This window comes from Caloenas nicobarica, chromosome 1 (genome assembly GCF_036013445.1).
Source record: "Caloenas nicobarica isolate bCalNic1 chromosome 1, bCalNic1.hap1, whole genome shotgun sequence".
Classification (NCBI taxonomy): domain Eukaryota; kingdom Metazoa; phylum Chordata; class Aves; order Columbiformes; family Columbidae; genus Caloenas; species Caloenas nicobarica.
The window spans coordinates 123,538,509-123,682,687 of NC_088245.1; the positions used below are offsets into that span (position 1 = coordinate 123,538,509).

The window sequence follows — 144,179 nt, forward strand, 5'->3', positions numbered from 1 at the left end:
CAATGTCCAGGCTTGATTTGGAGACATGTGCGGTTTCCCACAACCAGCGTGGCCACTCTGTTTCCAGGAGGCAGAAAAGAGCCATACAGATATGAACCACATGCTCTCAGGGCCAGAGAATAGCCCAGACTCTCTGTTATTTATTGATAATGAACAACCATAACTGCATATATGGTAGAGAAATCAGAGAGGGACAGGAGCAGGCTCATGCATTTGGATTGCTGCAAGAGCTGTCGAGCAGTGTGGATGGTCCCTGGCTGCTCTGGATCATCCCAAGTGGATCAACCCAAGACCATACAGTTACAAATGTGGCCAGCCCCGAACTAGTGTGGATGTGGGACCATTTGTGCTAGGTGGCTCAGTGATCATGGATTACACTCCAGCCCTTTGGTTTTTTTATTCATCAGTGATGGGCACAGCCAGTACATACTGTTCCCAAGATCTCACTGCAGGTCTGTGACATACATGGTTCCTCCAAAATCAGAGCTGGGTTAAATTTTGCCCCTTCTTTCTTGAAATCCAGGCCACCGTTGCAATGTATTTTACCAGGAAATTACCAATGAAATAAAGACAGAACACTCTTCAAATTACTTATGAATTTGTATATTTTCTATTTAAATTTGTAAGGCATATGAAAAGAGTATACAGATTTCATTTTTATACATTATATATATGTATATATTGAAAAAACAAAGTAACAGTTAGTAATATGTGATGAGTGACTGCTCAGCTACCAACCCCAATATGAGAGTTCACAATTGAGGGTGGGAGAGGAAAGGTATTGTGTCTGTTTTCTCTAAAGGCAAACTAAAACTGCACATTTAACACTGCTTACAAATAAGTGTGATGATAGCACATTTGCATCTGAACTGTGTAGTGTGTAAGACGAAGACATCACAGAGAAATATATCTGACACCAATTATTACTGTTAAGTAATGCGTTGTTAGAAAGCAAGCATATGTTTGACAAGGACAAGGATGAATGACTAGTCTATAATAGTCTTTTTGTGGATATAGGTGCTACAAAGGCTGGTTTTAGCCATTTTCGCATCTATTTTGTACATACAGGCAAAATCCATCAGAAGGAAACTTCCAGGTGACCCTGTGACTAAAGCATTGCCACCCTCTGCTCCTCTGTGCTTGCTGAGGGTCTGCTCAGCAGAGAGCAGCTGTGGACGTCACTTTCCATAGTCCATACATCTCCAATAACATGCTCCCTGATGCCAGGTGAGAGGGAGTCTCTCACCAGCACTGTCTACCTTGAACACAGATTCACACAAGGCTGGAGGGCTTCATCTAATCCATCCCCGCCTAAGGTAGGAGGTAGGTCTGTGTTGTTCCTGATAGATACCTGCCTGATCAGCTGTAAAGCTCTCAGCAACGAAGTCCTAACAGCTGCCCAGTAAAAGCCAATATGCTGGAGCTCAACCAGGGGAAGTAAGAATAGAAGGTTTCTTTCTTTCTTAGAGCCTCTCCTCCTCTTTACTTTCCAAAAGCAAATGAGAGTCACAGAAGGTTGTCAAAGAAAGATCCTACATCAGCAGCTGGGGACAGATGTTCACCCATTTCTTCTGTCTACAGTGACAATCAAGTGTCTCCCTCCTCCCTTGTCAAATATCTATTATCAGATAGTCCATAGGCCTGTGACAGTCTGTATTCCTCTCTTTGGAAGCACCAGGAGGGAAGTTTGATGGGTTACGCATCCCCGAGAGAAGAAAAGGCAGGATTATTTATTTACTTATTTATTTTTAATACCAAAGAAAACTCACACAATGTGAAAAGGAGTTGTTCTTCATTCACCTGCCCTGCAGATCTCTAGCACAGAGGAGATGGCTTCTGGGACATCAGGACTGGTCCCATCTACAGGCTGGCCTCTCTCCTGGGTTAACCAGGGTGCTGCATGGGCAGCAGCTATTGGCTTGTGGCCCTCTGAGGCTTGCAGAGAAGCAAACAGAAACCTTCCTGGTAACTGTGAAGTTTGGCAACAACTATGAAACAGACATCAGAGGCAGCAAAAATGACAGGTTAAACGTGTCTTAGAAACAGGGCTATTTCTTCTCAATATTCAGCAATTTAGCATAAGTCCCTGGTCTGTAATATTGCTGTATTTGTATGGCCTACACTGTTTCCTTAACTTCAACAAATGCTTTAATAGTGACTGATGCCTTAACTTGCAATGCACAACAGACATTCGCATGTGCATACACCTGTACAGACACAGAAACATACATATATATAACTTGAAAATGAGCAAATAATGTTATACAATCATTATAAAAGAAGGATTGGCCAATAGCAGAACTTAAAATTACACTGCAGAAGGTATGCTGGCTTTTTTTTCATCTTGGCTGGTGCCCATCTAAATCTCAGAAGCAGTATAGAATGGAGGCATCTTCTGTTTACTTCATTCTCTTTGCAACATCCAAATATGCATACTCAATTTCTTGATCAGCAGGACAAGTGTTTGTAAATTCATCTCTTGCATATGCATTGTTCAAGTATCTTGAAATCCCTGTCATTTCAGGTGGAAAATCAAAATTTCGATATTTTTTTGCAACAACCTTTTATTAAAAGAAAAAAGAAAAATATCTTTACACGCATGATCTGGAAAACAAACAAAACCTCAAATCTACTCTTTATGTGCATTTTTAGTTTTGAATGTGTAAGTGTGGTGTTATATGCAACGTAGGGGGAAATAAGGAAAGACAAAAACAAAGACAAGACATGGGATGAAGAAAGCTAGCTAACAAACTAACTCACTTAAAAGGATTTATTTGGTATAAACATTCTGCTAGAGCTATGCAGAGCTGTGTGGACCAGTAGACCACACCTGGAAAAGATGCAGCTTAAAACAGCAAAGGAGCTAGCATAAACCAAAACTAACAGAATAATCTTACAGTAATAAACTGCCCCACACTTGGATACTTTCACTGAAACAGAAAGGAAAAACTTGAATTAAAATACTCAATTTTAAATGGCATGGGAAAACAACTATTGGCCAATACTTAATCCCTCCTTGTTGGCCAGCAAGGATGGTATGATGTTCATCCTCCATCATCCTTCAGACATTCGTCTGATATAAGGTGATTCTCCCCGTATTGGCTCTGCTGACCCCTGCTACTTCTCGGGCTTTGCTGGGCCTGAGCTTTGTGTGGGTGTGGGAAAGGGCTCAGTCCCTTGCTGCTCTCTCTGGAAGAGGTTCAACTGGGACATCTCTGGGGAAAGTTTTCACTGGAGGAGGAGTCAGAAAGCAATTCAGCCCACTCTTCCTCTGACAAAATAGTAGTTAAAAAGGAAACTTTCTGAAGTGGCCTTGTTTGTATAAAAACGAGACGAATTTCCAATGTGGCTATTTCTCTTCCTGAGCCTAGCTGGCTCTGGAGTAGCCCAGGGACAGGCTGTGACAACACCCAGACACCTTGGTCACCAGGACTGTTAGATGTGTGTGGATGCCCCATAGCACTGCACGAAGAGACTGGGAGCCTTGGCTGGAAGGGAGTGGGTGGTGGCCACCCTGCCAGCATTATTGGCACTAGTGGTGATATTCAGCAAAGCAAGAGTTTTGTGTTAAAGAAACAAAAGACAGGTGCAAAACTTCAGCTTTTGCTGGCTTCTTGAATTAGCATGGACAAAATAATTTCGTCTTTGTCCAAGGCACTTTGCACACAAAATGTAAATCAAAAGACTTCTCAACAGCACTGAATATAGCATTCATTTAACATTTGTGAGAGGCTTAGCGAGCGCAGTCACAGTCTGGATACAAAATCAGATATTCTAACTCAGAGCCATCAATTCGAGGATCTGCCTAGGTGTGCTATAATGAAATGGTCTTGTGCGTTAGCATTCAGTGTCCCTACACAGCTACTGTGTGGCCTCGCAATAGACAAAAGATTCCTCTGCCTTCTAGAAAAGGACTTTAGCTTCTGTGTTCCCCTTCTCTTCAGGAAGCTAAAAAGCAAATGCAAACCTTGATTATATGGAGCTTTGGTAGGAGGTTGCAATCCGCTAAGGTGAGCTCATCTCCATCCAGGAATTTCCGGCTGGAAACAGTGATCTCCTCGGTGCTGTAAGCATCAATTTCGTCAGGCAAAGGGCTATTTAAGTAGTTGTCCAGCTTCCTCAGGGCTTTAAGCAAAGATTTTTCCAAATCTAGGTTAAGACAATAAAAAGCTCATTCGAGCCCGTACCAAGGTCCCCCTGACACCAAGCAGAAAGGCAACTCCTGCATCCTGTCTCCTGGCACCAACCCAACTCACAGACACCCAGCCATGCCAACTCCCGCAATTCCTTTATCCTAAGCTTAAAACTTAATGCTGGGATAAGAGCTGTAAGTAGCTAAAGGGGGTTCTGAGAAAAACCAGGCTGAGGCGGTGTTACCAGAAATGGCTCCTCAAACATCTCTGCGGGGTGGGCTTTTGCAAAGTGGCCTTTCAGCAGAGCGGCTGAGCGCACAAGAGGGGGGTCAGGGGAGGGAGGGGCTCGCAAGGCTTGGCTGGGGGTCTTGTGGGCTGGTGGTGACCACCTGCCACTGTGGAGAGGGGAGAAGGGAAGAGCAAGGGAAACAGGGCTGAGAGCTGGAGGACGGAGGTGAGTTACTGCATGGTAGTAGCGAGGGTCCTGCTCTAGAGAGAGGTGTCATGGGGCTAGAGTCCTCATTATTTGCACAAATGGAGTAGAAAGGTAAGATGTCAGTTCAAGCAGGCTGTGCTTTTAGCAGAGCTGCGGGGAAGGTGCAGTGTTAGGGTTTCGAAAGCTGAAGAAATCAGGAGGAGCTGGAGCACCCATGCTGACAACAGTATCTGTGTAAAATAACTTGGGAAATCCCTAAATAAAAGAGTGAGTAGGCACGGATTTCCACAGCCTTTATGCTCTGGAAAATGACCGTTTAACCTGAGCTGTAAGTTAGATACTTCCAACACGGTGTGCTAGAATTGTACAGCTATAATTTCTTCAAGCAACTACCAGGCTGACAAAAAGACTGAAGCACATACTTTCATTAGCATCTTTTCTTGGGTTCTTTATGAACGCAGAGAATTTTGCAAACACGTCATTTCCTGCAGAGTTAGACTCAGGGTGATTTGGTGCAAGTTTGGGATACCTGAGAAGTTAAAAGAAACAAAAAGAAGTAATACGACTAGCCTTTATTTTCAACTCTACTAATTATTTAATATACATTATTTACACTGTGGCATCACAACATACAGCCACACAGGACTTTCAGAAGGAACCATCCTAAACTAAAAGTCACTTAGCAAGTGTGAATTTAAACTGCCATTGAACCTTGTCGCTCACCTCCTTTTCCTGGGGGGGATGGGAAACTCCTGTTATCGCTGCAAATAATGCCCAGACAGCCCAGTGTCCCTCCCAGGCCTCCTCCACTGGAGGTGAGGCTGCTGGAGTGTGGCTCCTGCCATGAGGAGACATGGTGGGTAAGTCCCTACTCCCTATAGCTGCTGGTCCTCCCAGTCTCCTCGCCTGGCCTGCTCCTGTGTAAGCAAGCTCAGAGGGCAGGTAGGAAGGGAAAGGTGGAGAGGAGCAGCTGCTTGCCCAGTTTAAGTCAGGTTTGGCTGCTTGAGAAGGGGAGCAGTGTGGAGAGCAGCTGCTGTCCTGGGGGAGAGAAGGTGAGTGGGTGGCGGACACCATGCTGCTGATGGTGGGGCAGAGGAGTTTGGGGAGAAGTGGCAACAGCTGCTGGGGTGGGGAAGGACAAGTCTGAAACCCAGACCCTGCTGTGTGCTAAGACTGGGCTCACCTGGCCACTCAAAATAAGACCCAGCACACCTGCCACTGCCCTCCTCCTCTGGCTACCTGCTCCCAGCAAGTGTAGCTATTTGTATGGTGTCAAGAGGGCAATGTCCAGCAAAAACAAGTGGAGGAAGAGAGGTCAGGTTCCTGCAGCGGCACGCAGATTTCTGCACATGCTTGCTGCAGGGAGGTGGATTTTGTGCCCCCGGAATGGCTACAGAGGCACAGCCAAAAACTCGGGGCAGAGGCGGGGGCAGGGGGAGGAGGGCAGCCGGAGTCTCGGGACACCCCAGGGGCACTCTCTGCACAGTGCCAGGCTTCAGCATGTTTTACTCCAGTCAGTGTTACCCCCCCCAGTCCCCCACCAGAGCCAGACCAACCCCTCCCACCCCGAGCCTCCTGCACGCAATTACAACCCATGTAGCTCATCAAGGGCCTGAGCCGCTGAAACTGAAGGGGTTTGGTCACTGACCCCCATCATGGCTGTGAGGGGCCAAAAGTGGCCCGGAATACAGTACCGGGGCGGTGCTAGCTTTTCTTCCAAGAACTCCTCGATCTTATTGACATCGGTTTTCACTTCGCCATCAAATGTCATGAATGGGGGGTTTGTTCCTGGAGCGAGGTTCTGTAGGTCAGCAGGCTTTCTGATGGGAGGAAAGAGATGGGGTTAATCACAACAGGAACCACACTTCCAATTTCTACTCTTAATTGCAATGAATTGTTCACCTTTAAACTACCAGGCTTCTCTATGTCATTCTTACAAAATAAAACTTAGTCAGCTGCCTCACACTGGTGGTGTGAGAATTTGCTAGCCTGTATCTGAATGGGCTCTGAAATGCTTAAAAAAAAACCCCAAAACTTCTGTCTTATGTTCCAGAGACTTACTGTAAAACAGACTAAAATCTCAACTGCTTCAAAGGAGTTACTCCACTTTATACTAGTGAACCCTAAAGAGGAATGAGGCACCCAGACTATTAGCGTGATGCCAAGTCACAGTGTGCATTTCCAATCTATCAGAAGAGAGTCACCCTTTCAAATCACCATTTTGGAAAAGTTGTCCTGAAAATAAGAACTCTGGTTACAATCTCACCTTTTCAAATCCACAGTTGTGACATTAAATATGACACCTTTTAGCCACAGAATCATAAAGAGACGCTGAGAGAATGGGCAATTTCCAATACTTTCCCCATCACTGCCAGCCTACAATTAAAAAAAAAAAAAAAGGTATACATACTTCTGTGACAACAGCAAACTTAACAGTAGATGCAGTAGGAAAGCAGAAAACCCAGACCTGCTATGAGTACATGTCGCATGTTACTCATCTCTACTAATACATATTTTCATGCAAGGTTTCTTTATATCATTTTCCAAACATGCACATATCTATGATAAAGAACTCTGTCATCTTGGAGACATAGATTTTCATTAAAATGCATAATGAATACTGCCATAAGTTAGAAAATAAACTTGAAATTACAGCAGTCATTCCAAAGGAAATTGTCTGCACCTCATTTGTTTATGTGAACATAAATCTACCTAAGTTACTGCAAGATTAAAACAAGTTTAAATCAGTTTATGATCACGGGAAACAAGCAGAGAAAGATTTACTAGCATAAATTGAGATGTAACATCTAAAGCACTTAAGGGAATAAACAGACTTAATCAAATAATTAAGAGTTTAAATGTAGACAACTGTGGAGGACCCAGAGAAGGAAAGAAGTTCGGCGGTAGCCTTACTCCAGCTGAACCTGCCCGTCTCTGTGCTTTGCTGAACTGAGGACTATGGAAGCACAAGCATCATGTCTCCCTGGTTAATCCCTCGTTGTTATGGACCCAGGGCTCCCACTTGTAAGACTTAAGTCTGGCCATATCAAGTCACATAACCTCTCTTCCTCTGTACCTCTGTAATGATGATCTTTTGTTTTCGGCTAAACAAATCACCAGGTGTTACTGTAAAGCACAAAAAGTGCAACTCACATTATGTGTGGCCACAGAAGTGTTGCTCTCATGTACTTTGTATTGCATTTTGTTAAAAGGTTTTGTTAAAATGAGGCAAAGTCTTGCATAGTTGGTTAGGCTTTATATGACATGGTTGGAGGAGAGCAGAGGTCCCATTTTGAAGCCCTTCATATGATTCTCCTGAAGTGCAGTTTTAAAACTTATGATTGAATGTAAGGGCACAGAAGTAAAAAAACAGGTGTATCATTTACTTAGTTAATAGGTTAGTTCATTAAGGTTTGCAGAACTTGCAGACAACACACATTAATGAAACCAGTTCTGCTTGCTCTTCCACTTTCCTCAACACTATCAAATGAATCTCAAATATAGTAAAAAGTTCTCCATAACCAAACATTTTCATCGGATTCCTTTACAATGCTCACCTTCACGAAGAGCTCTATGTCTGGAAATGAGCACCTCGTCTGGAAGGTTTCTGCCATGGAGCTCGAGGGATGCATTAGGAGGGACACTCCCACAGTTTGATAAATTATCTTATTCTCCGTATCAATCCAAAGGATTCTCCTCTGATAACTTTCTGCTGCTTTCTGACTCTGCTACAGCAACAACCACTGGCTTTCTTGGTAATGAAAACCAGAATAGCCTATTGTCGTAAGCATTGCCAGGGGATGAAAACTTTTAGAAATTCTAAAACAGCTGGATCACTGTTAGAAAAGTCTTGTTTTGTAGGTGGCAAAAATGAAAGCTGGTCAAAAGCTACTATTGTATTTTTCCTCCTACTCAGAGCACTGCTTTCCAGCACTGTACAGTTTGCAGCAACAGGAAGACAGAACATTACTGTGTATTTCATAAGAACAAGACTACAAATGCTGCTAGCATATGCTTAAAATAGAGCTAAATAGATGATACCACCATTTTGTTTCAACCTGCCTCTTATGTCATGTTTTACCCACCCCTCAAAGAAAAAAGGGTGTTACTGTGACTCCTTAGTGCTAGCGGTGGGTACCCCAGGCTCTTCCAGTGCCAGGCTGCTCTGAGGGGAGTAGCAGCACTCAGGGGATGTTGTTTCAGAGGCGCCGAGTCTGGAGGAGGTGGGCAGGTACATCTGGCGATGGGCTGGCTCCCGATGGCTCCTTTCCAGCCACCCCTCACTCTCTGCCACAGCTGTGTCCCAGACCGCTGCCCTCACACCAGCTGTGCTGCCAGCAGCCAGCTGTTCATCCAGACAGGCTCTCAGGTAAACAAACCCCTTGAGCAGGACACTGAGGGGACAGCAGCCCAACCTGGTACAAACATGTGCTTTTGATGATTAATTGTTAGAAGGTGATGCTATTTACTCTAACAAGGAATATACTGAAGATAATGAGTAAGAGGATACCCATAATGAGGAGTAGAAAGTCAAAAGGATTTAAAATAATGGGCATATAACCTTGAATATATAGCAACCTTATCTAAACTAACTTGGAAAGTCAGTGAAGTTCCACTAATTGGTGTCCTGAAAGTGAACTAGCTAATTACAATATGAAAACCACACCTCTACTCTGGAAGTCACCCACCACCCAAAGAAGACTCCTACACGCTGAACATGCTCAATTAATTTTTAAGACACTGTATCTTTAAGTGAAGACAAGATGACTCTTAGCCAATTAACACATATGCGGGAATGCATATTTATTAGAAAAGAGGGGTTCAATACAAACAAATATATAAATAACCTAAGTCTCGTAAACTGTGGGGTGCTAGCTTTGTGGAGTTACCACCTAGCACCCACCTCTGCATAGACATGAAATAAATAAATATCTCAGCTGTGTGTGTAAGACTGGCTCATTGCACACCAAGTACCGGACCCTGCTTGTGGAACAACAATTTGGTGTCTTAAACAGTTTCTTACAGAGGGATTTAAACCATCAACCTACGTCAGTGAAGAAATAATTTTACGGTAACAGATTGCTGTGGTCTGGGGAAAGAAAGAACCAGTGTCCAGAAAAAACAGCTCCTTTAGCTGATTTGGTATTTTCATTCAGCCTTTGATAGGAAGAAATGAGTTCTCTCATGAGGGTTCATGCAGTATTCAGAGAACCTTGCAGTTAGCCCTGTGGTCAAGAAGATCTACGTGATCAAGAGTGACAGCAGGGTGAACTTTTCCTGATCAATTACTATCTTCTGATGGCCATTAAATACTGACATTTTGGCTCCCTCTAACATTTACTGCTGGAGCTAAGGAAACGTGGTTGTTGCTTTGTCGTGTCTCACATCACCTTGGTGACAGTAAATTTCAGGGAGCCAGAGGCAGCAGCCCCAGCCTGCTCTTCTGGGGAAATGTCCATAGGTAGAGTCACAGATCCAGGTCAGGACAATTGTGTTACTGTGACAAATGCAGGCATGAAGCAGGCGTCAGGTCCAGATTTGTCCTGGACTGGAATGACAAATAGGCAGCCAGGAAGGTGAGGGACTGGCAGCCCTGGAGATGTTACAAAAGCAACCTCCTGTCTTGTTTCTAAGTGCAAACTTTTTAATGTCCATACTTACTTGGGAGAAGCACTACCGCTAGCAAGCTATCAAAAAAAAAACCCAAAAAAACCAAACCAAACAAAAAACCCCATCACCGCCACCACCAAAAAAAACCAAACCCACATTTGAACACTGAGGAACTGAATAAAACAGGGGATTAAATATCACTGATTACAACAATGCTCTGCCAGCTCTAACCATTGATATGATTGTTTGCTTGACTCTTTTCGACTACTTCTGTGGGCTCGTCCTGACAGTGTTAAACACACCAATGAAGTTCAAAAGACTTCTGACCTTCACATACTGTGCTGTCTCCCTTCCCATGCTGCCTACAAGGGGCATTAGTAGTGTATTGCTGTGTTTTGTGCAATACAGGTACCACAGTATCTAGTGAAGTGCTGCAGTGTTTGCCCAGCTTTGCTGTTTCTGGTGGTTATGGAAAGCATTTGGCTTTTACAGAAGAAAATAAATTCCCATGAACTAGGATGCTTCCCTGTTTCTAATGTGGCCATGATCCTTCTCACACGCTACGGAAATCTTCTAAGCAGCTTCCTTGTGAAATCATTGGTGCACTTCACTAACATAAATCTATTCGAAAAGCCCATGCTCTCCAGGCTGTGTAGTACACCCAATGTCTAAGTAGGGGTGTCATGATTTAACCTGAGCTAGCGATATAACCACGATAGCCGCTCACTCACTCCCCTCCCCACCCACATAGGGAAGATAATCAAAAGGGAAGGGAGAAACTTGGATTGAGAGAAACACAGTTTAATAAAACAACAAAATACTAATACACTACTGCTAAATATATATATATACATAATAGAAATAGAATATAATATAAAAGATACTCAACGCAATTTCTCACGAACTCTGTCCGCACCGAGCAGCCAGGCCCGGGCAGCGGCACCTGGTCCCGAACAGCCAATCCCAGGGAGAGAAAAGAGAGAAAAAGGCAGAAAGGCCCAAAGGCCCCTGAAAATGGCAGGATGGAAAAAGGCCGCAATAAATAAAGTCCTGAACAGAACTCTCCCAAATAGGTCTCCATCCTGTCTGTAACTGAAAGTAGCTGGAACACCCTGACTCTCCTTAAATATGAAGCATGACATTAATGGGATGGAATACTCTTATTGATCGGTCTGTATGTCAGTCAAGCTTTGCCCCATCCATGCCCCCCTTACTAGCTGCCTCACACCAGTGGACAGAGCGCTCGGAACATCCTTGGCTCCCAGGCCAGAGCAATTAAAAACATTAACTCTGTCCTGGGGTGTTATCTTCTTGTTGTCAAACTAAATTCAAAGAACGACCGTAGTAGCTACGAGAAAGAAAGTTTTCTAACTGCATGAAGGAAAATGAACTCATTTTCAGTCAAACCAGCACACAGGGCCATGTTCTCTAGGGTTGCTGTGCCTGAACTGAGAACAACAGGCAGATCTTCGGGAGTTACTCACTCAAAAGCCTCGGCTGCTGAGGTCCCACAGTAAAGGAAGCAGCAGCCGTTCAGGAAGGGACAACTGGGAAGGTAGTGAGCCACATCGAGCTTTAGGAAGCTGAAAGCTAATTATTCCCAAGGGGCTTGAGCTCTGGGTGAGAGGTGAAGGGAGGACAAATCACTAGACTTGCTACACCAGGGCTGGTGGTGGATACCTCCAGGTTTCCTTCAGTTATGCCGGGCTGGAGGCAAATTACAGCAGCCCACACAATAGCACAAGCAGTGATTAAATCTTTCCCTACGATTACAGTGACCAGCAGTCTGAAGTGACTGCAAGACCTTGGACCCTAAATCTGATTCAGACCTTGACACAGTTTGACCTGACAACTCAAAGATGCTATAGCATCCTATAACCTTCACAGAAAGCCCAGAATGTGGATATTTTGGCCTGCTGCGGAGAACAGGGTGAATACAGCTAGCTAAAATGCCTTCAGATACGTCAAGTTGCATTTTGGCCTACAAGAGACAACTCTGTTCTCCTAACTCAGTTGTCTAATCTGGGGAGCTACAGTTCCTGCTGGACGTAAAAGCATCAATGACACATGCCAAAGGTATTTGTTCAAGTTTCCAAATAGAGTGCTTGTCATAATGACATAAACCACTCAAAAATCATGACCTGGGACACTGAAATAGCTTTATAGCTGTGTATTGAGCAACACGACAATAGCTGAACTATGCCATCATCATACGATAATGTACGTTCCAACAAAGCAAGGATGGCCTTTTTACAGAAGTGAGACTGTGCGTCAACATCTTACCTTGCAGGGACACATCACAGCAGTGAGAGACCAGAAAAGAGCTGCCTGTTGTCATATTAACACCCACAGAAGACAGCACAACTGGGGGCATTGCAGCCTGGGTGCAAAGCTCCCTGTGTTTTTCTCCACAGCACCACTCAGGAATGTGTAATGTTGAGCTGTGCTTTGTACGTGTGCAGAATTCAATTACACTTCTTCGCTGTTGTGCCTAGTGATGATGCAGGGTGAAATCTTAACTCTGGTGAAGTCAGTGGGAGTCTCTGGCTGTTGATTCAATGGAGGATTGTGTTTCCAGACTGGTCATCATCTTAATAACCAGGCAAATGCTGCTGTAATTGTAGGTAATGCTGCAAGCTGGCCTCTACTTGTAATTGTTGTGACATTCTCTTAACATTCAGATTTTGTGAGTGAAGTGGGGCAAATCCCCAAAACACAAAGCCGTTTTTTATGATCTTCTGCTGCCTAAATACATGGCTAACCACCATCTCGAATAAGTGGCGTTTACATTTTAATTGTGATTAGTCAGGAGGTCAATATGCTTTTTCTAGTAATATTGGGATTTAATGAGTTCATTAATCAAACAATTAAGACAGTTGTTACTGCACAGGAGAAAAATTTCAGGCCATGCATAGAAGCTTTCATTCAGAGCCTTCAGAACCCCAGGCCGTGATCACATATTGTATCAACTTATTACAGCTCTCTGCAATCATGTGCCATTACTTAATAGGATTATTAGCCTGCACTCCCTATTTTCATTCATTTTTCACTGTTCCATACTCTCTTTGGTCTTTTTTCTTCTGGTTATTCTGGGTCTTACTCAAGGATTCTGGGAAAGGGAAAAGCTCTCCACATTCTTCTTTCCACCACTGCTTAAACTCACAGGTAGAAGCAACTTTGTGCCTCAGGCTAATCTCAATAGGCAGCAAAAGCTTGTACACAAGATATTAGAGGGTCCCAAAAGACCTATGTTCAGTTTCTGGAGTTGCTGCTGCCACCTTGATTCAGCAGCTCTGCTTTTCTGAGTGGCCCTGAAGAGGTCGCTTGTGTTCACATCCTCATCCACAGCAAGGAGATAATTATAATGACTTTACCGAGGAGTCACACATTGTATGTTGTTTTTAAGCCAGTAGTTTGGGGCCTCCCTGAGCTGGAGTTGTTCTGCCCCTGGAGCTGTTTTAAGAACTTGTTTTGTAGCCATTTCTGTCCAAACATTTCAGGAACCAGTTTTTTGAAGGTTCTTCTATTGACCTCAAATGTTCTGTGCCTTCAAAATCGTGATGAGTGGAATTTGTTTTTCCTGGAATTTTTGTTTCCTTTTGAAGGTTAAGCACGGAAGAAACAGTTCAGAAGGAGCAGAGAAGACTTTTTATTTGTTTTCATATAATTATATGATCTCTTTGAAGCTACAATAAAAAGGAGAACAAGGAACATAACTTTCTTTTTTTTTTAATCCAAAAGCTGAAATCCAATTCCATTTTCTTTCTTTGACACAAGGGAGCTAAGTTACCTCCTTTCCCATATTTATGCTGGCTAAGAGGCAGGTTTATCTAGCAAATGGAGCAGAACCGCTGCCTACCTGGGCACAACAAACCACCCAGCTGGGACCAGCACCATGGATCTGCCCCTGCCTGTTCTGCTGAGCTAGCTGTCTCAGGCTCAACTGGGACTTTCCTTATTCAGTCCTCAGCTATCAGGCACTTTTTGTGTGCTCTTCCTCCTCATACCACACCAACAGCTCCCCTCTCCTTTTTCACAAGGCATTTGATCTCCTGTCAAAGAACAGGAACCACAGCAACCATCTCAAAACTACTGCCTGGAAAACTACAAGGAGTTCACACGTTTGGGCCGCCTGTGGGAAGGAACTTGAAGGTTGGGTGCAACTTTCAAGACCAACAGTTATTTTGCTTTAATTCCTTCTACAGACTCATTTGTTCTGCACTGGCATGGATTTAACTGAGCCCACTGCATTCCCAGCACCAGTGCTTAAGCAGCCCTTAACTAAGCCCTGCAGCACCAGCCTGATGGCAGTAGCTGATACGAGTAGCTACCACCGGCTCCACACGGGTACCATCAGGGCAAGGAAGGCCCCTGTTTGGCAGACAGCTCTGCCTCCTGCCTCGCTGCACTGCTGCCCACAGCCATTGAATGGGGCTGCAGGATGGCCAAGGAGACAGGGGAGGAGAGATGCCCATGCCTGCCCTCTCCTCCTGACCCCTCAGAGGAAATCCCACTGCCCTCTGGTTTACCGTGAAGTACCCAAGACATTTTTTTTGAAGTGTTTTTTAAGACGACAGAGAGAAAGACAGAGGGAAGTGGAATGGCTGCACTCCCACCAGAGCAAAGACATCCTTCAGCCCCAGCAATAGGTACTGAGAGGCACTGGGGTTTGAATGCAGCATAGCTTGCTACACTAGAAAGTATCTATTTTCTAGACATAAACATGTTCTGTGAGTGTGCTGTGACAGATATACTGGTTTAATTTTAAAATAATACCATCTACTCCTCAAGGATCCAAAGTGCATTTTACATTCTTGACACTCGCTACAGTGTTCAAGCGGATTCCTATAGTATCACAACACTGAAAAACAAAGCAAAATTGGCAATATTACTTTTATTATGAATGGAATAAAAATAGTTACAAGTCATTTTGGTTAGCTGAAAGCAACTATAATGCACTTAATATCTGATAATCTGTGCTAGGCTCAGAAGCACCACAGGCATGTCATTTGGGTCAGATCACGTTCAGACCAAAGCTTTTTGTGAGGAAGAGACAGATTACCTGAAATTTTCTCTATCTAAGCACTGTGTTCATTCTGTGGCCTAGGGCTACGGCACAAACATCCAAATGCTGAATTTTAGAGAACTCTTTTGATGCCACCTACTGGGCTTGAAATGGAAATCTTGACTTCGGCTCTGGGAGCCATGAGCGGTGGCAGCATCAGACATTAGCACAACTCATCATGAGAGGTTCTGCCTTGGGGACGTGTCTGCAGCAAGATGCCTTGCATTTTGCTAACAGCACTCTTGAGAGTTCCAGATGCTGAAATTGTACTTCCAGGCTAAGTTTTACAATAAAGTCTCTGTAATTTAAAATACACTTTAATGGACAAAGTCAAAATTTTGCAGCTAGTTATTCCAATACTTTTAAACAGTCATGTAGCTCTGCTTATCCACTAATATCCAGCACTTAAACCAGATGATTCTACCTGCTTTTTCATTTCTCTGCCAAAAAGTAGAAATATACATATTTGAAACGTGCCTAATAGTTGAGATTCCTGCACATAAACCGTTTTTTTGGTATTTGCCAGGGTAGACTCTTGCTGTATGTGACATTCTGAATAGTGAAGTTCAATGAGAAAGCTGTGTTAAACAGTAATTGGACACTTCTTCAGGTAAAATATTAATTTCACCTTCCCTTTCTTAAGAGCAAAATAAGCACCTTGATATTAAAAGTGTGCCATAAGGATTTTTGGTTTAAAAAGAAATGTATCTTATTTTATGCTTAGAAATATTAGTAACATCTATCTTTTATCTTGAATAGCATCACAGGGTTCAGAGAACAACAAACATACTTAAAGGATTACAACTTTGAACACGCAAGTTCAATAACAGACTTTTTGTCCTAAGCCCTAATTAAGCTTTCAGGTTAAGGAGGCAACAGTAAATGTAACTACAAGCATTCTGCTAAAAATAGCTTCTTTCTCTTTTAAGGTGCTAAGACAAAAAAAGCATGTAGAGGAAGGAGGGAGCAAGTACACTAATGTTTTCTCTAAAGAATGAAGGGGTGGTTTGACTTTCACTGTCCTCTCCTACGATGTCACTTGTAAAGCCCTGGAATTCTGCCTCTGCTGATTCAGATGCAACTGGGGACAAACCTTGAGTGCTTTCCTTCCAAAACAAACAGCTTCTAGTAGTTGAATCTTTGCTCAGAAGATTATCCATGGTGAACTCCACCCCTGTAGGAAGCATAGGTCTTTTCCATGTGAGCAGGAATCATAGAATCATAGAATAGTTTTGGCTAGAAGAGACCTTCAAAGGGCATCTAGTCCAACCCCCTGCCATGAGCAGGGACATCTTCAACTAGATCAGGTTGCTCAGAGCCCCATCCAGCCTGGCCCGGAATGTCTCCAGGGATGGGGCATCTACCACCTCTCTGGGCAACCTGTGCCAGTGTTTCACCACCCTCACTGTAAAAAATTTCTTCCTCATGATTGGCCTGAATCTCCTTTTCTTTAGTTTAACACCATCCCCCTTGTCCTATTGCAACAGGCCCTGCTAAAAAGTCTGTCCCCATCTTCCTTACAGTCCCCTTTTAAGTACTGAAATGCCACAATAAGGTCTCCCCGGAGCCTTCACTTCTCCGGGCTGAACAACCCTAATTCTCTCAGGCTGTTCTTCATAGGAGAGGTGTTCCATCCCTCTGATCATTTTTGTGGCCTCCTCTGCACCCTCTCCAACAGGTCCATGATTTTCCTGTATTGAGGGCTCCCCTTCTCCACCCACCACCCCCTATGTAAAGAGAAACAAGTTAGGGCTGCAAAGACTATTATAGCTGCAGCCTTCAGCTACATCATAGACAAGTTCTCACTCTATACAGTCCCCCAGATCATGTATTTGGGTGGTTCAGGATATGGTCTCAGTACCAAGATCATTTAATGCAAGACTTAAAGGATCCCCATGACCACCTGTCCAAACTAAACCATGCTGACATGTCGCAATAGATCTTACAGTGCACACAAAGTCAGTGATCTGGACGGTCAGCTGAGACGTAGACCCTGGGGCCCTGGGATGTCTTCCACTTTCTCTCCTTTCTCCTCTCTTTCAAGTCACAATCAGCCTGTAACTTTTAAACAAGCAAGTTGGCTCACCAGCTGCAAATAGAAAGATAGTTCCTTTAAGTTTTTTCTCTGCTAAATATCCTCTTGAATGACAACCTGAAATGCAACTAGTTATGTTGGATCAAGTGGATTTAATTTTGCTGTCAGAATAAAGCAGACTTTAATTGTAAGTCCTGTGCACTCAGTAGGGGAGGACAAATGACAAAACAAAGTGACAATTGACTCTACATCAGAATGATGCAAATCAAGGTGCTTTGAGAAGAGGAGGGGTTAAAAAGGGTAGGTGCCCAGATCAGCATGCTGTGCAAAACCTGAATACAGGTGCAGGCAGAACTGCAGGAAAGAAAGCTGGAGGAGGAACCTACAACTCAATTTGTGTGCACTTGGCTTGACCATGACCTACCCCAGAGGGAAGAGACTGATTTTGTTATGAAAACACGGAGCCCTCTCCAGCTGGGTCAATGGATGCCGTGTGCTACAGGGAGAGGCAGCAGTGCAGAGAGTCCCACTGCACAGAACAGAATGAGATTAACTAAAAAGCACATGACTTCTAGAGCACCAAGGTATCTGGAAGCGGTTCAAACCACCGGGCAGGTCAGCTTTCCTGTTCTTGTCCTCCCTCTCATAAAAATGAAAATGGTCCAGGAGGGAGCCTTGGAGGTCTTGTCTGGCATTTCAGCAAAAACATAACAGTGAGTTTCTAAGAGATGCTGGAGAAATCACCTGATGACAAAAAACAGACCTGCAGATGGAGCCCACAACCCAGGAGGCAGGAACAGCGGCAGCACCACCAGTGCTTTTTGGAACAGGCTGAGTACCCCACAAACTGATAACCCCACGTGCTGGGATAATGTAAAGGTGATAAAAATGGGTACAAACTGTTACGTTACAAACTGAAGCTGGATGTCACCTCACAAGGAGTCATCCAGGAAAAAGAGGTCTCTGGTCAGTAGAGACAGATATATAGAGAGCCACTCCATTATATTACCTGTCTCATCTACCCACCCACTGGGGATGACGTGCTTTCTGGTAGCGTTGCTCTCTCTGAGTACAGCCCTAAACAGCCCTATAAAGTTTAGGTATCTAATTTAACTTAAGTGGGCTGAATCCCACCATTGGAGACTACTTATCAGCTAGAGATAACTGCTGAAAAAAAAAAACAAAAACAAACCCAACAAACAACAGAGTGTGTTATTCACAGTGTGTCTGACCCAATGCTCTGATGGAGCTGTAGGGAAAAGGCAAAGTTGCCTTAGGTTACAACAAATCTGGCACTTCCATAAAGGCAGGGCAGCACTCAAGCTACAGTACAGGACACTGTAAGTGATCCTGAAGATGTCTCTGCAAAAATCTGGTCCTTCACCTCCATGAAAGATTAAATCAAAAACTCAGTCAAGTGCTGCTAAGATGACAATGAAAATGAGGAACCTATTTTGTGACAGAGGACAGGAAAATCTGTTCTGGTTTAGACTTGCAAAGCAAAGGGAATATATGATTACCCAGTGCAAGCATAATTTTTTCTCTGATAGTTGGGGGTGGTGCTCCAACAAAAACAAATGGGTACAAACTGGCCATGAATGTTTCTAGCTAACACTTAAAACGGCTCCTAACCACCACAGCAATGAGGTTTTGAACCTGGTTTCCAGTAGGATTAACAGATATATCAAAGTGTACATGCATATGTCACAGCACAAGAGGAAAAAAAGCCATTTTGTCTCAAGATGAGATTCAATCCCTTTCAGCAGGAACTTGAACCTATGCTCCACTGGGGGGTCTCTTGCCACTCATTGTTTGTTTGCCTAGAGCATGGACATCACTCCAAGGACAAGACGACAGCAAGTGCCACACTTTTGTATTCCATACCACTGAGAGTCTCCAAGGGACTATAACACATGTAGCAAACTGTGGGGCCATGATGGAGGGGAAATGCTCCTTAAACAGCAGCAGCTATCCCAAACAGAGTTTAGACTCTAAAATAATTGCATGATTCCTTGGAAAATGAAATGGATTATGGATATGGTATCTTTGATAGTGAGCTCCAGCCAGATGCCAGGCAGGATCACAGAATCACAGAATGTTAGGGATTGGAAGGGACCTCAAAATATCACCTAGCCCAATCCCTCCGCCGGAGCAGGAACACCTAGATGAGGTTACACAGGAAGGTGTCCAGGTGGGTTTTGAATGTCTCCAGAGAAGGAGACTCCACAACCTCCCTGGGCAGCCTGTTCCAGTGTTCCGTCACCCTGACTGAGAAGAAGTTTCTTCTCAAATTTAAGTGGAACCTCTTGTGTTCCAGCTTGAACCCATTACCCCTTGTCTTACTGTTGGTTGTCACCGAGAAGAGCCTGGCTCCATCCTCGTGACACCCACCCTTTATATATTTATAAACATTGATGAGGTCACCCCTCAGTTTCCTCTTCTCCAAGCTAAGGATAGGATGCTATTAGCAATGAATGTTTTAAGATCAGCCAGACAGCAAAATGCAAGTGGTGCCAGAAGTTGTCCTCTTCTGAGGAAGAACAGGAGAGCAGTTAGCACAAAATGGCATTTTATCTAAAGTAGTGTGAGCAAATCACTAAAAATCTAAGTGCTGACACTGTATATTTGATGCATGCTTACAGCTAGGAATTGACACAAGCTAATATTCATGCACTGGCCAAGTGCAACTGCTCAACTTACAGAAGATAAGGAGCAAGGCAATGATCCCAGGGATGGCAACTGAAAAAAAAACCCACTCTTCTCAGCCTAGCAGCCTCACACAGCAATGGCAAATGACAACAGAGTCTCGGCTGCAATGGGATGCAAGCCTTGAGACAGCTACAGGATCCAAAAGCAACCCTGGATGTCTGCAGCTGCAGCACCCTCACAGTGAGCACACTCAAGTAGCTCAGGCCTAATGGAGACCTCAGGAGGTATCTCAGCCCCCAGCTGGCCTGATCATGGATAATCATCAAAACCAGGTATAGGTGTAGATGGTACCAGAATGCCATCTAGCAGAACAACAGCAGCAATGGACAGGGAGCAAGTCTCCTACCTGTAAAACCAATACCATCAAAGGGTTGATTCAAATGTTGATTCAAAAATGAGCACACCTGGAAGATTATGAGTCACCAAAAGGTTGGTGATAAGGAGTGGTGACTTTCAGACAGGTCTAAGTTGCTGAGTGAGTCTGGACCAGACACCAGGAGGCTGCTCTGGGAGCTTGGGGCTGGCCGCTGCTGGGCACAGTGTGTAGGTAGTCAGTCCTCTTGACAAAGAACCAGTTCAACTGCTGAAACCCATCAGCAGTTGTTTGTACCCATCAGTTGTCAATGCCCATCCACAAAACAGGAAAGATGATTTCTTAGGAGTCCTGCTGTAAAGTGCTGTCAGGACGTGGAGCTCCAGGGCACACAGCAGCTGCCAAACTGATGCAAGGACAGACTTATGGAAAAGGTGTGGCTGGGATCCACAGACAGGAGGATTTCTTAGTCCAGCTTTCCTTTTTGCCTCGTGGAGATGGGGAAATGTAGGCCCTTATAGTAGCACCTAGGTCCTATAAATTAAGTACTGAACAAATACAGAATGAACAAATTGCTTCTAACTTAAAAAGCAAAAGAAAACTTGCATCTGGATCATTAGTGGGGATGCCAAATGATTTTTGGAAGTCTTTTTATAAAATGCTGTGTAGATTAAGGCCTTTAGCCAAGGCTAGGCCAAAAAGAGATGCCAAGGGAAAGAGAATGAAAGGAAGCAAGTGTAGGTGCAAAGTGATAAAAGGAATTAACTTTTCATTTGCACAGCTTCGACTGACCACAGAACACCGTTAAAGTGGTTTTTGTGTGACCACAGATTATAAGGAGTAGGTTAAAGGCTGAGTCTACCTACGAACAGCACAACAATTTAGAAATACCCCTCTACTCCCTAACATGTGTTTTTAATGATGCATCTGTACATTAGTGGTTATCTAATTATCAGTTATCTAGGTATTATTACTGGTAATAAAAGATGTGCTGTGTCCTGGGGCAGGGCTCTTCTGGCACCAAATGTGGGTCCAGGCTGAGCTCCAACCTGCAGAAACAACAAAACCCTTCCTACCTCACACTTTAACATCTGAAGCTTGGGCAAGATTTATGTCTCCTGGACTGCGCACCTATTAGCATTTCATAACATCTTCTAACAATTTCATTATTAAGACTTTTCTCATTCTGTTAGGTTTCTGAAGTTATATTATACTTTCTTTCATGAAGTATTTGCATTAACTTGCTATGAATATTTTGTTTTATTAGATTTCATAAATCAGATATTCAGCAAGGCTCTTTGCTAGAAATGGTTCTTTGAATGCTCTTGGTCCTCAGTTCATGTTGAGGGATTAACAGTGTGTTGGGAGTTTCTTTATGGGATATTTCCCTCAACCCTGTTTTTATGTAGTGAGCAGTGGTCACATCTTAAAAGGGTTAGGTACATCTGGAAATTCTAATCATCTCAGACGACAGAAAGGAAAAGTCTAAAGCTGTAATTTCCTCTGGTTTCAGTTCTCTACCTGCCCTACATGCCAGCAGCCATTTCAGAGCAGAGAAAGCCTCCTTTATTCTAACTTTCGCTGCATTATTTACTTACTCATGACCTGCTAGGTAACTAATTATTGCTGAAATTAACTTAATTACTTAATAAGTAATTAAATGCTTTTGATGCATAGGAAGACATTTTCCTTCATTAAGAAGCAACTTTGTAGCAATGAACTTTCTACCTTTGTCCAGTTACTCTATAAATAATGAGAAACAAAAGACCCAAACTCTCTCGTTACTTAGGTGAAATACAAGTTTAATTTTGATTTTGATATCACAGTCTGCCCAGTACGTCTACTGAGCGGTGGGTCTGCCTGCACCCTGCCCTTCCTGTTCTGACACAAGAGATTGCAGGTGAAAACTGAAAGGTGCAGTATCTTGTAATACATTTACAGAGGCTGCAGTTTTACTAATATTCAATCTCACTTACATTAAAGAGATTAAAGATTAAACTTATGTGTGTATGCATTCTTCAAAAAAAAAAGTAAACCAATTCTGCCATTTTACATATGCTGCTGTTGCTAGCCTTGGACCAGGCCCTTAACACTGTCACAGGTATTTTCAGCTATAGCTGTGGCTCTCTACAGAGCAGTTAAAGGCAGCCAACAGCTGCTCTTAAAAAAAAGGCTAAAATAAAATGAAATTACAAAGGAAAAATGCAAATTACGGGTTTATTTCCTCAGATATCTTACAGCTACCTAGAGCAGGTCTGCAAGTAAAGCCACTGTGGCAGCTGTAGTATTTAGCATAATCTGGGATGGTGCTGAGCCTGGTTTCAGAGTGAAACCATTGATGCCTCTCACGATGGGAAGGCAAATAATTTAACACAGAGGATACTTGCATCTAGCTACCTGCCATCCACAGCACAATAAGTATGTGGTTATAAAGCAAAAGCAATCAGCAACCAGTAATCCACTCCTTTGCAAATTCAATATTAAGTTGCTTAAATAATTCATAAATATTTTGAGTAATAAGGCTTGGCCATCCCAAGCAAAGCTGTCTGAAGGAGGCTCCTTGCACAAGTAGATCTCTCTCACCCCGTGCTATGTGGAGGGTGAAAGGGAAATCAGATGCTCCTGTGGCAGCACCAGCATTTGAGGGGTAGCAGAAAGAGGTTGAGCAAACTCGGGCTGCTTCAGCTTGGACAGGAGATCTCCACCTCACACTCTTGCTGCTCAGGGCTGCTTAACTGGGAACTGGCCTGCGGTGCTTCCTGCACCCCAAATCGTGCAGCCGGGCACTAAGGGACAGGGGCCAGCAAGCCCTGAGCGAGAGCTGGGCAAAATTCAGCATTTTCCCAGGTTTCCATCTCCAGGTCTTGGTGCAGCAATCATGCACAGCCTTCTTTTGGCCAGATAGTAAATGCTTTAAGGCAAAGTAAACATCCTTTCTGCTGTTTGTCAGATGTCGAGCCCCCAGCAATAACACATGAATACAGTAACCCTTTGGGACAGTTTACTCTTTTCCTAAAACAGCCTGGAAAACCATTTCAACAAATAGTACTTTATCCTATCATAATTATCAATGCATTATTACTTATTTATGTCTTATTTTACAAGGCTTACTTGGAAGACAGTGACAAGCAAGCTTCCAGTAACTGTGCACAGCAAGGAACACAGAGGCAAGGAAAATTAAATGTAAAAATGAACAGGAAAATTATCATGTGGCTAGTGAAGACTGAAAAACATCATCTACAGTTCAGCAGGGTTTAAATTAATCTTGCCCAATTTAGGGATGTTGTTCTACACAAATAACTGTTGTATCAATTATACTTGTTTTACATCTCACTCAAAATAGCATTACTTTCAGTCATCACCATTTGTTTGCTTTTTTAGTACATGATGATAATGATGATGATAATGAATTATATGTGTATTACTCACACATAGTGACTGCGACTTTTCAATGCAACGTAAGCAATCATTGCCACCCCTCCAAAACAGAAGCTGTTTTATTTTAGTGAGAGATGTGAGAAAATCTCCATTGCTTGTAAAAAAAACCCCAAAAAACAAAAAACCAAGCAGTTTATTCAGAAGAGGTTTTAAACAGAGGCAGAGGGGAATGGCTGCAGAGGTGCCCTAGTTCTGCTCCTCCCTGAAGTGAGGAGAGGGAAATGCCATCATCTACTTTAACTACACTAGAAACATGCCAACTAATTAATAAAAATACACAGCCCTCAAAAAGATCACCCCCCATAATCCTTATTCACTCTTCAATTTTAAGATTCAAGACTATTTTCAAAAACCGACCAGTAGTCTAAGAAAACTGAGAGCCTTTTAACTAAACACCAGAGCTGGGAAATGCCGCCCAGTTACAGATCACCAGCTTAATCTTATACCAACTAATTCAAAAACCGAATTTCCTTCTGTTGTAAATTCTGCCTACAGAGTTCATGCCGTCTGTGTTTGTGTTAATGGCAACATTACCAGGTCACAAGCACACAAGCAGCAAACCAAATGCTATTAGCTATTTATCCTGTTACAAGAATTATGTTTAAATACCTCAATGCTATTTCTAATCCGTATTTAATAACATGGCAAGATGCCAGCTGAACATTCTACATGGAGACAAAAATCTTATATCCTTTTTAAATTCCTACAGGGAATTACTTCAACAAAAGAGCATTATATTCTCGAACACGTTATAGGTCTGGGAAAAACAGATTAACTGGTATTTCAATGACACATCCTGTTTTACACTTCACCATATTATACTTAACCTGTGACACACAGCCATGCTGTTTCAATCTAAATGTAAAAACTATACGCACATATAAAATGTCTGTGATTGGTGTTGTAAATGAATAAGTAAATAAATAAATACCTAAATAAATAAGCTATTTTATCCAGCTTCGGGGAGTAGGTCATTGAAGGCTTCGTGAAGTGACTGAGAAAATAATTTGCAAATTTGGGTATTTAAATCAAGAGGTGACTGTGAAAGATGAAGATATTTGCTTTGTGGTGTTTTTTCCCCTGTAACAAATGTAATATTTTGGTCTAAGCAGAAAACAATTCAAATGACCACGTAGAATATTACACAAAAAACCTGTCAGCTCCAGTGGGAACTGGCCATAACGTGTCCTGAAAGAGCAGTTAAAAACTGGGCACAAATACCAGCAAAAACTCATTAGCTTGACAGAGTAGGGGCTGGACTCTATTCCTTTCCTGGTGTAAATTCAAATTCTAGGCAATTCATCCTGCTCTCCCCACCACCTCGCTTCCATTCACAGGCTTCAGGAAATGCTGAGAAACACAGTATTGCTAACTAAAATACAGTTTTTAAATAAAGATATAATGCATTAATCATACTGCGAACCAATCAGCCCCAGTATTTACAGCTATAAACCAGATATTCCTCAAAACAAGAACCATCCCCAAGGACCCAGCCCCCAGGGAGCTCTGGACCCCTGTGGTGCTCCTGGCAAAAAGAAGCTGATGTTTTTGCCAAGGGGGTCGATAGCATGTTCATTTCTGTAGGCAGCACACACCCCAAACTTTTTAAGTCTTTAGGGTGTATTTGGATCCTGTTTTGAGTTTCATCAAGGAAAGAAATTAGATTTTTTAAAAAACGCTCAGGTTTTGTAACAGCTTTTAAAAGCAATTTCGAAAATGGCTACCAGGCAAATGTCAATGATTCTCCAAGACACGAAGGAGAATTTTTCTGAAATCTGAGTAAATGTTTAACTTCTTTGTAACTATGCCATCTGAATAACCTGGGAAAGAGCGTGCACTTGTGACTCTAGCCCTGCTTTAATTTACTTTGTAACAATTATATTCCTAGTCTATTTTGAATATTCAAATATATGCGGAGAGGGAAAAAAAAAAAAAAAGAGATGGGAAATATTCCCTTTGCACCTCTGCCTGTCTGTGAGGCTTCACAATAAACATCCATCTCCCTGTGTATGGCACATCCCACAGCCGGCCGGGGTGGGAGCCCCGGGCTCCTGGCAGGGGGGACGGGCACCCCCCTCCCAGGGAAGGGGACCCCTCTGCTGGGTAAAGCTTCTGACTGACAGCGGCGTCGGTGGCAGGCTGTACAAGCTGCTGCTGTTTGCTTTTGAGAAGCTAAATATTTTTTATGAAGGAATTAAACCACTTTCCTTTAGCGCTGACAAGGCGGGTGTTACTGAAAGCAGCTGGAATGGAGTCACTCAACTAGTTCAGGCTTTTATCAGTAAATAATCAGACATTGGAAATGGAAATGCATACAAGTGTTTATCACAGTGTGACATTTTATTATCTGAGCAAGAAAATAATCGTGTAACCTTCACATGGCATTTACTTACACTCCTTGGGCAGAGTCAGGGAAACATGAAATATCTTACTTTTTAAAAGAAGCAGTAGGACCTCTTTAAGGGAGATACAGAGAATAGAGTCAGCAATGGCACAGGAGTTACGTCTCCATGCTTCACTTCCCCTTCCATAAAATATGTATAATATTTCCTTTCACTACCTTACTCCCTTTCCTATATCTGAAGAGGAAGGGCCTGTCTCTTGCTATAATAAAAAGTATACAGCTGCCAATTCAAAGTGATTTCACCTGAGATAAGCATTGTAAAAAAGTGCAGTCATATTAATAATTTCCATTATCACTTCTGCTTTACAATAATTTAACTTTTAAAAAATAGCCATAAATATGACTTTGCATGGATCCATACAATAAAGAGCACAAGACTCTAAGAAAGGCTGAAATGGAGAGTCCTTGCGACAGCTAACCCTGGCTGGTGCCTGTCAAGGTGAAGAGCCCAAAAAAGCAGAATTGTTTGTGGAAGTGAAGTGATCACAAGGCTGCCTAATCCCCTTCCTGCCAACAAGGCAGCAAAGTGCTGAAGAGAAATGATTTAAAATGCAAGAAGACACACAAGAAAACATTGGGTTACTATTGAAGATATCAAATAAATAGAATTAGATTTTATTTTTAAATCAACATAAATTAGTTTATTTTTACTATTAGACATGCTAATAAAACCAAACTCCAGATTCTCAAGTGGACTGCGAATGATTTATAACACCCATGCCAGGAAAGTGACACAATACTTTCATCTTTTCTAGTGCCTGCCACATTCTGCTTATTCCACAAGCAACACCAAAACTAGCAGGAATCAGAGGCTATGGAATACCATTTAAAATTCACATATTGCTACACAAGGAAATAATAGCAAATAAGCCTAACCGTAAGTGCTGAATATTCCTGGCTCCTTGCATTCAATCTTTCCGATGCTGCCCTGCTTTGTGGGTCCTTAACAAATGCTGATGGTGTCAAAGAGAGACCAGGAATAACTCTGTGTCTATGCCACTGGCTTGGGCAAGAGATGCACACTAATCTTCCACTTACACTCCAGGTAACATCAGAACCTCCATCACCTGCATCCCACATCAGTGTCCTAAGTACAGGGCTAACAACGCAGCTGCTGCTGCCTTCTCCATTTTGGCAACTGTGCCTAAATTCCTTGTGAACGGATGAATCTAGACCTAACACTGACAGGTAATTTTTCCAAAAAAAATCTTAATTTTTGTTTAATGAAGACCATTTGAAAATTTTCACCTGAGGTCACTAATAATTTGACTATAGTTATATTTTTCAAGTAATTGGCCGAATCACTTTCCTCCTCTCACCCAGAAAATCATTCACCACATTCTAATGTTTTATATTTGTGAATGCCATGAATCCTGTAGACTGGTTGGTTATTCATTTATGTACAAACATGAATCAAGCCTCAAATTAAACAGACGGACAGCATGAAAATTCCCAGGCACAGCTGCATTACAATCACCTTGTGCAGCAATCATCAATGTTTCTGAAGAAGGCTGCAGCTCTCCAACAGGATTTATGAACTGAAGGTTCACTTCAGACAACCAGGGACCGAAGGCAGAAAGCAGACAAGGAAAACTTCCATCCTTGCCCCTAGTCTGTGATGATCACAGGTAAGATCAGCCTTTTAATGAAGACAGAAGTCAAACACCAGAGGCAATACTGTTGAATTTTGGGCAGCAGGCTGATTTCATCTTAAGTTTCTGCTGATTTCAGCCAGCAAGAAATACACAACATGCCCTAGGACCACACCAGGAAAGTGTCCCCTGTTTAGTGAAGGGCTTAAATAGCACATGACTTTAAGCTTATGCTTAAAGTAAAACACATGGTGAGGGGCTTTATTGAAGCAGTGTGCTGAGAGTAAATAAAAATAGGAAAAGGTCTAGGAACGCAGCTTTGAAGATGTTTATTTCAGAACTGTTTTTGCCTAAAACACGTCTGCAAACAGCAGAGATCTACAATCACAGTGAGAATAAACAGATGCCTATGGCTTGGATGATATCATGTGTACGTGCAGTTCTAGGACTTCCAAAGAACGGACAAAAAGATTACTCCAAATAGTATGACTAAATCATACAAAAAAAAAAACCACAACGGATACAACTTCATATTTCTGATCACTTTTGACTATCTGTTCTTTTGTGTCCTTCTGGTACAGGACTTGGCCTCTTAGATGTCAGAACTGACACTGGTATAAACAGCACGCTACTGCTCCATTAAGCACCCCTCCAGAGCAAAGTGGCAAAACCAATTTTAATGTCATTTGCAAAGCTATTCTTTAATCAGCAGCTCCAAGGAACCTGGTTCCTTTTTAGCAGTCTAAGCTCTAAAAAGGTGACAACCAGAATGGCCATAAAGGAAAGCATGAAAAGTTAAAATGAAAAAGATTGCACATTCAAAAAATTTGCATAGCTCTTATAGGAAAAAAAAAAGATTGATATCATTGCCTTTTAAACTAAAGTCTCCCAAGCACAGTTTTATTGAAGGCTGCTGGAAGCATACTCAGCTCCCAGAAAAACTGCTGCAGGTGCACTCGGCACACACAATAACCTGAAGAAGTATGAAAGGAATTTGTAATGCCAGTTGCTCTTAAGTGGCATTAGGGACCCTGAAATTGCCATATTCCACTTGGAAAAAAAAAAATAGTGAGAAAGGGCAAATACCCGTGGAAAGGGAGCCAGCTCCCTGCTTTGTACGACAAGACAGGGAACAGAACCACAAAATGTCTTTGAACAAACACACCTCTGCTGATTCATTACTTTTTGTACAGCTGTATGTAGTAAAAAAACCCAAAATCACCATACAAACAGCTAATTAAACAGTAGCCAGAAAAGCGGGGCTATGCTGGTGTTGCTGGGCAGCCCCACATAGCTCAGTCCCAACCAGCTTCAGTTTGATTCTGGTTTCAGCAGATCTAGCCCATGCAGTGCTTGTGCTCTGTTCCAAGGGAGAGGCTTTCCCCTGAATGATTTTTTCCCTGTTCTGGGGTAACTTTCATAACTACTTGGTTATAAAAGCAAACAGGTCTCATAGGCAGCTGTAAAACAGAATATGAGAAAGAATGGTGGAGGGAAACAACATGTAAAAGAATGACAGGATTACAGAGGCAGCAATGGGGCACCTGAGAAAAGCTCCTACTTTTGAAGAAGGTACATGAAATGCAGCTCAGGAAGGAGAAAAACAGAGAGTGAAGAGAAAGGAGCAGATGTGTTCCTCAGGGAAAATACAGTGTAAGGTGAAATGCAGCAGTGCTGATAGGGATGGAGTGAAAGAAGGAAAAGAGAAGCTGTTTCCTACTATTGCCCAAACCATACCAAATGCTCCCACTGTGCATTCCAGAGCAATTTGTCCTTCTGTAGCATCGTACAAATCCAATGCGCTGACCTCTGGCAAGATTTGGGTAGTTCCCTTTGCTTAGATAAATATCCAGTAACTAAATTTCCCCCTAAAACTCTTCTAATCCGTAAATATGAAGTCTTTACTTCACCCTCCTGAGGTCATCTAAATACTGGGTTCCTGTGTGAATCTACACTAAAAAAGGACAGTAAACACCTGTTTACTTTCATTTAGATAAAAGACATCAGTTACTCTCCTTATAAACCATACCCACCTAACTGATTTACAGACTGAATGATTGCACCGATGAGCAAAAATCAAGATCTTAAGCACAAATGTCTACTCAGTGATTATATTGTATATGTTTACATCAAGCATCAGGTACAGGACAGAGTTCACTGAATGGGCACACAGGCTAGGAGGTTTCTGCAGGATCTGAGCTCCTGCTCTCCATGGAATTCTTACATACAGCACTCAAAGCCCAGAAGTTCAGTTTGAGAACAGTCCATTTATACTTCAAATGCAAGTTATATATAAAAGATCCTTCACATCACAGAAAAGTAGATTCTTTTTTGTGCTCTAAATACACATTACTATTTCAGTTGGATATGTTAACTGTGGTGTTTGGAGGCACAGATGCAAGCATCTGTTATTCCCATGCTCTGCTCACAGCAAGACTTGAACTTTATTGTTTATCAGCAGTTTTGATAGTGCAGCACTGCTCCAAGTATGTCAAGTCAGTCAAGCACATCTCGGAAATGGTGCAAGGAAATTATGTATCAGTAAAGCAACCTTGGTCCCTGGTAGGAATGAAATAACTCTCTGAATGAAAATAATTGACTATGATTTGGAGACCAAGAATGTTACAAAACTGAATAAAGCCTATTACTTTTTGTTGGATAAAATCTATTACCTTAGGCTCATGGTCAGCTAGATACCATTTCACCCAGAAACTCAGTGATAATTGTTTTGGAATATGAGCAATCTCAGAGAAGGCCTTGTGCTTAAACTGGGTTGTTTGGTTGACTAAATGTGTTCAGCACTTACAGATAAATCACTATTCCTAAAAATCTTTGGAATGATGAACACTGCATTTGTGAATCTGATGTTTAAGTTTCCTATCTTTAAGAAAATTTAACATTAATTGGCAGGTAACCTTGGAGGGGTTTTTTAATTTAGAAATAAACTTTTAAGTCCTACATAAATGTTTAAATTGCTTAAAATTAACTGATTAATTTTGGTGGGAGTCCTGCTATATCCAAATCGTAAAATAAATTTATGACATTTACGGGCATTTTCTGACCAAAAAAAAAGGGGGTTTGCCACAGGAAAGCAAACAAACAAACAACCCCACTACCTTTACCATTGACCTTAGACCAGGTAGCAAGCTTCAACATCCTCAAGGTGTCCTACCCAAGGTGTCAGCTATGCTCAGCTAAATTACCAAAGAACAATCAGAAGGTATATCTGGATGACCTTTGCAAACATTTGACTTTGAAACACCAGAAACAGCAAATACTACTATCTAAAGGCAATATACGGTACAGGTTGTTTCATGGGAAAACTGAAATCAAGTAGGCACCTAGTGAAACGTTCAAAGCAATTTTGATACGGTCTTGCGCCTACAGCCAAGGAGTCTTACATAGTTCAACTTCATTAAAGGCACCGTTCAGTTGCCTAAACTTAGATGTCTGCTGTCTTTGGAGACACTGTCCTGTAGCCTGTCTACCATCAAGTTCCTGGTGCTAAAGGACGCTATCTCCCATAGACGCTGCTAACCCTTCTAAGTGCTAAAGTATCTCAGATTGTATGAGATCCTGACATTGGGTGCCTGAGTTCAAATTTAATAGCACTGCATAGCAACCCAAATCGGCTTAAAAGCACAATTGCTGGTACTCATGCTTGCAGAGCTAGCAGGAACTTTGCCACCCACCTCACTGTGGGAGGCATGAGGTTACACAATATTCACAATATTTGAATACCTATATGCAAAATCAAATGAACCAATGCAAAGTGTAAAGAAGAAAAGAGGAGGAAAAAAACCCTGCAACTCTAAAAAGAATAAGCTTGATCAACAACAGTAAAAACAAGAAACACTACTCGTCCTACAGTTATATCTGAAAAGTTTCTTTCTGATGGTGATGATCGTGTTTGTTATTCTCAAAACATTACTGAAAGACTACCAAATACTTTAATGTTAGCCAAGTCTAGTAAAATGCTCCCTAGCAGGGAAACTGTGAGGATCATTCAATCACTATTATTCTATTATTTTCTTGTGAGTTTTCTCCTGTTATGGGACTTACTTTTAACATTTCTCTGTATTTGTATTGTACTACCAAATCATGCATGGACTTCCTATCTGTAGCACTGTGCATGCAGGCACAGACAACGCAGAAACGCAGACAACTGAGAAACGCAGCAGAAGGGTGAAAGAGGTCAGCGGCACTTGCTAAGTACAGGTGGGTGTCAACATCTCAAAAGCTCTAAGAGCTAGCAGATAGGCATATAATAGTGATATAACAGAGAATACGAGGGGTGGTTGTGTGCATTAGAAACATGCATGAGAAGGGAAGAGTTTCAGATTGGGACCAAAAGTTTTAATTCAGTTCAGATCATCTTCTCACTTCCTTAACCCTTGAGATTTAGCACTTGCTCAGGAAGGAAGATTGTGTCTGTGGACCACATGTTGCGGTCAGATATAAGCACTCAATAATCCCCAAATGCCAGAGTTCACGCTGTCCCATGTTGGAATCCACTCTCCTTTTTCCCATCAAAACACATCAGCAGCTATTTCAGCACAGCATTATGCATGTGCTCTTAAAACCCATTTTGAGCAAGCACAGAGAACTTCCGGTCTCCTCTTTTTTATACTCCTTTTCCCACTACCAAGAGAAGAGTAGAAATACAGCAAGCGTGTCTCCAGGTGACAGCAAGAGCAGCATGAACTCTCCCACCAGCAAGAAAGAGAAGTGCTTCTTGCTTCCCAGGACTCTGGCCCTGGAACCTCTTGGTGAGTGGGCAGATGCTAAGCACTCCAGCAGGCACTTTATTTTTCTTCTATTAAACTGGAGAAACTTGTGCCAATCTCTAACTAAAAAAAAAAAAAATCTAGCTCCAGGTGACGTAAAATATTCAAGCTTTGTAATACTTCTCTACCGAAATCATTAGAAAAGCAGGTGTATTATTTTCAAGGCATTCTTAAGTTACTAATGCCAAGTCAATCATAAAAACGTTCCTCTTCTGTGTTTATTAATTCATAAATATTTTCAAAACCCATGCTTAATCCCAATATTTGGGAACTACAGTGTCACAACAGATGCTCTTATAGTCTGGTCCTTAATTTTGGCCATGTTGTTCTTCCATAAAGCATGCACACATAAAGCATGTAATAATGCACAGGTAGACTTTATGACTTTAGCTCTGTGCCACTCTCCAGCATTCCCTGATGGAAATAAGACCGTAAAATGAGAATAAAGAAGTTAGAAAAGTGTCCCTGCAAAGGGGGCTGTTGATCTGTGTGTGAGCCAGAAAGTCTGTAAGGCACCTCTGCCAGGCTCCACAGTATTTGTTTAACACAAAATTACAGATTGTGGCTCCAGCATTATCATCTACCTACTGTACACCAACTCAATGTACTGATTTGCCTCTAGACCACAGAATCCATCCCAGCCTGTGTGCTAAGGAATTGCCTGAACTGGGGAATGGCTGAGAACATTCACCAACATCAGTCAGTGCTATCATTCATCTTTCCATTATGGCATCATCCAGCACGTCTGACATTAGCATTTGTAAGCCTCAGAGCATTCCTCGGCCTTCGTCACATAACTTTCACATACTTCAAGGGAGACTCAGCCTTGAAAAAAGCAGTGTGCAACTGAGGTGGCACAAATCAAGGCATGAACATTGCTTCAGCCCTAACCTCCCTCACCCAGAGGGCTGGCAATGACCTTTTACAGTTAATTCCAGCTACTCCACCCTGCTCCACACTTTATTTAGTCCAGAGAGGTCAGAGGGAAGAAAAACACCTTAGGATGGTTTCAATGCACAGAAATTTCACATGCGATATTTCGTCTCTGTGAATGAATGCTGTTTCTACATCAAGTCCCACTGATTTTGCTAGGAGTTCAGGCACAGGCTAGAAAGAAGCTCTAAAACTTTATACTATAAAATACCAGAAACTAGTTTTGAGACATTACGATTTTTCTCTTTTTTGTCCTTTTCTATCTAACCTAAATCTTCCCTGCCCAAACACACACAAACAGGACAACTACAAGGGATGCTATACTGCTGGGCAGTTTACTGACTCTCTGAATCCAGCCTTGCCACACTTTGTGGCAATTGTCTAAATGTTGACCATAGCTCATGTTGGAAAATACCAGTATTGCATTTTAAATTATATTTTCCAGTTCCTTCCACCTCAACCCTCATATTGTGCTATGTGTCCTTCTTACTGTATTCTGAAGATCTTAAAACCCCTTGAGAACTCCCTGTATCACAAGTCACACCTAGCGATTCCAAGCAGATGCTGCTGCTGCTTATATTCCCACCCCTGCCCTGGGTCCTAGCCCCACAGTGAGGAGGGCACAAGCAGGGCCCCTAAGTCCACCGAATCTGAGATCCCTGCATACACTTTCCATTTAAACCTAGAGAAACCTCAAGTAACTTAGCACAGATTCCATCAGGGGAAACTGCTGGGAAGACCACCTTGCAGGTCAAGTCTGTGCTTCTCTAGGTTCTGGGTTGAGCAGCACCACCAGCTCCCAGGGCAGAGGGGATGAGCAGCGCTGCCCTGCAACCACCTCATGGGAAGCCCCGTCCTATCACGCCTGCTGCCCGCAGAATGAGGAGTCAGAGGCAAGTTTATTCTGGGCATTAATAACCAAATCACCTTAGCCAGGCTAGACTTTTGCCTGCCAGACTTAAATGCTATTCATCACAGCAGCTGCCTGGGGATTCTGGAGGAGGTGAGGGTCGCAAACCCAGGTTTCCTCAGCAGCCCCCCACACCCTACCTTGACGAAGAGAGAGATGTCATGTTCCTGCTTCTCCTCATCATCTTCCTCCTCCAAGGCGATCCGCGAACCCGTGTCTTCCTCCTCGTCCTCCGCCCGGCCCCGCACGCCGTTCACGCTCCGACCTGCCGCGTCCCACTCACCACCTTCGTTGCGCGGTGACTCGCTGCGCTGCCCCGCCGCGCCGCCTTCCCCTGTCCCCGGGGCCACGCTCCCCGCTTCTGCCACCGCCGGCTCAGCGGCTCCCTGCTCCGTCCCCGCCGCTTCCGCTCCGTCCTCGCTGCCGGGGCCGTTCGGTGACCGGCGACCGCCGTCGGCCTCCCCTCCGGCCGGCAACGACAGCTCCGCTTCCCCCGGGCCCTCAGGAGCCACCTCGCTCCCCGCCGGGGCTGCCGCCTTCTCGGGGACTGCCCCCACTGCGGCTGCCTCGCACACCTCATCTTCGGCGACTGTTGCCGCCGGAGCTGCCTGTCGCACAATCTCTTCGGGCACCGTCCCCGCTTGGGCTGCCTCCCGCACCGCATCCTCAGGGTCTGTCACCGCGGGAGCTGCCGCCGCAGCCTCCTCGGGGTCTCTCCGCTCTGGGTCTGCCTGCCTTAGCAATTCTTCGGGGTCTGCCCCCGCCGCGGCTGTCGCCTCTGCCTCTTCGAGGTCTCTCGCCTCTGCCTCTTCGAGATCTGTCGTCGATGGGGCTTCCTTCCTCGCCTCCTCCTCGGGGTCTGTCTCCGCCGCCTGTTCGGGGTCTGTCCCCACCGGGGCTGCCGCCGCAGACTCCTCGGGGACTGTCCCCGCGGGCTCTTCGGAGCCTGTCCCTGCTGGGGTTGTCACCATCGCCTCCTCGAGGTCTGTCTTCGTCGGGGCTGCCTCCCTCACCGCCTCCTCGGGATCTGGCCCAGCCGGAGCCGCTTTCGCCTTTTCGGGCTCCGTTCCCGCCGGGGCCGTGGCCGCGTCCTCGGGCTCCGTCCCCGCCGGGGCTGCCTCCTCGGGGTCCCTCCCCGCCGGAGTTGCCTCCTCGGGGTCCGTCCCCGCCGGGGACACCACCGCGTCCTCGGGGTCTGCCCTCGCCGGCGCGGAGCCCTCGGGCGCGTCTAGCCCCGCGGCCGCCGCCACCGGCTCCCTTCCTGGCAGACCCTCGTCCTCCGGTCCACCCCCGTCGACGCTTCCCTGCGCAGCCCCCGCCGGAGCCTGCTGCCCTGCGCTCGGCCCGCTCGGGGTCTCCGCCTCCCTCCCGGTGGACCCGCTCCCTGTCCCACAGCTGTCCCCAGGGTACGCTGCCGCCGCTGCCGGCTTCTGCCCAGCCGCTGCCTCACCGCTCAGCTGCGGCACCTCGCCGGAGGGGGACCCATTCGGGGGCTCCGCCGCTCCCTCGAGGGACACCCTGGGCTGCGGCTCCCACGCCGCCGCCGTATCCTCATCGCCTCCTTCTCGTGGGACGTCGCTCCCCTCCGGCGGCGGTGTGCCGGGCCGCCCCGGGCTCTCCGCCATGCCGGTCTCCCCCGGGGCCGCCACCCAAGACCGCAGCGGGGCGGGCGGGTCCAGCCGCCCGGACAAGCGGAGATCAGCGGAGCCGCCGCCGCCGCCGCCGCCGGGGATCAACGCCGGGCACCGACGGGAGGAACGGCGGCGCGTGCGCACGGCCGCCCCCGGGGCCGCCCGTGTGTGTCTGCAAGGGAAAGGGTGGCGAGGGGACGGGAGCCACAGGTGCCTGCGCTCCTCCTCCTGTGGGTCTCTCGCCGGCCCCCGCCCCGTCCCAGAGCTCTCCGCTCCGGTAAATCTCTCCTCCACTAATTTTGGCTGAAGCCGGCACGGGAGGACGTGCGGAAGAGCCTGACCGTGGTGGCACCAGGCACTGCCAGGCCTTTCCCTCGGCCATATCCTTCCTATCTGCCACCTGCTTGCAGGTGTTCAGCGGGACTTGAGCCTTTGCAGAACAGCCAAAAGTTTGCCCCCACCTCTCCCCTCCAGCGGCCTCACCGGGGCTGTCTGGATATACCTGCCAAGCACCTGCTGCCTGCCCTGCCCGAGCCTTGCCTCCCACCCCAAAGGCCCCCGAGCCCCATTTCTGCCCTTGCTTTTCCACTTCAGTTCACTTCACTTCTCAGGCGCAGTGTCTCTTGCAGCCCCCCAGCTGCCCTGATGCTGGCTGCCATAACAAGGAGGGGAACACCATTTTCCAAATGCAGGATTATGAAGGGAACTGTTAATATGTCCACAGCTGGTGACACACTGATCCAGCAGAGCCTCGACAGTCTTCCACAATTTCTTAAAATACAGGTGAACCAGTACCTCATCTTCAGCAATGTAGTATCTGAAACACATTACCAAGTGGTCTTTGGGCTGCACCGAACATTGTTAGGAAGGAAAATTAATGCTTATCAAGTTGCAAAATTGTAAGAGGGAACATTGGAATACTTTGTAAAAAACCTAGATTTGCATATTTTTAAGTAGCTTTCCTCCGTATGTGACCATGTCAAGCACTATGCGCTTTTGCAAGAGTTTGCATTTAAATGTGATGAGAAATACCATGTTCTGTGCAGAGCAGACAGCTGCTGTGAAAGAAGCCGTAATTTTTGGCCGGAGTAAGGCACCTGCAGATTCAGTCTGCAGGATGCCTTCTCTTCCAGATAAAAGGCATCTTTTTGTACTTCTGGTAATTTCTCTGGTTTATGGAGGCAATTTACACACACACACATGCAAAGACAATCAGCAGGTTCTGGTGTGAGGGTAAGCTTCAGCAGTTTTACTTGCAGAAGTCATTTTCTAGGAGATGCAGCCTACTCTGGGCCCACTCTTCTCAGAAGTGATTTATGTGAAAGCATTACTTATGTTCTTTGAACAGACAATTGTCCTAGTTCTCTAGATGCAGAGAGAACAGTGGATGGGAAAGTTAGTTGACAGGAGTGAGGTATAAAAAACATAGTGCTAAACACTTTTCTGTGTGTGTATATAAGATCACTTTTTTTATACTCGAGAGTGGAAAGAGTTGGGACAGACTGAACACGGGAGTTTGGAATGGGTGATAAGGGAGAAGATACAGCCAACAGGACATTGACAATACTATAGACGAATAATTACGTCAGGTCAAATACCTGCTCTGATAAACAAACAGGAAAAATAAATAAGCAGTCCTGCAGCTATTTTTCATAGAATTTATGTTTGCCCAGAGGTGCATTGACAGTGAGACAAAAGAACTGGGGCAATCACAGTCAAAAAGGAAGTTTCTTGAAGACTGAGGAATGGATGCTCAGCATCTGGCAATGAAGGTCTTGCAGCTGGACCCATCATAAGGCAATTATTTAATTTCTATGTTACAGATTCTGATATCAGTAAAATGACACATGCCAGTTATCTCTATGCTTACACAGACGATATTGATTTACTCATACTAACCCTTGGCCTGAAGGCTGGCCACATTCCCCAGCTGCAATACAAATCCCATCTTCCAAAACTTTCAGATGTGAGACAGACACCCCATCCACAAACACTGCCATATTGTCTCGTATCCAAAAGTTGATGGGACACTGGCTGGAAGTAAGCAGGCTCACCTCAGGTTTCCACAGTGGGAATGAATAGTGAAGTAACATCCATGGCATAAAAGTGGTGGGAATTTTGCGGGAGAAATGGTCGCAGGTTATAGACATAACCACTGAAGTCAGCTGGCTATGTTTGCATGAATAACGTGTTTGGCTGCTCTGCCTGAGCAGGTCTCTCCCGCTCCCAGTCTCCCTGAGTTCAGCTTTGCTCAGCTTTGGTGTCTGATGGGCCCAAACAGTGGGGTTCCCTCTGCAGCCCCGTGTGGCACAGCTTCCTCTGGCTCACTGGAGCTGCCTGCTCTGGAGTCTTTCTTCTTTTCAGCTGGCCCTTGGATCTACACCACTTCTATAAATACCTCTTTTAGTATTAGTTTCAGGTTTTGATCAGGTTATGAGTTTGATGTGGGACTTGCATCCAGCTGATCTGATGCAACTACATTAGAGATGGTGGTATCTCATATATACTTATTAATTGCAGAGCAGCTTTAACACCAGTATTTATTTTTTGTTATCTGCCTATTCCTTGCTCGGTAGCTCTTAGTTCGAAACAAGGTGAGGATTTCAAGGCCAGCAAAAAAATCTTTTCAGTCATAAAGACTGACTGGTTATTAACATTGGGCAATGTTTAAGTGTAACAACAGATAGGTTCTTTAAGTACTCGCGGAAGTCTGACAAAGGCAGAACTGAAAAGGACTAACAGCTGACATAGCCAAGTTGTTAATTACCTTTGTAGGACAGAGAAAAGTATAAGGTACAGTGTTTGATACAGTTGCTACCTTTACAGAGAAATGACTGAATAGTTTGCAACAGATCTTGTTGAGTTTTTCCTCCAGTAGAGGAACAGACATTTTCTAATTCTGCTGGAGTTGAGACCTGGCAATGACATGCGCAAGCACTGTGTTAATGTTGCTGCGGTGCTTATGCCATGAGGTCCTCATGCAAGCAGGAGACAAAGGAGGATGTTGGACAGCCAGGGTATAGGGTAAAGAGGGACGGGGTGGGCACGGCTCAGAGAAGAGCCAGCCAGTCAGCCCAGTATCACTCCTTGTCACTCTTTAGCATCATGTTTTCACAAAGGCAGTTTTGGAAATGTGCCATTAAAATTCAATCTGTCCCAGTGAAATCCCAGAACAAAGGATATCTGTTGTTCTGTGCTCTCTGCTTTCAACACTCTTCCCCTCCATCTCAATTACTTAACAATTAATCTCTCCTGCTTCACACTCCTCCTGTACACTACCTTCAAGATCTTTACACCCCATCTGTTTCTAAAATAGGCCCTCAGCTAATAAATATTATTTTCTCAGTTCAGCTGCAGGAAGGATTACTGCACAACTTCTTCACTTAAAAGATGAGTGCAGGTAATTAAATATCACAGATGTTAGACATTAGTGGACAACATGAAGATCCCTTTATAGTCTGTTAGTGAACAAGCTATATCCCTGGGGGTTATCAATTAAGCTGTACTTGCTTGGATTATTGTAATTTCTTTTCCTCCTGACTGTACAGTGAGTTGCAGACCAAGTCTGTAGTTTCTGCAGCCTGAGGTAAGCAAAAAACGCCTCTTGCATTACAAGGGGCTTGGGGAGAGCTCTCCTCACCAGCCTGCCTATCTCCTGGGATGGGGGAGTCCCATTGCAAAGCTAGCAGACCAGGGTATTTGTTCATGCCCCTGAGACTCCAGTTCACAGTCCTGTGCAGTGCCAAATACACGAATGCCAAATATTTAATGGTTTGCCCTAAGTGAACTGGGATAACGGAGTCAACAAGGCTTTTTTTTTTCCTCCCTGTGCAGGCTGCTGCCTCCCACAGAAGCCTGCTCTGCTTGTTCCCTGATGCCTGCTTTGGCTGAAGTTGTGCTGTTCGATCAAGTGTGTGCATCTGCTCCTCCCCGGATTTGCCACATTTCCAAAGTGGAGCTACGCATCCCCAGGCCAAAAGCTGCCTGCACACAATTCGAATTCTTCTTGTTTCTGCTAGATGCTGAGTAACTGTTGTTTTGCATTGAACTCAATGAGAAACAGGGGTGAGCAGAGTCTCCAGAAATTGGGTGGCATTTAATTGGGTTCCCCACTATGGGACAGAAGGAGGAATTTTTCAGAGTAAATATAGACAGGAACAAACTGCATGACTGCAGACCCTGGAGTTCACAGAGATCTGGTAGGCAGAGTCAGTGAAATGATTCTCCTCATCCCAAGGTAGGTGTGTAAAGCAGACCAGATGGTCCTTGACAGAAAAGTGCCTTTTTCTCTACACTCACAGGGACCTGCGGGTGACTGGCTCAGGGGGAGATGTCTCTGCTGGACACATCTAAACTCATATGAGATTAATCCTGTCCCAGGTGATTCCTTTACACACTGAAATTTGAAAATGGCCAGTCAGCAAAATGTAGGTCAAAGCCCAATTACTTTTTCCCGAGTTTGCATTATTTTTATTGCAGCTGGTGGTTTAACTGGAATTTCCACAAATTACTTGTGGTATAAAACATTACGGCATAGAAGAATATGACTGCCTAGCCCTTTGTGATAGAAAAAAAGAAACCCCAAATTGTATTAACATTTGTATGTAATCTAGTTCTGTATTCTGCTACTTCATATATGTTACTTCAACTATGGAAAAGCTGTAAGTGAAAAAATGGTGTTGTAGGACTATGATTTTTACTACTTTCAAAATACATATATTTTGCTAGGTTTGTATCTGGTTTCTTAAACTTCTGTCAAGAAGACAGTGTAGCTTTCTACTGCTTTGTGATTGAAAGGGTGCTCGGTCCACCCGAACAAAATTAAGATGGAGAGGTGCCTTGCTGAAAATCGCGGCAGCATGGTGTGTGTTGGGGGGGTGATGCCATCTGTATTTAGTGTTCTGAGCTTCCCAGCCCTAAGCTGATTAGGGGCAATCGGCTCCCTTCCCAGCTGCTTAGAGGCAGTCTGCTTGGGAAGGAGGAAGGTAGGTAGACATGCAAGGAGTGAAACAGCCTGGGTGCTGGGCTAGGAAGCACGGAAAGTCAAGCTACCTTTAACCAAGGCTGAAAAAGCAGAGAGGAACAGTAAGTGCACCTTCTTGCCAGATACTTTGTCCCTGTCTTCCTTCTCTTTGTTACTCAGTTCCCCAAATTGCCAGCTTCCTACAAAGCTGCAGGTGTCAAATCAGCATGTACTTAAATTCTGAATGAATCATTCCGCAGTGTGTCAAAAAAATAAAAGAATATTGATAACAAAGCTGTCCAAAAAAAGAAGTCTGTACTGCTTACTATTTTTAAGTACTTAAAATATGTTAATTCTCCAAAAGAGTTTTTGACTTTGCTTTCTTTTACTTTTTGTTAAGCAGTACTATCTTAATGAAGCGATAACGTCCTTCATGTGTCACAGGCAAGATAATAAACAGACCTTATATGTAGCTTTTTATGGCCAAGTATCATATCTAATTCAATAGAAAGTGGTTTGGAATTAACTTTGAATGTGCCCCAGAAGCATCGAGGTCCTAGAAAGTCTGGTGACTGTCCTGGAGCCTCATATTATCTCGTTTGATAGCTAAATAAGGCCAGCTCAGCACTCACTTTGTTGTTAATGGTATGTCTGGCTTGAACTCTGGACCTGTTCTCATCTTGGAATACTCCAGGCCTCTGCCCAGGCTTTCGATTCTGCTTGGGTAATTAATTCCAGCCGAGTTTACTTCACCGAACTCCCTCCTCATCACTTTCAACCACCTTTCAACCATTCCCGCCCCCAACCTCATGCACCATTGCTTAGGAAAGGGTGTGCACACAGCACTATTTAAAGGACCACCTTGATTTGCACATGCTTCAATAGGATTACTGATATGTTTAAAGCTAAGAGTCTTTGCAAGGATCTGGGTCTTATTAAGTAACTGTGATTTCATTATTGTCATCCTCATCGTTCCTCCCTCTATTTTCTGACACATAGTGTGGCACTGCATTTGGGGTGTGAGTTTTCAAAAGTGATGAACTGCTCCAACTGTAGCTGAACTTCATCCGCTCAGGGCGTCTGAGAACTGGTTATTAAAATATAAGCTCTTTGGAGAAGAAGGCATGCCTTTACCTCATTTACAAAGTGCCCAGGACATATTTATATCCAAAACTAAATGGATAAAATACCTATGTTGTTCCTATGTTATCTATGTTACAGATGCTGCTTTTTTCACATTTACCTGGTTTATGAAATTACATATGAACTCCTAAGTAGATCCATCACAGCATTTTACTGTGGAACCTGGAAGTAACTCAAAGCTTTTTCTGAGGTTCAAGAGACTTTCTGTGCTTTTACCAGTGTGTAGATTTTGTTGAATTCCTCTATTATTTTCATTCCTATTACATTAATCTGTCATTTATTATAAATTAGTTTCCTATTTTATTTGGCCTGTAGCATCTTGAAATAATTTCTTAAAATATAATCTCTAATCACAGTTCATTTGATCTTTTCATAGTCTTGTTTGTGTTTCAATTTCAGTTCACCTTTCCTAGCTCTTAAAAACTTTTTTCCCCCATGTAAAATACAGTCATATTCTGTACCCTTTCCACATAAACCTGGCTTTTAATGCAGTTCCTCTTGCAAAACTCAGAAAACTTTTAAAATTGTATAGATTTGGGGATTAAAACTTAGAATATTACATAATACTCCTAAATTTTTTGAGTTAATAATTATCTGATATAAGTTACATCTGCAATCAAGAGGTATAGTAATCATTTGCCTTTTATTACCAGTGTTGCAGTATTTGCAGATTGCCTGTCGCACTTACTGTTAAAATACTCAGTTCATTAGAAATATGGATCGCATCTATATGTAGTTCTCTACAAATTAATATATAGCCTTCACTTCAGAAATATTTTCTGGAATATTTTTGTACACTGTCATAGTCTTGAAAATAGCTTTTCATATAATCAGTAAAGAAATGTATGTTTTTGCAGCCTTGTAGTGAGAGGCTGGAATAGGTGATCTCCTGAGGTCTCTTCAGCTCTACTCTCCTTTTGCTTAATTCAAATGTAGAATTCCCACAACATTTATGCAGCAGACTTTTTTTTTTCTTTCGTCTTTTTTTTTGAAGAGGTGTTTAATGTAGCTGGTTTTGGTGCATAATGCTCAAGAAGTGATGATAAAGGGTGGGAAACTGTAGAAGAAAGCAAGCACCATCTGCCTTGGGATAGAATTATGCAGTTTGTTCAGTGTGGGCCGAGGTCCATTTTTCACTAGTGTTCATTTTATTTGCATGTAGGTTATGCCACAATCTCCTTTTTCTTCCTGTTCTTTTTCTTTTTCTTTTTGTTTTTCTTTTTTCTTTTTCTTCTTCTTTTTCTTCTTTTTTTTCTTCTTCTTCTGTTTCCATTTTTCTTTTCCCAGGATGAGGAATCCAACCTTGTTCTTTAATTCTGTTAATAGACAGCTTTGACACAGTTTTTGTTGAAATTCTATTATATTTGTTGTTCCTTTTCAAAAGTGCTTACCAACAAAATCCATTTGTTCTACACCACTTGTAAATGAGCTCTACAGTAAATCAGTAACCAGGATTATTACTGATTGCTCCTGAAATAAATGGCTCTTTTACCTCTACTATGTGTTACTCTTTTCTACCTAATTTAGGAGCTGACCTACCAGAGCGTAGTTTAAAAATCAGTAAGAGGTACATGGTAACCTGCTGCATTACTATAATGAAAAGCATATCGTTGTGAGATCTGGGGCGGCATCCAAAGGTGGCAGTGACCTTGGGAGCCCAGCCCTGCCAGGTACAATGCAAATATAGGAAGACGCATTCCAGAGCAACTTCCCACCTGACTGAGGACGGCAGCAGGGAAGGAGCATAAGGAACTATGCGAGCAGGAGGAGGTACATATAAAGGAGAAGAGATTGTGCTGATAGATATTTAACAAAGCAACTGATCTGAATCAGTTACATGAGCTTTGCACATTACCTACCGCTTTAAAGACTCCTTAACAAGCCTTAATTTCTGCACCTCAAGACCTTTTTTTTTTTTTTTTTTTAAGGTTCCTACCAATACCAAGGTAAAGAAACCTTAGTTTCACTGTAGTTATTTTATTTAATAGCATATTATTTGTATGTTTCTTCTCTGCCCTGGGACAATTGCTACTCTTCCAAATACTGGCAGTTCTTCTGCAAAACACTCCAGCTAATCCTACTGCTCCTGCAGGTGCCACATCCTTCTACAAAAGACCCGTGTACACAATATGGGACAGAGAGGCTATCACTCTACTTTCTCATTCTCACTACTGTGGTTTGAGACAAAGAGGATCAATCTGTACAAGTTAAAGAAGGAAAAAGAAAAAAGGATGGTGTATTGTACTGGTAAATGCGAAGGACCAAACTCCTATCAGAAATAACCCTCTAGGTTATGCTGTTCAAGATGTTTTGCTAAGAGAGCCAGAGTCATGAGATATTTTCAGCTAACACATGTCACGGTTGAGACAGACAAACGGCATATACAAAGTTCTTCTTATGTACAAACAGCAGTCTCCATTTGTTGCCACAAACACCTTCTTATACAGTCTTTACCAGCTCATGTGTCTTTTTGCTATTGGTTACAGGCTGCAATAGTAAGGTATCATTGGCTAATTTTGCTATTGTCTATGTTACTCTTTTGCTCCCTTCTTTCTCACGAGTACACGTTAATATCTCTGGATACTTTTACTCCCTTCTTATCTTCAAGGTCAATCTCTGTTCCCATACCCTCCATCAGGGAATCCACGGACCCACTGTAGCACCCCACAAATACGGCTGGAAACAGCTAATGTAGATGGTTGATATGATACAGGCCATAGCAATTCCTTGAATGCTGCTGGCTACAAAGACCAAAAAAATGTATAAACCAGTGGTCTATATGAATTGTTCTTGGCCAATAAAAGAGTCAAACCTGTGGTAACAGTGTTTTAAGATGTGAGTTTGCCTTGGTAGGGCTTGGGGAAGAACATCAGTCTGGAGTACCTGTGCTCAGGTCACCTGGTTACTGTGGCTGCTGCAGATATCGGAGGACAGAGGCTGAGCTACACAAGCAGCTGGGAAGATCGTAGGCATCCAGGAGGAGAGGCAGGGTGGGGGCACAATGCTGCTGACGTATGGCAGGAGCTTGGCAAGCAGCTCTGGAGGCATCCTGCCACTTGGAGGGCAAGGGTGATGATCCTCAGAAAAGGGAACCCCTTGGGATGTCTGGATTTAGTTAAGGGAAGGAAAGGGAACATGATGGGGAGAAGTATGGACTAGGCGTGAAACCACTCTCAGCAGCTCTAAGAGGAAAATAGTCTTGAGAGTTTTGCAGAACTGGATCCGCTTAGCTGAACAAAAAGAATAGCAAGGAGGGACTCTGACATAAAACATGAAGTACTGGGAGACTTTTTATTACAGTGGAGAAAAACATAACTAGAACAAATGGCTACAAGTGAAAACCAGGCAAATTTAAGCTAGAGAGAAAACATACCTTAAGAGCCTTCAACATCAGAACAGACTGTTAAATAAGACTGGGGGTTTTCTTTATATCTGTTTTCTTTTGGGGGCATTTGCTTTGCTCAAACTAAGTTTAAAATAAAAGTAGTGAGATTTTGTGTAGTTTATGTATTCACTTGAAGGTGACTAGCTTACCTTAAAAATGATCAGACCTCTCTCTGTCTATGGGAGGCTCTTTTAAGGGAAATAAGTCTATCTGTGATAAATTAACCCAGAAGGGCTGCTTGACAGATAAAAAGCCTTGAAAGAGGTAAATGGAATCCTTTACAGAGTAAGATTTGTGAAGAAGCCACCACTGCGTGAAAAAATCCACCTGGCTCTGGGAAGGAATCAGGGATGGGCATTTCCCCTCCAACAGAAGAACTGGATTTGGAGCAAAGGGACTGAAACATGACTGGCACACTTAAGGTATGCCCTTCCACATGGGAGTTTGAGAATCCCTTTCTCAAACCTTGTTAATAAAACAGATCTCCATGTCAGTGTTGTTGGACTAGGCAGGCTTTTATGAAGTTCATACAGTCTAACAAGAGAAAATAAGCGAATGCCTAAAATGCCGTATCATACAGTCATGTGCCTTGCTTGACTGTGGGCAAAGTATGAGCATGGATCAAATACTTCTGACCATCTTTTAGACTCAACTAGATGGTTGGGTTGCTTTGAGCTTTGAAGCCTGTTGAATGTGTTGGACATTTGTTATTGTAAATCAAGGTGGTTATTCAGCTAAGGTTTGAGAAATCCAGATTATTCTGTCACATATATCTGCAAAAAACTGATAGTACAAATACTTCAATGTCAATCTAAGGAAGCAGCTGAGGACACAGGCTTTTGTACTCGAAGGATGTGGGAGTAATGAAATAGAATTTATTTTAATGAAAAGAGAACTATTATTGATAGCCAAAATTAATTTTCAGTGTTATTATATGCATATTTTAGATATGTTTTTTAAAGTCCACAGCCAAGGAATGATTGCAGTACTGTCTTCTGAATGGGCTTCTATGCAGGAAAAAAATCAGTTTCCAGAAGTATTATCACTGATACCAATGCCATGGGTTTAAACAGCTAACTGTATCTGTCTATGTGTAGCCATTAAATGGGTGCAATGAAAATCTCTTCTGAGGAATATTAAATAAGCCAGTGGTTTAAATGAATGTTTAAGAAGTAAAATTGCCCATAGGGCCACATGTTCCGTCTTTCTCTAAATGTTTTCCATTTAGTTATAATCAAGTTCTGTGTAGTTCAAATATTTTTTAAAAACATTATTTTCGTTCTGTTTAGCTACTTTACACTTGAGAAATGAGGATTTTTGTTGCAGATGCATGTCATGTAAGTAGACTTTTTGAGATCCTTCATGCTTTTATTTCTACCACTAGATGGTAGTGTGTGTTGTTTAAAACTTTTGAATGGCATTGATGTAGCGATTTACCCCAGGAATCTTTTTTCCTATACGTAAAGAAATCATTAGCATTAATCACTGTCACTTATGTTGAAATATGCAGTTTATTCCCAAGGCTGAACATTGGAGTGAAGATCTATTTTTTCTTGGCTTACCATCTCTTCCAGTCAGAAGTGTACATTGCATTCCCTTCATATGTAACAAAAAGAAATAATGATCTCTCATTTAACCCTAAGATTACGGAGATTCGGGTTTAATTTTTCATGTGAAGTCTATGACTGAATTAATGCTGGGTGGTGGAACTCAGAAAAAGCAATTTTGCTTTCTCTGAATTGTCTATTTGAACTTTAAAGCTCTTAGGGCAGATAGGTCATTTGGCTGTGGAGTACTGCAGCGCTTGGCAGGATGTGACAATGATCTCAGTTGAGCTTTAGGTGCTATTACGATACAAATATAATTAATAACTTATTTTCATCTGCAAATCTGACATCTGAGTTACAATAGCCAGCTGGGGGGTGGCTTAAGCCATTAGATCAGCAGTGAGTAAATTAATATTTTTCAATGGCTTTCATAATACTCAGATGGCAGGCTGCAATTACAGGAATTTGTTGTCAGCAGGTTTTGCTTCTTAACATTAAGTTTTTAAATATATGTAAGAGCAGACTTCCATTCAGGTTCCTCAGATGGGATTTCTGTAGGAGGCTAGAGCTCTCAATGCAGAGAACACAGGCAGATAGTTTCTTCTCAGAGAGGCAAGTGTCACAACTGCCGTCAGGAAGCAAATCTGAGATCAAAGGATAAGGTTAAAAATGGCTTTAGCTTGTCTGGAGGTTTTAACGCTAATTTAGCATTAAAAATTTCAGCTTGTACATATACATGAATTTTCTTTTAAGATACAATTTGCCTGATTTTTTCTGAAAACTAGTGTGAGAAAATACAGTCTTATGTCACTTAGCACAACTGATCACAAAAATATCCTTTATCTAAGATGAGAGCTTATATCTCTAAAAAAAAGAAAGCTTAAATGGTTCAAAACAGATTAAAGAGTCCGAATAAACTTCTAACAGAATAGGAGAGAGAAGGCAAACCATTATCTCTTCATATGGTATTTTTCTCCTTCTTCTTGCATCCTGTAAGATCTCATTAAAACTGACTGAGACCAGTAATTCAATAGTTTAAAGTCTTTGATCTTTTGAAAAAAAAAAGTGTTAGCAGTGCTAACTGAAGATAGGGTAACAGTCGTATCTCAAGGAGCAAGGCTGTTGCCTCAGCTGTAAACTTTGCACACTGCAGCATTTGCAACTGTCAAGATTAGTTTTTCAGAAGTTCTTTACTCCACTAAAATGTTGCAGCATTTTGGAAGATCTGTAAGAGCATTTCACTTTGAATACCACTGAAAATATTTGCCATACCATGTTTTAGATATTAATGTTGTTGAACAAGCGACCCATCATAACCTGCATTAATATGTTTATAGTCTGGTTACAAAATCCAGTCCTGTGTTTGACACAGTAATGTTTTCCAAGTGCGCACTAACAGGTGTTACATACAGAAATACAGTTAAAAACCTGTGATCTAAAATACCAGACATGAAATGAAACCATTTTTTCCAGTCTCTAGAGAGATGACACCTGATGACAAGATCACTATGCGTGATGAAATGTTACTTTCCAAGTAGGGCCTGGGACTCCGAGCTCTATAGCATGAATGCCAACTGTGTTCTCATGTCTTTGAGAAGCTTCTTGTAACTGGAAATGAGAACAGCATTAGCCCCTCAGAGGCTTTCTCATGATAAGAAGAAACTCCCATGTTTTGCTACCAGTTCTTGTTCTTTATAGGAACTGAAGTACATTCTGCTAGCATCCATGTTTTGGTCTTGAGCAGGTCTCAGGTGAGAAAGCAGGTTTTTGTCTGATGGTTCTTTCCACTTTTCAGACCACATTCTTTCTTACACAGCCCTGTAGGGGTAGAATATCAGGTTCGTGCTTTGCCAACTACTGCCCAGCATCCTGTCACTCTTTACCGCCTTTTACTATTCTGTGTTATCATTTTACTAGTGTAGGATGTTTGAGGTAGATGTATGAATATCACAATAACTTTATAAAAAACCCTGTGACCTCTGCGGGTTACTTTTGGGCCTTTCCCTGGAAGGTCGTGCCATGTACACATCTGCAAGAAAGCTGATTGTGTAGGTCAGTTAGGTCAGACTAACCAGCCAAGCACATTAGGTAGACTTTCTTCTTCTACGTAGTAATGTCTGACACAAGCAGCTCCTCGAGTGTAGCCAGGGAAGGTGCAATTGTCCTTTATGACTTTTTGACACAGGGAAAAAAGAAAGGTTCTATGAAAAGGTCTCTTTCGCATCCAAAGTAAGGAGGAAAGGATATAGACATGGTTTTATGTGCCTTATTTCACAGATTTTAAAATTAAAATGTGTTTGGTCTTGGCCCAGCAATAGGATACCTTTGAAAAAAAGTACAAATGAAGGGTGACGATTAGTCGCATCATTCCTCGACCAGAGGAGATACAACTGGCTTGCTTTTTTTGGTTGTCTATTCAGTCAACTGTTTGCAGAACATCACGTTGGTTGGCTGGTCCTTAAGGCAGATAAAAGAAATAAGGTGTACACCATGGTTCCTTTCGGCTGATTTGTAGGTGTTTGAGGAAGGTGGTGTTTTCATTCGCCTGCTTGTTGCACAACATCCCTTATCCTCTAAATCGAGACGTGTTGCTCTGTGCCCCAGTCGTGCTGCAAAACACAGCAGTGCCACCGCAGCAGTGCCACCGCAGCAGTGCCACCGCAGCAGTGCCACCGCAGCAGTGCCACCGCAGCAGTGCCACCGCAGCAGGCCTTGGCCGCCCACCTTGGCCCCGGGTTGCTGCCACCAGCCCTGACCTGCCGCCCGCACCCACCAGGTGCGTGCCCAACCTCAGCTACTGGGTCACCTCGCCCCCCATCCCACCCTTGCCTCCCGTGCGTGTGCTGCTGCCCCACGGGTGTCCGCCCCACGACCCGCCGGCTCCCTCACAGCCCGCAGGCACCCGCCCCCGCCCTCACTCAAGATGGCGGAAGCGGCGCCTGGCGCGGGCAGGCCACCTGTTGCTGCGGGGGCGGCTTCCTATTGGCTCACAAGGCGCCGTGCGCCCTGCGCGCGGGAGCGGGGCGGGGGGTGAAGTAAGGCGCCAGTTAAACCGGCGCGGGGGTTAAGGGAGCAAAAAGGGCGGGGGCAGGGGGGAGCTGTAAGTTTTGTGTGCGCGCCCCAAGGCGGCGGGGAGGAGCGGGGCGCTCGCTACCGCCTCAGCGGCCGCCGGGCCCCGCCCCGCGGGGGCTCCGCTCGCCCCCGGCCATGGAGAGCGGCGGCGACGGCGGCGGGAGGGGCCCGGCGGGGCAGGAGGAGCCGCCGCTCCAGCAGCCGCTGCCGGCCGGGGAAGTGGAGGAAGAGGAGGAGGAGGAGGAGGAGGAGGCGCTGCCGCCCGAGGCCGAGACGGACTGGAGCTTCGTTGACGGCGAGATGGAGGCGGTGGCGCTGCGGGACCTGCCCACCGCCACCATCGCCTGCAACCTGGATCCACGCGTCTTCCAGGACGGCCCGTGCCGGGTGAGCGCGGCGGGTGGGCCCGCCCCAACGCCGGGGGATCGCGGGCAGGGGCCGCGGGCCGGCTCCCTCTGCCGGCGAGAAGCCGCTGCCGCCGGGGCCGCCGCCACCGCCTCGGGCTGCGCGTGTGTGTGGGGAGCGGCGGCCTGCGGCGGGGGCGGGCGCTGCGGGCCGGCGCCGTGCGGTGAGAGGCAGCGGCCGGCCCGCCTCCGCCCGGCTCTCGGCGGGCGCCTTGGTCTCCGCGGCCGCCCTCTCCCTCAGGAGGCTGGAGGGGCCGAGGCTGCGGCTCTGCCTCCCCGCCCGCTCCCCTGACACGAAGCGAGTGGTCGGGTGGCGCGGTGACTCAGCCCCGGCTGGCCGGCCGTTCCGCGGGCGCGGTGTGTTAAGGCTTCTCTTTAGCTTGGAGGAGACTGAGGGGTGACTTCATTAATGTTTATAAATATATAAAGGGTGGGTGTCACGAGGATGGAGCCAGGCTCTTCTCGGTGACAACCAATGATAAGACAAGGGACCATGGGTACAAACTGGAACACAGGACGTTCCATTTAAATTTGAGAAGAAACTTCTTCTCAGTGAGGGTGACGGAACACTGGAACAGGCTGCCCAGGGAGGTTGTGGAGTCTCCTCTGGAGACATTCAAAACTCGCCTGGACACATCCTGTGTAACCTCATCTGGGTGTTCCTGCTCTGGCAGGGGGATTGGACTAGATGATCTGTCGAGGTCCCTTCCAATCCCTAACGTTCTGTGATTCTCTCGGGTCCCTGTCCCCGGATCTGACCCAGAGGCTCAGCCCAGCACGCTGACCTGAAGCCCTAGGTCACGGTGAAGAGATGCATAGAGCAAAAGACTTAAAAACAAACAAACAAAAAAACCCCACACCTGCCCACGATCTCTGTTCAGAGCGTTGTGGTTTAGCGAGGAACAGCAGTTTGTTGATGCGCCCGAAGGCGTTTGGTGAGACACAAGGCAGCCTTTGGAGATCTGAGAGCCTGGCAGGCAGGGGAGGCAGTTGTTAGTAGGCAGGGGTCCAAGGGGACGCAGAAACCTCCTGCCTGCAGGCAGAAGGAGTTGTTGGGGGTCACGCACAGATCCGCAGCATTTGTCTGAATTGAGGACCGCTTTGTTTTTTTAAAAAATCAACCAAACAAAATTAGCAACCGTTATTCCAGAGCAGAAAAAGGTAACAGCAGCTGTCTGAGAAATACTGTAAACTGTCTGAAGTAAACCGCAGCCCTGGGTGTAATAAGTGGATATAAATATTTCAGACTGGCTTCTCGTGGTATCTGTGGCCTTCCTGATGAAGAAGGAATTCAAATGAATCTTAATTTTCCATCCTTTTACTTGTCTCAGCCATGGCCGGTATTAAAGAATGACTGAAGCTAACTTTTCTCTTTGTTTTTATAGTTGGTTTTGACATCAAGCTCTTATTTTCTAGCGACCTGATATTGAGGGAAATGTTTAGTTTTTAAACAGATTGAAGTTAAATGAAGTGGGCTTGAAAAACTAGGCAATAATGGTACTGGTTTAAAATCCTATTAAAATAATTGGCTGTCACTTTATGAAAAACATTTTAGAGTAGTTATAGTAGTAGTCCAACAGCTCAACCCTGGTAACAGTTATAATGCATTAAAAGTGAGCTGGAAATTGGAGTACAATGTAGCTGCTTCTCCTGTTACTTTCTAAGATTGTACAACTTTTAATGGCAAAATACTTTTGTATCACTTCTGGCACCTGCAGGTATGATGGGAATGGCACCTTCGTTGGAATTGACCCTATTTACTTTAATTAACTCCAAGTACCTCAGGAAACATCTGCAATGAGTTCTATGTAGTATCATCAGTTACATGTAGTAATGATATTTTCTCAGATGGATTCTTGTAACCTTGAAGTGCATGTTTTGAAAGAGCAGTTAGATGGATGACAATGTAGGCGCATAATCCCGTGCAAGACCAGGAGGTATTGGAACACTTAGATAATTTTTCTTTCTTTCTGTTTTGATTCCAAAGAATCTTTGTCTCCGGACAATTTAGATCAGGACAAAGTCTTATATATCTTTAGCACTACAATAAAATATTGTTTAAGCTACTTATATTTTGTTTTTCTTGCCAAGAGCTGCAGCAGGAAGGAATGCAGATTACTTAAAGTAATAACAAATTAATTTTAGGTTAATCATCTCAGCATAAACTGTCTGATCTTAACCATGGATGACAGTTACTGCAGCATAGCTATTGCTTTTAAAATTTAAATTCCTAAGGCAAAGAATGGAAGAATTGTCTTGAATAAATACCCAAGAGGAAAGAAAAATCTTTCTCAAAGCTTTATAAATAAGGCAAAATAAAAAAAAAAAAAAAAATGTTGAGGTGCTTGGGACCTGGTCTGTTATAAATTTGGTAGGTTGCAACAGACTCAATAGATTGAAAAAACAGTTTTAGGTTTTGACCAGATGAATCTCTGACATTGGAATACATAGTTTATCTTCAGTTAATACAATTATAGAGATGGTAAGAGCTAACTTCTAACAGACAGAAATATGCCACTGCTGTGTAGAAAAACAGTATGTTCATGGGCTGGATACATTTTTAATGTGTTCTGTTGGCCAGATGTCAGGCAGTTACAAAGAGAGAAGATGTGGGATGCGGCACTATGGCTGGATCTTGGTCAGTTTGGATGTGTGAAAGGTGGTTTTGGCATACTGCTGTTGCATGGTGTAAAAAGAATAAGGTTGTATTAAAAATGAGGAAGAGATTGCAGAGCCTTCTATTCATGCACCCAGTTTTATATTAGCATTTACATGTTCTGGTATACAAGAAAATGAAGGCGTTCTGGTCTAGAGTGACAATTTAGCATCTGTAAATGATTCAAAGATAATAACAACTAAAAGGCTGCACTTTGTTGAGGAGTTAATTTTAAGAAAATTCACTTAGTTTACTATTGAGTACATACAGAAAAATTAAACTTGCTCTTATCAATGTAGCAAAGGCATGTAACTGCTTCTGTGATGATAAAGGAATAAGTAAAGATATTGTAAAATATAACATCACCAGACATAGTGTTTTAATAAATGTTTTATGTCTTTTAGTGTGTGCAATGTGCTTCCTTCTGTTTTGTGAGCTTCCTACTTTTTCCAGTGTATATAACACTCCTAAAATACCTCGTCTATACAGTTAGTGTTGTTTTTTTTTTCAGTAGGCCACTTAATCCTGGATTGCCCTATTTGAGGAGGGTTGATCCAATCAAGGGTGAGATAGGACAGCTATGCAATGGCTGACAACAAGTATTTGTTTTGCCCTCCCTCTTCCCAAACAGTAATTTACACCTGAAATGCTGGTTGTATGTTCTTGCTCTTCCTCTCTCTTTTTTTTTTTTTTTTCTTCTTGAGATGTTGATGTCACAGTTGACAAATCTGAAGAATTTTTGTTTGGTTTACAATGAATCTCTTAAAAATAGACTATCTTTTCAAGTAAGGTAATAGTTCTAGTAAATGACTGTTCTCTGCTTTCTTCTCATGAGAGATAATCTGACTTGCTTAAATACCTTGTGGCTAGTTTTTCTATGTCGGTTCCAAAATCTTCCAGAGAATGTTTTAATACTTAAGTCTTTCTAAAGCATAGTTGGAGGAATACCTCTAGATTCTGCTTTCTCTTTTGTTTTCACCAAAGTACAAGAAATTATCTAAATGAAAATGCTTTATCTGATCTTCAAGTTGGCTAATTACCCTGAAAAAATGTTGTTCTGCTTTCCTGAAATGTCTTCTGCCTCTAACCCCCAGCTTTTTGGTAGTTTTAATGTTGACTCTATGCATGAGGAATTATAATTCTTAAATAAAAGCAGTATTTCTTCATGCAACATGCAGATGAGTTTGATCTATTGTAACTGTATTCCTGTGTTCTTATTAAAAAAAAAAAAAGTGTCAGTAACTAATTATCAGAGCCAGCAATTATGTTTTTGCATATTTCCACCCTGCTCAACTGGTATTCAATTTTTAAGAGCCTTTTTATGTCAGTAGAGGACACTCAGGTTTTTTTATAGAACATCTACTGTCAAATGGCAAGCCCAGTAGGTAATAGGCTTGCTTGTATTTTGTAATCCTGGAGGGATGTGGCACACTTCACTGATGACTTTACAGTACTCAGTACAGCCACGGGGGGGCTAAATAACTTCATTTATGCTCTGCTAGCCTCTTGCTAAGTAGGTTACCTAGGTCTGTTCTAACTGTCAGGTTTCCATTTCAGCTTAATTGTAGGCAAGTATCACTCAATTTGTGAAGAGTAAAAGAGGAACATAGAGAGTATAGAGAAATAATTCAACTTTAGGCTACTGAGAAAAAAACCTGGGTTTTAGGGCTAAGAGAAGTTTTTTTGATGCAGCTAATTTTCCTTAGAACAGGTTGAGTTCCTTAAATTTCTTTAAAATATCTATAATTGCCTTAATCTGCTAAATCTTGCAAATTACTGCAGGCTACTGAATGTATTAATATGTTTCCCGTAATTAACAAAAGCTTACATTCATAGATAACTCATGGAAACAGGCAGTTATGTCATAGTAATTTTTTTTTTTTTTTTCTGGAGCTTGCTAGGGAAAACTTCACTTAGCTTGATTGCTTTTAAGTGCACTAGAAGTAGGAGTGAGCCAGTCTTCTGCAGTAGTCTGTGTCCTCACATAACCTCCAGTGGCAAGCAAAAGTAGCACTGGCTGTGAAACACTATTTGGGATTTTTTTTTTTTTAAATAAATAGAGAGAAAGATTGTAATTGTTTGAAGATAAGGCTTAAGTAAGGTCAGAAATCTCTGCAGTAATATAACCAAGAAAAAAGCAGTAATGGCAGGTGTATTGCATCTTGTTAATGATTATCATAGCTTTAAAATTCTGCTCTTCCTTTAGCTTTATATAGTTTCAGTATGCAAAAACTTGTTTGTGAACTGATCTGAAAATAAAGCTGCTGTTAAATGAGCCATGCTTTTAGAAATTCTTAATTGACTTACAGCCTACAGGAATAGTCACGAGATGTTGAATGTATTTTGTGTTTTCTTAAATACTTAGAGAATTACTTCTACTTTACACAAGTTTGTTACGTTTCTCGGGAGTATTGACAAAACTTTCTTTACAAAATAGTACTTGAGTTTTCTCGTAATCTCTTCCTGTCCCAGTCACATGCCTCATTAATCCTTTTATGTAAAGTTTGTTAATCATCTTAGATTACATTTAAAAAAAGTAAATTTCAAGGAGGTGTTTTTACATGTTTATATTTTTGTGACTACAGCTCTGGTTTTGACAAAATGTTCCCCTAGTGGGAATGTGAAAAATACTTCATAGCATCTGTACAGTTCTGCTTATATTTTGGAGTTTTTCGTTCTTTCTCTAACAGCAATTTTTCTCAAATAATTTTTTAATGACAATGTTTGTAGTTCTTTCTATGCTATTTCTTTCCAAAGAAGTCCAGGGTTAAGACTCTTGTTCAAAATCATATCCCAATAACCTGTTTTTACACTGAACAGTAAAACAATTAAGGATGGTTTAAAAAAAATAGCTTCCATTATGAATTATTTTTGCAATAAAACTTCTGGAAGTATTTAGCTCCTGTACTTTCAGATGATGCAGATTTATTCTGCGGCTGTTAACAGGTTAAGGCAGACTTTCAAGTGACTTGAATTCCGGAAGCCTTATAAATATAATGCTGTGGCTGACGTAATAATCTTTGACATTACAGTAGAGCATAATAGTATACTAACGCAGTTTTATGGCTTCTGAGATGCATCCAGTCTGCCAAGTGCACAAGCAGAACTTGTTTATATCTCTGCATCTGAGGACAAACATGAGCTCCTGAGAGTCACTGGGATGCCTAAACTCAGCTTCTGAGGGTCTGCAGAAAAACAAAACCTTTTTTTTTTCTTCTTTTGTCTAAAAAGATGGCATAGTTTATGAATAATATGAAAATTTCTAACACTTTATACTGTATGTGCATTCTGTATGGAAACCTTAGAGATCCTCATAAAGAGGTGAAATATCCAGAGAGTGGAATTAGAGTATTTCTCACGTTGAAAACAAAAGCTAAACACTTTTATAGACTCAAAGTAAATAGAGATTTTAATGCTTGTAGTTAGCTTGGTGACAATGCTGGTTATTTTTTTCGGTCTATTCTTTCTATCCTCTGCCTTAATATGAAAATAGAATTAAAATATGAATACTGATGTACATATTACCAAGTATTAACATTGTATGCAATCTTAGTATGTCTGGTTAGTTTAAGGGTGTTGTCTTCAGGCTTCTCACTTGAGTAGCTGTTTTTGGCCTGTGAGCCTGGCGTAGGTTTTCTGCTTAGTTCTTCCCAGTTGTCATGTGGGATGCTGAGCAGTGATTTTAATAAATTTCAAATAAATAATTCCATAAAATTCAAATCATAAAGGTGATTTGAATAAGTTTTGTGCTGAATATTTTTCAGCTGGAGTAGAAAGGTTTGAAGAGACTGCACAGTACTTGGACTTTGAGGCATGGAATATTGATTTGGGTGGCTTCATTTAACTGTTGTCTGAATGTTAGTTATACTTTTTGTGAAAATATAGATAATATGGAACTGTAGTCGAAAGGCTGATTTTGCAAGAGGGGAGGGAATTATTTTCATTTCTGTAGTTTTTTGTTGTGCTCAAGGCATTTCAGAATGCATCATAACTGTTTGAAGCCTTGATAAAATAAGGTGCTCACAGAGAACCCTCATGCTGCAGCTTTGAGTGTGTTGGTCTTGTTAAGAGAAGGTATTTGAGAGCAGGTTCAGGTTATATCCCTCTTGGACCTTCTGTAGGTCTCCTAGATCAGGTGAAAAATAGTGGGTTTTTTTTGCATTAAAAATCCTAGTAGTGGTTAAGTCCTTGAAGTGTGCTGCTCATTCCAGTCCACGAGCAAACAATGCAAATACCTTTGTAAGTAGAAATGAAATAAAAATATATAATATTTAATATGCTAAGATAGGTCATAGGGGGTGAGAATAAGAGTAAGCAACAGTCACATTTGTCATTGTTTAGGAACAATTTCAGTAATGCAGCACAAGGTGGTTGTTGGGTGGCTTAAAAATACCTAAAAATAAAAACAAATATTGTAAAATTGTCATGAATACCATAGATGTTGGAGATATTGACAAAAATATTTTCATATGATCTAATACTCCAACCACTAGTTCAAAGTCATGAAAAAACATCAGAGGCAAGATCTGTGCTGCAACAAGATTAAGAGCTTTAATCTTCCTGGAGAATCAAATGGAAACTTGGAAGAACTTTGTCTGGTTTAAATCACTGTGCTCTGGTCACACCAACAAGTCTAGTATACATTAGAATGCTATGGAGTGCATTTCCTTATATTCTTTGTATCTATGGGTTTTTTTAGGAACAAATTTAGCTTTGTTCTCTAGGATTACTGGCACATACATACCCATGTAAAAACAAAAATATGAAAATAACTACAGACTGTAAGATGGGATACTAACTTGAAACTTATCCCAAACACCTCAGTAACATGGGCATTAATAGAATGATCAAGATCAGCAATGACTAAACTGTCCTATGCAGAATAGGTTTAAAATGATAAAAAGACAGTCTTTTCAGCAACAATCATACAGGAGGCTAAATTCTACAGCAGTTTGTTACTGAAAACACCTATTCGGTTGGGCAAGTTTTAATAAGTAATGTTTATAAACTTATGTTTACAGGTAATATTGGTCATTAATAAAGAATATGCTGTTTAGTGTCCTAACTGAATGTCAGAAGAACTGACAATGAAAAACAGTTACACAAAGTTCATATACGGTACATTAAATAGAAATGACATTGTAATTTGGGGTTTGTTCTTGTATGTGTGAAAACGTACTGGAGATCTGGATGTCTGGTTTTGTTGGGTTTTTAATAGTATTCTAATAAATATGCACCGCCTGCCTTAACTGGGAGGTTAGGTGGTTTTAGTTGGAGTTGGTTTGGGTTTTTTTCCTCTTGCTCTAAGTATGACCAGGTCCAAAGCATGGTTATATACTTCTAACTTTTCATGGAGATGAAATTAAAGTTTCTGTAACTGTTGCTATATCTTCAGATAAATAATATGAGCACTATTTTGACTCCAGTGTGGTAGGTAAACCTGAATGTGCAAGAAGATTTGGTAAGGCTAGTTGATGTTTTCTGTGTACTAATCTATTAAAAATGTAGGATAATCCAGAAGCCCTTTTCACTGAACTTTAACTTGGTGAAACTGAAGTCCCACAACCATGACATGGATGCTGTGGGTGGTAGTGTGTATTTTTGGTTTTTTCCCCTCAAGACTTGATACAGTTGATTGTAGAAGTATCTGAGGGATGGACCCAAGTGAGACTTTTGTAAGTAACATAAGGACTTCACTGTGTCTGTGAGAGGTTCCTAGACACCTTTGGCCTAAAAGCAGCTAGGAATAACTTTATAATTAGTTAGTTTTTTCCATTCAGATAGCCAAAACCTGCCCCTGCCCCCTAAGGGAAACTATCTTTTAAGTCTGAAGAGATCATTTGTGCAGTATAAATTATTGTAACTTGACATTAAGGATTTTCAAGCTTTTTTTTGGGTTGATGGGGGGGATATATTCAAACCAACCAACCAAAACACAACAACTAGAAAAGACTTGGGCTCCATTACATTCTATTAAAAAAAGTTTAAAGTATAAAGGACTGTAATTTCCATGAGAGAGGGGAGATGAGGGAGTGAGCCACTGTATGGAATGTTTGTACTTTTTTTTTTTCTCTCATTGAAAAAAAAAAAAAAAGAGAAGAATATGCTAGAAATGTATTGGTGAAGCCAAAATATTCACTGTCTTCACTGAACCTGAATTTGGGACTGAGATCTAAAATGTTATTTTTTGTGTGTGTGTAATGCATAATTTAACTGTGGAAGTCATTGTCCTAGAATGTTTGGGAGTCCAGGAGCCCTAACATTAAAAAAGGGGTGGGATTAATTCACGAGCAGTATCTGTCAAGCACAGCGTATAACTTAATCCTCAAAGGTTGTGAATTGCTATTTTCAGGATTAGATGGAAGAAGAGTAGTCTGTATGTACCTGGCTTTATACCTTCTGTCACTTCCTCCAAGCATTTGTTACTGCCAAAGATAATTAGAATGGCTTTCTTCTTTTCATTAACCATGTGAGTTGTTATTTACTACTGGTATCACTCAAAAGCAGAGCTATCAATACTCATAGTGTGTGCAGTGGATTTAATTTATCAAAATGTTGCCTGATTTTCCAGGATAAACTTTCCTCTTCGCTTCACAGATTTTCAGGTAGTTCAGAAGTTAGTAGTTGGCTTTGAATTGGTTTTCCTTTTTTGAGGTTTTCTTTTTTGGGCTTATTTTGATATTGGCTAACTTCCTGGAAGGAAAACACACTCTTATCTATTGAGCTGAGAGTACAATTGGATTTTAGTTACTTCTTGTTCCTCAAGTACAAAAGGTATTATGAAAATACAACACACGCACCATGTGAACACCATAAACTGTGAGACAGTATATCTCTTTGACGCAAAAGTGGACTTAGGGGTGGTAAATGTGACCAAACTGCCCTATTATGAGAGTGAAGTAAGAGTGAGTTGAAAGTATTGTGATTGGTTTTTCCTGTCTGTTTTCAGCTTGGCTGGAGGATGTTTGTGACACAATAAACTTGAGTCATTTGGCAGATGAATGGCAAGGAGAAGAATAATTATTATATCTTTTTTTTTTTTTTAAGGGTACAAAGATATAATAGTTTTTAACTTTTAGATGCTGCTGTGGTGAGTAAAACAAAATCACTTTATTTTCTTCAATAGATGGAATACCATTCTGGAAGCTTCTGTGAAGTTTTGGGCCTGCTTTCAAAACAAGAGACTGAATGAAAAGGCCTCTTAAAAATCAGGATACTTTCCGAATAAAAATTGGCTGAAAGTCATGGGGAATTGTTTCTCTCTTTCCTAGAGGTACTGTTTCCTTTCTCTGTAGAGATAGGAAGCCAGAGTAACTGAGCTGGTGAACTGCCAGAAGACACAAGCTGTATTGTTATAACAAGTTGTTTTTTTTCCCCTTTCTGATTTTCGTAGGTGAAGGAGCTGGTTATAGTCCATATAGTTAAATAGAACATATTTGTGGGCTTCAAGTGAAAATATGAGAAAGGGAGGGTATAACCCAACAAATGTAGATAGTACATGTTATGAAGTGTGTTAAAAACAACTCCCATCTCTGATATTTCTTTATAAAATTTTGATAACTTATCCAGGGCTGGTGGTTTTGCTGGGAAGCTGCAGCACTAATACCTCCATTACTATAGGAAGCTGAGGCTGCTTTTAGTCCTGCTTTTTGTCTAAAAGTGGGAATGTATATGTTGCAGACTTGTTTGCCCAGTTCAAGGAGGAGGATGAACTTAAATATGGGCAAAAGACTAAAAGATTAATTAAGAATGAAAAATCTATATTTCTTGCAGGCTATGATATAAAGTAATAAAAGATGGTTTTTTGTGTCGAGCGGAACATAACTACTTGTGAGGTACTGTGGAGAAAGCTTGTGTGCATGGTTTGTGTGAGAGGGAATCAGTGGGAGCTCATGAGTGGTATTTGTCCAACTTCTGAGGTATGTGGACACTTCTTTGCAGGATGGATTTTTTTTTTTTTAAATCTATTTCCTGTAGTTAGACTACTTGGCACTTTGGCCATATCGCATCAGGCTGATAGCAGAGATCGGTTGGCTAATGGAAACAGTGATTAAAGGCTTGAATTTTCCTGAGGCTCCAGGCTGATAGTGAAACAGCTGCTGTTGCAGGCAGTGGAAAGTATGAATAACTCTTGCCTGGAGTTGTATAACCAAAAGAATAATCGGATCAGAGACTAGGTTAAATCATTGTGACTTCTATTAACTGTGTTCACGCCTCATTGCCGCATATCATTTAAGGACACTAAATAGAGCCCACTTATTAGGCATAAACAGTTGAAGCCTTTGCATCAGGAGTCAGGTAGTTTTCTTTTGACAAAGGAGTAGGGGAGAAGGTCACTTGCCCGAGAGGAATATGATAACTTTAAACACACTTTAAAGTTTTTTTTTTCATTGGTATATGCCAAGCAAACTTTAAAAGCCATATTAGTAAACTAGCCTATGACAGACTAAGTGCAATAATTCTTCACGGGAGACAACTTCAGGAGAGATTGTTCCTTAATTGTTCCACTTGAGTGGCAGCTACATCTCTTGTTTCTTCCTTAGTAAGTTGCCAAAATAAAACTGTAGGTTTTATTAGTATTGGTCTGCAAGGTGAAGTTTTCATCTCCTCTCCTGAAAAAAGTGGAAAATGAAAATTTCTAAAGGAAGGAGGAGGAAGCAGAAGACAGAATTAAATGCAGAACCGCACTGGTTTTCAGCGATGTTAATCGAAGCATAAGTTCATAAGCAACATACTGCTGCCTTGAATATTCAGGAAACTATAATGGTTTCAGGAATTATTTTCTATCACTGTGGGGTTTTGTGTGTTGTTGGTTTTTTTTTTTCCTTCAATCAAAAGAGGTGTATTCTTGCTATATAAATAAAGAAATTAAATGTATCCTGAAAGCTCTACTATTAAGTACCTCAAAAGCTTTAAATGCCAGTGGTTTTTGTTACCAGTAGTGTCTCAGCAGCAAAATTACCCTGAGGCATCTCTGTTTATGTCAGATGTTCATATGTCTGTTTTGCTGGGATATTGTTTTAAAGCCAAGATATTCCCACTAGCAATTGAAGTAATCAGCCCTTGTGTTGCTGTTGTGTGGCTGCTGCAACAAAAAGGTTAGTTACATAGGAAGCTTCACAAACTTGGCAGACAGTTAAACTATTTGACTGATTAAAAAGCTGTAACTGATTATATTGTATGTTTGCAAATACAGGTTATATAATTTATCACAGTATCTAGTATGTTACTAACTTAACATGCCTGAGAAAATTACAGTATGTTAGACATTAACATTACAAAAAATGCATGTGATTTAGGATAAAATTCACCCTCTTCTGTGGCTTTTTAAAATCTTTATTAGTATATTTTACAACACTTCTGAAATTTCTGGGTGTGCTTAGTATTTTCTTAGAAGTACGAGTAATTGCAGTTGTATTGTTCTTCTCCTACCCACCCAGAACATTCTTTAAAAATATTTTGAAACTATCTTCAATTCTTCCTTCCCTGACTGCAGTGGAAAATTTCATTCTTTAAAGTTCACAAAAATACCAGCCTGTTTCTGAACAGCTACTGTGGTTTTCTAAAGACTCCTGTGTTAAAGTATATTTTTTTTTCTTTGACATTTGCTTTTCCTTTAGTCATAGGGAACATCACAGAAGAGTGGTCTGAATATGAACACTGTAAAATCTGTAACTTGCCTGTGATAATGTCTTTCATACTTAATTATTGCTGTCACACTATAAATAACTCATTGTTAAAAAAGCCCCTAAACACATGCTGTTCTCATACAGTTTAGTCCTTATATACCTTTTAAATTTGCAATCCCTCAAGTAGTAGTTTTGGCATAACATAGTTGCATTTTTTTAATGATAGTAAATAGTTAATTGCAAAAGTATTTTTTCATTAAATTTAATCACGGTTGTGGCCATATCTTCTGTCAGTATGACAGTTCCTGTACCTGACATAGCTGAAAAAAACACCATAACAATTTAGAAAAATGTTTTGGAGACAACTGCTGCTTTACTTTTTGGAAGTGACAGCTAAAGATCAAAAGAAAAAAAATCACTAAAATACACACTGATGCTGTAAGTTTACAAAAAAAGTCAAAGCAATATCTAGATTTAGTTTCTCTTGTTACCTAGTTTATCCTTTAAAAGACAAAGATAGTTAACTTTGGTAAAATTTGGCACACGCATGCAGACTGAATTTTAAATATAAGCTATATTGGGTGTAGCAGAATGATAGGTGACAACATGCAGCAAAGGATACTTGTATGAGCAGAAATGCCCCAAGCCCTCACTTTGCTTTTAGAAAACGGAGGCAGCAGAACTGAAAGTGAGAGGAGGAGGTTGCTTGTGTCTTGTGATGAGGGAAGTGGTGATGAGTTGTACTGTGGAGGCATTGTGGCAACGCCAGCCTTGCAATCTTGGAAGAAGCCATTGTTTCCGAGCAGCTGCTGTGCACTTTAGTACCCTTATCTTGCAGGACTTTTGAAGGCTCTGAAGTGGGCCAAGTCAATAACAAGGCTGCAGCTGGATAAGTGCTGCGGGTTGCAAGTTGCTTCTAATAGCACGGATTTTGCAGAATTCCTGGCACTAGGTTATATGTGTGTGCAAACTTGTCCAGCGTTGTCAACCTGTCATCACGTTCTGGTGTGAATGAACTGAGTTTGTGTGAGAGCGTTGCCCCTTGGTATCTTACACTTGTTCCTTCCCTTCTGAAAATGCCAAACATACTCTTAAAGCTGATTACAATTCTGAGATCTGTGTGTGCTCAATGGAAAAAATATTGAGGTTGCCAGCTTCTTTCTTGGGAACCTCTGAAGAGCTGCCTTCTAGATACTGCAAATGACAGCAAATTTTGACTCGCTAGCTGAAAATAATACTGTATTACCTACTATAATAAACTTCTGACCCCACAGATCAGGGGCGTTGAACTCGTTTGCGTAGGAGTAGTTACATTTATCCAGTCCTAAAATTACATTCGGCCCTTTGAAGGCAACCGTGAGCCTGATGTGGCCCCTGGTAAAAATGAGTTTGACACCCCTGCCATAGATGATGCAGTCCTAAAGGAGTGTTTGAAGCCTAAAAGATATACAAAATATTTGCTAGTCAAAGTGAGTGAACCAGTCTAAAATGATGTGCAGCTGCCTTATTCCAAATGCACTGCTGCAAGTCTGTGTTTCCCTTCCATAATGCACAGATGCTCAGGTGTTACAGAACACCATGTGGATTTTGAAGCTTTTATCTCTGAAAATGTTCTGAATTAGCTTTTTATTGAATATCAGCTTTTCGTTAAGAACATTTTAGTGACTGTATTGTGGTAGATTCCTGCAGAAAAAAGTCAGTGCAAGAAGTAAACAAACACTGAATGGCCAAGCCTCATTGTAACTTGTAAAAGAAAGGCAATGAAGAAGAGTCTTGTAACACATAACTGGGACCTGAATTGATGCTACTTACAGAGTCCTTTGGTCTGGGAAACAGATGATGATAATGTCTATTTTTTGAGGAGTGTTTCTTTCCCCAAAGTTCATAAGCTATTAAAGCTATTTCGAGTAGATACATTCTTTTAAATGCCATGGTAAGCAATGAAACAGAGCATGTGATACTTTAAAAAGCAAAGTCTAATATTACTTCTAAATAAATTAAAAAATATTCCTAGATTATAGGAGAACCAGATGGAAGGATAAGAATTAACTTCTGATCACTTAGTGGTTAATTGTAAATTGGAAAGTAGAAGTTACTGAAATCTGTGCTGTCTTTGCTTCCATCTCTCCCTTTCCTAGGCTAAACCTTGTTTAAACTCCTGGAGCTCAATGCTTGGGACCTATAGTTTAACTGCAATTATTAGGAGGGCAATTGCTCCATCATCTCATCCTTAAAATTGCCCAAGTATTCTTACAGCAAATATAAGCTTTAAGTATGAGGTAAGGGATTCTGGGAAAGCCAGGTAACAGGAGAACAAAAAAACCAGCTGCAACACTTCAGTGCTTTCAAAACTGTGATGCGATACAGCCACTTACAGATAAGCTATCAGCAGTTTGTGCTCCTGTAGTCCAAAAGCTGAGGCGATGTCAGCAGAGGAGCTGAGGTCCCTTTCAGGCCCCTGCACAGCAGGTCAGCTCTCTGGCTGGAGAACCTGCTCCTTGTGGCACTGAGGAATTGGCACAGGGCTGGGAACTGTTACGCTGAGCAGTGGTGTTAGCTTGGAAGGTCAACCATGTTCTTTCTGAACAGCTGGAGCAAAGGCTAGGAAGAGTGAGAAATTAGCTATGTGACATACCATGAGGGTTTGGTGGGAAACAGTAGTTGAATCTATGAATCTAAACCCAAAGAATGACTGCAGGCAAATAAGTGCTGAAAAGTCTTATTCGTCAACCCAACCAACTCGCCTTAATTCTCAATTCTTAAAGTGAATACCAGGTCACATTAAATCTTGACATGAATAATCTTTTTTTCAATAGATTGAATGTGGGACACTGGAGTTTACTACCAAACAGGCAGATTTGATTGTATTTATTTTATGGTGTATTTGAGCCTCACCTGTATCAGACAGAAAAGGAATTACTCTAATTACTACATCCTGCATTTGTGTTTAATTACAGACGAGACAGTAGAGCAATTCAAAAGAGAGGTGTTCCTAGTTTAGGTATGTGGGGTGATTTGATTGGGGTTTTTTTCTCTCCCCTATAAGGAAGAACATACTCTGGGAAGCTGATTTATCTTCAATTTAACTAGTAGTTTCTGACCCTCAGAACAGGTAGCTGACTCCTTCTGGTAACTGACAATGTAGCTTCTCATGTGAATTCACAAGACCATGGTTTCTTATGGGAACTGCTGGTAAGATTTTTTTTTTTCTAACACACATAATCTTTGAGTGTATTTGCACATTATTGTTTAATCTCACTCCTTTCCCACCTCCCTCCTTACCCCCCCAAATTGTCTTAAGTATCACTTTTTTGCTGACTGTTCTGGTTAGCACTTTGCATTGCATATTGTTTTATTTGAGCACTGTGTAATTATTTTCCTTTTAAATCTGCAAAAACCTTGTAACATTTAGGTTGCATAATATAGTACTGGAAATGCTTGTTGTAAGCTCTTCTGTGCTCTGCTTGGCAGGTTTGAAATGTCAGCTAAAATTTTCTGGGTTGGCTTTAGAAACAAGGAAGGTAGTACTTTCCTTAGAGGCTGTCAGAATCAAATGACCTTTAGAAGAAGTGACCAGTCTGTGATGGTTAAAAATACAGCATTTATGAAACTCGGACTCCTAAAAGAGTATCTGTTAATCATGTACAAACTGTTTTTATGAAGAACACTTGAGCAAATTAGTGTGTTTTCATCATAGTTGTACTGGTGAAATAAAACACTTTATCTCCAAGCTTTTTACAGAAGTAGTTCCAATCAAAAACTAATTCATCTGGAAAAAATGATAAGCCTTAACTGTTTGCGTGGGAAAGATGTCTTTATTTCAATATTTATTTAAAGGCTAAGTATACAGTAGTCTTTCCTTTGACTAGGACGTTATTGTTGCAGTAACTTAATGAAGTTCCTCGGAAATACCTTGGAGAGTGACATTAATAGCAAACAGACTAAGAATAGCTCAGGGCAGAGCCCTGAAGGGAGCTGTCTGCCTTTCTTCCTTGATCGAAGAAAAGGCTTCATGGTTTTTTTTCCAAAACAAGGTCTGGGGGACTACGAGAACAAGTAAACAAGAAGTTTGAAAGCACTAAGGAAACCTGAGAATTGCATCCATGTTTAATATCTCATTGAAATTTTTTTAATTTAAATTCCTTCAGTAGGAAACAGGAACTATTCTACAACACTGAACCTGTTTTGCTAGCACTGTTTCACTTATGCGTGATAACCTATGTTTCTGAAATTGGTAAAAATGAATAGAGCATAGAGTGTAAACCCACTTAAATTTCAAATTGTGGCTTAATGGAAGCCCAGCAGAACTTGCCTGAGGCAAGCCCTGTAAAGCTCTCATAAAAATGAAATTTGTAAGTTATATTCAAGCCATGAGAAATGTGAGTAGTGCTTTGTCAGATTGTCTGGGAAAGGAGGAGTTGGATAATCGATTGCCTTTTTAAGCAGGAAAAATGTTTGGTGAGAGGAATCAACCTGTGACACTTTGAATTGCTCAGAGGCAGCAACCCGGTTATAAATAATGTGAAACAATGTTGCAAGTAGTTTCATTATACCCAGAGCTTATCTGCATGCTAACCAAAATTAAGTTTCCCTTAAATTTCTTCATGAAAATGGGAGGAGATGAGGGTCCTGGGAACTACTTTGAAGACTCATTTGTTTAAGTAGTACCCTCCTGATTCGGGCTTGATCAGATGGAAGGTAACCAGAACTTTGAAGTACTGAAGTCAGCCTCACTAGTGTGTGCTGTGTTGAACTAACACCACAAGGGGTTTTAGAAACCAGTCAGGCAGGTAGTTTCAGGGAACTTATAATTACTTCACAGTCCCTCTAGGTAAACAAACTTTGTAGTGTTGTGACTTCCAAGAAAAGAACAAGCTTTTAATAGAAGATGCAAGTATTCGAAGAGGCTCTTTCTAAATTCCTTTTAAAAAAAAAAAAAAAAAATCCTGAATCCAAGGGCATCTAAGGCTGGAGCTCTAGTAAATGGGGATGTATAGGAAATGGAGTAAAAAATATGCATTTTAAAAAATATATTTTTGAGGAAAAATAAGCACTGAAAATAATCATTTAGATTTCTTTTCAAAATTTTTTAACAAAATTAAATTATACACCTACCCCCAGTCTACCCTCTTTCCCAGTTTCTCAAGAGTTCTGTCTCAGAGGATTTGCCAGAAAAGGGCTCCTTAGAGATGCTCATCTTAAGAGGCCAAGTACATTTTTTGACATGTGGAACATCATTGTCACCTAAATCTTCAATCAGTCCAGTGTTTATAATTACCACCCTGCTATAAAGAAGCAAGGAGAATTGTTTGGGAAACTCCAGTTCTGTTTATGAGTGTGTCTATAGATATGGGATTCAAATGTATATACTTGACTGTTCATTTTCTCTTCCCACATACACACTGATAGACAATAAGTGTCCTGCTATTTAATCACAGTAGCCCTTTCTGGGTTAATGGAAAGGGCATTAGATCTACTGATAGCTCTGCTCTTGGAGGCTTCTTTTTGCAGGAACTGTTTGTATTTTCACTGAAGCCTAACAGCCTCTGGTTTTCGAGCTTGCCATAAAGTCAAATTGCTGTAACCTGTCCTCATAGTCTTAACTCCAGTTGTATTAAACAGGTTACTTTGTATTTGTTGATAGTTTCAGGGTTTTGGTCCTATCATTTTGGCAGCAACATCTAAACAGTGATAAATCCCTTTTAAGGGGAGCTTACAGATAAGGACCTGATCCTACTTTCATTTAGGAAAGTGGCAGTGTTATGGCATTAACTTTTAACTGGGAACAGAATCAAGACATAAAATAGCAATGTCAGGATCAGGATGGGTGAGAGGATAAAGCGGACTATTAAAGGATATACTAAGTCTAGTTACATATCAAAGTAAAACTGTGTGTAAGCCTGGAGTAACTTGTTTAGGAAAACAAGTGTGTGCATGTTTGCTGTGGTGGCAGTTATTCTGGGTATAGGAGTGCTTGAGTTAACAAAATCATACTTGATAGAAGTCACTAAAATGTGTTTGCTTTTAAAGGAGAGTCTCAAACATTCACAATTAGAAACTAGACAGCGAGAATATACTACTTTACATACTGTACAGACTTTGTGAAATGTTTTCCAGGAAAGCTGAGTATAGCCATGAATCACTTATGGAAAATCCAGTGGAATGAATTAGGCAAAAAAATATTTGAGCGACCACTCTTTGCCTTCTGCTACCAGGAAAGAGTGCAGCTTTCCATGATTTTATACAAATCATATGGCATAAATAAGAAAAGCTATAGTTAGAACAGCAAGCAGTTACAGTTGCTGCTCTTTGACTTTCTCATGGCTTTATAAAAATGCTGATCTTGAAATAAATATGAAATTTAATATCAGACAAAAGGTGTGGATATTTGAGGGAATCTTAAGAAAAGTTTTTAAGATGCTCAGGCAATTTCTCTACTTTCTTTTCTGAACTTGCCTCTTCTACCTGTGTTTTCCTTCTGGCATAACTTAAAAGGGGAGCATTTTCATTCTCTCTTCTGAAACTGTTACTTGTCTTCTCCCCTTTGCCTGTTAGGCTTTTACTTTCAGGGTAACAGCTAAGCAAGGTTTCAAATTGTGCAGTTTTTGACAACTTAACTATAGAAGTGAAGGCTTCTGCATAGGTACTGTGCAAGTTACGCATTTGGTAATGTGCATACACTGCAGTATTGATTGCTGTTGTTCAGAGAACTGATGGAAAGTGGTATCCTCGTATGCAGTAAGTTGGCCAAATATTTCTTTACTGGATGGTAATGAACATTTTTTTTCTTAAATGTTATCAGTGTAATTATCAGCCAAGTTCTAGAGTCTTGTGTGTTTCACCCATGCAAATGCATTGAAGTGTATGAACTTCCATGTTGCTTGCACTGACAAGTGTGTTCTGAACAGTGTTAATGATTATGACATTACAAGACTAAAAGGGTATATCAGAAATGCCAGTGTATGGGGTGAGGGAGTACAGCTTCCAAGCTTCCTTGGAGTGAATCCTGCAGTAGTTTTGTGACATGGGCTGTTGATCCAAAAGCCTAGGGGAGCTCTTGGTGTTTGGAAGAGAATTGCTTGGACCTACTGACATTCTTCTATACATGTGAAGCTGTGAGTATGGAATGACTGACAAGTCTCACTTTTTGCTGCTTCCTCTTTCTTAACAAGAGCTGGTTCTGCAAAAACTATAGCATCCGAGGTTTTTCAGGGGACTGCAAAGGAAGCTGGCTTGTGTTTTGTGGTGTTCGTTTGGGTTTTTGGGTTGGTTTGGTTTTGTGGGGGTTTGTTTTGTTTTGTGGGTCACAGCTTGTGCATGGATATGTTATTGGATTAGATCAGTTAGTCTAGTGGAATTGGTTGAATATTTTGTTATTTAATAAGTGAAAGCTGCTGCATTTATTTTTCCAGTTCAGCTGTACTGAACTGTGTCTTGCTGACTTACTGGGATATGTTTGAAAGAGGGCAATGTAAAGGAATAGCACTTAGGCAACTTTAACTTGGAATTTCTTTGGAAAGTGGATAGATACCTCATTTTCAGTTAAACACATCTGAAGAAATTTAATAACAAGGGGCTTTTAAAAGTTAATTCTTAGCCACACAAGACACTGTTAAGCTGAACACTGTCTTCCCCTGCTCTGTATACAGAACCAAGCTTGAACCTATCACTGCACTTCTCCATCCATTTGGATTTTTTTTTGTCCGCTTTACCATGCCCCAGGTAGCCACTTATTATTCTTTCGGTCACTTCTGGCCTTTGCGGTCTCATTCTTAAAATCAAAAGCATGCATACTATGCCCAATACACTTTTCAGATTCACATTGCTTGCTCAGTATGCATTTCAGCCTTTATGTGCAAGTTAGGAGGTGGTCCTTCTAAATTGGCCTTAGCCCTCACTCATTCTTAATGTTTGAGATCTGTAAACTCCTGGAAAACAAGACAATTTTTTTCATAAGGTAACTTCCAGTGATTTTTGTTTTTAAAATTTTACTTTAGCATGTGTATTAAGTGAGCCCCTAAAGCTTGCAAAATCCTTTGTACACTAAGCATATTTCACAGATTGTGGAACAAATGTCTGTCTTACTTTGCGTTTGTGTCCTTGGCTGACACGTTCTACAAAGTTCTGAATTCTCCCTTCTTTATGTCCTGTGGCATATGCTGATACTTGTTCTAGCTTGTCTGGAGCCTCACATAAGCTGGCTGGTTGGCTTCTGCCAAGCAGAGTAGCTGACAACCAAGTTCCAAGTGCTTCCTCCTTGGCCTTCCTTCTCTGCCCAGTCCCTGATATTTTCATGCAACTCTCTATCATAAATGCTGTCCTTTAACCCTTTATCCTGGAATTGCACTTGCTTGTGAAACTTGCTAAGAGGCTCAAGACAGTCCATTTTTTGTATGATGACTTTGAGAAAACTCTTGCTATCACTTTAAGGGACATTTTTCTTCTGTGGATTTATAATTGCATGAAGGAGCTCTTTCAAAGTAAAGCACAATAAACAATGCCTTTTTTTCCCCCCAGATTATGCTAGAAAGGCTGAAGTAATGTCCTGAGGAGATTACCCCTGAATGATGTCTGAATATAGGGTTATAGGCTCTTAGTAATCCTCCAAGTGAGTGTGGAGTGCTCCTCAGAAATTCCTAACCTCTTAAGATGCTATTTGCTAATGACTGTTTTCTGCTTTCCAGGTGAGAACAAGCTTTATGGGCTTTCTAACATACTTCTTGGGTATACAGCAGTCATAAATATTCTTTGCTCTTCCTATGTTTTCCAAAGAGACACCAGCTACTCTGGACCTAATGCTTTGTAGCTCCCAGGTGCAGGATGGCTTTGAGGAATTCTAGTGCTGATCAGGCTTTCAGGTGGCATTATGTGAATTGGTGATAATTGAGCATCGTGGTTGCTCAGTTCAGGTTAACACCTTTCTTTCAAAATGTCACCTCTTGAACAAAGTAGAGGGGTTTCTTGGAGACTTTTCTCTAGAGGGCTCTATTTTTTCCTCAGCAGGCTTATTCATGATCAATTTAAGATGCTGGTTTGCACAGATGTTAAGAGTATTTGAATAGTCTCTTTCTGTATCATCTGTCCATACGGACTGGCAGAATGCTATGCAATACTTATTTACTTGTTCTGGTTTTGCCTCTTATTTTTCTCAATGAAACAAACTTCAGTTAATCAGAAGTTGTTTATCTCTTCTAAAATACTTTCAGCATATAAAATCCTAACTTGTATTTTTTTTTTACAACTCCACTATTCTATTTAGTTGCTGCAATTTTGCAAACTTTTGGATGCTGATTTTTAGCACTTAGTAGTTATTTTTCCAGGTGGAATAGTGGAAATAGTTGCCAGTAAATATACTGTATGAAACTGTTTATTTCCTTCCAGAACACTTGAATGAGGTCAAAATTGTAATCCATTTACTATGGATCATTTGAGTAAATTCCTTGCAGTGGAAACATGTTGAAAAAGATTTTTAAATTTGGAATATTCTTGCCATATGAACAAGTTTTCTGAATGAGTCTAGTTGGTTACTCAAATATTCTGTAGTGGAATTTCCAAATTACCACTTCTATGTTACAAGTCAGTGAACAGGAATTTAGTGTTTAATGCTTGGAAATGGAAGCGTAAGTCATGGATTTTTCCAAGGAAGGAATAAGCACACTGTAGATATTTATTTTTGCAGATGGTTGGCTGGAAAACTGTCATACATTGAATCCACAAATAGCCCTTTTGTGATAGAGCACAGCTCTTTGTATTCTGTTTGGACATATGTAGGCTGCGTAATGCAAGCATGACAACAGTTCATATATTTTAAGCTGCTGTTAAAACAAAATCTTATAAGAGTCTATTCAGTAAAAACAACTACTTTCCTTCTTGCCAGTGCTTTTGGAATCTGTGTTTCAAGTGACACACTTTTTTTTTTTTTTTTTTTTAAATGTGAGGTGTGGTTTTGTTTTTACAATCCCTCAGTGGAGTACTTGTGGAGCGGATAGCTTCTGTGTGCAGAGAAATGGCTGAATTCAGCACTTGGCTTCATAGAAACCTTGCTGACGTCCATAGGTGATGCACACTTATGTGGTCAAAACTTTGGATCCCTAGGCATTATGGCTTTGTGCTGAAAGGACATACAGCTTCAGGGTACAGTCTGTAGTTTCAGGCTTCATATAAATGTTTGTAATTGGAGTAGGATCTCTCCTTTATTCTCCTTTTGAAATAATAGGAATAGATGCAGGCAACCTTCTGTGGAAGTTTTCTTTTTTCTTCTGTCATGTGAAAAGCTGTTGAATTAAGATAAAGAAAATTAGTAAGTTAACTGGTGTTCATTGGAGCAAGCCTGGCTTGCAGCTCACGTCTTTAATAGTTGGAATTTTTGAAGTGAAGGGAGAAGAAATAAGGGTGAAACTTTCAAGAGTTATTGATTAAATGGTAAAAAAAATTGTCTCACAGGTTTTGGAGATCCCTTGAGAAAAGACTGATTGACTGTTCCAAACCATTCTCTGCAATTTTTTTATTCAAAAGAAAGCTCTCCAAAGTTTCTCTAAAGTAATCAAACTGTAAGCAAGCCAGTATGCTACTTCAGTAAACGTCATCAAAGAGTAGTAATAGCTCTTGAAGATTTTGAATCAGCTGTACTCCCTATGTAAGGGGGAGTAGTCCACAGAATGACACCTGTCTGTTACCTTTGGGTATAAGACTATACCCAAATTCTTAAAAGTCTACCAGCGTAATGTTGAGAAACAGCTTCTGGGAGGAGGGACCACCAAGACCACTGGTTTGAGTAGAGGTAGCACCTTGCTGTTATGTTGGGGGAATAAACAAAATGCTTATTGCTTTGATGGCCCAAGCTGCCTGTTTTACTTGCAGTGCCCTTGAGGAGCATGCTTCTGTTCTGGAGATACTTCAGATTGCAGAATTTTAAGACCTTCCAATAGGAAAATACAGGTGGAACTGAGTAGTGAATACTGTTGTATCCATCCCTATTTAATACTGTTTTGTTTAACTAGCCATGGTGAACTGATTTGATTTCCCTAGTGTGATCATGGGATATTCATTGCAGCTAAAAAGCTCTGGTTCTGTTTGAGTACAATCAGGCAGCAATGACTAGGTCTGGGTTTCTACCATCAAATGTCACTTGTTTGGAAATCTTCACTTAGCATGTTATGGCTATGTCACGTTGCAGTGCACTCTCAAATCAAGGAGTAGAGGCGATGGTGCAAGTCATACCAAAACACAGGTTGCTGGTACACTTCTAGTAGCTTCCAAAATCATCAGTAGAAATGTAGCTGGCTTCAGAGTTTTCTTGCATCAAAAAACTTCGAAACTCTTTGTCTATCCAGTTGATCTGAAATACACATCGAAGCGATACTTGGTTATAGGTCCAGAAACCACTAAAGTATTATCTGACTGTTTCAGAACAGATTTGAAAACAAAACCTTAGTTGCTCAAAGAAAAAGTAGTTAAGCTTCTTAAATTGGTTTATCTGAAGCTTTAATATTAAATGATTCATACTTCATAATGGTAACTCTTGATTTAGAGGTTGAGTAGGGAATAAACATAACCTGACACGGATTCATTCCTTCTGCTTTTTCTCTCAGTACTGACCTGTTATCATTATCTATCTCCTTCATTATCCAGAATGTACAAAGTGAGATAAAAATATCTTGACTTTTTTTTGGTCTTTTCTGAAAGTTTTTAATGCATATGGAAGAATATTGAACTAAAAATGCTACCTGCCTTTTAATCCTGCTGTGATGACTGGTGTTTGTCCAGCTCTCTGGCTTTATGAAACAATTTTTTTTTTTCCCTCAAGCAATATTTAGAAGACTAGGATGCTGAAATTGAGCTTTTACTTTAACTAACTTATTATAAAATATATCTATATTTAGAAGACATAGTTTTAGTATTTGAATCTGGGTCATAACCCTGTCCCATCATCTCAAAATTTAGTTTTTAAAAACTCCTGTTTTGTAAAATATATTGTCTTTATCACTGTACATGTATATGTCAAAACAAATCCCAGCTTCTTGGCCTGGGGTTTTAAAGTCATAAACCAATATTAAGTTCAGTGTTCTGTTAACGGTTTTCACTTATGTTGTGGATGCTGCTTCTAGTTCCAGGATGGAAGGCAAGAATTTTGAAAGTGTGTACTTGCTACTGGAACATCTGGGTATTGGGGAGCTTTGACCACAATGGCTTCAATTTGATAGGGTTTGAATAACACACTCTTGGTTGTGGGCCTGGATTGTGACACACCACAGGATCACTTGCTGCAGTCTTTTTCCCCTCTTACTACAAGAGATATTTGGAGAACTTGGTTCATGGGTTTTTCTCTGTCTACATCCTTTCTTATAAGCTGTCACGACATGATTATGCAAGAACTTTCACTCCACATCACTTCTTGTTTCGGCTGCTGAAGATAGTTCTATATACATCACTGTCAACATTTAAATTTATGTAGGTTAACACTGAAGGTATTTCTCTAAAATTTGGTTCCTGTTCAGTCTTCAGACATGGTATTTTTTAGATACCAGTGCACAAGCCCAGCACCAATATTTCCTCAATGCTCCTTAGCTCATGCTAGTGCACGGGCAAAGTGCAGAGGAAGCATCGGAGCGCAGCGCTCCAGCTGTGCTAAGAGTCAGAATGTGTATGACGTGCTTAAAGAATGTATGAATCCCACTTTAAGCATGTGCCCTATCCCCTGGACCTCTCACTCTGCTCATTCTAATTTATAAATAACTTTACAGCTGTTCCCTCTTTTACAAAACAAGTGTTCTTCATGTTCAAAAGGTGCCCCCTCACTCAAGAAATAATTATCTGAAGGTTTGTTTTTGTTTTAGTAGCTGATGTGTATAGCATGTTCCTTCTTTCTTAAATTGTTTCATCTTGCAAATCCACCTATCTGTTAACTACTGAGTAGATTTTTTTTTTTTTCCCCACACTGGTATTCAAATAACCTTGAAAAGGTCAGACTGCTGATGACTTTTCCTAGTTCTGGTGGTAGGAAGAATACCTCATGCTTCCTTTATTTCATACTTACGCAGTGCGTATGAGATACTACTTTATATCTTGGAGTGGGAGGACATCTTTTAATAAACCACTTCCTTCAGTTCTGCAGTAGTTTACAGATACCTTTTCTATAGTGTGCAAAAATGGCCTATTAACACATTTTGGCTTAAAAGCCTTTGTTCTTTTTTTTAGTTTATAATAAATATAGATGATCCTTGGAGAAATTTCCTATTTTTCTCCTTTAATTTCCACTCTAAGGAAAGGATTTATATAGATATCTATATTTATAGAAGCCTTCGACAAGTTTAAGTTAGACGGGAAGAGTTGTTTCAGGATTTCCTTCCGTTTCCATAGTTAGCCTTTTCTAGTGTGGCATGTGCACTGCTTCCATGATGAGTTACAGACTGTACTATTGTCCTCGTCACCTTTTCTTTCCCCTTTCTTCCTTAAATAGAAATAATCAACGTGGCAACTGCATCTAGCCATAGGATTGATCTAGTTTACATTTGTCTTCATTAAAGATTATCATCTTGGTCTTTGGCTTTTTATTGTTTGGATTTTTTTTTTTCTTGTGGACCCCCTCCCCCAACACGTAATGGATTGAACTATAATGTTGCTGGATATCTCTTTAAGGTATTTTCATCCAGTTTTAGGAAGCATCTTCTTGAAGGTTGTTTTGATTATTTGAAACCAAGCTCTCACGCAGTTGTGAGGGAGACTTTCATGACTGACCTCCCGAGAACTTTCTCCTTCTCCTTTTCAGCTCCCACCCAATTACTGCAAAAAGACTTGGTGTTTCGTGATATGCTCTTGCTACTGTAAATGTGTTATCTGTAGATAATTTTGTAGTTGAAGTGAATTGGTTAGTGAATGTACATATTTCTCCTGTGTTTATTTTTTGTTAGATTTAAAACAACAACAACAACAAACCACAAACAAACAAACCCCCCCAAAATAACAACAAAACCCCCCCACACTTGTTTCGATTGGCATTTATCCTTCTATAATCTTAGGTATATAAAGGTATTTGAGTCTTTCATAGTGTGTGTAGCATCTTAGTAAAGTTGCAGAATCTTCATAGCTTTTCTGCTTGGTTTTGCATGTTTTGCCTAACATTTTAGAAAAAGTCACTCATTCTTCTACTTTGTTTTCTGTTTAGAAGAAGAAAAGGGGTTTTTTGGAACAACTAAAAGACTAAACTGGAGGTAGCACTGCACTCCAGATGTGTGGCCTTTGATTTTTATTGTAAACTGAGTCTAGCCCTGTCTATTTGCGATAAATATCTACTCTAACATACAAAGTATGCTAGTGATAATTGTGCTGAGCCAGTGTTCTGATAAATCTTGCTGACGAGTGTTTTAGCTTTATTTCTGAAAAGCTACTTTTTAGATATGAAAATATTGTCCAGTAGTTCAGAATTTTATAGCCATTGAATACTTTTTAGAAATGGCACTCCCATATAGTGCTTGACATATCTTGATGTACAGTCAGGCTTTTCTTTTGTGTACCATATTATATGGAATCATATGCTTACATTTTGTTAAAACTGCGTGAATTTTTATCTCTATTTTATGACTGGAAAATCAGTGACTAAAATACTTGTAAGCATATGAAATAGTGGAAGGTCATGTGTTTGCTGTTCCACATTATAAACAAAGTTAATGAGAGGATCTGATGATGACAGCCTAGACTCCATGCTTCATGCCCCTTTTTCCATTTTGTCATTGTGTGGGTGTTACCTTAAGACACTGCACATAGCTCTGTGTAATTTGGAAAACCAGTTTGTGTACTTGCATTGCTGTGCTCTGTGTGATTTCTTTACTGTAAATAAACTTGCAGGTGTTATTTGGGCAGTTAATTCTGTAATACTAAAGACTCTTCTGTTTGTTGAAAAGGTGGTTTGCTGCAGATTGTTTCTCTGCTGATGTACTCACTCAGTGTATATACTTATTTCTCTTGTAATATCTTTCTGATCTGATGAATGTGTAGAATATAAAATCAATAGGTGAATGACTTTGAAAAATTTAAGGTTTTCCATAATGACAAAGCAGAAGAAACTGTCTGTTAACATTTTCAGTTGTATGACAATTGACTCCCTCTTCTCCCTGCATTTTTCTGACCTGGGTTTGCCTGTCATGGGAGAAATTTGTATGGCTAAATTAAACACTGCGTTACTGCCCGACTGCATGAATAGGTGTCTTTAGCCATTTCTGTGTTCTGGATTAGACATCAAGGTTGTCAGTCTCCCAATGGATTGTGAGGATTTTGAAAAGAAAAGTATACTCAAGTATGAAATTTCCTTTCAGTTGTCTTTGTTGTGGGGGTGGACACACAACATTTTTGTTGGGGGTGGGTGATTCATTTTTGGCTAGTAAAATGAGACTGAGAACTGTGCAGACATTTTAAGGCAAGGGACTTAACTCACTGCTCTCACTTGTGGCTCTTTGGTTAGGCTGGCCAGCATTGATGTGACTTCTCCTGCACATCAAGTTAGTTTCAAAACAAAAACCCCACAACACAAATCTCCACAGAAAAACAACCCACCTCTTGAATCCAAAGGGCAAGGAAAAAGGTTTTCTGAGGATGGAGAATGTTACGGTTTCCTGCCTGCAGTGTTAGTTTGCAGAGCACCCTTAAAGGTGGTTGAGGAAAATACACCATCAAGGACGTGTGCTCATTTAGCCCATTATATATTATACTTCCTTTTTCAGTGGGTCTGAATTCTGGGGATTTTTTTTTTTGTTTTACCTGAATGTGTGCTGAAGCCCTACTCTAGATGAGAGTTGTAGAAAGGAACACTTATTAGCTTTTTTCATTCTTTTTCAGTGTCCCTGTCCCATGCAGACACTCGGCACCCCTGGTCCTGCACTGATGGAACAGTGCAGGCTAGAAGGTCACTTGAACTCAGATATGTGCTAGTGCAGGGAGAGCAGAGCTCACTGACCCTGGGCACACATGGGTAGCTCTAGAAGCTGTTTGTACTTTAATATCTGCCCCTCCCTCTCCCAACCCCTAGGAAAATGAAACCAGTAAGTATGGTTATTAATTCCAGATAACTCCAAGATGTTTATCCCTGTCCTAAGTAAGGGCTAAGGCAAGATAATTAACGTGAAGACAGGAATAGAAACTATATGTTAATAGCAAAAGATCAGCAACTATATATAGTGGGAGTACAGGGATTACATAAAAAGCACCCTCCCATGGCAATTGGAAAAGTCTGCCAGGGTTGAGAGAAAAGAATGGGCTATATTGTTCTGATTTATAGCTTATGGGTGATCATTTGATTAGCTTACAGAATTGCCAAGACATTTATTTCGTGTTAATGTTCTTCCTCAGATTGTTAGGTTTGCTAGCATAGTTATTGGCAATGAACAGTCTTTTTTGTGATTTGTCTTTTTTCTACTTCTGTGATCTCATTTCCTCCTCTTCTGTGCCTTTACCTATTTTATTGCATATGGAGATTAAATTATAGCACTATTTATGGCATTGAATCATTTTGTGTTCCCACTATTCCATGTGCTCATTTGACTCCTTGTTTCTCCTTTCACTCCCAAAAGCAACAAAAAAATTCTCTGTTAAATTTCTCTGCCTGGGAAGTGCTACTAGTGGGGGATCTGTCAGGTGCTGTTGATGTCAGGGGCTACTCTAGGTCTTCATTGAGCATCTGTCTGCAATTTTTAGAACTCAACTTTTAAATCTTGAGCCCCAGAATCTGTACCTTTCAAGGGAAAGGTGAAACCCGAGAAAGCAGGACTGACCGTGTTGTCATGTCATACTGTTCTTACCCATTTGGTTTTCCTGATTCTTGTTGCCCAAAGTACAGCAGCATCCCATTACGTTAATGAAGTTTCTGTTCTTTAGTATCAGACGTTATGTAGTATCTGGATAACAGCATATACCTTTTAAGCAGGTGATCTCCTTGCCTTCATTCTCTTTCTGTCACCAGGGAGTCTTAAAGAGAAGCAAGCAAGCAGCAAACTCTCTTCAGAGGGGGACAAGGGAGAGGAAAAACTGCACTCTGATAGCATCAGAACATCAAATCCAGAAGTTCTGATAGTCTTGCTCTGTTCTTGTTCCAGACAGTTCGTTAGAAAGTGGTTAACAAATGTTACAGGACCTGAACACGACAAAAGAAACATTGCAACACTGTCAGGATTTTGTAATGGTGGTTTTGTAACTTTGACTCTTGGTTTCTACAGCAGATCTCAGGTCTCCCAACATGAGGCTGCTGCCTTAGATAATGTTCCATTAAGTGAAGTGGGGGATAGTGAGAATTTTTTTTCTTTTGAGAAAGTAAGTAGTTCTGCTTTTTAATAATTTAAAGTAGCTTACTTAATCCAGTAGTTTTGAACATTTTTTTGAACATTTTTGTTCTAATCACACATAGCAGTAAGGGTATTAGACCACTTCAAAGTAATTTCTCCCCCTCAACTCCCAGAATACTAGTTCTTGGTATATTCTATATTGTGAATGGAGTGGTAGTATGCAACCACCATGTTTTGCACGAATTGTTTCTTTAAGAGTGACTGGTGACACAACCTTACAAAAATAATGATGATAACGGTAAAATGGAACCAACTAGGGCTGGTTTCTTTTCTTTGCCTTTTTAAATGGATAAAGTAAAAACCTAGTGTGTATTTTAAATCTGGAGAACATAGTGTGAAAAAATTTTGTGTGGTGTTTAAATGTTCTCAAAAATTGTTGGTTTGTTTACAGCTAACACAGTAATACAGCAGTCTACAGTCCTGTTTTAGATGACAAAGTATATTTGAAAGATGGCCTCAATGTGTAGGTAGCCTTAAGGAAAGCAATCAGAGGTATTTTTAATGTCTTATTCTTCATGGGATCTGAGCCTAAAAATGTAAGTCTAGAGTTATTATACAAAGAGATGCAAGTGCCTAGGATCTACCTGTCCTACATTAAGCTGTGAAATCCAAAATAGGACTTTGGAAGACTTCTACAGTCACTGGACTGCTAGGAAGCTTTGACACGCTTAGCTATATAAAGGTCTGCAGCTGGGTTGCCAAAGGCTTCATTCTGTTGAGCAGCTCAAACTACCTCCTGTGTAGGCCCTATGAGGCTCTACAGAAGAGCTATCCTTTCCACCTATCACCCACAGAGATGCTTCAGTCACCTCAGTAGCCTTGGAGTATGCCAAGTGACTCTGACTCAGTAGCAGGTTAAGGGGGAACCTTCTTTACTTTCTTATCAATAGCTATAGCATTCACCTAGGATGTGGAAAGCCTGTTTTCCTTTTGTGCTTAGGTGATTCATGGCCATATTTTCCAGATGAGAATCCTGACCTCTGGTCTATGGAGTCATGCTTGGTGCTTCCACTTCTGAAGTCTTGAAGACACTTGAGGACCTAATTCTAGGGCAGGGGCAGGATGCAAAACATACTTGGCATGGTGTTCTGTGCGAGCTCAGGTGGTTCACTGGTTGGCATGGTGGCTGTTTATGAATTCTCCTCTCAAGTGCCTGTGTTTCTGGGTACAAATTGTGAGTTTGAGAACTCAGGCCTGTTGTCATTCTGTGTGTGCCCAGTCCACACCTTGGTAGTGTTGGGTGGCTGGATAATCACTGTATTCCATCTTCCCGGGAGCTCAGGCTGAGGAAAAGGGCTGCTGTTTCTTAGTCTTTCTATCCTTTAGGTACTCAGTGTGCTAGTGGATCGCTGGTGGCTTACCTATTACTTTGTTTTGGAGTTGAGTTTAATCTCACTGACGGCATCTACACCAGTTGTTGGGTTGTCCTTCAGAGCACCTTCTCTTTTTCTGAACTGAGCTCATTTTTAAGTGAGGGCTTCTGAGGAAAGGTGCTAAGAAGCTGGTCTGAGTAGGTTTTTCATGCTAGGGTAACTGAAATAGCAGTTTGACTACTAAATGGCTATTTTGGCCTGCGGCTCAATAAGCATCCTTAACATTGAGCAATAAGTAGAGCCCATGAAAATAGAGAAGGCTATTAATGTGAATGGTTGTACATGAATAAATATTTATGAAATAAAGTTTTAAACTTATGACTGTATATTGTTTGCAAGTATTTCATAAAACTTGATACTCCTGTCATAGCCCCATGTTACAGTAAAATAAACTTTATATTTCAACTTTGTTATAAATTTTGATCTGAAGTTGCATAGGAGAGTTCCAAATAGCTTGTAAAAGCTTCAGCTTAAGCTTAATGAATTCCTTTAAATGGTAAAGACTTTTTAAAACAGTTCTTGATTTAAAAAATAAATAAAATAAAAAGACCACCAACAAACAAAAACCCTCAAAAATCCAACATACCAAAAAAACACACTTATGTCCTGTGCTACCTTCTGGGAAATGTTCTGAAACTGGATATGAATATTGGTAAACCAGAAAATGTCAGAAGTGTAGGTTTCATACCTCATCTCTGCTGTCAGTAGTTCAGACTCTTAAAACCCTACCAGCATAATTATGATGAAGCTCCTGTTCAAAAAAAAAAAAAGAAAAAAAAAAAAACAACACAAAAAACCACAACCACCAAAAAACCACCACACAAAACAAACCCAAACCAAAAAACCCCAACAGCTTATGAGGCTCATACTCAGTTTTTAATGAAGTGGAAATGGTAATGAATCCATATAGTTGCTTTGAAGAAAGCTTCAAATTGAATTCCCATTGTAATGGGGGCAAAAAGTATTTTCCCAAATCCATTCCTCCTGATCTCTAAATTTCAGTCTGTGTATATTTTTCCACAAAATTACCAAAAGCTATTGACCTGAGGGATTTGTTTTCCCTTCTGAAGTCTTGAAATTTTCCTCCTGGCTAATTACAGCCCATTACTCTAGACCTGGGTCCTTTGGCAGTAACATTTTCCATCTTAAGATGGGTTGTCCCATTCCAGTGAAGAGCATGTTGTCTGAGTGCTGAATGGAATTACTACCAGTGGAAACTATGCTGCAAGAGGCTCGATAAAGCAGCTGCTGTGCAAACCTCAGCTGTTTTTTCCATCCTCCCGAGCGCTGGTAATTAGCATAGGGAAGCTGACTAATGTGCTGACGTCACCTCTTTCCAGTCGCAGCTTACATTTTGTTCCTGACTGCCTCAAAGCATGCAGGACTTTGTTCAGGAATTTGCTGTCACATACAGGATGCTCTGAAACCTTTCTCTCCCTTTTTTTTTTTTTTTCTCCTTTGAGGGGCTGGACTTGTTTCCCTTATAAACGCTGCCTGCAGGACCAGCAGCTTCCTTAAGTCATTGGTTTCTGTGGAACAGCAAGTATCGCTTTGGCAAAGCACAAAATGCATTTTAGAAATTTTAACTACAGTTTTAGTTCTCTGATTGCCTGTGTGGCAGATAGCGATGTCTTCAATCAAGCAGAAACAAGGGTATGCTTTGTCTTTTGTGGGGTTTTTATGTGAACTACTGGAACACTGAAGTATTTAGGTGCTGTTTCAAATTGTTTAAAATATGGATGCCTTGATAGCTTTCTGACTTATAAGAAAATTTCAGTTTGTAAGGGTCTTGGGTTTTACAAGTCTGCAGCAGTATGCTCTGATGTGACTTTAACTCTGGAAATTATTAGATCTTAAGCTATGTGTTTTTGGAAATGATCAGAAGTTTACCTCCAGACTTGCTTGACTGTCTGTATAGTCCTCTCTTCACTTGCTTATGCATTTTCAGCAAATGTTTAGATTATAATTTTGGTAGTATGATGCACATAATTTATAGGACACTTTATACTTTTGCTGGGATTTTTTTGGCTAGCACTTAAGTTAGCAGTATAATGTAAAAACTGTAAGAAGTCCCCTTGGATTTGTATTTATCTGATTATAATTTATATAATGTAAGTAATCCAGTCCTGATACAGTGAGGTGTTGACTGCTAAGATACCTTAAGGACAAAAGGGACATTTGGTTTAGTGTTGTATTGCTAGCATGACATTTATGATCTCTATAATCACACACATTTTTTTAAAAAAACCCTGTATATATTCCATGAATCTTGCAGGTATTCTCTGAGTTTAAATGTTGAATGTGAACTTAGAAATGCAATTTAGTGTGAGTTCGGCTTTTCATGATTGCATCCAGCTCTCTCTGGAGTACAGGAGGCTAACAAATATGGGCTTTGTGTGCAGAGGGTCCAGGTCTTGTTTCAGACCTCGCTTTGAAGAAGCTTATGTGTGCCTCAACAAGAAGCAGGACAGTTCTGATTCTACAATATCTTTGAAATATAGTGGTTATGTACACAGCTGTGGTGAGTTTGTGAAGCAGAGCTTTTCAGGAAGGAAAGTGAAATTCTGAAGTAATTTCTGGCTTCTTATGTAATCTTTGTTGCTTTTTTCCCTACTAATTCAAAATGTAACCAAAAAATGAGGCAATGCAATTTTACATACTTGTTTATTTTGGCTTGGTATTGAGCTTCTAGTAAGCTTTTATGAAGAGAAAACTGAAATAAGGCTTGTGACTGATTACTGCGGTTTCAATGTGAGCCTGAAACACTTTACAAGAGCATGGCAGCTTCAGAACCTCCTGTTTCTTTCTCCTCCTTTGGTCTGGCATCATGAAGAGTGGAAGCACTTTTCATAAATTACATGAAAAATAGCCAAGTCAGGTTTGCATAGATGCCCTGGGAGCACAAGCCCAAAGTGCAAAATGGAGATAGCTAGCTGTTGGTAAAGGTGCTTCAGTCTTTTTGTACAGATAGGACATCAAAGTAACTCAGCTGCAGATATGTGAAGGTATGAGGTTTTAGTCCAGTTCCTACTCTTTCCACACAATCAAAACAGAAAGTGTTTCAAAAGTCCTTCATGAGCTGTATGGTTAGTACTTAAGATTTTTTTTTTTTTCCAGAAGAGGCAGTGGGAGCCTTTTTAGAATTTGGTTCCAGAAATAGAAGAGGCTATGAACTGGAGTTCAGTAATATGTTCATTTTACTAAATGAAAGTAGCAGCTATTAAAACAGGAGATGTTCATGAAATTTATTGTGCATGCTGAGTCACTGAGGAAAATTACATTTGGCTTGCGAATATGTATTTTTCATTTTTCTCTATTAAAACTGTTGTGTTGGTTTCCTTGAAAATCGCATACAAAGGCTTGCTTGGCAGACTCTTTTTCAAGGCCTGTGGATATTAATTTAATGAGACAAGCATCTCTTTTCAGTATCTTACCAATACTACTATTTCTGTTATGTCACTAAGTCAGAATATCTTGTCTAACACTTATTCATTGTGATAATCTATTTTTAATAAAGAAGAAAAAAGCTGCTATAGAGATAACAAGTGATAGGTTAGAAAAAAATCATTATTTAAAAAAAAAAGAGAAGAAAATATAATCTAAGCTGTTATAAATACACCAATACTTGCGAGTGTCGGCATGGCCCTACTAGTAACTGCTATTTATTTCTGTATTTCTTTAGAGAAAGTGCAGAGTGTTGCATACTCACTTTCTTCTCTGGTCTTTCCTTTTCAGGCTAAATTTGAATCGCTGTTTAGAACATACGATAAAGATATCACCTTTCAGTATTTTAAGAGCTTCAAAAGAGTACGAATAAATTTCAGTAACCCTTTATCTGCAGCAGATGCTAGAATCCAGTTGCACAAGACAGAGTTCCTTGGAAAGGAAATAAAACTCTATTTTGCTCAGGTAAGGTTTTTTTGAGATTATCCTTACAAGGTACTAAAGCATAACTTGCTTGTGATAAGCTTCCACAGGTCTTTAGTCATGCTAATGAACACTGTTAGTTTTTCCAGTTTGATTAGAGAATCCCAGGTTGTTCCAAAGCTGCACATATTTAGAGGCTGTTGCGTCTTTTGCATTTTTGTCTCGCTCTATATTGTTTAGATAACCTTGGGGAAAGGGAGCAGATGATAGTAATCAGCACGGTCAAAGATAGACTTCACCAGGGCAGGGGAAGCCAAGCGTGCTCTGCCAACAGTATACATGCATGTGTGCTCAAGCAGGATCTGAGGGAATCCAAAGCACAGAACTGCATGTTCACTCATAACTCTACCTGTTGTTCCTGCTCTCACTACTGCAAATCATTTGTTTAGCACACGTTTGTACTTGGAGATCACCATCAGTGCAGCTCTATAGCTGAGTAGTGTCTGCTGCTGAACACGTGAAACTCTTAAGTTCTGCTAATCTGGGTGCCTTTTGGTAGCTGCTGTGTATTTTCCACCATAAATTTAATGGGAAAATTAATCTATGTGTGTCTGTTTCAGATGTCCCTAGGGACAGTCCTGAAGGAGCCAGTTTATTTATATACCTTCTAGAATTCTCACCACTCTCACTTGTGGTAATGAGTTTCAACACCATTTGTCATTAGGCCTTAAAGCCCATATCCAGCTTCCTGCTACTTCTGTATTTTAAGGACAGATATTTTCTGGTGAAATTTTTGTAAAACTCCATAATGAGAAGATACGGATGTGCATACTTCATTGCATGTTTCATCAGAGTTAATGAATGTGGTGGCTTTTCTGTATTTTGTATACTGGGTCTTTCATATTACTCTCTTCAATAATATAGTTACATGCTGCCACCTTGAGTGCCTGTTACAGCATAACATCTATTCAAACCTTAAAATTCCTCATGAATGATGGATTCATTGATAATAATGAAACAGCTTTGGCTTTTATGCTTTTTTCAGACTTTGCACATTGGAAGCTCACATTTGGCGCCACCAAATCCAGACAAACAGTTTTTGATTTCACCTCCTGCCTCACCACCTGTTGATTGGAAGCAAGTAGAAGATGCTACTCCAGTCATTAACTATGACCTTTTATATGCTATCTCCAAGTTAGGACCAGGTAAGAAGGAGTAGAAACACTAGATTGAGTAAAACACTTTCTAAACTTTCTGACTTTATAGAACTCTTCAAATGAGTTAATATCTACAAGTTAAATTTGTAATATCAGAAAAAGTGTTAGTAAAAGGTAGTTCCTTACACACATGGTAATTCCACAAGATCACTTGGAAATATGATCTATTTTGTGATTTTTAGAGAGCATGAATATAGCTTCAATAGTTAGCTTGTTCATCAGAATTTTCAAGAAGCAGCTTCCTAAGCTAAAAACGAAGAGGCAGTTGTGTAGTTACATGCATCTTGAAGGAATGGGAAAATCCTGTTTCAGACTAAGACAATGAACCAATTAACAGCTGTCTAGCTCTATGCTAGAATTACCTCTGCAACTGAGGTAGTAGGGAAACTATCAGTATCAACCTCATTTTCTTTTGGAGTTAAGAGGGAGAAGCTTCTGCCACTCCTTGCTCCCTCTAATTTTCATCTGCTGCAATGTATTTATTTATTGGAAACTTCGAGATAGCTTCACCCTGGGAAGAAAAAAGTTTATATTGGGTTCCTTTTTTTTTTTTTCCTCGTTGTCCAAACTAAAGGAGGTATTAAGACTGTACACTCACTCCTTATTTCTAGTGCTATCCCATAAGTTTCTTGTAATTTCAGCTAACCATGCTGTGTAGACTATTTATAGGTCTGTTATTAAAAATAGCACCACAGACAGGAGAAACACTAGTTTAAGGAATAGATGTAAAGTTCCACTAAACTGAACTATTTAGACATTCCGCTTTTCAGTGATTAATGATCACATCCCTTGATGTCATTTTATACCTCAGTTAAGACAACTTCCGTAATGAGAATCAGTGTAAATTATATTTCCCAAAATCTACAACTCTGATTTAACCTGTTTGCAATGGTACTATTAGATTTAGGAGAGAGAAGAAATGGCCACATTTAGTACCATATCAGAGGGAATAAGAACTGTAATCTAAATCATTTTACTGTAGTATTTTTATAGTGTTTACCTGCTTACCTACCAGCACCTGTTTACCTACCGGCTTAGGGAATACATCTTATTATGTCAGTAGTAAGGGGTGCAGAAGGTGGTAGGGCAGAACTTTTCCTCATGCATCAGTGTTCTATGCAGTAGTCTAGCACAATGGCTTGTGTGATTCTGAAGAATTGGAGGCAAGAGCCTCTATGGAACTGATCTTTGTGCCAGTTCCCCTTCCTAAAGTTGTTGGGAAAACAGAGCAGAGATGGTTTCAGGGCCTTGGCACACTAGAGTGTGCTGCTTGCCACAGGTGTGAGCTCTTCTGAACAGTGGATGTGCAGATCACTATAGAGATCTTAATGGAGCTTGTTCTCTCCACCAAGGTAATGAGTATAAAGTAACAAGAAATTAAGGGGAACTGATCCAGGGAAGCAGTGAAAAGAAATAGTTTGCTCTTTCCCTGATCTGATGTAAGATTAAAATTATTTAACACCTGGCTAGATTTTAAAAGCAATTCTTTATATTGTAGGGAGAACAGATTTCAGATCAGTGGTCAACAAAATTTGTCATAGCACTTCTACACACTGGCTGTGTTGCATCTGAGTGTTTCACATTATATATGTGCGGAGCCTGCTGTCTAGCTCTGCTTTTCCACAGAATGACAGAACAACGTTACAGCACCTCTGTGTGAAAACTGCATCCAGCTTTTTTAACACCGGAAGTTTTGGGAGGAAGGAAGATCCTGTGGTTTTGCCATCATTCACAAAAACAAAGTCTGCATGGCACAGTGGATAGATAATCTTGTACACTTTAAAATTACAAAAACCCACCAAGAAGAGTTATGACTGCTCATGTAGAATGTGTTCTTGAATGCCAAGGGTAACGTAGGTAAACTTGCCATTAAGAGAGCAGCTGAGCTATGTTGCTTTGGAAACAAAACTTTGAATGGTAAATGTGACTGTTTGCAGTGCATCTCCCTACACCATCTAATGTATTGTGGCATCAGGTTTTTGTCATGAGTGTAATACTTGAACATTTTTGAGTTCCTTTCTTTTTAATTTCATACTTTTTTACAGTATGGAACCTTTTTAACCAGTTTTGCTAATATTTTCACTTTCAGGAGAAAAGTATGAGCTACATGCTGCAACTGACACTACTCCAAGTGTTGTTGTTCACGTATGTGAGAGTGACCAGGAAAACGATGTTGAAGAAGAAACGAAGAAACCCAAACCAAAAATTATTCAGACAAGAAGGCCAGATTATACTCCTACCCATTTAAGCTGAACTGCTGTTGGTTTTCAAGGGTTACAAGTAGACATGTGCAAGGGAAACATTTACTATGGAAACAACAGGTCACAGATTTGGTAGCATCAGTTACAGCAGGAGAAATTCCAATATAAGTTTGCTCAGAAAAAAATATAGGAAGTTTCATCCTTATTTTTGATGCTGCAAGTTGATGGATGTCCTGAGTGTATTCCCAGATCAGTGGGAATAAAAGACAGGCAGAAGAAGACATTTTGAGACGTAACAGGACAAACTAGGTTTATTTTGGGGGGGTGCTGTAGGCTGTTCCATTATAAAGCAACTAGGGGAAGCTTTCTTCTATCTCACATAAATCCTCAAACTAATAGGATAGTCATTGTGTGGAGTACATATCAAAAACAAGAGGTGGTTTTAAAGATTAAGGTATGGGAATTGTAAACCTTTTTCTTATAGACTTTGTGCATGTGTATTCTTGGTCTTCTGAAGTAACTTTGCATTATTTTCTATAGTTTCTGACATGTTTCTGGAAATCTGGGAAATTGTTTAAAGTATTTATTATCTCAGCATCCCGACTTACTACTAGATGTGTATATAAATATATATTTATATTTGTTTTTATTGGCACTCATTTTCCAGAAGGCATACAATTTCTTCAGCACCTTATTTTGGTGCTATGTAAATTTGTGCTTTTAAAATTTTAACCTTTTAAATGCCTATATAGGGTTTTATCTGGCAAAGTAATGGAAAAAATGTGCAATAGGAAAGTTGTTTAAATAAGTTGATTTTAAATTATTTAAGCTTAAATAATTTATATCTTCAATAACATTTGTTCGGTAACTTTGACTTTCTCATTTTGAAAAAAGTACTCTTAAATGTATAAATAAAGCTAATGTTGCATATTCACAGCAATGTAATTTTTCAGTGAAAAACACATGGTAATGGAGAGGTGTGAACTCTACTCAGTATGTGAATCCGTATTGTTGAGAGCAAAGGTTTAACAGTGGTTGGTTGAAAAATTGCACACAGTGCGTAGAACAGCGAAGAGAGCTGGAGTGCCTTTTCCTCGTTCATTCCTGATGTGAACTGTTCTACAAGCTGCACACTTGTATCTTTTTCTACTGGCTTTGTATGTCCACAAATATAAACTTTCTTAGCTTTGCTTCCAAAATAAGCTGGTATTTAGAAACGCTTAATGCCAAGTAATGATGCATACTTAAGTAATGGATGTATGTGGGAGATGCTTTAAGGTTTTTTATATGTCCATGTTTAGAGACTGTAACTCATGACAAAAGTTTAGAGTAAGATCGCAGAAGTGTATTTTATTGCTTGGTTTTTAAAATGGAGATCCTCGCTTTGAAATAGGTTCCAGTATTTTTCTTAAGAGATAGTGACTAATATCTGTGGGAAAATACCACGGTTTTAGAAAGGAGATGTTTGAAGCTTCTCAACATGTTTTTAGAAGTCAAAGCATGGTTCTATGGTTTGCTTTCACCACAGTTGGTCTGAGAATGAGTTTTGTAGCTGGAGCTAATATAAAGATATTAATTCTGTGCCATTCGAAGCAAACATTGAAGCAAACATGCCCAGGCTTCACACCTTGTTTTTTAAATAAATAGTATGTATTAAAAAAAAAAAGTACAATGAAGCCATTCCAAGCTGTGTTGCAGTGTTAATGTGGTATTATTGGAGGCCTCTCATTATACTTAGCAAAATAGAAATCGATATCCTGTGACCACAGAGAACAGGGGCATATTGAACTTCAGTAATACTTGCAGTTATGATCCTGTTTTGATTGGTATGCCCTGTAAACTGAAACAAACCCTGACACTTGGTGTCTATCTTGGACCCAACTCAAGTGGCACTCTCTCTGTGTTAATGGTGTTAAGAAGAGCTAAAGCCACATAGTGCTGGAGCCATGTTTTATTAATGAGGGGTACATAAGGTTATTTTGTGTTACCAAGGTGTAACAGTCACCTGGATACATGTACAGCTTATCAACACAAAATAAATACGTAAAATAGAGAGAAACTTTGTAGGTTTGCCACAACTGCCTTTAAACCTTTCCAAGATTCTTTTCCCATGTTTCTCAAATTACTGCTGGACTTAATTTTTCACTTCATTCAATTTAAAATTACTGGGATAGTTCCTGTTCTGTCCTTTTTCCATCTTTCCATGATTACCAATCAAAGCATTAGTTTTGCAATAGAAACCCAGGTAGTTACTGTTCTGTTTCCTAGCAATCTGAAGAAAGCAATGCTACCTTTCAGTTAAACAGAACAGAATGTTAAATACTAGTATGGTTTTCATCATTTTAGTACACTGATGTCTGCCTAATAAGGTGGACACTAGAAACCATGAAGTCTTGGAATGGCTACAGTGTGTTTCCCCTTTTGATGGTAACTGTAAACAAAGGCTGTGAGACAGAAACTTGCCTGTCTTTCTGGTTGTATATCCTGGCTTGTGCCACCTTCTGTTATCATTACTACAGTGTGCTGCTTGCTTTTTCTGTTTGTTTTTGGTTTTATTTTTTATTAAGTGTTCAAATGAATGCTTAGCTGGTATTTTATACAGTTGTATAGTATGGGGTATATTTAAATTAAAATATTTTGTTGTCTTCTTGTAAATGGTGTGGTCTTCATGCATGAAACGTTGAAGATTTTGCAACAAAGTCTGAACTTTAAGCTTCCAAACACTTCTGATTTGAAAAAGGTAAGAATATTGTCCCAGGTCACATGCTTACCAACCAAATGAATTTATTGAGTGAAAAGCTTTCCAGCCTTTTGCTTAAGAGATTTGTGTGATCTCAGTCAAAATATGAGAATCTACTAATGAATAAAATACAATCTGGAATATTCCGCTTAATAACTGATCCTCCTGTGCCTGAAGTTGACGTGCTTCCTAATGAAAGTGTCAGCATCTTACTATTCTATAATAATCCCTGTGCATTCATAATATCCTCCTCAGTTTCCTTCTGCAGCATCAACGATTCTATTTTTAAAGCTTTTGGAATACTAAAATATATCACCATTTAAATGGCTTTGTGTTGCAAAACATGTTATGCAAAAATGCATTGAAGGTTTCACTCGATATGGATAGAAATATTTTCACAGCAGAAAGGAGCTATTGATATTAGTGCTCATCATTCTTCTCAATACTTATGACTGGGAAGTATTGATGTTTGTAAGAAGTTGTTTGATACACAGAAGTGGTTTGAAATTGCTATTGATGAGCAGCAGCACTTTGCTAAGCCCATCCAGCGGAATTCTTGCGTAGAATAACGGAAACAACTTGAGCTTCAAGTGATCTAACAAAAAGCAGAAGGTGAAACAGCTATTCCAACAGAGCTGTTCTGCTTTGCATAGAAGACTTAATTTCTTTTTCATTTTGGAAGTATAGCTCATGCCTTATTATTTTTTACCGGGTCCTGTATTTGGGTCACAACAACCCCAGGCAGCACTACAGGCTCAGGGAAGAGTGGCTGGAAAACTGCCTGGTGGAAAAGGACCTGAGGGTGTTGATTGACAGCCGGCTGAACATGAGCCAGCAGTGTGCTCACAGGTGACCAAGGCGGCCAACAGCATCCTGGCTTCTATCAGAAATAGTGTGGCCAGCAGGACTAGGGAAGGGATTGTCCCCCTGTACTGGGCACTGGTGAGGCTGCACCTTGAATCCTGTGTTCAGTTTTGGGCCCCTCACTGCAGGAAAGACATTGAGGTGCTGGAGAGAGTTCAGAGGAGGGCAACAAAGCGGGTGAGGGGTCTGGAGCACAAGTCTGAGGAGCAGCTGAGGGAACTGGGGCTGTTCAGCCTGGAGAAAAGGAGGCTGAGGGGAGACCTTATCACTCCCTGCAACCACCTGAAAGGAGGTTGTAGCGTGGAGGGTGTTGGTCTCTTCTCCCAGCTAGCAAACTGATAGGAGGAAATGGCCTCAAGTTGTGCCAGGAGAGGTTCAGATTGGATATTAGGAAAAATTTCTTCACAGAAAGGGTTGTCAGGCATTGGAACAGGCTGCCCAGGGAAGTGGTGGAGTCACCATCCCTGGAGGTATTTAAAAGATGTGTAGATGAGGTTCTTAGGGACATGGTTTAGAGGTGAACATGGCAGTGTTAGGTTAATTGTTGGACTCGACAATCTTGAGGGTCTTTTCCAACTAAAGCGATTCTGTGATATGTCTTCTGCATAAGGATAGCATGAATAATCTCCATACATCTGTAAGTGATCACCAGCATTTGTCATTTTGCAAGACTTGTTGCCAGCTCAGTGATACACGTTGCTGTCATTGGATTATGCATTTGTGCACACCTTAACTACATTAAGGAGCTTACTTGTTACCTAGGTGAATTCAACATGTAAGACTAAAGTTTGTTTGTAATCAGGGTTTTGTTTTTCAGAGCAGCAACAAGTGTAGTAACTTTGACATTTGAAATACTGGACAAGTGTACTAGTTGTTCTTGCATAGCCCAGACTTGTCAAGGGTGGGGAAGGAATGAACTCCAGCAACTCTTTCTCATACCGTTTTAACAGTAGCGGCATGAATTTTGCCCTAGGTGTGATCACCTGCCTAGTCAAGTCTTGCTTTGTCACACTATAAAGAATGTCTTGGGGAAGATAAGTTCTTTTAACTTTCTCAGTTCCAAACATACAAAATGATAGCAAGAGGTAGACCTTTACTCTAGACATAGACTAAGTTCAGAAATTCATTTACTAGGTCTTGGGTTCAGTTGTTGCTCTTCCTCTATCATCTTTGTTTTTATCCTGGCTGGCCCAACAGAAACATTTTGCAGAAAATTATACCTGCTTAATGCTTTTAAGAATTCATGTTTGGATGTCTTAAAAGAAGAAAACAAAACAACCACTAATAACAAAGAAAATACATCCCCCAGGATACTCTGCATTGCAGAGGTGACTTGATTGGTGACTAGGTGATAGGATGGATCTGGCAGGACCAGATTTATCTTCACTGACAAAATTTTCATTGATAAAGTAGTGACTATCACACTTGAAACTTTTTGTCACTTACCTGGTCTGTATTTATGTATCTAAAATTATAACCTCTGTCATCTTGCTGCATGTGTGGTTTTTTGTGTGTTTTTTTTTTCTTTTTTAGTAACTGACAATTGGTGTTCACTGTGGTGCATTCCATCTGAGGTATGAAAAGAAATAAAATGATGAGAGTTAAAGTATGAAAGGTTGAACAGGTGAAGCAAGAGACAGAGCCTTCAAGTGGCACATTGTCTTTTTTGGCAGTCCTGTCATCTGTTCTGTTTTGGACTTTCTGCCTCTCAAAGACCAACTCAAGAAGCTCCAGTTCTTCCTAATATTGCTTCCTGCTCCCACCACTGCCCTTCTGCCACAAAATGTTATTCCATATTTCCAAAAGACTGAGAGTCTCTGAGGTTTACAAGCATTTCCTAGATCTTCTTTCTGGAAATCACTTTTTCCTCTTATCCAAGGATAAGCACATCTCAGTGTCTGTGACTTCGGAGCTTTGTCACAGGCTTTTCCAAGGCTTTGCAAAGTCTTGTATGCTGGTAGCGCAACATGGGGGAAGCACTGATGGGACATTTGTCAGTAGATGTCAGTCTGGTGCTGCTCTTGCTTCTAGACCTGGAGTCTGTCAATAACGATTTTGCTATTTGTGGCGATTATCTGTTTATAGCTTGTACTTCGTAGTATCAATCCTTTTCATAGACTGTGAATATGTTTGGATGGGGTTTTGGGGGTTCATATCTTTGTACCATCTTGAAATATTTCTTCCACTTTTTCTTTTTTTTGGTCTCTCTTCCTACATATTGAAGTTCATTGTGTACCATCTACCAAGAAGGTTCTTTATCTCTTTTACTTTTGACTGTATTTGTGTGGAACTGCCTACACTGAGCGTGTGCATGTTCTCTTGCTGTTGAACTCGTGCCAGGAATTAATTTTGTTTGCTGTTTCATTACTAGCACATCCACTTGAATGAAACCTCTAAGTGCAACTAAGAACTTCGCTTATATTCACCTAATGCCCAAGGTGTCATATCCTTTTTTAATCCTAATGAAATTTTCCATGATTTTCTGTTTGCTCTGTGTTGCATGTTTCCTGTTGTCATTTATGCATGCTTATCCTTTATTTATTTTGCTGGTGCAGATTATTGTACTCTATTCTGATGCTGTGCATCTGTAGCTCTGGCCATACCATAATCAGTTCCCTATCTCGATGGGTGTATTTGCGATACCTTCAATACTTGTGTAGGCCTGGGAACAAGTCAGACTCTCATGAGTGCGGTGCTGACTGCTGTCTACCTTTGTCCAAATCTATGGAAATTTTGCTGGTGTCTGTCCTACTCTAGCACTTCCCGAGTCCAGTGAGGACAAGTTTATTCAAGCATAAACAAATGTATAAAGAGCCCTAGAGTACTGGCAGGAGTTTAACTTGTATCTTTTTTTTAATGTGTATCACTGATTGATTACTTTTCAGCTTGTGCTTGTTAGTCAGGATAGACTCTTTGTATTTCAGAGTACTTGTGTTTGATACTGAGGATTTCAGTGGGCAGCCAGTGTTTTACTCACAACTCCATTGTTTCCAAATCCATTTTGTTCAATTTCCTATCTGGAGCCTCACTATTTGAGTTAAAGGTTTTACAGAATAGGGCTTACTGAGGTACTGCAGAAGTCTGGAGGAAGAAGTAGAAAATACATCTATCTGTGTTTGAGTCTTTTTGTGCCACTGAACACTATGTCTCTTGACTGACTGAACATTTGGAGTTACTCCAATATCAAGTCTATAAAAATGCTAAAGAGGTGTTTTAGCATAATTCAGGTAGACATTATCATTATTTGATTCAAATTTCCTTCGTGGGAATGTTGTGCTTTTGGGGGTGTCTAGGGGTGCTGCAAGATCTGCATGTTCTGGAGCTCCCCCTTTAGCTTTCTGCATCTGCATGTTAGTGGTTGAAAGTTTATACTGTGGTCTCTGCCAAAATCCTATTGTGACTTTCCCGTCTCCATTACATCATACGTTTACATCCCCTGATTCTCAAGATCTTTTCAACCTTCTCTGTAATAGTTCTTCTGAAGCTTTGAAATGCATCTTTGAAACCTACCAGGCTTTTCAGTAGATTTTGGTGAAGTCAGCTTAGTGTTGTTCCCTTACGGTGTCTCTCTCTTGCCCAGAAAATGAAATAAAATCATTTTTCTCATGAAGTGTCATCTGTACTATTCAAAAACTATAATAAATAGAAGATGACCAGCTCATAGCAAGTGGCTATTTCTTGTTACGGTGTTACAAGTTTTTGGGTAACTTTCAACAGAACTTAGCTTTTAAGATTTATAGATTTCTATGCTTTTATTTTGTGAATTAGTCTGCAAATGAAATTATATACAGTTCTCAGTGAGCTGCTAATTCATATCAGGCTGTTTTAGGAGGTCCGAAGAATTTGTATAAACTAGAGATCTTGAATTAGCTTGTGTCTTGCAAGTCAGCTTTTGGTTAAGAAAGCTATCAGAATTTTGACTTTTTTAAAAAAATTCAAAACTCACTGCTTAGCATACTAGAGCTTGATTTAAAAGAGTCAATCAGTAGGGAATACCTTGGAAAATAAGGAAATAATCTTGTATTCTCTCTAAAAAGAGACCCTGAACTTTTTTTTTTGTTTCTATGCTGCAGTTTTTCTGGGTTGCTTTTTTCCCCTCATTCATTTCCGTTAACCAATTCGTGTGCTGTATGATTTGAACAATAACTTACATTCTCACTTGAATGCAGTTCTCAACAGAATTGTGCGTCTGTTGTTTTTTTTTTTTCCTTTGGGCATGGAAGATAGTGGAGTCTTGCATGATTAGAGCCTTAAAACATAACTATGTTCAATGAATTGAAAGAGGTATGTGGAGATGCCCGTAGGTGGAGCTAAATATCAAGCAATGTCATTGCATACTACTGAATAAAACTGAAAACTCGAAACTCAACCTCCTATTGCAATAGCGGACGTGGAAAAGAAATCATTTCGCTATTAGATTATGAAAGCAAGGTATTCCTTGTCTCTGATCTCTTTGGATATAGCTGATTTGAAACATACCTGTGGTATGTAGGAAATCTTGTAGCAAAATACATTTTAAAGGTAATCATGAGCCATTTTAGCAGTAAGTTGCAGTGTACACACTGTGCTCTGCTTAATTTCATTGATATCACTCATAAGAAAAGGTTCCCACGTGCAAGGTGTTTGAATCAGCCTGCTAAGAAATCTTGATTTTTTTTTTTTTTTTTTTTTTTTTTTTTCAGGGCAGGTTAGCTACTGGAAGACAGCTAGCAGTTAGTTTCACATCTCAACTTGTTAGAAGGCCACAAGGATGCAGTACAGGTTTTAAAGGCTTTTGTTTCTGTTTGTGCAGTTTGTGCTTTGTAACCTCTGAAAAGCATGTGGAATGTGTACCCAATGTTTCACAGCAAGGTTTCTTCCAGGAGTTAAGTAACTTTGTACATCTCTGTCTGGGTATCCCTGTTTGCAAGTAAGCATATGCATGCTGTAACAGGGGGTTAATTCAAATGGTAAAAGCATTTGGTGTGTGGGCTGTTTATACTGGGGTGTAGCGTCTCAGTGGAGAGAAGTGGGTTTTTATCACTGAAAAGAAGTCATCACTGCGATGCTCATATAACAGGAAAAGCAAGTTATGAAAGGCTGGCATGCGTTGCAGGCTTGCAGTGATGGCTAATGCGTGTAATTTTGCAGATGTCTGTATAACATAGCTTCTCAAACTTGCGTTACTCTAACTCTCATGTTTAAGAGCACCAGCTTAAAGGAAGTATAACCAGCAGTGAAGCTACCTGTTAGAAGTGTGGTATGGTTTTATGCCAGAAGATAGTTTCTATCTGGGATGTGGTTCTGTTTGTATCACATTATCATTCACTCTACCAGCTGCCCTGGCCTAGCTTTGTGCTATGTGAGAGTAGAAATTGCTAGTGTTACACAGGCATTAGAAAAGTATTATGAGAGAATTTTCAAAGTATTTTTGACAGCTTTCCTTCCTAAAATGCCTTGCTTTAAAGGGGCACATGGGACACACAGTGAAAACTGTCTGGTTACACATATAAAAGGTAAAGTTCAAGTGCCTGGCTCTTTGTGGCCACTAAAAGCGATGCTAGTTCACTGGGTGTATTTGACTTAAACAGATCAGTTCATCCAAAATCATTTCTTAATGTGAGTTACTGTCAGATTAATACAAAGAGGACCAGCTGCATAAAGTGACTTGCACAGCAGTGTGGCATTATTTTAGCCCTGGAGCTGAAACACGTTGGATTGAGCCTTTGTTGTGATAAGTAATGATCAATTTATTGATGTTATTTGAGCTGGGGAAATAGAAGAATTGACATAAAAAGCAGTTGCACAGCCTTTTGTACCTCTTGTTTTCCACTTAAGGTTTTTGTCAATTCTGTGAGATGAAGTTGAATTACGCTGGCCTCATATGGCTTGAAGCAGCAAGGTCCTGGGAAACTTCTTGGACTTGGCAGTGACTGGTTCAGGTGCCGAAGCACTTCTCTGTCCTATGCCAGGGGCGCTCCCACCTGATTTGGTTGATCCCCTGCTCAGTAAGGGCAAACAAGTCAGCAGTCAGATGGCATTTTACCAGAGCAAATGTGAGGAGACTTTGCGTGCATTTATTTCTCTAGAAAGCATCAGATCTCTCAATGTCTGCTACTGTCTTCTCAATGTCCCTCTGGTATCTTATGTCCTGTTCAAATGTTTCTAAAAATGCTGTTTCTGATCTCTTGAGAACTGCAGAAGCAGACAGCCAGTGATCTCCAAAGGCTGCGAGGAAATTTCTCTTCAGCCAAGCAATTATTTCTCACGCTTATATTTTAGATGCTTTGCGTGTACTCTGTACCTCTTTCAAAGGAGGGAAAGTATGCAAAGAGAATACACATGCTAAATATAGCTCTTGTGAGAGGGAATTGCAGTATCTTCCTTGTCCTGATACTGAAGGTCAAAACTATCGCATGTCATAACATGCAGCATTCTGGCTGAAGGCAAATAGGCTAGTTTGCGATGAAGGACAACTGGAAGGACTTTTACTTCTTCTAAATGGAAAAAAAAAAAAGCTGCAGGGAAAAGTCTTGCCTGTAATTGCTTTTCCAGTCTATGTAAGGTGGCTCGGTCTGAAACGAGGTAGCTGCCCAAGCTGTCTGAACATACACTTCTTGGATATGCTGGAGTTATTCTAAAGATGGAAAGGGTCAGGCTTGTGTTTCCTCAGCCATGCACAGGATTTCATTCAAAGAGGTGTAAAAGGCCTATGAGATGAGTTTTTGTATACTGAAGTCCATTGCTCCAAAGGTGTTTCTTTTTCATGAAATTTACGACGCTGAGACTTTAAGGAAGAACAAGTGGCAGTCAGACTGAGACAGAGGGAAGGGAGGGAGCATGCTGTGATGGTGGGAGGCAGGCGGAGGACAAAAGGAAATCCTAGGAGCAGATGAACTGATCTGGAACTGGGAAACTGGGAGGGAAAGTGAACACAGAAACTGTCACTGGTGTCTTTTGCTTAAGATGGCTTTGTGATCTGTGACCTCATCCATGGTCCAAGCCACGTTAAGAACTGCAAGGCAGGTGTGCGGGGAAAGGAGTGAGCACAGCTGGCACACTGTCCCTCTGTCTAGTCTGTGGTTCCTGGATGAGGAGAAGATGGCCTCAGCAGACCACACTGCGGACTCTGTCACTGTCATTTCTGGGACTAGCCAGTAGGGTGGCCAAGGGTCAGGCATCTCAGGTCACCCACTGGCATCTGGCATCCTCACTCCTGCCTGTGTTCTCCTAACCAGGACGGCCAGCAGCAACTGCAGCTCTTGTTCCTGGTCACGAGAGGGTCACCGTGCAGCTTGAAGTGCGAGGCAACTGGATGCCAGCCCTGGTTCCTTGGCTTGTGTCAGGCCTGCATGAGTCCCTTAGGAAAAGGAGAAGCAAAAGAGATTCCTGAGTCTGAGATGAGGAGTCTGTGTGTAGGAAGGATCCAAAACATGGACATTGGCACAAGCTCGGCTCAGATTTCCTCTCCCACCGTTCCTCATTTGCCCCCACATATGCCTTCTCAAGGTGCACGCAGCAGTTCTCCAGTTTCTTTGTACCCACTGGCAACACTACTGCTGTAGGGACCATCACACTGACCCTTTTTGTAATAACAGCTCTGATCTAGCAGCTGGACCTGTGCCCCTGGCACTGCACCCTCCTATCCCAAAACACATGCTTCACATCACCAGGTTCCTCACATAGCACCAGGTACCTCTCAACTCCCTACCCTGCCCCTAAGTTTTGAGGTTCACAGAGAGTAAGCCCCTACTTTCTTATGCTGCAGTTGCGCATCTGTATTTCAGTGACTTACCTTCACCCATTTGACCTTGAACCAAGTGGACAGGTCTAGTGGCCTTACCAGTCATGGTGCTGCTGATCAGGATCTCCATGTTTCAAGGTTCAGCCAAGCACAACTATTGTATTATTTTTAAAAGTACAAGCAAATGTAACTTCTTAGATTATTTTTAAAGCTAAGGACTTAAGCATTTTCTGGGAGGGTTTTTTTTATGCTTTCAGGAGAACACACAATTTAGTCTGACAGCAGGTACGTGTGCTCTCATGTTCTGTACTATACAGCTGAGCTCATTATCTGAAGGACTGGTGTTGCTGCACCATAAGGAAGTCCACTTAGATGCAGTGTGATCACCGTAAGCAGGGAAAAGATAACCTAATTATGCTGGAGGACTAGCAGTGTGAGTGAAGACTTCTACTGCCTTAGATGTCTTGAGGAAAGGCAAGATGAAAAAGTACAGGCTCATGAAAATAATGCAGTTTATGCTTTGGGGTATCTTCAAGAAGGAACATGGGGCTGTTGTACCTGGCAGTAAGGTCTTGAATTCATTTGTGTGAGTCACAGCTAGCTGTTCAGTTTGAAGTCTTAGATGTACTAAACAGTTTTATATTATTTTTTAAAAACACTAAAAAAATACTTAACAACAGCCCCAAGCAATTTGGTGAGTAACCATGAGTTTTCTAGGTACCTTCAGCTCTGGATACTCTTTCCTTCCAGGGCAGTATTATAGAATGGAAACTTTGACGCAACCTTAATTATAGGCTGGTGCTGCTGTAATATAGCTCCTGTAGGTAGGTCAAAAAGTTTCCCGAGCGCAGTATGGTGTTCCAGTATATACTCATTGAGGAGCAGTTCTAATAGCTCATTGCTGATAAAGGCGAGTGGTTTAGTAGTCAAAATTTTTAGAATCGCAGAATGGTTTGGGTTGGAAGGAACTTTAAAGATCATCTAGTTCCAACCCCTCTGCCATGGGCAGGGACACCTTCCACTAGACGAGGTTGCTCGAAGCCCCGTCCAACCTGGCCTTGAACACTTCCAGGGATGGGGCACCCACAGCTTCTCTGGGCAGCCTGTTCCAGTGCCTCACCACCCTCATGAGATTAAAAAGGTGTGTTTACATTCTGCTGTTAATCTCTTTGTCAAATTGTGTTGTGTGGGAGAGACATTTAGCAAGAACTTTCCATGCTTAGTCAGCCTGTGGAACCATCCAGGGAAGGAACTAGCACCATTTTTGGGGAGTATTGTGCTGGTTAGTAGTAAATACCCAATCTTTCCTCTCCATAGAGCATGGCAATGAATTAAATCATCCACATGTCCTGTAATTTCCTTCTATTCCCAAAGATTTCCAAAATTCATTTGTCCCTTGCCTCCCTTATACATTCAACACTTTGCCATCTTGGGACTCATTTTACACACAGCCCAGTTTCCATGTCAGAGAATGTCAATAGAGAAGCACGGTGTTGCTGCGTTGTTTTAAGGGTATGTTGGTCACCAGATATCAGAGTTGCTGAGGGCTGTGGCAGATGCGTGGGCTGTGAGGAGGAGGAACAACAACTGCTCAGGTTAAAAGCTGCGATTAATTGTTCACCAAAGTTCATGATGACGCATGTGTTTTGCAAATGCTGAGCTCATTAAGGTCTCTGTCTCAAGAAACTTCGAGCTACAGTGTGAATGGAGAGGACTTAGACACCCAGGCATGTGAGAAAAGACACTGAGGAGGCCAGAAAGAAGTTGTCATTGAGGTGAGGCATAGATAGAAACAGCCCCAGTCTATAGCTTGGCACTGAGCTCCCTAGTGTAGAGGAAGCTCTCAGAGCTGCATAAGAGAACACTTGAAAAATTAAGTCCTACTGGAAATCAATTTCTTACACTCTAGAACAGATAAGAATTAATCTAAATTCTGAGAAGCTGTGTTTCCTCTGTGGGCTGGATGGCATGAGGTGGTGGTGAGTGGTAAAAGGGACATTATAGGTAGGAGATGCCAGCGCTGTGCATTTCCTCAGCAGTAGGTACCTTCACCTGGCCAGCTGCATCATGCAGAATTGCTTGTGCATCTAAATAGACGCTGACTGCTGGCAGGAAAAGAAATGCACTGAAGAGATGTATCTGCTCTCTTACCCACAGGGTAACTCGTTATAGCCTGAGGACATGCTAGCGGAGTTTTCACCCGTTGCCTGGGGTGAGTGGGAAGTGAGAAGGTTGCCGTTTTCCTACCGTTAGTCAACCTGAACAGCAGCACAGTCCACAGTTGTCTTGAAAACTAGTGCTTCCTCAGCTGACGTTGCAGAATCACAGAACCAGGGTCTGGAAAAAGCAGACTTCTGCTGATTACGCTGCGGCTTGGCTGGCTACGAAACTGCTTGCTATCTGCAAACGCTATTTTGCTTCCAAATATCTCAATTTCCCAATGCTCCACTTGATAACACACTGCCAGATGGTGCATCAAATTCTGTACTAACTCCACAAAGAGGGCTTCAGTCAGAAACCATGTGGAAAGCTTATACTGCAGGTGATCTGGCTGTCTGGCCAGGTACATGGGACTTCCATGAGAAGACGATAAATAGCTGGATGCAGGAGAAATGCCTGCTAGTGCCTCTAATGAGGGCAAAGGAATGAAGAGACCTTTTCTTTATCAGAGACCAGAAAATCATTGTGGAACTCAGAAGCAAAACGAGGGATAGAAATACAAAAATTGTCCTGCCTTCCTGGAATGCTTCTACTATTTTATGGGGTTTTTTTAAGCACCAAAAAATCCAGTTGTAGAGTGGGTGATTCATAAGAATTGTTACTTCTGTAACAATTGGTTAAAAAATATCTATTACAGGTAAAAATGATACTTTGCAATAATGAGGCTTTTAAAGAGCTTTTAAAGCATTTGGTAGAAAACGTAGGATGACTTTTTGATGTGTGTACAAGGTCACAGAGGTCCAAATTCTTTTCAAGCTCAGTGTCCCAGTCTGTCCAACCCAGCAGTATTTCAGGGCACTACCAGAGGCCCATAAACACATCGGAAAACTGACTGCATTGGACACCTGAGCTCATCTACTGCTGAATCATGTCCACATTAGCCGTCTTGGCACCACAACGAGCTGGCTCCAGCTTAGGCCGGCCTTTTCATTTGGGTGAAGTCCAAACCTGCAAGCATGTGAGCATCCAGCTTCTTGCGAGCATTTCCCTTATCAGCAAATCACACACCCATGTTGTCTGTCTTAAAACGGGTGTCAGTGCTCTACGTGGTGCAGCAGATGGATCCTCACGCACAAACAGCTGCTCACAAATTTTCTTTTTCCATTGTCTCTTAAACGAGCACATAACTTTCCCCTTGGGGAGGTGAGAGGGAGTGGGACAGTTTGTACACTTTGTCAGGCCCCTGGCAGATTCAGATTCCCCAGCTAGCATTTTTAACCCAGCAGGCATCAAGCTCTGACAACTAGAAGCCATGCTCGCAGCTGCCAACGAAAGTTTTTCTGGTAGTGAAAGCTGAACTTGACTGCTTGAAAGCCTTTTAATTGTAACTTGCAGATTTGGAGCTGCAAAGTGCTACGCCCTGCCCTTCCCATGAGCGTAATCCAATTCTATGGCTATTAAAAATGGAATTAAAAAGGTATTTGGATAATTTCACCCGAAGATTTTTCCAGCCAGGGAAAATCCATTTCCTTTGTTTCTTAGCACTTCAAAGGCTCAGGGCTTGAGCCACAGAATTTATTCCCTCCTTTTCATCTTTGGCTGCAATGTCCTGACTGCCAGTTGAAGGAGTATATTGGGAGCATCTTAATGGGAATTATCCCGTACCTTTGTTTTTTCCTTTTTTAAAAAATTATTTGTTGATGCAGAAAATGGAGCAGAAGAGATGCCCCCGTGCATGTGCAACCACAGAAATTGTGACAGATGAATGCTCAGAGTCTTTGTGTTCCAAATCAACATATTTTCACGGTTTTAACCTCAGTTAATGGCGCATTATCAAACAAAATGAAATGCCAGGGGATTTTTACTTCGAAGACTAAACAGAAGGCTTTTGTATTTGGTTTGTTCTAGGTGGAGCTGGGAGAGGTTATGGGGAAGCAGTTTTTCCCCTTTTCAGCTGGATAAAACCCCAAATATTTGCACTCACCTTGCTCTGAATGCAGCTTGCTTTGTTGGCTGATCACTGTTTGGGAAGGTGGGTAAATTCTGACCCACCTTGAAAGAAAAAAAAGCTTTGTTTTGACACATCTGACTGGCATTAGGTGCTCTACAAAGAAGGTTGTCGGGGTGCCAGCCTGCAAGCTGCCTGCTGCCCAGCGGCTGGCCAGTGGGTGTTTGCTGAGGGAGGCAAGCCTTGTGGCAGGTGGCACAGGCACCCAGCTCAAGGTTTTGGAGAAAAAAAAACATTGATTTTTTTTTGTATTTGCAGACTGCTGCATCAGTTTGTGTGAGTGTGCTGTAAATGGCCCTTGCTGCTGTTTGGAGGTACTTAAGTGCCTGGTGTCCTGCCTGGGGTTCCTCTTGTACAAAGAGAGCAAAAATGTTTGTCTTTGCTCAGAAAGTTGGATCGTGCTTCTCTTGACAGCTTCTCTTACCTTGCCGTGACCTTTATTTCCATAGGAGTTGTGCCTACTGGCAGCAAAGCGGCTCTTGCTGTGCCTGTGCTGACTGCAGCAACTCATAAATGAAATCCACATAAACACCTGCTCTTTAAATGTATTTTTATAATCTGTAAAAATCTGATGATGGTCACGCAGCAGAAAGGAAACCTCTAAATGGGAGGACTAAGTCACGCGAAAGCGCTCAGGCAGAATTGCAGCGGCTCTTGGGACTGTATTGACTCAGCACTGGGATGAACATTATACCAGCTTGACTCAGCCTGTGGTGGAAGATGTTGAAGGATGAGGTTCTCTCATCATCACCAGCCATCTCAGACATGCAGTTCTTATTGCAAAGAGAACTTTGCATCTGCAGCCTCATCAGTGCATGTATTTGGTCTTGGCAATAACATCATTACCATAAGCAAATGACGTAAGACCTCCCTGTTCCTTCCAGATATCCAGTAGTTCAGTTTTAAAAACGAAGTGTTGAGAAAGGTGACCTTAGAAACAGGTTAAAATATGAATTTTGTGCTACTGTAATTTCTAAATAGTGACTTTTGTGTTGCCACCTGACCTGACATGTAGTTTCTACTGTTTGTTCAGTTGTGAGGGTTTTTTTCAACAGTTTGTTGTTCAGTTTTGAAGGGGTTTGTTTTTTGTTTGGTTTGGTTGGAGGGGAGGGGGGCCGATGTGTTTTCCTACATGTGTAAATGTTTGCAAGGTGATTTTACATCGATCTTAGTTTATTAAATAAATAAATAAAACACAACCCCCCCAACTTTATGGAAGTAAAATGCAAAAATAACAAAATCTGCCTTTGGCCCAATGTATGAAAAGTCACAGTCCTCAGTTTTTCCCTCTGAGTACGGACACTCCGCTCGTTAGCGAAGCTGCTGCCCTGAGTTACTGCACTGCTGTCGGGTGCTGCCCGGGAGCAGCAATGGCAGCAGCGGAGGCACAGGGACCTCTGGCTGTGGCAGAAGCGGGCTGGCATGGGGCTGCCCCGAGCACCAGGGACTGAAAGGTCTGGAACTGCCTCTCCACCCTTTCCTATCTCAAGTCCTGTGTACACTGGAGAGGAGGTAGAACAGGTTTCCCTGGCCATGAGTCTGCCATTCATAACCATGAGAGTGTCCCGTCTCGCTGAGATGAAGCCATCTCTGCTGAGACTTGCCGTTGTTGCTGCTGCCGAAAGGGACTCTGCTCCTACTTGAGGGTTTGGATGTTGCAGCTTTAATTAAAAAGGAAAAGGTTGAAATCTTGGCTGTTTTTCCATATGTCAGAGAGTTACTTGCTCTGTCATTTTTGTTGGAGGAACTGGGTCAGTTTGAGTTTTGTTTCTTGTTACTTTTAAGCAACTTTTATGTCCTGGTTTATTCACTAGTGTGATGCAGCAGCATTCAGATCATGAGCACCTATTGATATAATTGTGTGCATGACTTTTTTGAATGAGATTCAAAAGAAAACAAACCATGGGAATATGAGTGGTTAATTTTTAACTTGGCATGAAATTGGGTGTGATAGAGTAAGCAAAAATATTAGAGTCATAGAACGGCCTGAGTTGGAAGGGACCCACAAGGATCGTCGAGTCCAACTCCTGTCCCTGCATAGGACAACCCCAAAATTCACACCATGTGTCTGAGGGCATTGTCCAATTACTTCTTGAACACTGTCAGGCTTGGGGCTGTGACTGCCTTCCTGGGTACAGTTTTCATGCGACTGCTTTGTCCTAGAAAGCTTTAAGGCACATTTTTTCCTTTGACATTTTTTCAAGAGGTTATCTCTTCTCCAGCAATTAAATCATGGCTGTCAACGTGTTTAGTTAATTTGCCATCAGAAGCGTTATTACATTTTGTAAAGGATGAGAAACACTAAATATAGTAAAGATCAAGTTTGCTAGAGCAGAGCTGAATGGAAGAGAGTTTGAAACAAACAGCAGCATCTATGCAAAAGATTCGAGTACTCATCCACCTCCCAGCCGTTATCATGGTAAGCCCCTCGCTATTCCTGATGCTGCAGCAGGGGTACTAGTTGAACACAGACAGCGAGGCGCAATGCGCAGCAAATACCTGATTTCTTCTTCTTGGCATCGCTGGGCAAGACTTGCTGTTTCTGCTGCTGGGTCAGGAGCAGAAAGGACAATCACAGGGACACCTGCCCCTGTTTCCATTATGATGATGGTACTAAGTCTTCAAGATGGACCATGGGGACTTAGCTGGTGAGAGTCACTTGCAGCCAGAACTGGAAGTGGGGTGGCCACAGGCACTCTGTGACACACAGCCTCAGGGGCAGCCTAGTCTGCCCTGTGTGTCGGGAGGTGCATGTTGCTTCCCAAATATTCACCAGAGGGGAACCCAAATCACTTCATTTTTTCCCATCAATGTTCTATAGAGGAAAACTTCCCAGAGAGGCTGAGAGGCTGTTGGGGTGGTATAGGACAGGACAGGCAGCTGGTGATTCAGCCTGCAATGCTCTGCAGTACCCAAACCAAATATTTTGGTTCACATAAAATAACTAAGGCTAAGATGCTAAAACGTTTGAGCAGTTTGCAGTGGTCCTGGCTGACTAGAGTGTTCCCGTGATGCTCACAGGTAGCAAATCACTGGTGGTTAAAACAGACAAGAATCCCACTTGTTTTTTTAAAAAAACATTTTGGATAAAAGGTGATGGCAAGTGGAGCTTTATGACGTGAGTGTAGCTGGTCATAACACCAGAAAAAAAACACGCTCTTGGTGAGATCTACTGGAAACTATTTGGATGGTAAACTTGTTGCATTAATAAGGTTTGAGTAATGGTTGGTGTTTGGAAACTGAACTTTCCAAACAAAAGGAATTATGTATTATATCTGGCACAAGAGATGAACAACAGGAATTCACATTTTCCATTTCCTAGTGTGGAAAAAACAAAGTAGGCTTAAAATTAGTAAATCTGTTAATCATTGCATTATGAATGGCATGGACAAGTAATGCAACTGCTTGGGGAAAATGTTTGTTATAACAATATACAGTTTTCTAAATTCAGTTGACCTGCTGTTTGGCACACGGATCTCACTTTTAGTAAGATGGGGCATTTGTCATCTATCACTTGAGCATCTTCATTTGTGTGTGACAGAGGGATGGACAGCAGTCAGCACCAAGGAGTCCTTGGAGTTTGCTGGGTTGGGATGTACCTACAAAAGGCATTGGGGGCTGAGCCCCAGGGCAGCACACTCCTGCCTGGGCTGTCTTGCTGGGAAGCAAACAGAGCTCAAATGTATTGACAGTGGTGGTACTTCTGCCATGATGACTTTTTCAAAACTCATGAGCTTTGTGGCAATGGGGGATTTCAATGAACGAACTGCTCTCCCATATAAAACTGGGTCTTCCAAAATGTTTTTGTCTGGATTTTTAGCTACCAGTTTTTAATTTAAAGGCAACTCATTCTCTAAGGACATTTGCTTTGCAATAATGAGAATGCACAGGTTCAGCCAGGAATCTGTAAAAGCAGGAGAGTAGAGTTGTTTGTTAAAACACCTTGGTAATGAAGTCCAATGCTTCTACAAGCATTGCGATTAAGTTCACCTCACCTTTTGCTTGCAGTGTTTTCACCCCTGGACTGTTTCAGCCCAAATTGAGAACAAGCGTAGGCTTCAGCCTTGCTTGTTGACCGAGGAAGAATGGAAATAATGAGTTTAGCAATAGTCCCTTCTTTAAAGCAAGAGGAATGCAAGACAGCCTGATTTAAGGAGGAACAGTTTCACTCTCTGTCTAGCCCATTGTTTTGAGTGGGAGGAAGTTAAAAAGCTGGGAAGTCTTTTTTGCCTAGGAGGAAAAGAAATGCCTGAAGTAATGAAAATATGCAGTGTGTGGAGAAAATGTCCATGTGTGCACATCAAAAACATGTGTATTTGTATAATTATATACATTAAAAAACCCAGGTGAAGAGGAGGAGAGCAGAGAGAGGGCCCTGAGTGAGAGGTGGGGCTGGTGAGGGTGGTGGGCAGCTTGCCAGGGGCAGCATCTTGCCCACTGACCCACAGCATCCACAGATGGATGGTGGGCCCCGCAGAGGGGCACAGTTTCTGTTCCTTGCACATGCAACTTTGGTTTGGGTTTGCCAGAATTTCTTACAGATGGAAATTCTATAGATGGTGGAAGCAGGACAGAGCTTTTATTGCCCAGCAGTTCCCTTCTTCGGAGATGGTAGCAGATTCTTCCTTTCTTGCCAGTCTAGGAGCTGGTGGTGTAGAAAAAAAATGTTTCACTGCTCTTAGAAAGCCATCAGATTATGTGGGCGTGCCTTTCATGATCACAAGTGTCAGCTGGTCTTCTGAACTTCAGAGTGCTGCTTCCTTGTGAACTTTCTGCTGAACTCACACATCTCATACATCTCTGTCTCTCTTTCTTTTATGTCTGCACATGCACACACAAAAAAACCAGACAATAAGCTGAGGGGCTGGGTTTTAAGGCTTGCAATACAGATATTGTAACTCATCGAGGCATTTATTTCTGTGGATCAATATGAAACCCTTGGGCTACACTTCAATATTATTCTCCCCATCACTGCTTTTGACTGCGAGCTGCATGAGCCATTAGCTGGTATGTTCTCCAGCTCTGCCTTTCTCAGTAGCCTTGGGCTTATGTCTCCAAATGACAGATAACAAAAGTTTGACTGGAGTGCTGACAGCCTACCTACCACAATTAATCTCTGCCAGCATGCATTTGAGGTTCCCTTTTAGCAATGTCATTAGGTGGAGCTACAGCCTCTGGCACTTCTGGGAGGCTCTGTCTCTGTCATTCGTTAAATGCATGGAAGATAGATGATAACTTCAAAATCAATTAATTATTATCATCATTGCCTCTAATTACATCACGCCTAAACTCTGCAAGATGTTTTCTAGGTAGGCGAGAGATGAGGCCTCTGCTGCAAGGAAGTTGCAGTTAACACACGATATTGATATTGATATTGATATGGAAGAAAAGGAGTTGCCTTGAAGAATGGAGCGGCCGCCCCTGTGTGTTAAGCTTTGTTTCACTGCTCTCTTTCTCACCTCGGTGTTGCAGACCCTGCTCTGAGGTAAGGATTTAAGTGCTGATTAATTGATTTTGCATAAGCTATAGCCCATGGCAAGTCTAGTTCAGCCCCACATGTGCAGGCAGGCTGCTTCCCCCAGGCCAGCATGGCCAGCTCCTGACCCCCACGTGTTGTTGTCTGCACAGAACCTGGGGCACTAATTCCAGGTAGGTATTAAACAAGAGCTGATATTATTTGAAAGGGAGGAGAATTAGCTAGTGATTTTTGGTAAAACTGGGGTTTCTTGTGCGCTGTTGTGCTGTTAGCACAGCAGCTGGTGCTCAGGTGTGGCAGGGACAGGCACAGTGTGAGGTCCTATATGGGATGGATCTGAACTCAGGACCAGCTGCAAAAGTAGCCGAAAAATCTGTGGTCATGGTCTTCTCATTTCCAATGCATTTGCGGTCCAGAGGTACTGCGGGGTACTGAACAAATGGGCCCAGCACCATGGCAAAGCAGGGGTTTCCATCCAGAGTTATTCTTATTCAGTGCTACCTCTGGTTTTGGTTTTCTACGTGTATTTTTGGTTAGCAAAAGGCCTCAATTGTTTTGATGTGTTCTTAATTCACGTAGGTCACTACCGCCTCTGATTTCAGCAAGACATAAGGATTTGCTTAATAATACGTAGTGCTGTGCAAGGAGTGCCAGCTGCGGCCATGGCTGCTGGCAGCTGAGAGGCTGTGCCGAAGGCTGCCTAGCTTGACATTAGTTTCTTACCAGTCTTCCCTAAACAGGTCTGGCCACTCAAGATATTGTGTTAAATGGGACATTTCCTGGGAGAAACACAACACAGCTTGTACCTTTGCTTCAAGGCACTTCAGATGCCGAGTGCCCTGTTTGATATTCACATCCTCTGAGTCAGCCCACATCCTTCTGCTTTTTCTCCCATGAAATGTGTGTGTTGAAGCAGAGAGGAACCTGACAGAAAATGCTGTTTCCAGGTGGAGTAATACCACTCGTAGGCTGACTTTTCTGTACCTTCTGTTCCTAAACTGCAGGATTTAATTTCCTTCTGCTTGGTTGTGATCAGAGAAGAAAGATGACCTATATGTACTAACCAAGGAATGATATTGCCCTTCAGTTTGTGAAGCTACAAACAAGTTGTTACATAGCCCGAGCAACTATCTAATATTCAGGGCCTTGTGGGATCACTTCTATCGAAGAAAATACAAGTGATGTGGCTCACGCTTGCCTTTGATATCTGGATTAGTTTACAAATACAGAAAGCCTTTTCTCCTTGTCCCACAGAAGGACTGAGCAGCAGGTGGTTTTTTTGCTCACCACTTCCAAATCGCAGGGATAAGAAATCTAGAGCTGCAGCACGAGAGGTACCGATGGGCCACGGGGTGCCAGGATGGCTGGAGGGTTGGGCTGTGCCCAGCACTCACCCGAGGCAGAGGAGGGCAGGACAGATGCTGGAGAGCAGACACTACACATTTGTGTTGTGCAGACCCTTGCTGGGATGATGGCAGCTGGGTTTTGTGCTGGCCAGGCTGGCAGGATGGGGTGATGAAGAGTCCTGCTTCAATGCCTTGTGCTTGCCAGGATAATCTGGCTCCTCTGCTGCTGCTTAGAAATGTATTTTGGGAGGAACTGCAAAAGCTCTGGCTGCGCCCTCAAGGTGATACACAAGGTCTGACTCTCCTTACACCAAACTGGGAGAAAATTTGCTCGTGCTAACATGGTTAAATCCATGCAAAATTGGGGTAAGGAGAGATACAGTGCAAATCAGTGCCAGTGCTTTGGCAAAGGCTGCAGGGACATAGCTGGATGTCCAGAAAAAGCACATCCTAGAGGCAGCCCTGGCCCTCTCACTCCGCCATGGGTCAGCGGACTGGAAACACAAAGGCTCTCAGAGGTTTCTGAAGGGTGGCAATTTGCTCATACTGCTCGCATCTGGTGTTTGCTCAAGGGGAAAAACAGCACAGCAGGAAGATGCTTGAGGCTGCTTCTGAAGAAAAGCTTATCTGTGCCTCACACTCTACAACATGCAGCTTTTTGAGGAGAAAAAAAATCAAATCAGGACTAGTGCTGCCTCTGAAAGTCTTCCTTGATAATGCAGGCAAGGTTGGACCTTACGTGATGTGCAGGCATAGGATGTGGGTTGCATGGGCAAGACAGTGAGTGTACAGCTTTCGTTATTTTAGCTAAGGTAACGGAAAAGTATTTTTTACTATTGCTTCTCAGGATACAAGGTTTCCTTTCCGCCATGATTTGTTTCTTTTCCTGAATAGACACATTTCTGAGAATGTCCTTCCTAGCACGTGGAGGGCCTTCCTGTCCCAACCCTACCTGGCAATTTAGTGCAAATTCTTGGGAGATTAGAGGGGACATTTGGACAGCTTGGTCTTTCTGTCCCATTAGGGGATCTTTAATTTTTCTTCCTTCTGGCAATGCTGCCAGCAAAATTGGTTTCTGAGCATAAAGCAGCTCTGCTTCTCGGTGTATTGGGAGATCTGCTGATAAAAATATGGGTATAAAATGCTCACTGGGGTGGTTGGGTTCAGTGAAGGAAAAAGGTTCAAATATTATTTTTGCTTAAGCAACATACTGCCAAAGGAGAACAATGCAAACCTGTAAAGTTTTCAATACTTTAAACACTGGGAGGATTAATAAACCTCTAACAATGTGGTCATGCTGTGGTGGCTTCCAAAAGCCCTTCCTGCCTGATGCCACGGCTCTTCGTGGGTCACTGCCAGTACAAACCCTCTGCTGCCTATGCAGGTTTTGGGGGGCTGGGGTGCGTTTTCTTTGGAGATCCTATCATCTAATGGCTGTGGGCTTTTCAATACTGGGCATCTCGTTTGTTTAGATGTGCTTTGTGAGTGTAACCTTTGAATTTTGCCGCTTGGTTGAGACAAGATTATGCTTTGTCAGGCTCACATTTTCCCCGCAAGGTGAGGGGAGGGAAGCTGGGCACAATGGAAGGAAAAGGTAGTGAAGGGGGAGCATCATGTGGGAACCGCTTGCTCAACCAGGGTTGCTGCTGTGCCACAGCGAGAGGGAACACAAACCACTGACTGCTCTCCTGCAGCATGGGCGTGCTGCGTCCTTTTGGGTGCTGACATTGGGTCGCGATGGGCATTGCGTGACATCTGACAGCCTCTGTCTTACTGCTGCAGCAGCAGCAGAGGTTGCACAGTGAGCAAATATAACCTTATATTTAAGCGGGGTGCAGGTGATTTTTTTTTTTGTACTGTCTGATCCTTATGTGATTGAGTGGAACAAGTGACAATGAATTCTTCTCAGTCACATGCTCTCATTTTGTACTTGGTACATCCTGAAACCTGCATCTCCGTGTGTGTTCTCTCTTTGGAAAAATGCCAAAACAATGCAGTTTTGATTTCTTAATGGAACCTGGCATGGATTTCAACTTCTGTGTACTGCAAAGGAGGAGGAAATTTACAGTATTTTCCACTCACTAATTAGTGTTAGCATGGCCCCATCGTCAAACTATGGAGGGGTCTGTGGTGCTTTTCCACTGCACTGCTTTCACAGGTTCTTTTCTCATAATGTTTTATTTTTAGAGTATGTAGCTTCTGTAATTCCACCTGGTTTAGAATCACAGAATCATTTTTGTTAGAAGAGACCCTCAAGATTGTCGAGTCCAACAATTAACCTAAGGCTGGCACTAAACCATGTCCCTAAGAACCTCATTTATGCATCTTTTAAACACCTCCAGGGATGGTGACTCCACCACTTCCCTGGGCAGCCTGTTCCAGTGCTTGACTACCCTTTCTGTGAAGAGTTTTTTCCTAATATCCAATCCAAACCTCCCCTGGGGTGTTTAAGTGAGGTCTTCAGACAGTATCTTTAAATCCTCCCTCAAAATATGTCTGAAGTGCTATTTTAGCTGTACTTTGCTCAGGAAAATCCTTTTAAAAGATGCACGTAACCCCACCTTTTTCTAAACCTTGACAGCAAACAAGTACCTAATCCCCCTTAGACAACAAGCCCAGCATGAACGAGTAGGTTAGGCTGGGCATCTCAGCAGTTAGGCAGCAACTAACCTTTTAGTTTTGTTTTGGTTTGGTTTTAAATTCCAATTTTGGATGGGTTTGGGCAACACACCAAGATCACCTAGGAAACCTTTGAAGGGTTAAGGGGCTCTCAATCCCAAACCAGTATTTTAAGGAGTAGAATATTCTGAAGGAGGCAGAATCAAATGATCTACAGACAAGTTAATTTTTTTGTCTCCAAAGCGGGTGCAGAGTGAAACAAAGAAATTCCTCCTGCACACATGTGGTGGACATTTTATAGGTATCATCTTGGTGGCAGGATGGGGTCCCTCACCATTAGTTCCTGCAGGGCCAGAGACATGTTGTTCATGACAGGCTGAGAGCCTGAGCCAAAAATGGGCTTTCTGCAGAGTGGGTCCCCAGACACCTCCTGTGATGGGGAACTGCAGCAAGGAGATGGTCAGGAAGGCAGCACCATCTCCCCTCAGCTCTTTCTGGATTGTTGCTCTAACGCTCTTGAGGAGTGAGGGGCTGAGGGTACCAGCAAAGGCGGAGCGCAGGGCAAGCTGATCTCCGAATTGCCTATGGAGCTGCTTTTTGCGAGGCACCACTGGGAAATGCCTGCCTCCCCCTCTATGCCATGTCTTCCCTCACCTCGGCACATGCGGACATGCTCCTCACAAGGAACAAATGCCTCTGTCAGAAATGAATGGTAATGCCTTTGCAGACCTTTTAGGCAGCATCCATGGCCTATAATGGAGAGGGCAAACCAGTCCCTGGGTAGCAACCACCTGCTGGTGTAAGGTGCACTGTGACTGGCATTTGAAGGACTTGTGATGGCGCAGGATATGTGCTGGGACAGGGATGCTCTTGAATGTGTGGATATCTCTGTTGGTGCAACCAGGATAGCACATGTGCTCGAGCCAGCTTCAGATGAGGAGGGAGGTGCTCCAGAGCAGACTTGACCCCTGATTTATCCCTGCACAGAATAAAGCTGGAGAAAAGTGGAAAAAACAGTTCAAGTATCCCTTAGAGCAAAAAAAAGCTGCCTGTATTGCTGCTGCTTCTCAAAAAAACACATGATAGTTATTCCTCCCCTTCATTAATGCAGCTTTTTCATCTGTGGAGACAAGAACAGTAATGTACGTTGGCAGGTGCTCTCCTGGGAGGAGGAAGGAAGAAATGTGATGGCTTTGTCGTGACCTGGGCTCCTGTACCACTGCCTGGGACAAAACTTGGCCTCCTCTCTTTGGGGTGGCTTCAGGATGAGGGGTGTTGGGGGATTGTTACCCACATAAACAGCATCTTAAAAAAAAAAGAAAATATTTTCACAGGACTGAATGTTTGTAGGGGAGTGTGGTGGGTAAAGAGAAAAATCCTGGTTTTTACTTATCAGACTCTACCCATTTGAGGAAAAAAAATTAACCACCATTTGATAGAAAAGGGAACTGAATATTTTGCGAGCAGTGTGTCCCACTCCAGGGTGCCAAGGGCCGGTGCTGCTGGTGGTGATAGAGCTGTGGTCATCTGCATACTCAGCTCTGAGCCAGGAGCATTTAACGTGATTACTGTGCTCCTGTCCTGGGAAGCGCTCATTTCCCAGCAAGACTGGGTCAATTGTGAAACAGCATTGGTAGCCGGTAGGAACATGTCAGGGAATTTTATGGCTGTCTCCATGCACCCATGGGGAGTTATTGTGATTTTTTTAATTAAGTTCTACTTATTGTTAGGTAACTGTGCTGCTTTCCACGTGTGTTTGCAGCAGTGCTCAGGAGACTGAGTGCTGGGGACAGTAGACCTGTGCTGCATGGTGGTGAGAAAAGGAGTCAGTCCTTTCCCTGCAGGTACCGTGTCACAGTTCACCCAAAATGCTGCTACTGGAAAGTGGCAGGAACCACAGCACAGGTGCTGCAGGAGCTGCTAACTGTGGCTTGCTATCAAGAGATGTAGTCTGGAGTGGATGTGAATTTGTTGTTAATGGTACAGCATTCCCATGACACCTGGTGAACAGTCGGAAGAATAAACTGCAGCATCAGTCACTGGTAAACCGAATTTTCCCTGTCTGGTCATTACAGCAATGAGTGCTTGCTGATCGAGGATGATTCAGCTGAATCATCATCATAAAAATATGACACTCCAGCTTTCATGCCTCTGCTGGCATCTGTGAATTACTCTCCAGTAAGGGAATTGCATTTAACCTTGTTATGGGGGTCAGAAGCGTCTCTATCCAGTGTCTCTTCCAAACGTTGCAGGTGTCAGCACATTTTTAATTTAACATTGTGGGGGTGTTTTTCAGTCTAAATTGTACTTCAATGGCAGGCTGCAAATTGTAAGCCAGTTTCCCCACCTGATGTAAATCCACACAGCTCTGTTTACTTTACTGCAGCTCCGCTGACTTGTGCCAGCTGCATCTCTGACCTGTGGCATCGCTCCTGCTGCTGCAGCCAAGTAAACCTTTATTTTGTGGTTGCATAATAGCAGAGGTTTTGCAAATGTAGGGGAGCAGGTGGTCCATGTCCTTGCTTTTAGGAAACAGATGTGCTTGCATTAGTGCTAGGATATCAGAAAGTGAATTAGTGTCAAACTCTTGGCCAGGTTTGCTAAAGGTTATGTGCCATTCTGAGTACTTATATTTTTTACTATCTGACCCAAGCTTCATTTTCAGAAAGCCAGTGCTGTGGTTTTCTTGAAAGCCCATCCTTTCTGAGATGACTTGGATAACTCCCAATCCAAAGTCACTTCTACAGCATTTGGGCTGAATTGGAGGTTGCATCCCCAAGGGGCTGGCTGAAACTTTTAGCAATAGAGCTGTTTGGTGGGAAGAGATTCTTGGGGTGAGAGATGGCACTGGAGAAGGGCTCAAAGCCCTGGTCATCCTCGCGTCCCCTTGGCTCAGCCATGAGGAAGCAGAGGGGAGTGGGCAGCCGCAGCCTGGTGCCTGCCATGAGCTGAGCCCAGCTCAGGTCACTGTGGGACCAGAGGAGACCAAAGGCACCTTCTGAGTTATTTTTCCCTCCCCCCGAGATGCCCTGAGCAGCCCTTTCATCTCTTGCTCAGGAGCCCAATGAAACTTTGCAAGTAAGGGTTTGTATAACTTTCTGGTGATTTCCCCTGATTTTGAGTGATTAACATGATATGTGTGGGAACGTGCCAAAGATAATGATCTGGACAGAAACAGGTTAGACTTCATCTATTTATGTGCAAAAGCCACAGAGCTAACCTTCTTAAGAGTCATGATTCACTGAAAGAGTAAACTGCATTCTCTACTCCCCATACCTACTTTAGTATTTCTTTCCTCAAAACGACAGTAAGACCAGTTTAAAAATAGAAGACCTCCACCAGGAATATGGTATCAAGAGACGTGCAGACTCCTGTGCTTGTGAAATGTCCCTTGTCACCTTCCAGAGAAAATCTGCATTTGCTTTCTGAGGGACCTTGTCATTACATGTCGTCATTGCATCTAAGGAAATGAAAACTTCAGCTACTGACAGATCGGGGAGAGGAAAGAAAATTCTTGCCCAGAGTTGAGCCTAGACTTTGTATATTGCCATTGCTATATAAAAACAGTAATCTCCCTGTCAGATGCACTGTCAGGTCCCACCAAACTCAAATAGAAGTTACACACGCCCTTCTAAAAAAAATAAGCTGCTCTTTCCTGATGAAGACATAATCTTCCTCTTGGCTGCAATGAAGCCATGCTGGTGTGCTGGTTGGGGTAGTCCCACACAAATCCCGAGATTTCTTAAAAATCCTTGCTTTGGTTTGCCCAGCCCCACAGCTCAGCCCTCTCTGGAGCTGCATCAACTGGAGCAGTTTTGCTGGAGGTTACCCCAATGCTCAGTGGGGTATGGGATGAGGGAAAGGAGGGGTTAGTCACTGTATTCGCATTTTTCTTCCCCATCACAGGATGTTAACCAGTGGGATCCTGTTTGCAGAACCCTTGCTGATTTTAGGAACATGACTCTGAATATCAGCTTTCTGTGATATAACAAGAATGAAGCAAATCCCAGAGATGCAATAGTGTTTCTACGGGGTTGAAGGGAGACTTGCCCCTTGGCTCTCTGCAGAAGGGGCCAGGTGCCCTTCGCACCCCATATTAGGTTGGTAACCTCCCTGCTGCATTTGGGATGATAGGTTGACACCCCACTCTTCACCTGCCTGGGTGATGGCAAGGGAATCATCACATCACTGGCTGCCACTCCCGGTGACATGCTCCCATCTTCCCTAGGGAAAGCTTGTTTCAGCATGGGGTGAGTGGTGCTGCCTCAGCATGGGTTTAGGTGATACTGCGCTCCAGGACAGCTCAGGTGCTCTCCATGGCCCGTCATCCTTCATGCCAGTGGAAAGCCAAGCCTTGGGGGGCAGTGACAAGAAATGGGGTCATTGCTGTTCAGCCCTGGCTCAAAGTGGTGCCTTGGGTACCAATGCCCAGTCTGCCTCATGTCCCAGTGGCACCCTCCCCATGCCCCCGCCCTCTCCCAAAGAAGGACATGGCCACTAGGTCCCCATAAAAGTGATGCTCCTCTTCCCCAACACCTTCTCAGTTATTCAGCCACAGAAAGAAGAAGACTGGGCCGGGAAGTGACATGATCTAATTTTGTCCCAAATTTCCCCTATGAGGAGGAAGCAAACCCTAGCTGCTCACTCTCTGCTGTCACTGACCTTGCATCCTCTCCTCTCCTCTCCTCTCCTCTCCTCTCCTCTCCTCTCCTCTCCTCTCCTCTCCTCTCCTCTCCTCTCCTCTCCCATCCACTTTTGGACTCTCTCCAAGTTTGAGGCAACACCTTTCAGCATGCTCAAGCCACCCCCACAATGGAGTGAGCCTTTGCTGCCATAACCCTATTTTTTATCCTTATGCATTGCCAGAGGATTTAATAAACTTATCAAGCAGTGCAGTTTTTTCTAATTAGCCACAGCCCATCCTTATAGCAGCATCTATTCCTGGTGATGCTCTAGTATTTGGTTAAACTCTTGCGACACTCTTCTGTGATTTGGATGAGATCACACACCCAGGCACACAATTTTGTATTCTAGTGTTTTCGTGGCTGTGCTTGGCCCCAGGCTGGTGCTGCTGGTCTTCTGGAAAAGGGAAACACCTTCCCCTGTACTGGTGAAGCAGTCCTGCACTGCCACTGACTCCTCCTCTGATCTTGGGCCATCCCTTCAACTTCTCCATCTTCTTGGCCCTACAAACACTGTGCCTTGTGGCAGGCAACAAATTCAACTAAAAGATCTGAAAGAGGGTTGCTCTGCGGGTGCTAGGGGGTGCATGAAAGCAAGAAGTGTCAGATCTGGCTCAAGGCTTCCCAGAAGCAAAGTGAAACTTAATTTTGCTGCCCTGGAGGAGAGAAACTGAGCACGCAACAGCTGGACCAGCAGCAAGCCAGATTTTTCTAAGGCTTTGGGTACAGCTCAGGACAGTCACTGGCGCTTCCCAGCCCCTCCTCCAGTGAAGTCTGCTGTTGCAGGTATCTCCCTGCCTAGAGCCAGCCTGGGAAATTATCTCGTTAACAGCCTGGTCCCTCATTGAGATGCAGCAACATCATGGGCAATGAAAACATGGGCTACAGCCTCCATCCCACTGAAAACACAGAATAAACCTCCTGAAAGTGGGCATGCAAGGAAATATCAAGATACTGTTTTCATCCATTCATTTCAATACCTCAATTACCATTTAAATTCTCTTCTCTAGCAGTTGTCCTAGCAACAGCGCTTCGTAAAGCCAATGAGCGTCAGCTAAGGAGGGGCTGTCCCTGCTTACTGTGGGCTGTTGAGAGTCTCAGGGCAGGGAACTGCCAGGGGCCACATGACACACTGGTGTGGATCTGCCAAAGCCCCAGGGATGCTGAGGACACGTTGTCCCACAACACTGGCATCCTCTGAATGAGTTTAAACGCAGCTGCGTTGCAATGCTAATAAATTTATTTTATAGGTTCCAGGCGGGCATTAATGAAGCTTCCCTTTGGCTAACTTGTGACTACAGACACTTTGTTCTCAAATGGAAAATAGGTTTCTAGGCTTGGTTGGTTCTTTTTTAATTTTATTTTTCATTTTGGTTTGTTTTGGTTTGGTTTTGGTGTTGTTGGGTTTTCTTTTGGTTTGGGGGGTTTTTTTGGTTTTTTGTTTTGTTTGATCCTCTCCTCGCCTCGCCTCGCCTCGCCTCTCCCCTCTCTCTCCTCTCCTCTCCTCTCCCCTCTCTCTCCTCTCTTCTCTCTTCTCTTCTTTCTTTTTTCTTTTTAGGTGATGGATAGGAGTTAGCCAGTGCCCCCTGTTGTGAGCTGTTTGTGTTGGGTTCGAGGGGCAGCCCTTGAAATATCAACCCCCTTCCTCCTCACATCCCAAAGACTGCAATGTCACTGGAAGATGGACCTCAACTCACATCATCACAGCTCCTAATCCCAGGGGATTTTGCTGACACTATTGTTGTTTCTAAAAATACCTCCATATATGCCTAGCTGTACAGCTTTGGTCCCTGGTCTAGACCAAGGACAGGTGGGGCATGATGTGTCTGTGCGTGCAAGCATGCAGGTCAGCAGGGAGGCAAGTGTCAGGGTGCAAGCACAGCTCATGTGGGGTCAGAGCAGCAGCACCGGTGATGCCCCAACACCTCCGCATCCTCTTCCTTCTCCCCTCATGCTGCCCTGCCTGCCTCCCGTGGTGCCGGGGCCTGTGTCACCCACATGTGCCAGCACAGGAGCTGCCGCAGTGCCCCCTCAGCACCTCCCGCCCCTGCACCCAGGGCTGGAGCCCGCACCTGCAGCCGCAGCGGGAGGCCGGCCGACGGCACCCACGCCACAGGCTCCTGCCCTCCCCCAGCCTGGTGAGTCTGGGTGTTTTCCTGTTTGCCTCTTACCTTTTGCACTAATCCTGGGGACAGGGTACACTGACAGCCAGGCTGCTGTCCCTGCGGGAGCCAGCCTCTGCCCGCTCACACCCCTGGGGTATTTAACCCCGGGGATTTTCCAAGGGCTCACATCTTCCTAATTCTCTTTCCCCAGGAGGGACTGGAGCCTTGCACCCAGCTGTGCTTTGCTGACAGGTCTGTACCAACACTCTGCGCAGAGGGACTGGGGATGAGAGCAGGGGGTGGCAGAGAACTGGGAGGCTACGAGAGCCACGGAGCTGCTGAGCCGCAGAGCTGAATTGATGGAGGAGAAGAAGGAGCCGGGGCTCTGCTTGCCAGGTTTTGTTTGCTGTTACAGCCGCACCAGTGTTTGCTTGCTCTTTTGGGCAGGGTGTGAGCCCAAGGCAGCTGCATCTGGGAGGATGAACTTGGATGCGTATTGTTTGGGAGGGTTATTGGGTCTTCCACTTAAAATAGTATGATACATACGCAGTGTTTGTAAGAGAGCTAAATATCTATCATCTCACGATCAGATAAAACTGGCGCTTTTGGGAAGAAATTAGTGTACCCCACTGCATGAGCATTGCTTTTTAAAGCGGCACAAGGACCTGAAGTGTTGCTCAGGTGGGTAGGGATGGATGGCCCTAGGACTGGTTGGGAGAGCCTACAGATTTGCTAAAGAAAGGTGGAGAGTGTGGAAGGTGTGTGCATCTTGTGTAAAACTGCAAATCTATCCATACAACCCTGCTTACTTCTGGGCTGTGCTGTTGTGCCATTTCTGATAGGGTTGTAGTGTCCTGGATGCTGCACTGTTGCAAAATTTCCAGGAGCTGGAGAGAGGAACCGGGTCTATCTTGTGCAACGGCTTCAGAAAATTGTCTGACCTACTCATCTCTGTAATGAACAGTCAGCAAAATGAGCCAAGGAGGTCAGTAGATCCATGGCTTTATGGTGGTGGAGAAGCATGTCATTGGTAGAAAATGTGGGGATGTGGGCAATGTGCTGTGCTAACTTTTGCTACTAGCATAGCACAGGCTTTTTTTGTGTGTCATCAGTTCATGAGAAGTTGCTAAAGCACTGTATTTTTTAAAGGTATGTATTCCTCTAGACTTCGTCATTTTCTGGTGCTTGGTTACTGATGTTTTTGGCAGCAATATGAGAGGGAGATTGCTGGAGGTGTTTGCTTAGAATAAATTAGAATATAGGTCCTTTGATTTGTGAGAGCTGAGAAAATTGTAATAGGAGAGGAGATTCTGTCATTTAACATCCACCTCTGTCTACGTGATAAATATCACATTTTAACCTCAGCATGGAAGAAAAATACAGCTAGCCAAAGCAAATCAGTTTGCTTACCTAATGCTCCAGGACGAATTTCCCATTGAGCTCCAAAGCTGAGTATCACATCCTCTGGGTACATTACATGACAGAAAATTGCCTCTTTTCTTTTCAAACCCCAGCAGTCGCTGGGCACCAACAACATCTCACAGCGTGTGCTTCACTGACGCTCGGTTGTTGGGAATGAGCCCAACACAGAGAGGGGCAGAACGGACTGTGCTGGAGCTGGCAGCTCCAGCTGGGTGGGGTGCACTCCACTGGCAGGGGCATCCAGGTTCATGGAACAGCCTCCAGCCTACCTTTGAGTAGACAGACCCATTCTGCTTCGCCTTTGTTGGGAACCACCCAGGTGTATGGCAGTTCTGACATTTATAATGTAGACAGAATTTAAATTAAATGCCAGATGCTCTGCAGCTGGAAATTGCTGTATTTCATAGAATCATAGCATGTCCTGAGTTGGAAGGGACCCACAAGTCCATCTCTTGTCCCTGCATGACCTCAAATGTCAATTTACAGCTCTGCAGTGGTATCCCCGTCACAGTCCTACCTCCCCAGCAGCAACGGCTGTGAGTGTCCCAGCACCCAGCCAGGTACACTGAGCTCTGCAGCAGCTCAGCTTGGCCTCTCTGCAGACTTAACTGGGGTCAGACTCCACATCATGCAGGCAGGATCATGGATTTGCAGTTCATATCTCCAGCACACCGTAGCTGTAAGCACTTGGACGTCCAAGTGTCATGGAGGTAAACTGAAACCAGTCCAAACAAAGGATAAGCTCAAACAAACTTTATTTCATGACAATGCCAAAACCAAGCAACAGAAACCAGTGAAAAAAGGAAAATCCAAAATCAGTCGACAATCTGAGAACACTCAACACACTACACATTGACACACAAGAATGATGATCTAAAGTGTGCGCACAGTCACAAAAAGTCAAACTCTCTCAAGAGTACCCAGAAGATATAATCATACACCCAGGACAGGCAGAAGTGGAGGGCAAGGGGTCACTCAGGGTTATATCTAGAAGAAATAATCATTCATCACGGGGAGGATGAGGACAGTCAGTCCTGGGAGGTCTCCTTAGATGGCATCCCAACTGAGGGGAGAGGTTCTGGTCATAGACTCACTGCTTTGAGAAAACCAACTCAAAGGGGGTTTCTGACAGGGGCCCCATTTATAACCTGATCGGATCTGAGCTGTGGTTAGATACGATCATGTTCCAGAAGCTTCTCTGGGCCAAGGTGTCCCACTGGTTGGGGACCCTGTCTGTTGATTGAGGGGTCCCACCTCTCTTGTTCTACTGCCTCAGGGGTGTACATGACTGGGGTCACTGTACCCCAGGGGGTATGTGATGGTCAGCATCCAACCAAAGTGCATACGTGACAACAGCCATGGTGAGATTCAAGAGGTGCCAAAAGAAGAGCACGAAAGAGCCAGCAGCTGCTATGTTAGAAGCTCTGGTCTTTATCAGGGCAGTTGTACCTGTCTCACCAAAAGATCGAGATGTGAGAGTAGGTCTGTCATTGCATGGTCATACTGCAGAGATGGCCTCAGTCATGTTCAGGAAGAGTTTCTGAGGGGTCAGATAAACACGATGCATGTAGAGCCTATCCACACTTGCGCATGCACCTACATCCTCCAGTCCCACAGTGTGTCATGCTTCCAGGAGAAACTGTGTCTTCCCTGAGCTTGGCCGTCACAACCTTCTATCATGTGCAGCCTTCTTAAACCAAGGGACCTTGATGGCTTAAAGCTTTCTTCTCTAATTTCTCCTGTTAACTGTTATAAGGCAATCTTGACAGACGCAGCCTTGGCAGATGCCCTCTGTCAGAGGCCTCTCAGCCTTCTCCTTCAGGAGGCAGCTCTCAGGGTTGGTCCTGGACCAGTTTTTCTTCTACCCTTGAGGGAAAATACCACCAGGAGCAAAGTGGCCACCAGAGGTTAATTTTTCACTTTTCCTTCAAGAAAGCAGCTTTCCATCTCCAGCAGGTCTCCATTCCCTTCCCTGAGCTGTGCCTCATGGCTCTTGCCCAAGCCACAGAGATTTGGAGGAGCAGCAGGTACTCCTATAGGGATGGTGGGAGGTGTTGCAGGGTTGAGCAGTGTGAACAGACTCTGGTGTACTTGGAAATAAGTAGAGCAGGACTCAATCTTCTCTACGTGGGGGGCTTTGGGGTGTATGGGAGAAGAGGGTGGTGGATTTGAGTAGTCTTTTTTCTCCACCAGCAGAGTGTCACCACTGCAAGGAGCAGCTCACCTGTGTAAGTACATCGCTGGTGAAATTTTGCATAGAGCAATGTCCAGGTTAAAAGCATCCTAAGCAATATAGGCCAGCAGATGGAGAAAGCAAACACTGTCTAGGATCCTTGGATCTTCACTGAAGTTAGATTGAATGCATGGTTTTACACCTGCTGACAACCTGTTCATTTATAAGCAATATTATAAAATGCTTTGGAAGGGGTGGTTAACCTACCTACAGATGCTTTTCCTCCCTCCACTGACTGTATAAACTGTAGGCCATACCCATCTTGTCACACAGAGACATTTATGGTGTAAATCTGTCACCTAGAGTGCTGCTTTTGGCCATCCCCCAATGCTGGAAACCTGCCTGTGGTATCTTGGCTGTCATCCTAAACCCACCCTCTCCATGAAGACATCACTCAAAAGAGGTCTCTCTCCACCTCCCACAAGAAATCCATGGCATGAAAAGGGGAAGCGGCAGGTGGCAGAGAGGAAAGGGATAAGGCCCAGTGAGCAAGGGCCAGCTCCAGTGGTGCGGCTCAGTACCACAAACCATGGCCAATGGGGCAGCAGTTCAGGTCACTGTTGACATCTAATGGAAGATGAGCTTGGGCAATGCAAGCAGTACACCTGCACTGCCAGGAAACCCACGTGTTGGGAAGCAACCTGCACTGAGCCCATCACTTTTGCTTTGGAGATGTGTCACGTGTATTTAGTGTAATGCACGGGGAAGCAGCAGCGTACCTGAGACCAGGATGTGACCCAGGCTGCTGCCAACCTTAAGGAAGTCCCCCTGAATCACTGGCCAGTGAACTGTTGATGAACTGTTGAATTTTGCCCCAGGTCATTTTTAACACAGGCAGCTCACTACCCAGTGCTTGCCCCCACAAGAGCAATAAGGAGGGGTGACCCCCCAGCATGCACTGAAACCTACTGCGGGATGGTGTGGGATGAGGAACACCACCTCAGGTGAGGTCCTGGCTTATCAAGTTGTAACCTGAGTAAACCAGGATCCTGATTTTTGGGCTGGACATGATTTCACCCAGAGCTCCTCAGGGGAGCTCCATGAGGGGACTGGGGAAGTGGTTGTGATTTGCAGCCTATCAGTGGTGGTCTGGGGAGAGTGACAGGGAGCGGAAAGCCACCCTGGTTATGGTCAAAACAGACAGCTTTTGGGACAGATAGATGTGACCCACTGTCATGAAGGAGGCCAGTGACACAGGTGGCTCTTCCCAGTCCTGTGTACTCCAGCTCTAAACTGGTCCCAATATGAATTTCAGTGGAGTTGTACAGGGCTCGTGCAGTGGTGGATGAGGCCTTTAGGTTTGCTGGGATTTCAGGAAGAGATTTTCTGTGGAACACTAGCATGCTCCTTCTCCCCCTTAACCTCTCCTGTTATTGACATCTGTTGTGGTTATGGAGATGGGGCTGCTCCCTGCTAGCTTCCAGCCCAGCCAGTGTGCAAGCAACACCTCACAACCCTCAGAAACTTCCCAAAAGAATATAGGGAGGTAGCTGAGGATACCCAGCCTCAATACACCCATTCATCAGCAACTGAAGTGTCTTCAGTGCTACTGATAATTATTACAAGAAATAATTGCCCATCTTTCCAGAAGAAGTTGAGAGATCCAGTGAAATTCTTCTTTGTTTTGTCTTAAAGTCATTGCAATGATTTGTTAGCAGTTTTACATTTTACAGTGTCGACACGTTCTACACACTTAGGAGAAGTAATCTCAGATAAAGGTTTAAGTTTCTTTTTCTCTTCCTTTCCTTTTTAAAGGATCTGAGAACAGCTGTGGAATGTGAATAGACTTTAACTATTAAGCTCAAGCTGCCAAGACGTTATTTCCTGTAGCTTTGACTCATGCAACTGAAGAAATAAATTGAATGAGAATATTGTTTTGTACAGGGGATTTTTGTCTCCCTCTGCCACCCCCAGGCTTGGCTCCATTTAAAGCCAAAATACCAAGGCATACTCTCATGTGTGCTGATTTTTCCTGCTGGTGAGGCACCTCATGGCAGGAACCGCTTGCTTGGAGCAGGGTGACTCCAAGCCCACAGGAGCCTGACCTGGGCTCCTGGTGGTTGCCTGTTTGCCAGGGGAAGGAGTCTGACTTATCTGGTGTTGGCTGGTGCCACTCGTGTCGCTCAGGGTGGTATGGTGAGGAGAACGGGGCCCTCTCCACAGAATTTATCATCCTGGCCCGAGTATCTGACTTTGACCCGGCCCCAAATCTGTGACTGCACAGCTGAGAGGTCTAGCAAAAGGGTTCAGACTAAAAATCAGCACATGCAATTGCATTAGCAATTAATTTATGTGATTATATTTGATTGTCTCCATTAACTGTACTTAATTCAGCTGCCAACAGCACACACTAGCACAGAACATACCAAGTAAATAACTGCTCTTCATACAAGGGGTGGTCAGGTCACAATATCAGTGTCTTCTTCTCACTTCCTCTGCCTCAGCATCTACTTTCACAGCATTTATACTATAGCAAGACACAGACAGTTCAAAGAAGCCTCCAGACGCATCTTGTCTACTGCAGTGTCATTACCAGCAGCTGGAGGCTGTGTGCACAGCTGAACTTCCTCCCATGCAGAGGTCCTGCACAACATCTATGCATCATTAATGTTGCCGTCGTGGAGGGGTGTAATTGCTGCCTAGACCTTCTGGTGGCTTTGTGTGCCCAAGCGTTCATTTCCTTCTTGATGTATTATAAATTACTATAATATAGTACCTCTTTTTTTTTAAAAAAAAAAAAAAAGTAAGTATGCTGGAGAAGCTGTTGCTAACATGCTGGCCTGCTCTCACAGATTTAAAACTGTAGAAAGCACTGACAGTCATCTTATGTGATTACAAGATTGCTGTCACAGAAGTCACCTTGAATAACAGTGCCTCATTCAGACATGTTAAGGGCAAAACCAGAGGGCGACTGTTGTCTTTATTTTCTAGAGACATTTAAATTAGCCACTGTAATGATATTGTCAGTCATGTTACCTGGCTGCTGAGGCTTTGGGACTGCAGTGCTGATAGGATTGCGTTATTAACTGATTTACAGTTGACATTGGAAAGGTGAAAAGGAGCCTTCAGCTTCTTGTGTAAGACTGTCAGTGCAGAGTTCCATGTCTAGGAGGCTTTGGACGTCCAGGTGCTTATTGACGTTACCATCTCCTCCCCTGTTCCTGAACTGCAGTGATGCAGGTGGAAGTCCTCCTAACCAGACAATAAAACACCGGTTGCATAGCGATTTAGTTTAGAGGGGAAAGTAATGAACTACCTGAAGAAGGACCACTAGCCTGTAGGAGGGAGGATGAAGGGAGATGTTTTCCCTTTCCACTGCTGGGTAGGCAGTTATTATAGACTCCCTCTGTGTCCATTCCCTGGGCAAATGCCCATTGGGAAGTTGCAATAAATTAGTGTGGGATACATTTCTGTCAGAGGCTTGGTTACTCAGTTTTGCATGGTGTATATCATTCTGAGAGCCACAGAAGAAAGGCAAGACTCCTCAGCAGGGGCAGAGAGGAGGATCTTGCTGCTCTGAGTGATTTCTACTTACTGAAGATTAGGTGCAAAATTTTATTTCTAAATTCAGTCCTTAAGATGAAAGTAGATGAGAGAGGATGGAGAGAAGCCGTGATCACAGTCTTCAATGGCAGAAGCAGTGGAGTGGGAGTGAGGCACTCCTCATGCCTGTGGGGGCTCAGAGGAGTCATAGGCTTTAGATAGTGGCATAGGAGGCCTGGGTGGGGTAGCTGAGTGAGTGGCCAACAACCGAGGCAGCTGCACACAGCAACAGACTGTGAAGACTGAGGCGGTTTTGTAAGGCAAGTGTTCATGGGGCTGGACTCAGCCTAGCTAGCCTGGCTTGGAAACAAGAGGTGAAGAGGCCCCCCAGGTCTGTGCAGCCACCCTGCCTCTGCGCTGGCCCCGAGGTAGCTTTCTCACTGAGGAGGGAAGCCAGTAAAGAGAGACAGAGGGAATCGCATCTTTATGTGATGGCATGCTCCTTCTTTTTATTCTTTTCTAGCTAAACTATAGTTAAGGAAGAAAGAAGTGTGAAGGACAGAAAAACAAGATGTTGGTGCTGTCCAATGACACAGCCCTGAATTCGCTTCTCTCCAAGCTGCTTCAAGACTATCTGGAGCAGACAAATAGCTCTGCACCTTCTCAGGTTGGAAGTACCAGCAGCAACCTGGAAATCATCTACCTGCTGATGATGGTCGGCCTCTTTGGCTTCTTTGCAGTGGGAGTCATGCTGATGAACATCCGTGTCAGGAGGCTGGAGGACTCCTGTGACCACTACAACACCTACATTGCCACAGACATTTGGCACAAGAAGGACAGGGAGTATTTTCAAGCCAAGCTCATAGAAAATTACAAGCTGTGCTGTGTCCTTGAAAACCAGCTGGCTGTGGAGCAGCCCAACACGCAGATTCCCGAGGCTAAGTCTTCCTAGCAAAATGGGAGAAAGGACTGCACTTTGCACAGGGACCACTCGACCGATACCTGGTATGAACCAGGCTGGGTGCTTGCCCATCTGCAAAGCATCGGGCACGGGCCTCGATCAGACTGTTTAACCATGAACTGATGGTGAATCTGATGGGTCTGTGATGGCCCTGGTGCTGCAAAAGTGTCTGGCCACTAGCACCTTGTTGTAGTCTCTGTAAGGTCAAGGAGATGGGGGGAGACACAGCAGGAGTATCATGGACTCATCAGCTTCACCTAGCAAAAAAAGCAGATGTTGGCATTGCCAGTATGAATGCTTGCTGTAGTCCATGTAATTAAAACCAAATTGGATCAAAGACAAGCTACCAGCATTAACTGCCAAGTATAATTTAGGCACAAGTTTCTTCCAAGAAAAAGTAGATGAAATATTTTATTTGCATTTTTGTTCAGCATAGAATTATCTTTTTAGAAGTTGTACAATGATGTGGATTACATATTTCTTTCAGAATCATACACCACTTTGAGAAAAAAAATTTAGAAAAATATTTCCATTTTTTTTCTGAAAACCATTCATGTGCAAAATTGCAGACTTTGCAGGGAAATTTTTTAGTGGCTGTCCTAATTCCTAGCAGGTACCCCAGACCAGTCTTGCTGGCTACTTTTGGTTTTCCTTCTCATGGATAGGGGTTGATTCTGGCAGCAACACTCACCCTTGCATAAAGATTCAGCAGCCCACAGGGTCTATGTCATGCAAGTGTGTAATGATTCAAGAGTTTCAATCGCAGTTAATTATTGCACAAGACATAAGTGCTAGCCCTCAGTTAGAAAGTGAGTTTCCACTCCATGAAGAGCATTTCCACAAAGTGTCTGATACTTAATCACTGATGCAGCTTATGTCTGTGCTTAACTTAAAGCCCATGGGCAGTTTTCCAGCTCCCAAGAGCAGCCTCTCCCGGTAGAGCTGTTTTATCTGCTGCAGGACCCAATGAGAGGTCCATGCCAGCAAGGTTCTCCTGCCCTTGGCCTCTTTACCCACTCCTTGGGCAGGCTATGTCTGCCGAGCTGCAGGAGGACAGCGGCAGAAGAACTCAGCTTCTGCAGCAGCAGCTATCAGCTGTCTGTGTTAAAAGGGAGAAATATGGCTCCCCTGGACATTGAGCTACTCAAAATAGCAACCTCGCCAGCTTGAAGCCTGTTTTCTTGTTTTGGATCAAAGAAGCAATGGTCTGGGCAGGAGGGGTTTTTTTATTTTTGCTCCACAGATACACATCCCATTTTTAGCTACTGGAGAGGAAAGAGAAGTGGGAAAGGCTTGAAAGAAAGTCATGCAGGCAGCCACTTAAAAGGCAAGGCGAGGGCAGATAGCTACCCACGTATTTGGATAAGCAAGAAATACAAGTCACAACATATCCCTTTTCCATGCATAGGTACTTCTTTAGTATTGCACTTCCATTAAAGTAATATTCCAGCCATGTTTGTGTTCCCAGGATACTTAGGACAAATAAAAATGCAGTTTGTTTTGTTTTGTTTTTTTAAAGATGTTTATGTGGTGCCTACCATTAAGCTGAGGACAAGATACATGTTTTTGCTGTCTTGAACAGCTTGGAAAATCTCCATCAGCTTAATTATCTAAGTGAGATTTTCCTCTAGAGGAATGTAAACCAAAGCCAAGCTTTGGAAAAATATTGACTTCTCAGATTGGGCACTGCTCTTTTGGGATCTCACAGTGCGGTCTGTTTATTACTTGCAATTCCCTCCCTCTGTAAGAGTGCAAATGCTCTTGCTTGCTGTTTCTCCAGAGGCAAGCCTGTGCAGCATTGCCGAAAATGCTTAAACTTGTGTCAAAAATGGCCTTTAATTACATTACAACCTTTGAAAATTAAGCTTGTCAAAAGGGCTCCCTCCTGCAGCTCCCCTCACACCCCAGGTGTTTTCAGGTATTTACAGTCTAGGAACTTGCTGGTCACCGTGTTGTAATAGCTCAGTGTAGTTATTTGTGAAAAGAGTTTTGTCAGCATTAGCTGGCTTCCATTTTTTAATTTTTTTTTCCAGCTCTGCCATTTTATTTATTTAAAGAAGAGGGGAATCACTGTGCCCAAGTCATAATGCTTTCCTGTGCCAGCAGGCTACAAATCACCCTTCAGTGGCAGCTCCAGACTTCCACTGTGGGCTTTGCCATTACATTTCAGGCTTATAGTTCTCTTTTTCCCCCTATTTTTTTCACTTGCACAAAGCAATAAAATCTGAACGACAAACTTCTCTTGTGGCCTTAGATGTTTTTTTCACTCCTAAGCTGTTTCACAAGCTCACAGAAAAAAACACTGGTCCTACCTGACAGGCACTCACTCAACCGTCCCCTCTCTACACCCAGTTAAGCAGAGCCAGGCCTGGGTGCTGGGATATCTCTCAGTACACCTAGATCTGGAGAAATATCAAAATGTCAGGAACAAATTCCTCACCTCAGGTAAACTCCCAGGGTCTGCAATATCCCAAGCAAGCTTGGCTCCAGTGTCCGGTGCAGTGATCACAGCTGCAGCCTTTGGTTACACATTGCATACAGTCAGGATTGCTGCAGCCCCAGCAGCACCATCCGTTTGGTGGATCACATTGCAACTGGGGATGGGGGACTGCTTGGAGGGCGTTGGCGTGCCCTGGGGGTGCTGGGTTTGGGTGTGCCCCCCCAAAATGATAGTGGACCAGGCAAAATTGGAGTAACAGCTGTGGGATAGGAGTGCCTCCATCAAGGAAAGAAGGTCTTGTGCCCACCTGGGGCCCGTTGGCTCTGCAGAACACATCAGTTGGGTAGCTAGCCCTCATGGGATATTCTGTTGATAGAGCTTTTCCTAAGGCTAGAAAGGATCATTCTGATGACAGGTAGGAGTACATATCGTGAGATCTTAAGATCAGGTCAGCTACATCTCTTTCCGTGAACTCCTTGAAAAAGACTCTGAAATCCCTTCCTATATAGCTCTGGATTACATGATAACAGTTTTGGAGATGTAAAGTGCGAGACAACCGGCAGACTGCATTGCCGAGCATCCTCCAGGGCTCGTAAACACAGCTCCCACTTCTGACTCATGCCGGATGGCTGACATGGGACCCATCTGTGACTTCACGTAATAGGAGAAAGAGCATTCACTGGCCAAGGAGTGCCTAGAAATGCGTGATTAGTTCACTTGCTCATCATCTTTGCTGTAGACCAAAGGCCAGCAACAAACCTATCATATAATTACCATCACACAGAGTTCACATTTTCCAATTTCCTCCTTGTTGGGGAGATTGAAGAATCTTAAACTCATTAGGCAAGTGTTGCACTTTCTTTGGCCCAAACTTTAAAAGTCTTTTGCTCAGGAGACATAAAATAGCCAGGGAGACTGCTAAAAGTTTCTTTTTCTCCGGTGCCCAAAAGCTAAAGTCCCTGGCTTCATTAGCTGTGGCTTATTCTAGTCGGTAGCCTTGCTGCCAGTTGGCCTAATGAGCATACCTCCAGGCACAGGTTTTTCTCTTTGGCTACGCATGGCTTTTATATTAGAAAATGCATTACACAGAAATGCCAGGATTATACAGAAATAACGTTTTGAATTTAAGCCCCTACATTGTTAGCAGCAATGTGATGGTAATGCACAAAGATCTCAAGCAAAATCAAAGCTCAATATAGCAGGTTCTCTCCTGTATATATTTTGAAAGGTTCTGTTTTGTACAGTTGCAGACTAAGCTGGAAGTTGTGTGGTATGAAGCCACACAAATAAAATATTTGTGAATAACTGTGGCACAGCACAAATGTCAACAAGATTCTGTGTCATACCTCTTGGTGGGGAAAGTCAGTCCTCATGCCTTGGGCAAAAAAGCTCCAGGGCAGTTTTTCACTAGGTTACACGGACACTGATCCATGGGAAGGTGAGGTCTCCCTCTCCTCCTCTTTCCTGCCTGCCCTGGAAACCTGTCTGGGTTGCCCAGGCTCTGGGCAACTCTTTGACTGCTGCAGCACCCCCAAAACCTAAAGTGTGGCCTCTCGGGCCATGGCTTCAAAGCTGTTGTAGGAATGTCATCTACAATGCCTTTACCATCCATGGAGCAGGGTGCTGCATGCAGCAGGGCCCAGCCACCCTTCTCTGGCAGCATGCAGTCATTTGCTGGAGTGGGAGTATGTTTACCTGAGGATATGTCTGCTTGGGCTCACACAAAGGCTGTATGGGTGTCCCAAGCTTAGCCTTAAGATGGCCAGATGCCAGCTCTAGCTATAAGAAGGCATGGATGCATGCTGAGGTTGAGACCAATATGCCCTCAGCAGTGGCTAGAAGTGGTGTACATCCAGGCAGCACAGAGACCAGGAAGCAAATCTGTGCTGATCTGTAGCCATTCTGTAGCCTGGCATGCACAACCTTCCTGTAGGAAGCCCAAACTGAGAGCTTGTTCTTTGCCTCCACTGCAAAACTTTCCCTCCCCTCTTGCCAGCCTGGAGAGCTTCAGGGCCTGGTTCTTATTTGCCATTTCATGGAGAACTTGCATCTGCAGCAGCTGGCTTTTCATTATACCCAGCAGAAATCCTTAGGGCTGCAGGTATGAGAGAACAAACCCCTAGTACTAAGTAGTCCATCTGGAAAATACTTCACAGTCAAAGGCAACCCGAGTGTCTAAGTCTGAAGTGAATTCCCGCCCCCTCCTCACTTGATAGTTATCAGTGTTATCTTTATTTGCAGTTGGTTGGATCAGACCTGCTACACCGGGAAACATGCACAAAGACAAGCAGAAGGAAACTGATAAAAATAGAAGATATGAGCAATCAGAAGCAAGCAGAACATTCTTTACAGCCAATAACTGGAATTATCTTAAATTATATTCCTATGGCATCCTGTTTCATTTTTACACGTTGTTATCACTATGCTAAACTCACTCCATAATCTCCTTATCCAGCTGTAGCTATCAGCTATGCATGTGAAACCTCCACGAAGCCTTTCTCAAGAAATTGCTCAAGGGACCAGCATAAGTACAATTGCTTGGCAGAGGAAGCTATGAAAGGTCATGCTACATTTCACTGGTGAGGTGGACAGGAGGCTGCTCCCTGAGACAGGAGCTGTCCATGCAACTGGCTTCATGGACATGTTCAAGCAGAGGAATGGTCCCAGTCAACAGCCTTCAAATGACAAGAAGCAAAGACCCATACTATATGCTGAAATAGGCAAAGTACTTAATTCTTGGCAGATCTAGGGCAGGGCTTGCAAGGATAGTTGTTTCTGAAGCTAGCTTTCAACTGCATCCATGAGTGTTCTTCATACCAAAAAAAAAGGGAAGATGTACATAAATATCAATGGAAAATGCATGGATGCTAAATTCAGAAGTGAACATTGTGACCGTCAGATCTGATTTAGCAGAAGAAAAGCCAAAGACTCTAATGCAATACTTTCTTCAGGCAAGCCCAGAGCTTCTGCTTGGGCTACAGCTCATTATTTTCAGAGGCACACTCGGGTTTACCAGAATAATTCCTCTGCTCAGTCCACAAAATCCACATACTGGGCCAGGGGTCACCAACCTTCCAAGACCAAGAGCCAAGCAAAACACAATGTGGCAGCTTAATCTCAGAGAATTTGCTCTAAAAAATTCTTGATTCAGTAGTGGTCTGGTAAGTGTAATAGTAGTTTTATGACAGGTATGTCACATCCCTAAACACTGTTGAACTTCACAGAAATACACTATTTGATTTTGACCAATATCTGGTAAAGGGATCCTCAGTATATGATAGTTTTGATTTTGTTTCTAGATGCAGTAGCTTTCATACTTTTAAACGAGAAAAGCACAGCTCATTAGCCCAGCTGTAAGCATTCATTCTGATTTAATCCTAGGATCAGGGATTGATCAGTGGCTGATGTCCAGCAGAGCACACCTGCACTGGGGAGGTAACGTTCCCCCATTTGGCACAAACCCATCATCAGTAGCTCTTCTCCCTCTGCCCTCTGCAACATTCACCCTTCTCCAGGGTTTCCCTCCATACCACAACCTCTGGCCTCCAGACCTCTCTCACCAGCCAGCCCCACAGGTCCACACGTCCTTAATCGGCACGAAGGAGCAGAACCCCTCTGTCGCAGCCAAAGGGGGCCATATCAATGCCGGATCTAACCCATTGTTCCCAAAGTCTGAGCTCTGACTTCCTTTTTCCTTGTGACCTCCAGCTTTGAGTGGCAAGGTAGTTTGTCAGGGGAACAGCTGTTCTGGTTCACTGTTGTGCACATAAGCCTCAAGCCTATGGTCTTTATTCAGGCCCATGGCAACAGCAGGCTTAGGGTCCTCCAATCTGATGGGACCTTTTGCCCTGGCAATATTTTCTCAAGCCTTTATTATCAGCTTCCCACCTAACAATGCAAAACAAATCTGGGAAAAGAGTGCAAACCATAATCTCATACCAGCTCTGCAACTGCAGGCAACATCCCTTCTCCAAGCTGCTTGAGCTGAGCTTGCCCCATAGGCACCTCTGCAACTTCACCCCCAGCAGTCCAGTTCCCAGGCTCTCAGGGGTCAATCTAACCCTGAGCTGCATGCACAGAGCAGAGGAATAAAACCTCAAATGCTCCCCATACTTTTATCTATTTTTCACCTTAATATGCAAGAGTTATGATGGTGCAGGAATAGACAAACCAGCACACTCATCAGTCAGGCACCCTCTGCCAGCCAGGTATCCACAGAGATTTACCCTCAGGCAGCCCATGACAGGACTGGCACCTAAAATTAACCCTCTGCTGTGATTCTATTTATTTACTCCCCTCAAAAAAAAAAAAAAAAAAAAAAAAAAGTGAGACCTCTTTAATAGCAACAGCCCAATAATCTTTCTATCCAAACTCTGACCTTGAAAAAGCGACTGTAACAAAATAAAATGCAATTTCAATAAAAGTAAGCGGATGAGAAACACACTGTTTCATCCTAATCTAAATTTCCAGTGGTGTTGGCTAGCTCACTGCCAAATATGGGCAACAGAGACAGGGCCTTCTTTGTTTGCAACAAATTATTTAATCCAACATGTGCACATTAAATGGTTTCTCCCGGATTTCTTTATGTGCATGTTGCTCCTTGTTTCTCTTTGTAGAGGCCACTGAAATGCAGAAATTGCCAGGATCTTTGAAGCTACCACCAGGTAGGACCCTTCATCTCAAGGGAAGACAGCCCTGGCCCAGATTTCTGTCTTATTTTCCTCGCAGTTCCCATGTCCCTCCATGATAACATGACTATGTCCACTCCGGCTATGTTGGGCAGCTTTTCTCTCTCGAGATGCTCTGGCTGGTCTTGGGCAGGAGCAAAGGTAGTGATAATGTCCCTGCTGATGGCAGTGCTGTCATTGACAGCAGTAGGAACAGGATTTCACCCTCTAGTGGGGACTCATGAGGGTCAAAGTTAAGGGCATCACCCTGTAGTGTAGCACATAATCACATCCTAGCATGTGTCCTGTGAAGGAAATGGTCTGGTCTGATCTAAAGAACGGTGTTATTAATATATGATGTCAACTAGTACCTTGTGATCTGGGAGTGTAAAAAAATGAGCAAAACTACCTTGCCATGGTGTGTGTTTGGCATTTCATGGCACAGCATGTGGATGCCAAGGCTTACGTGTGATAACAGCAGAGACAATTGTCGGGTAAGTGAAACGGCAATGAATCATCCAGTAGCTGCTCAGAGGGGTCAGCAGCCGTGACAAAACCCCAGACTTGCATCCCAGCTCTCCCACTAAGACAGCCAGAACCTTGGGTACCAGGTGCACCACAGCTGCACTGGCCCTTCCTTCCTTCCTTCCTTCCTTCCTTCCTTCCTTCCTTCCTTCCTTCCTTCCTTCCTTCCTTCCTTCCTTCCTTCCTTCCTCCCTTCCTCCCTTCCTCCCTTCCTTCCTCCCTTCCTCTCCAGGCTTCTTTCCTCTTTCCTCCTGAACTTCCTTCAGTGGGAAAAGGCACAGGTGGTGCATTGCCCTGCATGTGGGTTCTCCTCTTTATTTATCCACAGAAGCAGTTGGCATTTTGGGGGTTTTGTAGAGAATTAAGTAGTCTGTGAGATTTTAGAAAAGATGAAAAGGGATGTTACAACCCGATGTGTTTATCAGATGTGTTTGTGGTTTTATTCCATGTTACAGTTTCCATTCAATGAGGAGGGCAAGCACGCACCAATTGCAGGGACCAGATGAGTGTGTACCAGTTGGTGGTCAGCTGTGTGGGTGCACACTACTGATCTGCTCTGAGGAAACACATTAAACCCCAGTTCAGAATAACACATTTTATCTGGAAATCTTCCGGGGAGGGGGAAGAGGAAACAGGCAATTACAGTGGCGAGGACGACATGGGGCAACCTGTCAGACTGCCTGGTCTGCTGTCATCGTGTGTGGCCATACCCAGGTGCCTCCCTAGATCACAGCCCTACAGAAATACTCTTCTTCTGCTGACATCCCCTTCTTCCATTTCTGGGACATTATGGTCAGATCTCAGTCAGCTGCTCCCAGATGCCCAGCCTACCGTTTTAGAAATGTTCAACTCAAGGTCAGAGTCTGAGGAGATCATCGCAGTGATGGCCCAGAAATAACACCCTATACCACCCCACCACAGCTGCATCTCTGCCAGTGGCCGCACTTACAGGGCCACAATCAGGACATCTCTTCTAACCCTCTCAGCCCTCTCTGTGCCCTCGTCTTCCACCTACCCTGGCAGCTGACTGCAATCAGGAGTGAAACACGAGAAGATAAAAAAGTCTTTGTGAAGTCTCACGGGTACTATAAGTGTTCATCACAGATGATGCCAGTCTTCAGTGGTGTCCCTCTGTGCTTGGTTTTCCTGCACTAGCTCTCCTCCACCTGCGGGGAGGGCACTGCTCATCCTCTGGTGTCACCATCAGCCAGCAGCCACCGCCGCAGGCTGGCTCAGGTTGTCCCAGGGTGATGTTGTCCTGGGCAAGAGCTCCTTAATGTGTAGCCTGTGGTGGAAACAGGATGTGAAGCACAGGATGGGAGTGGCAATTACTTTTATTGCTGTCCTGAAGGTGATACTACTCAAATCATATTACCATGTGTTTTGGACAGGAGCCCAAAACGTGAACATCGGACCACAATAAATATGGATCTCTTTTGCTTTACAGGTACAATTAAAGGGCAATATCCAGAATTTTACTGTCAGTGGGTGAGTCACAAGCTGCAAAACCTGGATGTGGCTCTGAGACAACCAGCTCCTGAAGTGGTTACATCTGTGCAGAGCCCACGCGTGAAAGGACTCAAGTGAGGAAGCACATCTGAGTCCGCAGTGCTTGGCAAAGTCTTTGTCTGAAGCGCACTCTGGTGCGAGAGGACAGGTCCCAGCAGAGCTGGCTGCCACAGCTGCCTTGTGGTGATGAGTGGTTGCAGCAGGGCTCAGACAGCACTAAAAAATGAAATTTCCTGGCAAAGGGAGAGTCTGAGAATGGCGGCAGAGCAGCAAAAGCTGGGGAGGTCTGCTGCACTGGAGTACTGAGAAAGATAAACGCTTTCAGAGGATCAGACAATAAATAATGGAAAAGCTAGAAAAAAGGAAGGAAGAAACAAAGAGCCTAAACTTAACTGCCTGAGACTTTTATCATCAGAATCACTCATAATACAATGTCTAATAACATTGTTTTTGCCATCTGACTCATGTTGCATATCTCAGAGAAGGCAGAAGCTCTTTTCTTTCATCTGATATATTCAATGTGCAAGAAGCTGTTCACAGTTCGCCCCTATTGCTGAGGTGGAATACTGAGAATATCTAAAGGTCCTGTAGGAAAAATCAGTTAAGAAAGAGCAAGCCATGTGACTGCAATGCAGTGCATGGGCATGGAGAAGAGACCCCTGAGCAGATGTGCCAGCACCGTGCTGTTACCACTTAGCCCCAGTGTACAATCAGGGCTGTGGCACTGTTTTGCATAAATACTCAAGGATTCAGAAGAGATTTTTCTCACACCTACTCCTGGGCATCGAGAGACAGAAGCAGGTCACCATAACCAGGACTGGTCCAAGGCCTCTTATTGCACCAGCAAAATGAAAGCTCTGGCTCGTTCTCAGCCACAGAAACTCAGGCAATGTGATTCGTGGCATGGTCTGACCCACACAAGAGGCAACGTACACTGCCTTGGGCTGGGGCCATCACCTGCAGCCCTCACCCTCAGCCACCGTGAGCAAGTGCCCTTTCTCAGCCTCTTCTAGGAAGTCAAGATGACTCAGGCACCACAGAGAGGAAGCTGGCAGAAGGACACAGCAGGTTATCACTCTGCCCAACCAGGGTCCTAGAAAGGGGTTTTCTACATAAAATAGCTCGGTACTCTAATAAATCCTCCCCAGCTCTTGCCTAGCTCTCTGCAAACTCAATATGTTTCTCCTCCAGTGCTGGCTTCTCCAGCATCCTGCAGACCAGGCCTCCTGTCAGTGCCGCAGCAGTGCGCCAGCCTCCTGAGCATCGTGTCCCTGCCTCGAGGGCAAGCCAAGCCTGCCTCTGAGACACGTCAGGGCTCTCCAGCTACCCCTCAGGATCCCTATCTTTGGGATGGTTTATTCTTGGAGTAAATGCCTGTCAGGGCATGACCTAGATTTTTTTTTTGAGGAAGTCATAGGGCTAGCGTGCAAGGAACCATGTGGGGTTGAGGTCCTCAGTACCCCACTGTCCCCGATGACCGGTGCGGTCTGTTTGCAGGACTCAGACGCGTGAGGACTGCTCCATCACTCATCTTAGATCCAGACATTCCTTCATCCCACTTCCTTCAAGGCAGGCAGGTCACCCTGGCTCAACAGGAAAGATCGCTTGAAGATATGATCCACCTTATTTCCCATGGTGGTGAGAGCATGGAAAACAACCTAGTACGCTGCAGAGGAAAGTGCGCGTGGGAAATGCTTCAAGTCTGAAGCTCATCTGGGCTTGTCCAGGCACTTCAACAGCACAATGAATCTTCTGTTCCTGGCTCATTCCCACCCACAGGATTTTAAAGACATGTCTGCCTGTCTTGGTCATGTCCTGCACGTGCTTCCAGATGTCCTTGCCCCTGGAACAAAGGGACCATGGAGACTAGTTCAATTTCCACCAGACTCTAAATCCCTCTCCAAGGCTTTGATTCTCACTATAGAGTTTGCAACACTCTAAAATCTAACATTCGTGAAAAAATATTATTAAAACAGCCATACCGATGTGTATTGTTTCCTTACGTTATATTTTTTAAAAAACTAAACTTCAGTAATAAAAGAATCAGATCCTCAGCTGATATGTCCTAACCTATCTCCTATAAAGCTGATGGAAACTTCCTAGTTTATTCTGAGATCCATATATCTTCATTGAAAGACTACCTGAATTACTTCTTCTGGGTCTGCTGTAATGTTTGTGCTCCAAAACTGTTTCCTCATCCTTCATTCCTTTTCAGAGGAAAGGTGCCACCTGGCACGGGCACAGACTTCCAGGGCTGTGGGTGGAGGAAGGAGGCTGTCACCATTAGGCAGGTGCTGAGTGCTTGTTCCTGGTCAAGGGACATTGTTATGTTTGCATGCCTCTCTCCATCCACACCGCAATGGGATCCAGTCCTGTGACACACTCCCACAACTTCCACCCTCCCTCTCACCTGGACATCTTATGCTACCCCAGCTTCTTTGTTGTCTTTATCAGGAATGGTATCTGGATGCTTCCTCTGGGTGATGTGGGATCCTTGCTGTCTTGCCTTGGGAAGGACAAGTAGGAATCCTACTATCTTTGCCTCGGTATGATTGCAGGGGGAGTCCATCTCACAGCAGTTTTACTGTCGCCAGGTTAGCGGACAACACTAATCATGGTCATCAGAAAGCAAGCTCCTCTTGAGGGCCCACTGTGCTGAGAGAGGGACTCAGCACCCTGTGGGGTTATGTCTCTCTCCATTGAGTAGGGAAACTCCTCACAGAGTCCCAGGCAGTGAAACAAATCCCGCCTTCGCTGTATGCTTGAGTCTGCCTCACTCGTATTCCTCTGTTGTGCAGGGGATCAGATGACCATCATCATCAATGGGTTTGCTATCAGGGTTTATACTCTTACACTTTCATTCAATTTTTTTTCCAAGAAAAAGGACCATCAAATCTAGGGAAGAGGTACTAAAATACGTGGCTTTTCCATCTCCACACTCCAGCTGGGTAGAGGGGTGGGGACAGGAGCCACAAAGGAGCTATACTTGATGGGGCAAAAGGAGGAGGTGTGAGGCTCACCTTTCCCTAGCCCTGACCATGCTTCCTCCAGAACTGGGAACAAGACAGCAACTTCAGCATAGTGCTGGGTCTGATCTGATGAGCCCTGCCAAGAAGCCAGCTCATTAGCTGTGCTGTAGGGCCCTGCTGACCCAGCTACGCCGCTCCCTGGCCCTTGCCAGCATCTCCACCCAGCTCTGTGCTGTGTCCTGTTGGCTCATTCACAGCCAGCATGGGCCTCCAGCTCTGTCTGGTCGAAGACCAGACAGGCAGTCCTGCTGCTTCATGGTCTCCACCAGGCTTTGACTCTTGAAGGGATGGTGGCTTTAGATCAGTAGTACACTTAGCACCATGTTTTGCCAGGGGAGGTTCAGGTTGGACGTGAGGAAAAGGTTCTTCCCCCAGAGGTTGGTGGAGCACTGGAACAGGCTCCCCAGGGAGGTGTCACGGCCCCAAGCCTGACAGTGTTCAAGAAGAGACCGGACAATGCCCTCAGACACATGGTGTGACCTGTGGGGTTGTCACATGCAGGGACAGGAGTTGGACTCGACGACCCTTGTGGGTCCCTTCTGACTCAGGACATTCTGTAATTCTGTGATTCTGTGATTCTATGCTCCAAGAGCTGGGGTTCAGCTGTAAAACAGCTCCAGCAGTCTGGGAGCAGTGAGGTTTTTCATGAATGGAGGAAGGCACATGAGGGAGTTTACCAAACCTCTCTTCCCCCACCATCCTTGCTGCCTGGAAGCCCTCAACTCAAGTTTCCTTTCCTCCAACAAGTAGCTCCCTGCTTCTGATTTTTTTTCCTATTTCTGCCTTTGTTAGCCAAAGGTGTAGCTTGTCTAATGAGGGGGTGATACTTTCAAAGCACTGTGTGTTATCCAGCAAAGATTAGACCTGTGGAAAAAAGAGTAGTTTGAACTGACTCCCACAGAAAGATTGATGAACCTGTCTTCCTGCAATTTCATAGCAATTGCTGCTGCCGCTTCCCAAAGGCAGACCTAACCTGCTGTCCTGGGGCCCAGCTTCCCTTGCCTTTCACAGTCCTCCTCCCTCCTGCTTTCCACCAAAGGAAAAACCAGTCAGCTTTAGTTCTTCTCCTCCCTCAGCTGCCTTCGGTTGTTCTGGTTGCACAAAGTCACCCTGTGCCAGCAGTTGTCTGTGATTCCCATGGCAAAGCCTGAGTTAAAGATGTTGCAAGCCACAGCTGGTGTTATGTGTTGATCCTGAAAGGGGATTTAGCAGTGAAGGGGTGTAACTCGTGCTGTTTTGCCATAGAGAGGGTGTATGAAGGGAATAAAACACCCATGCCCAGCTGGCAGAACAGGATGTAAGAGGTTTGGGCAGGAGGATGCAAGATGAAAGATAGCAAGGTTGCTTCATCCAGCATCCTCTTTCCTATTCCTGGCTACTTTCTTTCCCCATCCTTTCACCAGGAGGTCAAAGCAGGATGAGTGGGGAGGTAGGTAGTGAACTGAAGTAGGAGGCACAACTGTGCAGCCTCCTTTCTCTGGCGTGACAAGGTGGCATCAGCCAAAAGCATTTGGACGCAATGAGGACACTGCTATTTTTCTTCCCATTTCTGAGAGTCGCTGACTTAAAAAATGACAGATCTATGATCAATGACCAAAAATCACCCTGGGTCCACAATCTGCTCTCACACAGACAGTGTCCAGCAGCACCCACCCACCCAGAGCAGCCTTTATGCTTTGAATTGCCCAGGATTGAGGTGACTGAGTCCTCATCCATGTTATTCTCATCCCCTGCACGATAATGGAACATACATGGCCACTTGCCTAGAGCCCCCATGTAGTAGGATCCTCATAAGCCCATAGTATCCTGTTACCACATTGCTTTGCCGACACTCCCTCATGCATAATGTGCCTGTGATTACTTGCTAGAGGCGAGAAGCGGAGGCCACTCCTCTCCTATGCTCCTTAAATAGTTAAATGCATTGGTCAGCTGGGAGCAAGCCTGACAGCTGAAAGAGGTGCTGCTCCCAGGACAGAGCCAGGTCTGCATGTAAGTAATCTGTTTGATAGGTAGAACATTTCATAGCTGTTGTTATGGTGCCTGGGGTGTCTGCAACTTCCTCTACATAGTGGAAGGCAGTGGTTTAAATTTTCATTTCAATTTTGCCATTATTTTGGATACGTTTACTGGATCTTTTTTTTCTCCTGAACTGCTGCTCTCTGAAAATCAGTTTAACACTCAAGCTACTAGTCTTTTTTTAAAAGTAGCCAGATTAGGCATTATACATGTAGCTCCGTGGATGTTTTTATGTTTTAGTGTGTGTTTGTGTGTGTAGGGAGAGGAGAAGTATACACACATACGTATCCGTGTGTGTGCAATTTTTGTGTTTGGACTTCAACCTACCTATGAGGCAGGCAACAGTGATGTATATTTCCAGCTGATGTGTGTGGGACACACCTTTGCACATACACAGAAAATGGTCAAAATAACAAAACAATCCTTAGGCTTTGGAAAAGGAGAGGGAAGTAGGTAGAAAGGGGCTGAGTCTCACCATGGGAAAAAAAAAAAAAAAGTTGATTTCTAACCTGTGTGTCTAATGATGATGGAGAAAAGGTAACAATATTGATGCTTGAAGCCTGGAGGGGTTCTGATGTGGCATCAGTATCTTTCCAGCATTGTGTTGGAGTATGTGTGAGTTGGTGGGTGAGTATACATGTATACACAGACAAATGACGCACAGCCTTATTTGTACAAAGCCATCTGAAGCTTGTTTTCTCTCTCCTAGAGGCCTGGTGTGGCACAAGAGCAGCCACTAATCCCTCCCCTAGTTGCCACTAAAGGCAGATCCTACCCTAGACTTTGTCTTTCTCATTTTGGGGTGAGTACTCAAATTCTGCCTTCCAGTGGCATTGCACTCATGCTTGGCCCCCTAAAAATTCCCAGTGTGCTCTGTGCCCAGCCTAAGGAGAATTAGGCAGCCGTTAAGGTTAATGAGTGATACTCTGCGCTTTTAGCTTGTTATGTCATTTGCCCCAAGCCTCTCATTATTGGTTTATGGGGATTAGTACCTGTCGTGTTGTTTTTCTGTTGTATTTTGTATGGGAGGGAAAACTGTTAGAAATGCATAAATGCATATTCCCCCCTTAAATGTTTCCTCTACAGACAGGACGTGAATGTAGTGAAGCAGCACATGGCTCCACAATACTCACGCTTGCAAATATTTTAAGCGCCAATCCAACATTTAGCTAGTTTCACCGTTCTAGAGCAGAAAGCACTATACTCCTTAGAAAGCAGTGTCTGAGGAACTGAGCATCAAAACACTGTGATTTTGTATTAAATTTAAAAAACTCAATGATTTGTACACATCGCTAAAGGACCAGCCCCACTCCAGCAGTGGCTGGAGTTGGGGACCTCATGCCAAGAGACTCCAAGGCAGCATTGAGCTGCAGTTCCCAACCAGAGAT

General features: G+C 42.7%; 3 protein-coding genes across 6 annotated transcripts; 2 read left to right on the plus strand and 1 right to left on the minus strand.

Annotated features, from left to right (window-relative positions):
* Positions 1–2,399: 2,399 nt before the first annotated feature.
* On the minus strand, positions 2,400–35,990 carry CLIC6 (chloride intracellular channel 6). 3 transcript variants are annotated; one of them, XM_065643248.1, is made up of 7 exons: positions 15,374–15,408; positions 8,127–8,154; positions 6,836–6,945; positions 6,264–6,389; positions 4,992–5,098; positions 3,968–4,149; positions 2,400–2,561 (listed from the first exon to the last, which is right to left on the minus strand). In XM_065643248.1, exons 1-7 carry the CDS (start codon positions 15,406–15,408, stop codon positions 2,400–2,402), a joined length of 750 nt encoding a protein of 249 aa, XP_065499320.1. The 3 variants fall into 3 exon arrangements, with proteins under 3 accessions (XP_065499320.1, XP_065499299.1, XP_065499310.1); XM_065643227.1 differs by lacking the exons at positions 8,127–8,154; positions 15,374–15,408 and adding an exon at positions 34,506–35,990; XM_065643238.1 differs by lacking the exon at positions 15,374–15,408 and having other exon boundaries at positions 8,127–8,195.
* Positions 35,991–50,124: 14,134 nt separating this feature from the next.
* On the plus strand, positions 50,125–91,557 carry RCAN1 (regulator of calcineurin 1). Of its 2 annotated transcripts, none has more exons than XM_065658208.1 (4): positions 50,125–50,493; positions 85,234–85,407; positions 86,411–86,570; positions 88,672–91,557. In XM_065658208.1, the coding sequence occupies exons 1-4, from the start codon at positions 50,242–50,244 to the stop codon at positions 88,833–88,835; spliced, it is 750 nt and encodes a 249-aa protein (XP_065514280.1). In that variant the 5' UTR covers positions 50,125–50,241; the 3' UTR covers positions 88,836–91,557. The 2 variants fall into 2 exon arrangements, with proteins under 2 accessions (XP_065514280.1, XP_065514284.1); XM_065658212.1 differs by lacking the exon at positions 50,125–50,493 and adding an exon at positions 82,973–83,151.
* Positions 91,558–128,215: 36,658 nt separating this feature from the next.
* Positions 128,216–128,596, plus strand: KCNE1 (potassium voltage-gated channel subfamily E regulatory subunit 1). Its single transcript, XM_065626675.1, has one exon. It carries the CDS (start codon positions 128,216–128,218, stop codon positions 128,594–128,596), a length of 381 nt encoding a protein of 126 aa, XP_065482747.1.
* The last annotated feature ends 15,583 nt before the right edge of the window (positions 128,597–144,179 follow it).

Bases quoted from the DNA above. Each gene is read 5' to 3' on its own strand.
- CLIC6 (XM_065643227.1), bottom strand. From the start codon at position 35,990: ATGGCGGAGAGCCCGGGGCGGCCCGGCACACCGCCGCCGGAGGGGAGC. The intron at 6,946-34,505 runs GTAGGGTGTGGG...TTTTAATTGTAG, and splicing joins ACATCTCTCTCTTCGTCAAG to GCTGGCAGTGATGGGGAAAG. The intron at 4,150-4,991 runs GTATGTGCTTCA...GTCTTAACCTAG, and splicing joins AAGAAAAGATGCTAATGAAA to ATTTGGAAAAATCTTTGCTT.
- RCAN1 (XM_065658208.1), top strand. From the start codon at position 50,242: ATGGAGAGCGGCGGCGACGGCGGCGGGAGGGGCCCGGCGGGGCAGGAG. The intron at 85,408-86,410 runs GTAAGGTTTTTT...TGCTTTTTTCAG, and splicing joins TAAAACTCTATTTTGCTCAG to ACTTTGCACATTGGAAGCTC. The intron at 86,571-88,671 runs GTAAGAAGGAGT...TTTCACTTTCAG, and splicing joins TATCTCCAAGTTAGGACCAG to GAGAAAAGTATGAGCTACAT.
- KCNE1 (XM_065626675.1), top strand. From the start codon at position 128,216: ATGTTGGTGCTGTCCAATGACACAGCCCTGAATTCGCTTCTCTCCAAG.